The following is a 135,140-nucleotide window of genomic DNA, read 5'->3' on the forward strand; positions in this document are numbered from 1 at the left end:
TTTCCTGAAGGGTATACAACGTAATGTGATGGCTAATAACGATATTTTTGTTGTAACTTATAAGAATATAATGCGGAAAGGCGAATTCAGGACCGATTCCCACTTGTTATTCCCTGGCATACGCCTACGTTAGGAACTCCGTGAATTGCGTGACAAGCAGGGACCGGGTCGTGATATCGCCTTTCCGCATCAAATTCTTATGAGTTACAACAAAAATATCGTCACGACGGCACGGCAGTTTCAGCTGAGTCCACCTCGTATTACACGCACCTAAGGCAGAGTCAACACTCCATAGCAACGCTGTGGTTTATCAGTATGTTATCAGTATGTTATCAAGGAATGAAAATCCAGCTCGTGGTGACGTGGCGCGGCGTTCGGAGCTTCGGAAACATCGTGATATCGTCATTTGAAGTAAAAATTGAGTGCAGGTTGGAGCGAGAACAGAGTCAACGTGTAAGAGTTTTCGTGTAAGGTGTGGTCAGAAAGTGCGCATGCGCTTGCTATATTCCGTGAGGAGCCAGGATAAAGGGATTATTATTGTTTTGGCGTGAATTTCGGTGAGTGTTTCATTGCTTCTATTTTTTATAGTCACATATAAACATCGAGAGAATTCTCTATCACTCCCCTCTCTTCTTAAATGTCTTTATTGATTACGCGATCCCTGCCGGATATTAGTGCGTAGTGGACTGCATCGCATGTGTTGAAATAATTATTGAGTAATTATGTACTTTCCGGACACGCGTTTTTTTGCTATTTTTTTTCCCACGCGACCCACCTCCATAGTCCGCAGACCGTACGCTGTGATATAGCCAAGAATCGCTACGCGCGGTCCATTATAAGAAAGTAGTTCCAGCTTGTAATACGTGATAATGAGCTTATTCGATGCGAAAAATATTTGCCTGACTGTGTTCGCCATAATATTAAAAACATTCTGAGTTCCCAAATGACCACTTTTTATGGAATTTATTCCTCCCGATTGTCTCGCTTTTTACGTAATTTGCCGACTTTTTCGCCGCAATAAATTATATTTTCGTATCAGGACACTGTTATGATTATATTGGTCGAAAAAAATTCGCAAAAAGACGCGCGTGTCAGGAAAGGGCATAATAGTGCATAATTATTGTTTTAGTACAAATTGTGTAGTGAGTTAAAAATGTGTGTTGAAATGAAACTAAAGCGCCAGCCAGTTCCTAAAAGAAAAATCGCAGAAGTCTTTAAGCAAAATCAGTGCGGAATTGAAACGAAAGTATGAAAAACAAATTCTGTAAGCCAACGAAAAATGATATGTATTAGTATAAGATAAGTAACTAAAATAAACTTATTTTTTCAAGGAAATAATCTCATAAATCACATGGCTTGCTTCCCCCCACCCAGTTATTATCCTTGGTACATTTAACCACCCAATTTATGCGAATGCATGCACAGGAAATAGAACATGTTCTAATTAGGTTCATGCATTTGTACATGTTCCGTTCCGGTCCACCAAAATCATTCACGCTAACGTACGTTAAATTGTACGTGTTAATGTACCGTGTAACCAGGCCCTAATAGCCCACACAGCACAAAATATCTGGAACTTCTTCAGCTAATATCTAGTGCGCGAGCCGGATAAAAGCCCTCCGCGGGCCGTATTTTGGAGACCCCTGTTCTATACATTTATATTCAAATTTCACCCGCTGAACAAATGCAGAATAAGCAAGGCCGTAGCCAGAAAATATTTTCGGGGTGGGTTGATGGAATGGAAGACAAACATAAAATTATTTTTTTAAGATAAATAAAATAACGTATACGGTTAATATACATATTTAAAGAAGGAAAATATAAAATATTATTATAAAATTTAATTTAGCCTTCTAGCTTTTTTTGCAGCGACCAAATGAATTAACTCCTCGGTGTCGAATCATATCTCGGAGTATATCTGAATGTCTGCTTCCGTTGAGCCTCCGTAATAAAGGCAATTTGGTATCACAGCAATGGCAACATCTCCTTTGTTGTTATCATGTCAGGCGTGACAGCCGTGAATGGTCTCCATGACTGCTGCAAATCTTGAAACACCAACAAACTGCCTTCTGACGCTCTTGTCCTCTGAACCCAGGGAATAACTGCAATACTGTTGGCTGTGTATGTATCCATAACCTTTGCACAAACGTCACCGAATATTCTCCACAGTTTCTTTCCCAGCAGCGAGAAATTCAGTGCAGGCACACTCTTCTAACGTACATAACTGATAGATTCCATATTTAAATGGTCATACAGCTAATGCTATCAGTCGGAAAAAAACTAGTAATTTTGCGTGTGTACCAATGAAAATTCAGATAATGCATGCATAACGTTTCGCATCGATACCATTGTCGTCGGATGAGAAAAACAATTGTGGTGCATTATTTGCAGGGCAACCCTCATACTCTCTGCATTTCGTTTTTTATTTCTAGGTGCAGTTTAAATGGCAGGCGCTGGTAATACAGTGGACAACCTTCCTGTTGAAGAGGCTGTAACACGAGATGGGTTGGCCAAGCCAGAGGAAGGGATCAGAGATATAATTACTGAATTACGCCACCAGCAGTCCAGCGGTTTCGCTTCTTTGCGAGATGAGATCACTTCAAGGGATATTCTGCTCCGAAAACTGGAGGAGAGCGTCACCAGATTATCTGAAGATATCGCTCCTCTGAAGGATTATGTGAAGGCAAAGATGCAAGAAGAGGCGCTCAGTGCAAGTTCTCAATCTTCAGGTTCGCCTGAAGGTGGCGCTTCTCAGGACGGAGACCAGGAAACTGAAGAAGAGAGAAATAAGATAGTCCAGAATAAATGTGTGGACGTGATGATGAGTCTCACAGAAATACGGAAGAATAACGAGGAGAAAACTCAGAAAGTCAGAGGTTTTAACGAGAGAGTATACAAAACATCCCCCTTGACTCTCCCTCTCTTATGTTAACGTTCCTGGAGAGAAATGGTGGAGTGAAAGTACTTATCGATTGTGAGTCCCACAATATCTCCAACTTAGTGAAACGATTGGTCAACCTAGATGGTGAAAAACGAGATGGAACAGCATTTATAACGTTTGCCGACATTTTTGAATGCAGGGTTTACTTGGGAGGTGTGCGTGGGCAAATCGACGTAAATGAAAGGGGTCAATATGTTAAGGAACGTTTTGACCCTGAAGTTTCCCTGGCTCAGAGCATGGCACAGATAGTGATGTACTTGATCTTCAAAAACCGAGGCTGTCCTTACGCGTGTGACGATGAAATGTATGAGAAACTGTACGAGAAAATTGTGCTTGAAACATCGCAGAAGAGGGACTCAGTGACCATGGATGGCTGTGTATATCATGCCTTCCGTATGAAATCCTCTTTAGCGAGAGAAGTATCGTTGATTTCGGTCGTCCCAGGAATGCTGGTCCAGTACGGTTCGAAGGAAGGAATGTCGAAACTGCAGGAGCAGATGCCTTTACTCACGCTCTTCTTCATGCAGCATGTGATTCCAAAAATGAGGAGCTAGTGGCTGAGGTAAGTGACTTACTTGGTGAACATTTAATCTGAATCAAGGAATTTTTATGAAAAATCCACTTAACAGATGTCCTATTATCTGTTCACTTTATCTTTGCGAGTGAGCTGGTGTGGCTTAACCGAGTTGGGGTGAGAGGAGGGAAAGTTTATCTACACGTGACTTTCCCTCTTCCAATCAGCAGACAGTAGGCGTGGCCTAGCACTTCGGAATTTCAGTCGCTCTCAGTCCTCCGTCGTGTCAACTTCGTGAATCTGCTATAGAGCGTTCCACATTTAGTTGACTGTACGGGCCTTATGGATAACAGTGTTGCCAAGCCTCCGCTCCGCCGGCAGGCATCCTAAAAGCGTATGCAACCACACATAAGAGAGCGCCAAAATGGTTTAGATGAAAAAGGAATTAGGGATCGCACGAAAGACGACGTAAAATAAGGATTTTTTTAGCGTAAATTACAATGCCTTTGCTGCAATATAAAAGGAAAGGTCTTTTGTTATTTCATGTACGTACTTATTCAATGCACAAGCTGAATAATGAATAATCTGTAATGTAAAAAATAACAATAAATTGAAGGATAATAAAAATTATAACCGCTCCTGAATGAGACAAAATTTCTATTCCTTCTATATTATGCAATATGTTAAGTGGGGCCCAAGCCCAGTATTTAGTCCAGCAAGGAAAGCTTGACGCGGATTTTCTAATTGTTTGTTTCGCAAACTAATGTTCACTATTTGTCCAACATTAATCCAACATTCGCCTGTAAATACACTCGTCCTGTGTTCGCGACGGTATTTTTTTAGCTACCTTAGATAATTAATTGCGCCACCAACTAATAATATCATCCCATTCGATAAGGATGATTCTTGTCCCCCTGCGTTCGTACACGAAGCCTATGTCCAAAAGAAGACGATATAGTGTTGTCCTTTTGTAATCTGGGAGAATACTATCCATATTCACCGGGTTTCAGATGGATTTTAAAGTCGGAGGAATAATTTTCACGAAGGATTCATGTACCTTCCTTCTAATTCCCGATCTCACCAAGCCGTCGAAAATCACTGCTCTCGAATTTTTGTAAGGCTGTCTAATTTCTTTAGTTTTTGAAGGAGTTGGACCACGGGAGCTTTCCTTTCTCACTCTGTAAATAGTGAACTCCTAGCACCCAGTAGCGTTCGAAGTTTCTCGGCAGGCCTCACTAATGCTTAGAGATTTCCTGAAGTACGAGAAGACTTTGAGCACCAACTGTCTTTCGCGGCTTATGAGCTTCTCACCTTTTCTCCTCTTATTTGTATCGGACATGGTGATTGGGCATGTTACAGCAGAGATAAGTGTAAAACACACTTCACCATTCTCAAGTTCAATACACCACACAACACTTGTTCACTACAAAAAAAATGCAATGACAAACTGAACGCCTTCGTAAATTCTTCCCCCGGCCCCTTCGGCTAGGGTCGATTTTGGTGCAGGTTTTCTGGTACCCTATGAAAGGAACTCAGAAAAAACCCAAGCCCCCTTTTGTAAATGCGTGCACTGGATGGGGTAGTGTTTGGTACAGATTATGAGATATTCTTTTTCTTGGTTTCCCCGATGGGACCTAAACACCCAAGGCGAAAACGTCTTATTTCCAAGCCGCTTGCTTACTTTCGTGTATCAATGTATTCAGATAAAATCACTGCTGTTACGACGTATGAGTAGGTATTCTCTGTTTCGGATATCAAACGAATAGATAAATACATTTCTTAGTATGCATTGATAAAAAACTCCATTTCCGCCCGAGAATTTTCCCTCTGCGCGCAAGAAAAAGTAAGAAGCCCGGCCCAGCGGCACCGTAATATTTTATCTTAAGATCAAAACCTTGTAACTCGCTTCAGAATTGATTAAAGTTAATGATTTTTTCACAAAAAATAACCTTGTAGTTTTCTTCACATTTGATACGCAGCATATAGGGACCTACGACGTAAGAAACGTAAGTTAGTAAGCGACTACTTTTTACCTTGCAAAAATCAAATTTTTCTTGTCCTAAAGTGCGTTACGTCGGCATAACAACATTAAAAATCAATATTTGTGCAGTTGAAAATGAAAAAGCAGGAGCAATTTCCTGCTTTTTCATTTTCATTATGCCACGTTTCCACTCCATCTCGCCTGAAACCTCAGACTATATTTGTGCAGTTGGTGAAAACCTTCAAGGAAAAAATAGTGTGAAGTTTTTTTTGCAGACAATCCAATTCAATACAGACAACGGTCAGGCAGCAATTGCGAGAAGAAGATAAAGTAAAAAAAATACACGTTCCTGACAGAAATTGAAGGAAATGTTTTTAATAGCTTTTGTTATAATTTTTATCGAAAAACGATTGGCACCAATGAATACAGCATCTTTTTCTACATTAGAATGTAATTTTTAATCAGGATTTAGCGCAACATTAATTTTCGTGCTGTTATTGACAACACCGCGCTCCCGGCCTTAGGGAGATTAACATGGGACACGATTCTCCATAAGAGCCCATATTGTCAACCAAATGTGGAACGCTCTATAGATTCTTCACATTTCGACCTGCCCACATAATTTCACTAATGTCTGTCTGAGTCAGTCAAACAAACATATTAATTAAACGTATAGCATAGTAAATTTAATTAATAAATTTACTATACTATATGATTAAATTAATTTAAATTCCCTGGAGATTTGTTTACATACACGGTAATCAAGTGTCTACTCGAGATGGCCTTACAATTAGATGGAATTAAATTTTAAAGTATGTTTCTAATATTTTTAATATTTAGTCATTAATATGTTATATTGTTACGAAGCTCAGTTTTTAAATCGATAAAAAAGAAAACAAACAATTTCATTAGTAGTTTTTACCGACTCAACTAATGTTGTAGTTTTACCTACTCCTAAAAAAATTTTATGGTAATATCGCTATGATCAAGATAATTTTTTCGTTTACTTTCACCATTTTTTATGTTCATTCTATTTTCTGAGGCAAAGACGAATAAAAAAAACAAATATCATTAAAATCGGCACAACAGTTCCCGAGTTATAAATGTTCTAAATAAAACGATTTTCTACTTTCATATACTTTCATATATGATTTACCATGTAAATATGTAAGTTCCATACCCGTAAAAACGTCCTGTAAAAACTTAAAAACTTGTCTGAGGCACGCTTATAGTTTTCCCTTCATTACTTTTTTGTGGCGATTTAACTACTACTGATGCTCATTTAGCTCAGATTACGGTCTGCAATTTTGAAGTTTCTACGAATCTGCAGCATTGGTTTTCAGTTTAAATTTTAAATCTGGAAATACTTCAATTAAATATACGTGTTCACCTATTTATACGGTAGCTTATTTCTCTTATGAGTTTATAATTTCAAATAGCATTATACATTACGATATTTTACGGATGAAACAATAGGATATGTTGAATACTTTAATTCTGCTTACTTTGCTAGTCTTATGATGCGATTGAAAAGAAAACATTGTCTTTCCTGAAGGGTATACAACGTAATCTGATGACTAATAACGATATTTCTGTTGTAACTTATAAGAATATGATGCGGAAAGGCGAATTCACGACCCGATTCTTACTTGTTATTCCCTGGCATACGCCTACGTTGGGAACTCCGTGAATTGCGTGATAAGCAGGGACCGGGTCGTGATATCGCTTTTCCGCATTAAATTCTTTCGAGTTACATCATAAATATCGTCACGACCGCACGGCAGTTTCAGCTGAGTCCACCTCGTATTACACGCACCTAAGGCAGAGTCAACACTCCATAGCAACGCTGTGGTTTATCAGTATGTTATCAGTATATTATGAGAATGTTATCAAGGAATGAAAATCCTGCTCGTGGTGACGTGTCGCGGCGTTCGGAGCTTCGGAATGATCGTGATATCGTCATTCGAAGTAAAAATTGAGAGCAGGTTGGAGCGAGAACAGAGTCAACAGTTTTCGTACAAGGTGTGGGGATAAAGTGCGCATGCGCTAGCTTTTATTCCACGGGGAGCCAGCATAAGAGGATCAGTATTATTTCTGCTTGAATGTCGGTGAGTGTTTCATTGCTTCTATTTTTCGTATTCGCTTAAAAATATTTAGACAGTTCTGCATCATTCCCCTCGTTCATTTAATGTCTTTATTAATTACGCTATTCCTGCCAGATATCAGTGCGTAGTGGACTGTATCGCATGTGTTGAATTAATTATTGAGTAATTATGTACTTTCCGGACACGCGTTTTTTTGCGATTTTTTTCCCACGCGACTCACCTCCATAGTCCGCAGACCGTACGCTGTGATATAGCCAAGAATACCAAAGCGCGGTCCATTGTCAGAAAGTACCTCCAGCTTGTTATACGTGATAATGAGCTTATTTTAGATTCGATTTTAAAAATATTTGCCTGACTGTGTTCGCCATAATATTACAAACATTTTGAGTGCCCAAATGACCACTTTTTGTGGAATTTATTCCCCCCTATCGTTTCGCTTTTTAGGTAATTTGCCGACTTTCCCGCCACCAAAAATTATATATTCGTATCAGGACACTGTTATGATTGGTTATATCTTATATATAAAAATGAATCGCAAAATGTGTTGGTAAGCGCATAACTCAACAACGCCTGGACCAATTTGGCCAATTCTTTTTTTAAAATGTTCGTTGAAGTCCAAGGATGGTTCTTACGGCGAGAAAAAATCGAATAATTGCCGGGAAAACCCTAAAAACAGCCCTTTTCTTTTTCACATACAAACGTTTTCTAACTAAAACGTAGAATCAATTTGAGCTTTATTGCTATTATATAAAGTTCATATTAAATTACAAGCACTCACTGTTATCTAAGAAATGCAGGTGTGTTCCTAACGTCAAAAAGTAAATTTGCACTTTCTTACCGCTATACAAAGTTCAAATTCAATCATATCTATCAAAACAGTGTGCGTTGTGCGTTTGAGCACAGAATACGTCGTTGGAGGATTTAATGTCGCGTTCCGAAACTAAAAAAAAAGTGATCGCGGACCCGACCAAATTGAATAGTCACAAAATATAATAATAACAACTTGGTTGGCTTCGCGATATTATTTCTTTTGTTTTACTTTCGGCAGGCGACAAAAAAATAAAACATTGGTATGGCTTTAAAGGATTTGACTTCAAGTCATATCAGATTAAAAAAAAAAAACAAATTAAAAAACAACTGTCAATGTCGATTTGCCGCCTTTGCCGGTGTTGTTTTTCTTGGATTTTCTGTTATACTCTACTGAGTGTGCTTTTGTTTTGTTTGCAGTGTTTTGTTATCTACCTATGAAAAAAAAGTTATTGCATGTGACACAATATTTTAATAATGCCTCCTATAAGACGAGGCAATTTAAGTAGAAGAACACGAAATGCTACAAACCAAGCTAATTACCGATCTAATCGTACTGCACAAGAACGTGACGACCGAAATGAACATGAAAGAATTAGGATATCACAAACACGTGAAGCGCGAACACGACTTTCAACTAATAATCGCGCAAATTTGAATCGAGCTAAAATTGCACTTGCACTCGCTTCGTCGGGAATCGCAGCAACTTTGCTTGAAGGTGGTCGAACAGCCCATTCAGCACTAAAATTGCCATTAAATATGCAAAGCAATGAAACTCCAACCTGCAACATTTCGAAGAACTCTGCAATGGCATAGGTTTTGCAGCAATGTCAATTGATCATTAGGGATGAATGCACGATGGCACATAAAAATTTTTTGGAGGCTTTAGACAGAACCTTAAAAGATCTACGGAGCAATCAGAACCGATTTGGTGGTGCAATGATTTTATTAGCAGGAGATTTTCGTCAAACATTGCCAGTGATTCCACGATCAACGCCAGCTCATGAACTCAACGCATGTCTAAAGTCATCCAATTTGTGGTAATATGTCAAAGTACTTCATTTAAGCAAGAATATGCGTGTTGAGTTGCAAAATGACCAATCTGGAAACATATTCTCTAAACAACTCATTGACATTGGTAATGGCAATTTTCCTATTGACATGTTGACTGGATGCATTAACTTTCCTCAAAGTTTTTGTCATTTAACTCAAGCAAAAGAATAACTCATTCAGAAGGTATTTCCAGATGTTGCTCAAAATTACAGAAACCATGATTGGTTAAGCGAACGAGCTATATTGGCAGCCAAAAACATTGATGTAAATGAATTAAATTTCAAAATTCAAGAACAAATTACAGGCGAATCGAGGATATATAAATCAGTTGATTCGGCAACTAACCAAGACGATGTAGTTAACTATCCACCGGAATTTTTAAACTCGCTGGATTTGCCAGGATTGCCACCTCACAATCTTCAATTAAAGGTTGGATCGGTAATTATAATGCTGCGAAATATCAACCAACCGCGCCTTTGCAACGGCACACGGTTAGCGATAAAAAAACTACTAAACAACGTGATAGAAGCAACTATATTGAAAGGAAAGTATAAAGGAGAGGATGTTCTCATACCGCGCATCCCAATGATTCCGACTGATGTGCCATTTGAGTTTAAACGACTACAGTTTCCAGTGCGGCTTGCTTTTGCTATGACCATAAACAAGTCCCAGGGGCAATCATTAAGTGTTTGTGGTATTAATTTGGAAAACCCATGTTTCTCACATTGTAAATTGTATGTTGCCTGTTCCCGTATTGGAAAACCATCAGATTTGTTTGTCTATGCGCCAGGTAATCAAACAAAAAACATCGTTTATCACAAACCACTACAATGAAAATAGAACTGATTTTTTTTTGTTAATAATTATGATTTACATGATTAATATTACTTACTTTTAAATGCTTTTAGTGTTTTATTTAATTATTTTTAATTCACACCGAATTATTACCAGGGTGACGGTTCTGTTCAGGATAATTTTTTGCAAAGAATATAAAAAAGGTAGGAACAAAACACTGCCACATTACAAACTTTTTTGACAGGACGAAGTCTGTCGGGTCAGCTAGTATTATATATAACCAATTATGTATAACCAAGTATATATTGGTTGAAAAAAATTCGCAAAAAGACGCGCGTGTCCGGAAAGGGCATAATAGTGCATAATTATCGTTTTAGTACAAATTGTGTAGTGAGTTAAAAATGTGTGTTGAATTGAATCGAAAGCGCCAGATAGTACCAGCTGCCCCCCCCCCCCCCCTAAAAGGAAAATCGCTGAAGTCTTTAAGCAAAATAAGTACTGAATTGAAACGAAAGTATTCAACAAATTTTCTTTAAGCCCACAAAAATCATATATATTTGTAAGATATGTAACTAAGTAAAACTATTTTTTCAAGGAAATAATCTCACAAATCACATGGCTTGTCCCCCCTCCCCTAGTTATCATCCTGGATACGCCCTTGCCTGATTACATGATTCATTAAAACAAGTACGGGCTAAAGTCAAAATGAAAGACCGTGAGCATGAACACCAAAATGCACCATGTAACCGCCCAACTTGTGAGAATGCATGCACAGGAAATAGAACCTGTTCTAATTTGGTTCATCCATTCGTACATGTTCCGTTCCGGTCCACAAAAATCATTCACAAAAACGTACGTTAACTTGTACGTGTTAATGTACCATGTAACAAGGCCTTAATATCCCACACAGCACAAAATATCTGGAGCGTCTTCAGCTAATATCTATTAAATATCTCGTAATGACCTTTGTTGAAATTTTTTTAATGTCTGAATGTCTGCTTTTCTGGTATCTACATGATATCTTTCTAGACATTCATTCACATTGGACCCACTGGGAAAATGCAGGATAAGTGACTTGAATATAATATGTTCCGGTATAGCAAGAGTTTAGTATTCAACTGAATTGTTCTGAATTAATGGCTCTGCTTCTTTGGTATCACTGACATGGCAATGGCAACTTCACCTTGCTGCCATCAGGTTTGGCAGCCGTGAATGATCTCCCTGACTGATGTTAATCTTGAAGCACCAACAAACTGCCTTCTGACGCTCTCGTCCTCTGAACCCTGGGAACAAATGCAATCTTGTTGGCCGTAGATGCTCCATAATCTTTGCACAAACGTGTATTGAATATTCTCCACAATTTCTTCCCCATCAGTGAGAAATTCAGTGAAGGTACACTGCTTGTAATGTATCTCACTGACAGATGGTAATACAGCTAAGCTATCAGTCGGAAAAAACTAGTAATTTTGAATGCAGATCCATGGAACTTCAGATAATGCATACATAACGTTTCACAATGATACCATATTTGTCGGATGAGAAAATGATAGTGGTGCATTATTTGCTGGGCAACCCTCATACTCACTGCATTTCTTTTTATTTCTAGGTGCAGTTTAAATGGCAGGCGCTGGCGACACAGTGAGAAAACTTTCTGAGGAAGAGGCTACAGCACGAGAAGGGGTTGCCAAGCAAGAGGAATGGATCAGAGATATAATTACTGAATTACGCCACCACCAATCCAGCGATTTCGCTTCTTTGCAAGAAGAGATTCACAGAGATATCACTTCAAGGGATATTCTGCTCCGAAAACTGGAGGAGAGCGTCACGAAATTATCTGAAGATATCGCTCCTCTGAAGGATTATGTGACGGCAAAGATGCAGGAAGAGGCGCACAGTGCAAGTTCTCAATCTTCAGACTCGCCTGAAGGTGGCGCTTCTCAGGACGGAGACCAGGAAACTGAAGAAGAGGAAAATAATAGAGCTTTAAATAGATGTGTAGACATGATGACGTAATACTACGTCCATGGCAATCCTCAGAAGGATTAGCAGGGCATAATATTACGTCCATGGCACGCAAAGTGTTAAATACGCGGTGGTGTGACAACAATACTCAGGGGCAGATTTGAAGACCCTCTTTCGTAATATCAAAAAAAAAAACATTTGACATATGAAAATTTTATTGCAAAAAATACGCCGTTCCTTGTTCCTTGCATATCTCATCACATTTTCCACCCAGAAATATTCTTGTTAAACATTTACCTCTGCTGCTAACCGACTCATTTTGATTTGAGAGAAATCATAGGTATTTAAGCTAGAATAATTAAGAATATATCTCTTCATTTATTAGAATCAAATTACAAAATCATTTGCAAAAACATAAAGGTTTACATAATATAACAACATCCGTTTATGGTTGGCAACAGGTTTGAAAAATATATATTTATCAACGAACTGATATTGTCTTTCTTCTCAGCGACGAAAGACAGAAATAGCAAAAAAAACATATGGCTTCAGGGCTAAATTGACAAATAATGGCAATAAAAGAAAACTAAATCATTGTACAATGCATTCATTTGTAAAAATATGGATCTTGTAAGATCCGTATTGTATGTGAAACCATCAAACAAATTGTAATGAATAAATCGGATCAAACAAATTAACATTAAATACATCATTGTCAAAATTAAGTACCTAGATACAGGATCTCTTTGCCGGAGAATGTAAGACACTTTCATAAAATAGAAAGAATTAACAATAAGCACCTACTAAAAATATACTGAATGTGGTTCATTCATAAAAAAATGAGTCTCAATCTTTTTTGCTGCCATTGTAGGATAGGGTAAATAAAATTTACAGGTATTACCAAGGAGAATGTATGTTCTTTTTAAAAGTGGAACATCTGTAGTAATGAATTAATGATTGTAACTTCAGAATGCAGATATTATTGCATTCGAGCTGTTGTGCGATTATGATTAAGGCATTAAAAAATTAAAATGGGATGTTATAATATCAATAATAAACAAACTATAACAATAATATCCAAATTTGCATATAAAGGCTTTGAATAAAGCACCAATTAGGTAACAATTGCGAAGGCATTGATATATGTTGGCCATAGTCACTTTTCAACTCCCGGTTCACCAAAATGACTGACGTGGATTAAAATACGAATCTCTTCTTCTTCGAGACAATGAATTTCAGGAACTTAAGAACAATAACTTCAAGGCACTCATATCCGACGTTTTGTTGAAGGTACATTCTCCATACCTGTTGAAGTAACAAAACAGATGTAAACAAATTGTCTGTGCTTGTCGCAATTCCAATTAATGAAAAAGTTGACGCCGAATGATTACAATGAAGGCAACAAAATGTACCGCCATCACGAATCCACGAACCCAGTTCCCCTGGATGAAACGCTAACCACTATTCCACCTGATATCATGGAACTACATTCGGCTTGTGAAAAGTACCGCATGAAAATTAATTACTTACAGCCAAACTAATGCCCATTAAATGGAACCACTTCTAGTTTAGGGATGTGTTCACCATTCCGAAGGCCATAAAAAATACGGCACTGAAAAAGGTGGAGCAAGTCTTGCGGTCTCTCCTTGTGAGTAGCTTTTGGATTTATATTTTTAAGTGTTCTGGCAGGGGAATGGAGCAGGTGTTGGTTTAATTATTCTCACGGATCAGTCTTCTTTCGTGAAAAAATATTAGACGCAAGGATACCAGTTTAGTTGGAAGGTAATCTTCATTAAAAGGTAATGCGATTCACAATAGCACTTTCTCATTCAGTTCTTGAGCGTATTATTAACTACATAATTGTCATAAAAGTGCATGCGTTAGATTGCAGGTACCCAGGAGAAACTTGAATAACTACTTTGCTTTATAGCAGGAATAGGGTTATTATTTTTCCTTTTATTTTGTTATCACCTAAATCGAAAGATTGTTACTCCTGGAGTGCGCAATTCACGCTTTTATATTTTTAAATGACGATATCTATTTTTTGTGATTAAATGAAAAGTGAAAATTTTCAAGCGTGCGAAAACGCGACGTCTCATTATGAATGATGGGAAAACTCCGTGTGACGTCGTTCTGGTTCCCACTGCCGAGAGTGAGGTGACCATGGGGCGAGGCTTTGAACGCTGATACGACGCAGGTTGCTAGCAGGTAGCAGAGTTCCCTACTAGCTGCAAGCGCTTGGCTTAAATAAGGATTATAAATACCTTATCAAACGAAGACAACTTTCCGTCCTTAGCCAGTTTTAATAGGTGATTATTAAGACATGTTTCCCTGAGGTCACCGCCTCATACATGCATTGGTAATATCAGACGATGTAAAACTCCTATCCTCTCGTGTAGAAACTAGGTCCCTGTGACGTCACGTGGAGTGGAATCGCATGGGCGCCAATCTGACCTTTTTCAAATGAGGATAAAAATGGACCATTGCCATTCGTCTAAACCGGTATTTCTAAAACCAAATAATTTGTGTATTATAAAAACCCTAACGGTGGGTGACGAATACCAATCAATGCATTTCGTTTTCTTTGATGAAGGAAACTATCCTATTCAGAATAAAAGATGAGTAATGCTTAATAAAGGGATCGTTTTACTGCATGACATGACAAATGACCATGGTAATATAGAAAGGAGGTGACAATATTCAAACGCATTTTTTTTAATATTCCCGAAACTGAAATTTGGAAATTAGTGGGAGGGGACGATTTTCTAAGGGGAACTATAATCCGAGAAATATGGTGTTCCATGAACCAGATAATACACAATATTATGCAAAAAGTCGACTCGTATATGTAAACATACGTGGATTTGAATACTGATCGTAATAATATTGCATGATGTAAAGGCACTGATGTCGTTTGCATGAATGAAAAATAAGCCTATTTACATACAATTTGTTTCAGCAAATAGAGAGCTTAGAACAGGTTTCTACCATAATACTGATGGAAAATAGTTTTTTCTTTCAGTTTATTATAATTGTACTTAAATGTGGCAACTTCAGTTTAGGTTGGTAACTACATATATCAAACTTAAAAACTTTTATTGTGAGCATTAACTACATTTAAAATGCCTTAAAAAGACTTTGTTTTTGTTTCAAGGAATTAGACACAGATCAATAAACTGTGTTTTGATTATATTAGTTATTATAACATTCGATGAAAATCAGTTTTTAGCTTTGTTCATTATTTACAAGACTTCACATGTTGCTAATAAGTAAAGCACCACAAATGTCTCAGCCGACGACAATGGCATCAAAGAGAATGTATGGCAATCTACAGTTGACTACCATTAGTAGATCTGTTAAGTGGATTCTTCATAAAAATTCCTTAATTCAGATAATGTTTACCAAGTAAGTCACTTACCTCAGCCACTAGCTCCTCATTTTGGGAATCACATGGCGAATGAAGAAGAACGTGAGTAAAGGCATCTGCTCCAGCAGTTTCGACATTCCTTCCTTCGAACCGTACTTGACCAACATTCCCGGGACGACCGAAATCAACGATACTTCTCTCGCTAAAGATGATTTCATACTGAAGGCATGATATACATAGCCATCCATGGTCACTGAGTCCTTCTTCTGCGATGTTTCAAGCACAATTTTCTCGTACAGTTTCTCATACATTTCATCGTCACAAACGTAAGGACATCCTCGGTTTTTGAAGATCAAGTACATCACAATCTGCGCCAAGCTCTGAGCCAGGGAAACTTCAGGGTCATAATCTCTGTTTGTTCGCTCTGTATTGTTCGCTTTCCAAAATGAGTATTGGTTACCTCCCAGGTAAACCCTGCATTCAAAAATGTCGGCGAACGTATGAAATGCTGTTCCATCACATTTTTCACCATCCAGGTTGGCCAATCGTCCCACTAAGTTTGAGATATTGGAGGAATCACAATCGACTATTACTTTCACTCCACGATTTCTCTCCAGGAACGTCAACATAAGAGAGGTGAATGGGGATGCTTTGTATATTTTCTCGTAAAAACCTCTGACTTTCTTAGTTTTCTCTTCGTTATTCTCACGTATTTCCGTGAGACTCATCATCACGTCTACACATCTATTTTGGGCTCTGTTATTTTCCTCTGCTTCAGTTTCCTGGTCTCCATCCTGAGTGGCGCCACCTTCAGGCGAGTCTGAAGATTGAGGCATTGCACTGTGCGCCTCTTCCTGCATCTTTGCCTTCACATAATCCTTCAGAGGAGCGATATCCTCAGATAATCTGGTAACGCTCTCCTCCAGTTTTCGGAGCAGAATATCCCTGGACGTGACCTCTCTGTGCAATGCGTTGATCTCACCATGCAATGAAGCAAAATCGCTGGATTGGTAGTGGCGCAATTCATCCGTTGAATCTCTGGCCCCTTCCTCAAGCTCAGTCACCCTATCTAGTGCTACAGCCTCTTCAACAGGAAGGATTTCCACTGTGTCACCAACGCCTGCCATTTCAACTGCACCTAGAAATAAAAAGAAATGCATTCAGTATGAGTATTGCCCAGGAAATAATGCACCACTATTGTTTTTCTCACCCGACGACAATGGTATCGATGCGAAACTTATGTATGCATTATCTGAAGTTCCATGGATCTGCATGCAAAATTTCTAGTTTTTCCGACAGATAGCTTAGTTGTATGACCATTTAAATTATGGCATCTGTCAGTGAAATACATTACAAGCTGTGTGCCTTCACTGAATTTCTCACTGATGGGAAAGAACTTGTGGAGATTATTCAGTGACATAATTCACAGTGCCCGGCGATACCTGGAGGAAATGTTTTATATCCATGAGAATAAACTGAAATGGTAATGGTGACGTTTGTGCAACGGTTATGTATACATACACAGCCAACAGGATTGAAGTTATTCCCTGGATTCAGAGGACGAGAGCGTGAGAAGGTAGTTTGTTGGTGCTTCAAGATTTACAGAAGTCAGGGAGACCATTCATGGCTGTCACACCTGACATGTTGCAGCGAGGTGATGTTGCCATTGCCATGTCAGTGATAACAAAGAATCAGAGCCATTAATTCAGAACAATATGTCAGCCCATTGAAAGACCTCAAGATGCGCTTCCTGCGACTTAGGCACCATGCCAACAGAGGTGATGTTTTGATTAAACACATTAACCCTCAGACGCTCACAAGTTTCGGAACAGTTGAACGAAATAGTGTCGGACAGTTTTACCCCATTCTCCATACAGCACTGACCTAGGACTTGCACTAGTTTGGGCCATTACAGGATGCCACTGGTTGAAGATGTTCTTAGGACGCCTAGCAAGTGAGTCACCTAAGTCTTCACTAATTAGTGAAGAAATGGCTCCGTGTACATCCCCTCCCAATACATCCCCTCGACCAATCCAGCCAGGTGTGATCGAATGCACTCTTTACGATATTAAGTACTATTTCAAGTAATGTATTTTAAAATGTGAATTCTATATTATCAGTTTTTCTTTTTTAGTTAACTTATTTATCTAATAATGCTTTTATTTTCCTTGGTTTTGCCATTATTTTGTGAGAAAAAATCAGACATCAACAATTCAAAGAAAATTTAATATATATGTTTAATTAATCAAAATTGATGGGTAAATAAATAAACTGTTTCAGCTTAGTTACCATCAATTAAAAATCCAATTCAGTGGAATAAATGGTATACCAAATTCTAGTCACTTATTTTCAATTACTTGACAACTAGTTGTTTTTTACTATCGTAACACGCATTGCCAGAACCTTATATGTGTCACAGTGATGAAATCATATATTCATAGTGGCTTAAAGAAATTTTGTTGAATACTTTCGTTTCAATTCAGCACTGATTTTGCTTAAAGACTTCAGCGATTTTTTTAAGGGGGGGCAGCTGGCACTGGCTGGCGCTTTCGTTCCAATTCAACACACATTTTTAACTCACTACACAATTTTAACTAAACGATAATTATGCACTGTAGGGATATTGCATACCCTTTATAGACAGTGTGCTGATATACTACAGTAAACACTCAGTAGCGCAATATACTTTTTACCGCTTGAAATTTAGTTTATACACTAGAAAATGAATCCCAAAAGTCTCCCGAGTTTAGCGGGCTAAAAAATACCGCCCCCACTAATATTACGCCGTGACGTCATAATTCAGTATGATTCCAAGATCCAAGCCCAGTAACTGCAGGTTTGGAAGAGCCACGTTGCGTTTAAAGGAGAACATGGCTGAAATAAGGAAAAATTACAAGTGGTGCATTGTTCCTCTGTGCATTAATTAAACTACCCTTTACACACATAACAATTGTTGCTATTCGCAAAATATCACACGCGAACGTCAAATTCGTGTTCGGCGGGTTGCATCTGGTTGGAAGGTTAGGAAAATAGTGGATTCGGTCGTCCCATCCGTAATTGTTGCTAAAATTGTTGCTAACCGTATCTCGGCCGATTCAGCACCTTATTCGACCGGAACTCCTCCTATGAAGTATGCTATGCATGCATTTGTTGCTATCATCGTAAAATAGTACCCATTTGTTGCTACTATTGTTATAAACAATTAAATTGTTGCTATCGTGTTTACAATACCTTGACCCCCATTGTGACCTCCAAAGGTCAACAAATCAACAACACTGATAAATGAACTGCAAAAATGACTTAAGCACCCTTCAAAACCTATGGTTCGACACGTTGGTTGTCACGATGGCCCAACGCTTACCCCTATGACCTTTGACCTCAGTATTACCCTTGGAGGTCAAATAGTGGATAAGACGAGTATTTGGACAATACCAGTGACTTGGGCACCCTTTAAAACCCATGGACCGACACCTTTGATGGTATGCTATTATTTTTGCCACCCTTATGACCTTGAATGTGACCTTACTGGGTCAACGGTTGAATTTTCGTGAACAAACTAAGAATTGACATCTTGGTCAATGAAATTCAGACTTTTTTCTATCTCGATTTTTTTAACATTGAAACCCCATAAGGCTAATTCAAAATTTTGGTTTGGGCCCACATTGTGAGGTCAAAAGGTCAAAATTGTAAAATTTTGCTTGCACTCAACAAAACTTAGGACCTTTCCCCATAAGTATGCCAATTTTCATGAACATAGCTCTACGGAAAGTTACTAAAATTACAGCTCAAAAATGACACACGACACTTGGGACAGTCTGTATATGTTTTTCTATATATCTTTTATTCAATGTCAACTCATAATTTCCGGTTTATTATTGGTTAAAAATAGACAACTTTTTGAAATCACATTCATCGTTTCAGCCATAAATACACCTGTTAAATTTGAATTATGGGTGCCGCAAATTTTTCGTACCTTTCGGTGTACAATAAAAATTACAGATAGAGAAAAGAGTATTCATGAGCGAAGAAGAAGGAATACGTCGTGGAATGTTTGGAAACAAGCTTTCGACTGAAAGATATCAAGCATGCCAAAACTATTCGGACGCGCTTCATGCGAAGAATAATTTTCCCCGAAATACCTGAGAAAATGGAATCAAAGCTCGAGGACAGATGAGTATTTCAAAGTGACGTTCAAAAGCTGGTTGCAGAAGGAATTTTAATTCCCTCCAGTAGCGTATATCAATTATCAATATCTCCCTCTCACATCTACTGAGTGCAAATGATTACCGTGCATGAATGCAGTGTCGAAGAATACATGCAGTATGTAAGAATGATCATTAATTAATCCCAATCATCATATTTTTAAAAGTGAAGTTTTATTTCAGGATTTCATTCCAGACAAGATGAAATTACGATTAAGTTTAAAATTATAATAAATCAATAAGAAATATCGAACCTATTTCCATAATATTCAAAAATCTACGAACAGATGCTTTAGGTGCATGAAATGCTATTATTAACGTGATTTGGAATTTTCATTACAGTTATCGATGAAGTACTTTTCCTTCGAATTTCAGTGATATTTAAATCTCTTTCCTGCGGCTACGAGATGAATAATGAAGCCTTCGGCCAATATAGCATGGAAATGTCTGAGCTGTACTTAGAGCTTCGTGGTTGTATTATATGCTGCCCATATGGTACATAAAGTGCTGATACATGGAACAGCAATTGCCAAATAATCCTTTCTTACAGTTGAAGTTTTAACGGAGGAAGCATTGGAGGCAAGGAACATTGCCATGAGGAAATTCCGAGGGCACCGTGAAAAAAAAATCCTCAAGAGTGCTGGATAATAAAGATATCTCTCGAAGACTCCTTTTAATATCTGAAGTGAACGTTTAATTAAGCGAAAAGTTCCATAAAAAAACGAGGTCAGCCTATCAGGTGAGGTGAAAATCTGATAATTTTAAGTGAATCGTAGGGCGACAAAGAGTGAGGTGGGGTGACATCGGACGACGATTCTTTTAAAATTCGTTTTTTGGGATACGTAAAAGTGATTTTATTGAAATTTAAATATTTTTACCCTCAATTTCCTTAATATCAGTCAATTTATTTAATCTAATGTGACTTTTCAAATACATGGAAACCAAAAATGTGTAAGTTTGAATAGTTTTTCAGATTTCGGTATCTCGCCGACTGCGCTGATGGTCGCGGGTTCGACTCTTGACAATTTTATGTCGTAAGTTCTATCATGGCTTTTAAATACAATTTATATCTCTTTAACTTTACAACTATAAGGTTTAAAGTTCTCCAATAATAGCACGTTATCGCCAATCGCAATGACATCAATATCGAGATTTTCTAAAAATTGTTGATATAATAACAGCTCCAAAAATGCTAAAATGAAGAGATAGCATAAAAATTAAGCCAAAATCAGATTCAGACGATCAAAATCAGAATAGAACTTTCAATTTTGTTTCTAATTTATGTCAAATTACGACGTTATTAATTTTGGCCAGCTTTTTTCGATTTGGGACCACTGTGCTCCGTCGCTTGTATTCAGGTGTGCAACAACTACCATGGCCGTGCCTCCTCGTACTGAATAATGATGACACTTTTCTGCCAGCCAATCATCGGGCGTTTTCGATTCTCACTTGTATTTCAACATTCTCGTGAACTTTGGTGAATTAAATATCGCAAAACACGTCATAAAATAATAATAAAAACATTCACCGTGGTACGCAAACATATATTCATACATAATTTTGGGGCTCTTGATTATATCTGAAATACATTCAAGTTCCCTATTATGCACTTTCCGGACATCGGAAAAAGGCGCGTGTCCGAAAAGTGCATAATTACTCTATACTTAATTCAACACATGCGATGCAGTCCACTACGCACTGATATCCTTCAGAGATCGCGTAATTAATAAATACATTAAAGGAACGACGGGAGTGATACAAAACTGTCGCTATGTTTTTATGTGACTATAAACAATAGAACCAATGAAACACTCACCGAAATTCACGACGAAACAATACCGATCCTCTTATCCTGGCTCCTCTGGGGAATAAAAGGAAGGGGAATGCACACTTTCTGACCACACCTTACACGAAAACTGTTGACTCTGTTCTCGCTCCAACCTGCTACCTATTTTTACTTCGAATGGCGATTTCACGATGTTTCCGAAGCACCGAACGCCGCGACACGTCAATACGTGCAGGATTTTCATTCCTTGATAACATACTGATAATAAACTGATAACATTCTGATAAACCACAGCGTTGCTATGGAGTGTTGACTCTGCCCTAGGTGCGTACGTAATAGGAGGTGGTCTCTGCTGAAACTGCCGTGCCGTCGTGACGATATTTTTGTTGTAACTCATAGGAATTTGATGCGGAAAGGCGATATCACGACCCGGTTCCTGCTTGTCACGCAATTCACGGAGCTCCTAACGTGGGCGTATGCCAGGGAATAAAAAGTGGGAACCAGGTCGTGATATCGTCTTTCCGCATCAAATTCTTATAACTTACAACTAAAATATCGTTATCAGCCGTCAGATTATGTTTTGCACTCTTCAGGAAAGACATTGTTTCCTCCGACATGCAGTCATGGTTCAGACCTAAGTTCCTAAGTGTTCTACCTATGTTGGGTTATTATTTATTCCTTCTAGTGGCACTTTAATTCTGTTGTGCATAAATTATAACTCGTCAATGGGGAACATGCACAATTTTTTCAAAGTACTAGAATGAGAAGGTCCCTATCTCAAATGTGCTCACCGAAAATTTCGCGGATGAATAATGTTTTTCAGCTGAGTTATGAGTAGACTATATGCATAAATATAAATCTTGTGGAATAGTACTGGGTTTTTATTTCACCATGAATACGTAATCAATTATTTATAAATTGATCTCAACCCTGGTAGTTAATAGTAAACTGATTATATACTTATATATATCATTTGAAAAAAAACAAACATTTAATGGCTTAGTACACCTTGTGTACAGATTTATAAATTGTATATTATTTATGGAAAATGTATCCAATATTAACAATGAGTCAATCAGCATCCAGGTCAGGCACAAGGCATACGATAAAATAAAGACTCAAACTACAGAATTTAAATTTTTGGTGGCACTACCACCTTCAGCTTTGGGAACAAAAGTATGAATATGCTGGAAGGGGCCCAGGGAGAGTTGAGGAAGGGGGGGTAGTAAGGGGTAACAGGGTAGGGGAAGGATTGAATAGGGTAAAAGCGATTAAAGTAATTACCTGCTGATCCAGGAGGATGAAAAGCTTTAAAAGAATTTCAGTACACTAAGCCTACTGCATAGGTGGTATGTTGTGGGAAGGAACGCCAAAATAGTTACATTGTAGCAATCATTAAGTGACAGTGGCTGAATATTATGCAACACTAAAGGAGACAAAGTGAGGAGATGCTTTGTCACTTCGAAAGGATCAGCATTTCATGATCATCAGACTTGTAAATTTTCTAGCCTCTAAGTTCATTGCGAAAGATAACTGCATGCACACTGTACTCAAGAGATGTTTACAAATGTATCAGTAAGGTGAATATTTAGACTTTTTGCATCTTGTAATCAATGTCCATTGTCATTTAAAATTAGAAAAAAATGATTATTTAATGCATGTAAAGATTTATACCACATTTGGCCATTGTCAATTGTATACAATTGCAAGCCCTTTTTTGATAACTCAGTTCTTATTTTCTTGTAATGGTTGTACAAAGTGTTGTAGATGGGAGAATTTAAGACTACAGTTATAAAACTCTCACTGACTTAATGACACATGATATTTGATTTGTCAATTGAGAAAGGTTATTCACTTGCAAATGCTCTCTTGATTATGTTTATATTCTACTCATGTTGACATGCATGGTTTTTAGTAACAATGATGAAATAAATACTTTTTGTAAACATAGGTAAGTGCATTAACTTCTTGCTAGTTATAATTCAGTATTTTTTTGCTGATACAAAAAATTTCTAGTCATAAATCAATTTTTATTATTAATGTAAGGCAGACCTATATAAATAAATAACATTTTATGTGTAAAGTAATTGTTTTAGATAAAAATTATTGCTAATTTAATTATTTAATCAAGCCCTTGTTTGCTAACTTGCACTGCACGAGCGCGAGGAACGGCAGCGTTTTTTTCTGAAATTCAATGCTCCACTACTCTAAATGTAGTAGAGTCTCAGTCATAATGTTTTTTGGAGATGTACTTATGTGTCTAACTAACATTTTGTGAAATTTTCACTCTTTTTCACTCAGTCCCTTTTTAGATATTGACCTGCGAAAATTGACGTTAAAAGGTTTTCAGCTATTTTTGATAACCCATATTAAAAAAAGGAGTGTATTCTCAGACTTAAAACTTATGCTTCAAATAGTTATTTAAGTATTTAACACAGAAATAAAATTTGATCAGTGAGTCTCATTTCCTTCATAAAAATTTTAGGTCTTAAAAAGTTAATATTGACAAATTTTTCCCGAGTTTTTGCAGAAAGAGTTTGACTGACTCTCTTTCATGATAGAGCAATTAAAACAATAAACTCCTATAGCTCATTTCATGCTAAACTCACTGGTTTTTGAATTATTCTGATATCTCTTAAAATAGCTTTGCAATTTAACTTTATGCAAACCACGTTTTTCGTCAAAATTTGCCCAGCCGCCCTTTTAAAAATGGCTGCCAAAAAAAAATACGGCTTCTTAATTTTTTTCAAATAGTGTTTTGAGACTGTCCACCCATAGGGAACTCATGATTAAAAAATCAAGAAAATTTAAAATGTTGAGCAACATTGCCTGGGTGATTTGAAATGGATTGACCCGTCTTTGAAAATTAAACTTCATCGGCTGCTTGAAAACACGACGTCATCGGAGCGTGACGTCACGGCACGGAATCCACTGATGATAGAATGAGGAAGTGGATTAAAAAATCGGTCTATGCAGGTGCTCAAACTCAAATATGGCGAAAATAATTGCTGTTTTACCGTCAAACAGCAGATTGTGAATAAGTTGGGTCGCCAAGGCGTTATTGAAACAAATGAATGGAATTGTTTGGTGAGATTTGGAAGCAATCACTATTTTTCAGAAAATCAGTCGCCATATGGAAGTCGACCAAAAGTAAACTGTCGTATTGTGCTTTCTTAAATCCCTATTAAGTCAACTTGTCCTTTGAGGAACTACTACAAAGCTCGTAGATGATTTTTACTTCGATATATTGCAATCAAGAGTCTGCCCTCCTACTCTCTTAGCGAAGTGAATGGTGTACCGTGCGATTACGTCAGAAGGCGTTTCAGGTCATGTGACATCAAGCGATATTCGAGCATTTTTAATTAGCATTTATTGACGTTTGTGGAGTACTAGGAGAGTTTTGGCTTACATATTTGGACTCGTGAGAAAATTGTCTATTCAATAAGACTTACTAGCATGATGAACAAATTTCATGCATGTTCCCCATTTGTCCAGTTACTCCAATATCCATCATGGCAGAGTGTGGCACTTGTCGTGAAGCTATTACAGGTCGCCAGCCACGCCAAGACCTTCCACGCTAATTGTGTAAACATCTCCAAGGATGACCTGGATTATATTAATGAAGAAAAGCAAATCTGGCGCTGTCAAGCGCGTAATGCATTGCGACGACAGTCCATGTCAGCTGTGTCGACGGAATCATATGAGCTCTCTCAGGTCATTACTATGCTAGAGGAGGGCAAAAAAGACCGTGAAAGGATTGAAGCTGACCTTAACAAATCCTTTGAGTTTGTGCACCATAAGATTGACGATAACAAAAAATTACTAGAGGATCAGTATGCGAGAATTAATCAATACCTGGATATTATTGACAGGTTAAGTGCAGAAAATACGATGCTAAAAAATCGTGTTTCCTTACTAGAAAGTGTGTTTGGAGGACAACGAACAAAGAGCTAGTGCTAACGTCATTGAAATTTTTGGAATACCTCAAGAGATAAATGAAAATGTCCTTGACGCAGTACAAAAAGTTGGCGCTGCCCTTGACTTCCCTATATCAAGTGAGCTTAATGACTCATGTCATCGGATGGGGAATAGAGGTTTCAATCAACCATTTCTGATTTGTGTGCCAATGAATCGCCTTCATTAACACTTTGTTGTTGAGCTCACCTTCAGATAGAACGAATTTGCAAAAATTCCGAGGAAATGAAATCAAACTGCTTCATTATAGTCGATGGGAAGACTGATATTTCCAACAACAATTGCTTAGAAATTTGTTTACATACACGGTAATTAATTGTCTACTCGAGATGGCCTTACAATTAGCTCGAATTAAATTTTTAAAACATGTTTTCAATATTTGTAATATTTTTAACTATTAAAACGTTATATTGTTTCGAAGATCAGTCTTTAAATCGATAAAAGTAAACAAACAATTTAATTAGTAGTTTTTACCGACTCAACTGCCGTTGTAGTGTTACCTACTCCTAGTGTAATTTTATGGTAATATCCCTATGATCAAGATAATTCTTTCGTTTACTTTCACCATTTTTTATCTTCATTCTGTTATCCGATGCAAAGACGAATAAAAAAACATATATCGTAAAAAATCGGCACAACAGTTCCCGAGTTATAAATGTTCTAAATGAAACAATTTTCGCTTTTCATATACTTTCGTATATGATTTACCATGTAAATATGTGAATTCCATACCCGTAAAAAAGTCGTGTAAAAACTTAAAAACTTGTCTGAGGCACGCTTATAGTTTTCCCTTCATTACTTTTTTGTGGCGATTTAACTACTAGTGGTGGTCATTTAGCTCAGATTACGGTCTGCAATTTTGAAGTTTCTACGAATCTGCAGCATTGGTTTTCAGTTTAAATTTTAAATCTGGAAATATTTCAATTAAATATACGTGTTCACCTATTTATACGGTAGCTTATTTCTCTTATGAGTTTATAATTTCAAATAGCATTATACATTACGATATTTTACGGATGAAACAATAGGATATGTAGAATACTTTAATTCTGCTTACTTTGCTAGTTTTATGATGCGATTGAAAAGAAAACATTGTCTTTCCTGAAGGGTATACAACGTAATGTGATGGCTAATAACGATATTTTTGTTGTAACTTATAAGAATATAATGCGGAAAGGCGAATTCACGACCCGATTCCCACTTGTTATTCCCTGGCATACGCCTACGTTATGAACTCCTTGAATTGCGTGATAAGCAGGGACCGGGTCGTGATATCGCCTTTCCGCATTAAATTCTTTCGAGTTACATCATAAATATCGTCACGACCGCACGGCAGTTTCAGCTGAGTCCACCTCGTATTACACGCACCTAAGGCAGAGTCAACACTCCATAGCAACGCTGTGGTTTATCAGTATGTTATCAGAATGTTATCAGTATGTTATCAGTATGTTATCAAGGAATGAAAATCCAGCTCGTATTGACGTGTCGCGGCGTTCGGAGCTTCGGAATCATCGTGATATCGTCATTCGAAGTAAAATTAGAGAGCAGGTTGGAGCGAGAACAGAGTCAACAGTTTTCGTGTGCGGAGTGGAGATAAAGTGCGAATGCGCATGCTTTATTCCCTGTGGAGCCAGGATAAGAGGATCGGTATTGTTTTGGCGTAAATTTCGGTAAGTGTTTCATTGCTTCTATTCTTTGTTGTCACGTAAAAACATTGAGGCAGTTCTGTATCACTCCCCTCGTTTCCTTAATGTCTTTATTAATTACGGGATCCCTGCCGGATATCAGTGCGTACTGTACTGTACTGTATCGCATGCGTTGAAATAATTATTGAGTAATTACGCACTTCCCGGACACGCGTCTTTTTGCGAATTTTTTTTCCCACGCGACCCACCTCCATAGTCCGCAGACCGTACGCTGTGATATAGCCAAGAATCGCTCCGCGCGGTTCATTATGAGAAAGTAGTTCCAGCTTGTAATACGTGATAATAATACGTGAGCTTATTTTACATTCGATTTGAAAAATATTTGCCTGACCGTGCTCGCCATAATATTACAAACATTCTGAGTTCCCAAATGACCACTTTTTATGGAATTTATTCCCCCCGATTGTCTCGCTTTTTAGGTAATTTGCCGACTTTTCCGCCACAAAGTATTATATTTTCGTATCAGGACACGTAGCAGGTTTTGCTAATGTATTTCAACACCTTGATCATCAGGGCTATGAATTTATGATTTCATGACTGTGACACATAAAAGGTTCTGGCAATGTCTGTTACGATAGTAAAAATCAACTGGTTGTAAAGTAATTGAAAATAAGTGACTAGAATTTGGTATACCATTTATTCCACTGAATTAGCTTTTTTATTTGATGGTAACTAAGCTGAGACGGTTTATATAGTTACTTATCAATTTTGATTAATTAAACATATGGTAAATTTTCTTAAAATTGTTGATGTCTGCTTTTTATCACAAAATAATGGCACAACAAAGAAAAATAAAAGCATTATTAGCTAAGTATGTTAGCAAAGTAAGAAACACTGATATTTTATATTTCACATGCTAAAATACATTACTTAAAGTAATACTTAATAGCGTAAAGAGTGCATTCGATCACACCAGGCTGGATTGGTCGAGGGGATGTATTGGTAGGGGATGTACACGGAGCCATTTCTTCACTAATTAGTGAAGACTTAGGTGACTCACTTGCTAGGCGTCCTAAGAACATCTTCAACCAATGGCATCCTGTAATGACCCAAACAAGTGTAGGTCCTAGGTCAGTGCTGTATGGAGAATGGGGTAAAACTGTCCGACACTATTTCGTTCAACTGTTCGGAAACTTGTGAGCATACGAGGGTTAATGTGTTGAATCAAAACATCTCCTCTGTTGGCATGGTGCCTAAGTCGCAGGAAGCGCATCTTGAGGTCTTTCAATGGGCTGACATATTGTTCTGAATTAATGCCTATGCTTTTTTGGTATCACTGACATGGCAATGGCAACATCACCTCGCTGCAACATGTCAGGTGTGACAGCCATGAATGGTCTCCCTGACTTCTGTAAATCTTGAAGCACCAACAAACTGCCTTCTGATGCTCTCCTCCTCTGAACCCAGGAATAACTGCAATCCTATTGGCCGTAGATGCTCCATAACCTTTGCACAAACGTCACTTAATATTCTCCAGAGTTTCTTTCTCAGCGTTGAGAAATTCAGTAACGGCACACTGCTTGTAACGTACATAACTGACGGATGCCATATTGAAACAGTCATACAGCTAAGCTATCAGTCGGAAAAACTTATAATTTTGCGTGCAGATCCATGGAACGTCAGATAATGCACACATAACGTTTCACATCGGTACCACTGTTGTCGGATGAGAAAACAATAGTGGTGCATTATTTCCTGGGCAGCCCTCATACTCTCTGCATTTCCTTTATTATTTCTCGGTGCAGTTGAAATGGCAGGTGCTGGCGACACAGTCCAAAACCTACCTGTTGAAGAGGCTGTAGCAGGGGATGGGGTGACAGAGCTTGAGGAAGGGAGCGGAGATTCAACGGATGGATTACGCCACTACCAATCCAGCGATTTCGCTACCTTGCAGGGTGAGATCAACGTATTGCACAGAGAGATCACGTCCAGGGATATTCTGCTCCGAAAACTGGAGGAGAGCGTCACCAGATTATCTGAGGATATCGCTCCTTTCAAGGATTATGTGAAGGCAAAGATGCAAGAAGAGGCGCACAGTGCAAGTTCTCATTCTTCAGGTTCGTCTGAAGGCGGCGCTACTCAGGACGGAGACCAGGAAACTGAAGAAGAGGAAAATAATAGAGCCCAAAATAGATGCGTAGACGTGATGATGAGTCTCACGGAAATACGTGAGAATAACGAAGAGAAAACACAGAAAGTCATAGGTTTTTACGAGAAGATATACAAAGCATCCCCCTTGACGTCTCTAATGTTGACGTTCCTGGAGAGAAATCGTGGAGTGAAAGTACTAATCGATTGTGATTCCCACAATATCTCTAACTTAGTGAGACGATTGGTCAGCATGGACGGTGTAAAATGTGATGGAACAGCATTTCATACGTTCACTGACTTTTTTCAATGCAATGTTTACTTGGGAGGTATGGTTTGGCAATATAAGGTAATTGAATGTAGACAATATGTGTACAAAAATCTTGACCCTGAAGTTTCCCTGGCTCAGAGCTTGATGCAGATGGTGATGTATTACATCTTCGAAAATCGAGGCTGTCCTTACGAGTGTGATGATGATCTGTATGAGAAACTATATGAGAAAATTGAGCAGGAAGCATTACAGAAGAAGGACTCAGGGGTGTGCGTGGATGACTTGATAGATGATGCCTTGAGCAAGAAAACACCTTTAGCGAGAGAAGTATCATTGATTTCGGTCGTCCCGGGAATGTTGGTCAAGTATGGTTCTAAAAATGGAATGTCGAAACTGCAGGAGAAGATGCCTTTCCTAATGCTCTTCTTCATGCAACATGTGATTCCGAAAATAAGGAGCATAGTCGATGAGGTAAGTGACTTACTTGGTAAACATTTAATCAGAATCAAGGAATCTTCATGAAAAATCCACTTCACAGATGTACTAATAGGGTAGTTTCCTTCATCAAAGAAAACGAAAGGCATTCATTGCGATTCATTACCCACCATTAGTGTATTCATAATACACAAATTATTTCGTTTTAGAAATACCGGTTTAGACGAATGGCAATGGTCCATTTTTATCCTCATTTGAAAAGGGCCAGATTGGCGCCCATGCGATGCCACTCCACGTGACGTCACAGGGACCTAGTTTCTATAGGAGAAGATAGGAGTTATACATCGTCTGAGGTTACCAATGCATGCATGAGGCGCAGAGCTCAGGGAAACATCTCTTAATAATCACCTATTAAAACTGGCTAAGGTAGGAAAGTTTTCTTCGTTTGATAAGGTATTAATAAACCTTTTTTAAGCCAAGCGCTACCAGGCAGCAAGGTACTCAGCTACCCTCTAGCATCCTATCAGCGCACAGAGCCTCGATCAAGGTCACCACACAAGGCGGGAGGGGGAACCAGAAATACGTCACACGGAGAGATTTCCTTACCCGTCGCGTTTTCGCGCGCTTGAAAATTTTCACTTTTCATTTAATCGCGAAAAATAGATATCGTCATTTAAAAATCTAAAAGCGTGAAGTACGTACTCCAAGAGTAATAATATTCCGATACAGGCAATAAAAAAATAATAGGAAACCACCCTATTGTAGTCAACTCTCGATTGCAACAGATATTGATCAGTCAATGCCATATGAAGCATGGATCCCATAAAACTAAAAACTGAATTCCATCTAATGAAGTAATAATTTATGATAACAAAACACATTTTATTGTTCTGTGTCTAATTATTTCAAATAATTTTAAAATCAAAATATCATAGGATGGCTAAATTCATGGCTTTTTCAAGATTTTAAAATAATTTTAAAATAATGCATTAGGCGTTGCTCATTTTAAGTCTTGTACCATTGGATCGCATTTTGTTGATAGTATATACATGGAAATGTAGGAAGTATTGGCTTATTTGTGCATGAAATGTTCCTTTTTTAATCTCACAGAAAAATAATTATGTAAACATTATTTTAAAACAATTTCAAAATTATTTTACACACATTTTAAAATGATTTTAAAATAATTTTTAAATAATTTGATAATTATTTTCTAATCATTTTAACATAATGTTAAAATCATTTTAACATAATTTTGAAATAATTAGGTCATTATTTTGAAATCATTTTAAAACACTCATATAAATTTTCATTGGTACATATAATCTTAGTCATACCAGTGTGATAAAATAAACCAGCATAAAAATTCACATTTTTTGAGGTGAATGTGAATAATTGACAAGCAGCCTTGCATAAAGCAAGTAATACAGATGAGTTTGGAGACTTTTCCTACCAAAAATGAATCCCTTTTTTCAAAAGTGAGTTTGAATTTTGCTGTTTTCAGGACTTCTTGAAATCAACAAAAGGGTATTTTTGGCAGTTTTCCATAATATTTTTAGAAATTTAAAATGATGCATTTACGGGAAATATATCCCAAAATGAAGGCATATTATCGAAAAATGGACATTGAATGAACCGAGAACACAATAAAGGAATGCCTGAAAACACTCTCAATATGTGCTTTTTGGCATACTATATATATGAGTATATATGGCTGAGTACATATGACATTAACAATCATATTCGTCTTCTAATCCAAACCTGATTATGATGTCTTCCAAATGTCTTTGGAGAAGGTGGGCATTCAGTGAAAGCGTGCAGATAAGGTGATTCTTTAATTTTTACGATGCTTGCATTACTTCCTCCGAAATATTCCCGCATATTAAACTATCATGTCAGTAGGATAATTAATAGGTGGGAAAATATTTTTTTACTGTTTCTGGCACATTTCGTAATTTCAAACGTGTTTACTCATATCATATTAACATAACAATCATTTTAAAAGTAGGCTGAATTAGTTACAACATATTTTAAAACTAGTTTAAAAATTATAATTCATAGCTCCTTCAAGAGTAGGACATATTTTAAACCTGTTTTAAAATCATTTTGAAATGAGGAAAAAAAGATTTGTAACATTGAAACAGAGAAAGCTAAATGTTTTCAAAATTATGTTAAAGTCATTTTAAAATGTTCTCGCAATATATTTTAAAATAATTTTTACATAAGATTTTGCTACTTGGGTTAGTATCCACTCCTGGGGCACTAATTGGGACCCAACTGCAAAATAATGTTCTAAATTCAAAAGAGGATACTGCGACTTTTCGGTGAAATGCCTGCTATACTCCCCATGTTGCCATCTATTTTGGAAATTTAATATTTTACCTATCACTTTTGTGTACATGTACGCTGCGATTGCTGGTGAGAAAAAGAATATTTCCAATTATGCAACCAAAAACAATTATCATTGCTGTTATACCTGGAGTGCTATAAGCCTCCACTAAATATTTATGAGAAATAAAAACTTGAGTTATGCCCCATGGCATATGGGCCTTTTTTATTTAATGATTTTCTGGAGGAAGTTAAGAGAGTGAAGACTATTTCCCTCTTCAATAGGGTAGTTTCCTTCATCAAAGAAAAGGAAAGGCATTGATTGCGATTCATTACCCACCATTAGTGTATTCATATTACACAAATTATTTCGTTTTAGAAATACCGGTTTAGACGAAAGGCAATGGTCCATTTTTATCCTTATTTGGAAAGGGCCAGATTGTCGCCCATGCGATGCCACTCCACGTGACGTCACAGGGGCCTAGTTTCTATACGAGAAGATAAGAGTTATACATCGTCTGAGGTTACCAATGCATGCATGAGGCGCAGAGCTCAGGGAAACATCTCGTAATAATCACCTATTAAAACTGGCTAAGGTCGGAAAGTTTTCTTCGTGTGATATGGTGTTAATAATCCTTATTTAAGCCAACGCTACCAGCCAGCAGGGTACTCAGCTGCCCGCTAGCAGCCTGCGTCGTATCAGCGCTCAGAGCCTCGCCTCAAGGTCACCTCACAGGGCGGCAGCGGGAACCATAAATACGTCACACGGAGAGATATCCCGGCATTCATACTTACGCGTCGCGTTTTCGCGCGCTTGAAAATTTTCACTTTTCATTTAATCGCGGAAAATAGATATCGTCATTTAAAAATCTAAAAGCGTGAAATACGTACTCCAGGAGTAATAATATTTCGATTTAGGCAATAAAAAAATAATAGGAAACAACCCTATTGCATTAGCCCGGTCAAAATAGACATTGACCCTTGCATTAATTGCCAGCAAGCTGAAAATTTGCATGAACCTCAAGGATACCACTGTAATGAAATCCTGAAAAGTCCCCATCGATCCCGTGCGAGAAAAACTTTTATTCAAGGTCAGAGGTCACAAAAATGAGTTTTTTGCATTTTTTGGCCAAGCGGTTAGTTTTATGACAAAAATTTCTCAGACCGTAATTGTAGATCGAAAAGTTTTCTACAAAATTGTCATTTCACTTTTTTCTCTAATATTTACCGTTTCTGAGAAAAAGCCATTCGAATGTAGGCTGGAGATGTATTATCCGTAATATGCATGACTATATTGTTGCGCTCTCCGAACATTATTGCACTTGTAACTCGCATATTGGTTACTAGACAACAATCGGGTCATAGGGTTGTGTATTCTCCATAATATGCACACGTTTCCTCGCCACCTATGTGGTAGTGCACGATGCGCATTTTTTAAGCGTAGTTTCCCCAGTAGGTCTACTCCACGGTCTGTTTTACTCGTAAATCAACTTTATTTAGCTTCTCCTCATTTATTCCTTCTTCCACTCTCATCTTCTTCTTCCTCTACATTCCCGTGAGTCGACGCAACTTTTCAGGGGCGGATCCAGGATTTCTTTACAAGGATATCTCGTAATACAAAACGCACGCAATGATAATGGGACCGTTTTAAAAATCTTGCATATTTTTGAGGGTCTGGGGGCGAGGGGGGCACGTGCCCCCGTGCCCCCCCCCCCCTGGATCCGCCAATGTAACTTGTTGTAACAGCGATACATTATCTGTTTCGTCGTTGATGTCGGAACTTCTTCTGTTGAAAGTTCAACGTTTGAACACGACTGGGCTTGACGACTGATGCTTGCCGTTGAACAAAATAAGCCCACTTTTTGCAGCTAAATTTTGAACTATACCCTTCCTTGCAGATTTCCAAAAAAATAATAAAGGCGATAAGGAGACTGGCGTAGAGTATGTATTGGCTCCAATACGATGTGAATTAACTTCCAACCCCATTCTTCTGGACAAGGGCGTACCCAGGATCAAAAGTAGGGGTGGGGGGCAAGCCATGGTTGTTCGAGTTGTAGGTAAGATTTAAGCAAGGAGAAGGTGAATGAAATCAACATTTTATGGAAACTGTAACAGCTCTTTATTATCTTGAAAAATTATTTGCTTGAAAAAATGTTATTTTCCTTAAATACATTTGCGAAACATAAGTAATCATTGCATAAAAACACACTTAAAATACGTACATTTCTAAAATTTACACTTCATAATATTCAGCAGTGCTATAAAAGGCATTCTTAAGAAGGAAAGACTGATATAGTCTTTTGAATTTTGCTAATTCATGGTTCATTCAAGTTTAGGAGGCAGCTTTGGCGCAGTGAGGGGGGTGTTTGGGGGGATGATAAACCCCCCAAGGCTCAGACAAAATTTTTAAGTTTAATCCGTTTGACTTAATTAGATTGATATTACTAATAGAATAATGTAAGGATTAATAAAAGTCTACTGGGTGTCCCATTTATCTTGACCACTCGAAATAACTTTTTGTTCATTAGCCGTCAGGGGGACGTAAATCAGCATGATTGCCTTCCTTGTAGCTTTGGTATTTACAAAGATATGAACAGCGGTATGTCTTTTATAAATGGCACCCTGTGTTTTTTAATCGGCATTTCATATCCTCTCCTATAACTCCTCCTGTTCATATCTTTGTAAATAACAAAGCTACAAGGAAGGCAACCATGCTGATTAATGTCTCCCTGACGGCTAATGAGCATTGGCTTGACACATTTTTGAATTTGCATCTGGACACAAAGTTATTTCGGGCGGTCTAGATAAATGGGACACACTGTATATTTCTGCTTAAAATGGCACGTGTAAATTTGACAAATAAACCTGAAAAAAACCGAGAATATTATAAGGTAATTAGAGGGAGAACGCTGACTTATAACATTAATAATATAATTAATAATATTGATTGCATAATATTGTGTACATTAATGAGGACCAAACAATTTTGTTACATTTGATTTGTTTCCTTGCTTCAACAGGTATGAAGAATGTGCCTTGAACAAAACATTGGAGATGAGTGCCTTGAAGTTATTGTTCTTAAGTTCCTGAAATTCATTGTCTCGAAGAAGAGATTCGTATTTTATTCCACGTCAGTCATTTTGGTGAACCGGGAGTTGAAAAGTGACTATGGCCACATAAATAAAAGCTCTCGCAATTGTTACCTAATCGGTGCTTGAGTTAAAGCCTTTATATGCAAAGTTGGATATTATTGTTATAGTTTGTTTATTATTTCCATTATAACATGCCATTTTAATTTTTTGATGCCTTTAATACAAATCGCACAACTGCTCAGATGCAATGTTTGTGCGATAATGTCTGCTTCTGAAATTATACTCATTATTTCAATGTTTCAGGTGTTCCACTGATAAAAAGAACATATATTCTCCTTGGTAACACCTGTATATTGTATTTATCCTAACCTATAATGGCAACAAAAAAGATTAAGACAGTCTTTTTTTTAATGAATGAACCACTTTCAAATTACTTTTAGTACTAATTGTTAATTTTCCTATTTTATGAATGTCTGATATTCTCTGTCAATGAGATCCAATGTACGAGTATAGGTACCTAATCTTGACAATGATGCATTGAAATGATAATTAGTTTGATGGAATTTATTCATGATAGTTTGTTTTATGGTTTCACATAAAATACGGACATTACAAGATGCATATTTTTACAAATAAATGCATTGTACAGTGGCATACTTTTCTTTTATTGCCATGATTTGTCAATTAAGCCTTGAAGCCGTATCGTTTTTGCTATTTCTGTTTTTTCGTCCCTGAGAAGAAAGACAATATCAGCTGATATAGTCAAATACATATCAAAATACATTTATCAACCAACTAGTTGGTTGATAAATGTATTTTGCTTACTTTGATTATTTTGCTTTGTACTTTGCATACATATACATATTTTGCTAGCCATAAATGGATGTTGCTATATTTTGTAAACCATTATGTTTTCGCAAATGATTTTGTAATTTGATCCTAATAAAAGAAGAGATTTATTCTTAATAATTCTTTCATAAATACCCATGATTTCTCTCCAAGAAAAATCAGTTGGTTAGTGGCAGAGGTAAGTGTTTAACAAGAACATTTTGGGGTGAAAAATTTGATCTGATATGAAAATGATGGCATATTTTTTGCAATAAAATTTCCATATGTTCTTTTCTTGTTTCACGAATATTACGAAAGAGGATCTTCAAATCTACCTCTGAGTATTGTTGTCACTCACTGCGTATTTAAATGGGTTTACGTAATACTCTTAGACAGACAAATTGATCTGAGTCTAACGGGGAATTATGACATAATTAGGGGTACTAACAGAAATGTATACACAATTCGATGTAAGATATCATGTTAATGACTTTTAAACGATATTCCTCACAATGAAAACGTTACAATGCAAATTATCGGAAAGTGGATTACATTCCGCTCATCAATGTACTGCGGACATTTTTGTAAACCGATTAAAATGCTACCAAAGTGGCAACAGAAATCAACCAATAGTTGGTCTCCTCTATTGAATCTCCTCGGACTGTTTTTACCATTGGTGTGATATTCTACAGTATACCAGGGGTGCCGACTTACAAAAAATATTGGGGGGGCCAAAACCGAGGACCTTGCCCCGGTAAATTTTAAGTTTTTTAAGCATTTTAGAAGAATCATTTGACCAACATTAGAACCCTGATCACTCGGATCTCGATATCTGGACACTTCGGGGAAAATCGACAAGCCTGATACATATTTTACTCTTCATGAAAAATACTCTTACCCATAACGAATTTCAGAGGGGGGTTCGGCACCAATGTGAATTGTGCTTACGATAGTTTAGGTCATGAGAGATAGCACTTTTATTTCTGCATTTGCACTCACTGCGTCTGTTGCATTTGTTAAATTTTTACTTTACGTTTGGCCTGTGATTTTTTTAGGATACATATTTCTGCCAAAAATGGCCTGTGAGAATTTGAGATTTTAATATTATGTTAATTAATGAGGGCCAAACGAATTGGTTCTATCTGTTTTGTGTCCTTACTTCAACAGGTATGAAGACTGTGCCTTCAACCAACTTAATCCGGACACTCCGGGGAAAATTGACTAGCCCGACACATTTTTTCCTCACATCTGTAACGAATTTTTGGGGGGGCTCGGACCCCCTCAGCCCCCATGGAGTCGGCGCCACTCCTGTTTATTGTGTTGTGAGTTCAAATTCCACCATGCGGTTAACGGTTCCCGCTAATACGGTGGTTTACATTTATTTATTGCTACGATGCAGGCTGCTGGCAGGTAGCAGAGTACCCTGCTAGCGGGTAGCTCTTGCCTAAAATAAGGATTATTAATACCCTATAAAACGAAGAGAACTCTCCGAACTTAGGCTGTTTTAATAGGTGATTATTGAGAGATGTTTCCCTGAGCTCTGTGCCTCATGCATGCATTGGTAATCTCAGACGATGTAAACGATCTCCTATCTACTCGTGAACCTGGGTCCCTGTGACGTCACGTGGAGTGGCATCCCATGGGCGCAAATGTGGCCTTTTTTTAACGTGGTTGAAATTGACCATTTACATTCGCCTAAACTGGGATTTCTAAAAACCAAATAATTTGCATGTTATGAATACACTTACGGTGGGTAACGAATCGCAATCAATTCCATTCTTTTTCTCTGATGAAGGAATCGACCCTATTGAAAATTCTCTGCTCCATAGTTCATGCTGGTCACTTTCCTCTTTCCTCCAGCCAGACGTTCACTTAAGCAGCACGAGGATTTCTCGTATGTGCTTCATTTAACAAACATGAGTTCTTCTTAAACGCTTTTCTTAATCTGTCTTTGTCATCGATTGAATCTTGTAACTGATTTTTTACACACTTTCACTCGCCAGATCGGTTTTAGAATATTCAGTACAGTTCAGAATCATCTGTAAATGTATTCTGTCGTCTTCAGAGGCAGTTATGAACCACCTTTGTCGAGAATTAACATTTGTAATATATACCTTCAGCTGCACGTTAAGTATCAAAGATCTCATCGAAGGGGTTCAGCAAGGGCCTGAGCCAGGCCCTTGCTGGACCCCTTCGAAAGGCGGCGAACGGCCAGAGCCAGGGGGTGGCAGCACTATGAAGGGGGGGGGGGATTACTGAGGGACATTCCTGGGTGGGGGGGGGGATGGAATATTGTAAGGAAATTTTGAAATTTTAATCCCTACCCTCTTGACATGGAATAGGGTAGTATCGTTCATCAAAGAAAACGAAAGGCATTGATTGAGATTCATTAACCACCAATAGTGTAGTGTTGAAATCCCAGTTAAGACGAATGTAAATGGTCAATTTTATCCTCATTTGAAAAAGGCCAGACTGGCGCCCATGCGATGCCACTCCACGTGACGTCACAGGGACCTAGTTTCTATACGAGTAGATAGGAGTTTTATATCATCTGAGATTACCAATGCATGCATTAGGCACAGAGCTCAGGGAAACATGTCTTAATAATCACCTATTAAAACTGCCTATGGTCGGAAAGTTTCCTGCGTTTGATAAGGTATTAATAATCATTATTTAATCAAGCTTTACCTACTAGTTTTTACTTACTAATTTTACCTAAAATTTTCACTCTTCATTTAATCGCGAAAAATATATATCGTCAAATGTTAAAAATCTAAGAGCGTGAAATACGGACTTCAGGAGTAATAATCTTTCGATTTAGGCAATAAAAAATATTAGGAAACCATCGTATTATTGCATGAGGCACAGAGCTCAGGGAAACATCTCTTCATTATCACCTATTGAAATTGCCTAAGGCATGGTATGGTACCGTATTTGGAGGAGGCGACCGACAGCTGAGGTCATTTGCGCCATGAGGGAAGGGGTAGGTAAGGAAGGGTGGAGAGAAACCCGGCGTCGTCATTAACGTGCTGTTAACGAAAGGCGCGTAAGGGACCACGGCTTAACGTCCCATCCGACGGACGAAGTGTTGCGCTTGAAATGTCCTCCACGCAACATTCAAGCAGGGGTCGGGCAGTCTCTGAAAATTCTCTGTCACTGCCGGGATTTGAATCCGGACCCACCGGGTGGGAAGCCAACACGCTAACCACCACAGCAACCCGATCCCGAAATTGCGTAAGGTCGGAAAGTTTCGTTCGTTTGATAAGGTATTAATAATCCTCACTCAAGCTCATCGTTACCTGGTAGCAGTCATCGTATCGGCGCTCATAGCAAGGCCGGTAAAAGCCTTTCACCGACCTTGCTCATGGCCTCGCACCAAAGTGGCCTCACACGGCTACAGCCGGAACCAGAATGATGTCACACGGGCTTTCCCCAGCATTCTAACTAAGCCATCGCCTTTTCGCGCGCATTAAAATTGTTACTTTCCATTTATTCACGAAAAATACACATCGTTATTCAAAAATCTAATAGTGTGAAATGTGTAATGAAGAAATAATAATCTTTCGATTTCGGTAATCAAAAATGATAGAAAACCACCTTAATTTTGGATTTCGAGAGAAAACACAGCAGAGAACATTGGGAAATAGTACAAGAGTCAGTGGCGGATACACAGCGAGGATTTGAGGGGGCATACCCCCCCTTGCGGGGCTGCCCGCGTTGCCGAACAATGCAGAACCACAATTTTAACTTTTTCATTTCATAAGATAGCTTTGTATTGTATATGCGTATAATCAGTTTAAATGAAGTCATCTAAAATTTTCCATGTAACTTGATTATTTTTCATTCCAATAAGAGTATAGTTAGTTCAGTAGTTCAAAATATTTTGAGCCCCCCTTGAGTTTTTTTTCTGTATCCGCCACTGGCAGGAGTGCAACTTATAAAAATAAAAAAAAACAAAAATGATTTTTTTCATAGATCTTTCAAATTGTAGTTATCTGACCTTCCCAAATTGTTCATCTCTTGTTTCACCAACCTACTCATTAGGATAACTTGAGAAATTTTAGACACCGTGTAAAGCAGTAAAAATAATAAATTCAGAATTATATGCATTTAGTTTTTTTGCTGTTTAAATGACCATGATTAACCGCAATTGCTTTATTGACCGTAAAAAAATGTGTTTAGGTCTAAGTCTGTTGCAAAAACTTGGCCTATTTACGGGGCAAGTTAACGCAACGCTAGACCGACGCTTGACTGACTCTCAAAATCGTGACGAAAAGCCCATATAGTAAGCAGCATTCGTGTAAAATGACTTTAGGCGCGCCGGTTATAGTATCTCTGTTTGGATAAAATGCACTGCGTGAACGTACCACGGTGTGCCCTACACATTCAGGCTTAATTTCTTACGTATGAGCACCTTCTGATAAACAAGTGTTTTGATATCAGACGCAAGATAAAGCGGATGAAGCGAAATAAATACAGCGAAGCAGTGACACTGCGAGGGGAGGTTTGGGGGCAGTGGGGAGCCAGGGGGAATTGGGGAGGTGCCCCCCTGAAATATAAAAACACGATTATTGTCCTTCATAATAGATAACAAAATATTGAAAACTCAGGAATTTACAAAAAGTTTTTTTAACGAATTAAATTTTTTCGATTATGGAAAGAGTTAAAATTAGTTTAAAACCCATTACTTGGAGTCCGGTTTTTCAAAAATCCCCCCCCCCTCTGCTTTTAAACAACCCCCGAACGAAATTCCTTGCTACGCCACTGTTTTGGGGGTAAACCCCCCCCCCCCCCAGAGCTCAGAGATTTCTTTTGATAGCTTTTTTCAATCACCAAACGCGTTCCATTGCATTGTTTAGGTTCGTGAAGGTTTCAAAGAATCATGAACACCGAGCCAACCTTTCGCTGTAAATGTGCCGTGGTTAGCCATCCCACGGCTAGGCTAAATCAATTAGTGCTTTAATAACTGAAATAGATAGTCGATGACTTCGTCTTAATTTGTTACACAGTCAAAAGATTTAAATGAATATAGCGAGTCCCAGCTGTTTTATCATAATTAACCTAGTTTGGGACCATCCACTTCTTCGTTATACATCGTCAAAATTGTTCGCTCAATCAACCATTTGTGATTTTTGTATCGATGAATCGTCTTCATGAACACTTTGTTGCTGAGCTCACCTTCCGATGAAACGAATTTGCAAAAATTCCGAGGAAATGAAATCAAAATGCTTCATTATAGTCGATTGGAAGACAGACATTACGATCAACAATTGCTTGGAGATTTGTTTACATACACGGTAATCAAGTGTCTACTCGAGATGGCCTTACAATTAGCTCGAATTAAATTTAAACAAAATATTTTTTCAATATTTGCAATATTTTTAACCATTAAAATGTTATATTGTTACGAAGCTAAGTATTTAAATCGGCGAAAAGAAAGCAAACAATTAAAATAGTGGATTTTACAGACTCAACTGCTATTGTAGCGTTACCAACTCCAAATGTAATATTATGGTAATATCCCTATGATCAAGATGATTTTTTCGTTTACTTTCACCATTTTTTAAAATGTTCATTCTTTTATCCGAGGCAAAGACGAATAAAAAAATATCATTCAAATCGGTACAGCAGTTCCCGAGTTATCAATGTTCTAACTGACAAACTATTTTCGACTTTATTTTGTATACATGTACGTAGATTTTGTGTTATCACGTACGTATTTGCAAGGGAAAGTATTGGAAAGTTATTAATTTGATACATCTCATCATTACGCTCTACATTAATTTTGGTTGGTTCTTGTAGTTATACCATATTTTCCCGGAAACTAGGATCACCTTGTCCATCAGCGACTCGAGTGGAGACTTATGTAAACCCATTTCAATGCGCGGTGGGTGACGATACAGGCAGGCAATTTTCGGTTCCATTTTCGTCATGTTCGTGCTTCTGACCAGACAGCCAGAGTCCCCTGGATTGCTGATACGGAACTACACAGTGGCGCGGCATCACGCGGCATTTTGGCGCTTGGAACGCATCGGGCAACATCGTCATTCGAGAGGCGGACGTGGAGAGAGAACAGGGTCAACAGTTTTCGTGTGCGGAGTGGAGATAAAGTGCGCATGCGCTTGCTTCTATTCCCTGAGGAGCCAGGATAAGAGGATCGGTATTGTTTTGGCGTGAATTTCGGTGAGTGTTTCATTGCTTGTATTTTTTGTATTCACGTAAAAACATAGAGACAGTTCTCTATCACTTCCAACGTTTCTTTAATGTCTTTCTTTATCAATTCCCTATAGTAGCACCGAAAGGATTATATCTAGATTTAATGCGTATCATAGTTATATCTACTGCAATAATATGAGTTTATATGCTGAGTAAATACGCATAACTCGCCGTAAATATGTATATTAAACATATCGAATGATCCCTGGTTACGCCGTAAGGATATTATTCGTATATTTTAAAGATTCTGGTGCACATCAATGACCGTGGATCATCAGACATTTATAAATAATATATTATGTAATGTATATCGAAATCTTAAAAATGTACAGATATAATCGTTTTGTTGCAAATGGTGTTACGCGATCCCAGCCGGTTATAAGTACGTGATGGACTGTATCGCCTGTGTTGAATTAATTATTGTTTAGTGAAAATTGTGTAGTGAGTTGAAAATGTGTGTTGAATTAATTTTAAAATGAACTGTATTCAGATCCCTTTAGTGTTGTCCTTCAAAAGTGTAAAATTGTGAATGATAGTGTAACTTTGGAGGGAAAGGGTTCGCCTAAAAACTTTTGGCGGAAATCTATGAGAAGTTGAAAAAGTTCAGTAAAAGCATTGTGGCTGACGCGATATCCCTATTAACTTGTCTAATCGTAAACATCGCGACGGTAATTCTGCGTTAATAACACGCGAGGATGGTCTCGTGGGGCATTACTTAAACTCCTAATTAAACCCACTGTAAGTGAACGATACCAAGAGAATGTAGCAAATCCATCAAATTGCTGAAATTTCATAATTCTTGGGAACGAATATGCGACCTCGTGACAAAAAAATTTCCAATCAACTGTTGCATAACTGTGGAAGGAAGAGGACTAATTTACTCGACAGAGGACATATGTTTCGTTTTAAATTTTCATTTTATGGATAACGTTACATTTCGGTGGGAGGGGGGATATACCGCTGTTGTCAAAGACGAAAGTTAGGGAGAGTTAGTAAGGCAACGATGGTTGCTAGGTATTTATGTATCCGGAATAATAAATAAGATCATATATTTTGTCATTGAAATTGGTTTTCTTGTTTTTCAAACTATTCACCTCGATAACTGATCCACTTTTGCATACGTGAGGACCAATTTTAATCATTGACAGAATTAGCAACTTCCTATGGCGTCTCAAATCGTTGCGAGCGTCGCTTATTCTTCACGGGCGGAAGAAAAAAGAAATCAGTGACTGTTTTGGCGGATGTCCCATCAATGCGATGTGTTGCCATCGATTAAATATTCAGTTATTTGGGTTGATGCGTGATAGGTCCCATTGCCATGGTGAAGGATGATCCTTAGTCGCTGTACGTTGTTTTTCCTAAATACTTAAAAGAATTACGGCAAAAAAATTGTACTGTACTATTCAGAATTGATCATTCTTTAGAGGTACTCAATTCATATTCCACTTCAGTGGCGTAACTATAGTATAACAAAGTATGTTCCTATAGGAAATAGTAATGTATTTATGGGGGGATGTGGGGACCCAAAGCAATGGGGTTCGAGAAAAGTTTTGAAATGACACATGCGTGGATATGCATTCTACATTATTTTGGTACTTCAAATTTAACTTTACGTACATGCAGTTATTAAATAAGGCAATAGTTTTATATTATTTTTTCCTCAGAGGCTTCGTGGGGGATCTATACCCCTCTTCCTCCCCATAGTGACGCCACTGTGCCAGTTTATCTAAAAAAAGCTATAACGATAGAAGGATATTTTTTTAAATATCCTCTTTATCCGTGTTTTAACATTTTCGTTGACTTAAATGAAATTAAATATGAGTTTTAGTGCAGGTAAACGACTAGTTTACTATCGTAAAACTTAATTTTCAGCTGATTGCTGGTTGTAGAACGCAACCGTGGAGATTGATGATGAATTTTATGAAAATATGTTTGAGTCGTAAAATCGCGAGGCATTCCATTGACCTTTAGTGAAAAACTTTTTAAATTTTCAACAGATAATTGGGACCCCTGTTAAAACTCAACAGTAACTGTTAAAACTCAACAGCAACCGTAGAAAATCCAACATTAATTGTAGAAAATCCAACAGTAATTGTGGAAAATCCAACAGTAATTGTAGAAAATCCAACAGTAATTGTAGAAAATCCAACAGTAACTATTAAAATCCAACAGTTACGATAGAAAATCCAACAGTAACTGTAGAAAATCCAACAGTTAATGTTAAATGAAACAGTTACTATTAAAATCCAACAGTAACTGTAGAAAATCCAAGAGTAACTGTTCAAATCCAACAGATTTTTCGCTAAGGGGAAGTAAAAAGAAGTTTACATTGGGCATGGAAAGTTTTTCTTTTTTATATTAAAGAGTTGTGGCTAAATGCTTACCAAATAGTTAGCATTGACCCTCGTGTGATTATTAATATTTCGGTGAATGTGGGCGTGGTTTATCCAACGCAAGCACCCCCATTCCGGCCACCCTTACTTAGATCCACGTTCAGAACCAGTGGTGCCCCCCAGTGGCGCAAGGGGGATAACCCCCCCCCCCAAAGCTCTGAGAAATATTTAAGGTTAATCCATTCTACTTAATTAGATTGATATTACTAATAGGTTAGGATAAATAAAATATCCCTCGGAAAGCCGTAAAACTCACCATTTTCTTCCATTTATCTTAAAATTCCGTAATTTATCAATCTCTCACCTACTGCTTATCCTGGTGGGTATTCCATACCGCCCAAACACCCCGGTATTAGTTGCACCTAAACCTCCCCCAGCTGGCTGCGACCCTGGTGCCCACCCCCCCCCCCCAGATATTTACTCCCCTCCTTGGGTGATGGTCCTTCGTAAATAGAGCCTTCTTTTTTCCTCTTGCCTGTACCTTTCTTCTCTTTCCTAAGAATGACCTTCCTTCGACTGCATTGTGGAGTCCTTACACCCTACGGGACCACACACACACAAACTCCCTGTCCACTAGCCTTCACCCTTGCTAGGCCATTGCTCTGCTTTTCGTGTTTATTTTTTTATATTTTGGAGCTTGGCGCTGCGGTGTCAATACGGGACTTGTCTCCAAAGGATAGGATTTTTCTGATAGAGAAAGAATGTACTAATTTTCCCCGAATTACTTTTTAGCGTACTTTCTAATTTACTCAATCGGAAGTGAAAATACTTCGGGTAACCATTCGAAGAATAAGTTTCCTTACGATCATGTTCAAGAGCGCACTGTCTTGAAGCATTATAATGGTTGCACTGGAGCGTAAACAACTTATTACTTCGTGGCGGGATCTCAAAACTCACAACAGCTGCGGTTTCTGAAAGTGGTTTCCCGATATCCATTACGTACCGTTTTAATCCCTCTCATTACTCATTACGTCATTACCAACCGAAAGTATGAAAAATACAAACTTATATTCGAGCGCACATATATGAACGAATCGTTTCGTCGTCTGCGACTTACGAGATAGTGATATGGGGCGATCATGAACGATTCGATCAGAAAGATTGAATCTCTACGTGAATCAAATGACTCATCATTCATCTCGTTGAACAATTCGATCATCAATCACTCCGACTTCCGGTTTCATATCAATCATCCCGGTTTCCGTTTCGTTTCAAAATTTGGAAATATTTTTTGGTTGATAAGTATTCCTTGTCGCCATGGACGACCACCCACATTTGTTCGAAAATTAATAGATATATTTTATTAAATAAATTATAGCGTTCGCCATTTTGCCATTGCAAATCAATATTGCGTGACACTGCCCTCCCCCCCCCCCCCTTCCACACATGAAGTTGAATTCCTAAAGCTGTCCCCTCCTTCGAGTTTCGCGATAGATGCCCTATTGAAAATGGTCTGTAATTCGACAGAGGGAAAGAATTCCCTGTAGGAAAATCTTTAATTTCCCACTGTCAAATTACCAAGGATTTGGGCATTTTCACTAGGTTATTTTGATTACTGTACATATAAATGCCTGACAGAAATCCTCAAAAAAAAAATCGTTCATCGTTAACTTTCTGCCACGATTTCTCCGGAGAAGCAATGAAGATAACAACGTCAACATGCGCTGACTATATTTTATAAATTTACTTATTCATTATTTTTCTTTAAAATTATATGAATCAGAGTATGCTGACTATCTGTTACTTGGAAATCACGATCAAAATAGTATATGAAATGATAATATGGATAGCAATAGCGTTAACAAAGCTCTTCGCAGATGCGGCAATATTTATTTGGTTATACAAAGTGATTTACTACATCCATTAATAGAGTCTTTCGATCTTGATTCATTTAAGTCTCTTCGATCCTAAAGATTGAATCAATTGATTAAATCATTCATGTGACTCAAGTCAAAATGATGGAATCACTAAAATGATCGACTCTGCCCATCACTATTACAAAATAAAACGTGATACGGTCGGAAATATCGATAGAATCGACATCCATTATCGATAGTCGCACGAGTGGGCATCGTTTCAGCGCAGAAAACCCGCCGAAATCATTCACCTCGTAGAGCAGTCGCGGCGAATGAATTTAATTCGAATGATCTTTCTCTGTCTTAAACTTCATGCACGGTATTGGCTTGAATTAAATTCACGAGAGAATATGCGAAGGCCTTCAGACGGTGATAGGCGATTGTCTTATGTTAGCAACAAAGAGTGGAGTAGAACCAGCGGCCGGGACTAGGGTCATGACAGCAGTGACGACGATGATGAAAGCGAGGAAATAATTCCACCACGTCAATATAAAGTTTGCAAAGCCCTCTAGACGTTAAGGAATCTTGATCTCAATTCCCAATTAACCCTTTCGAGACGGCGGAGTTTTCGTTTTAGCATGACTGCTGCACTGAGCCCCAAGATACTCTTCTTTCTCGTGGTACGGAGCATTTTTGGAGTGCATTCGTTAAGAAGGGTCTCGCTGAACCTTATTCGACCCCTCCACGCAGGGACTCCGCATTATCTCGGACTCCGAGAGTAGTTGTGCTCCCTCCTTTCCGGGTTTACGACCATACCTGCGGGATTGGTTCGCGGTCAACTTATGTATTGCTTATATGTATTTAGCAAATGGATAATATTGTTGGTTGCACGTAAATCGCTGATTTTGAACTGAATTACTCATTTTTTTCAGAGCATTGTCAAATTTTAAACGAAGTTCTAAGGTCGATATCAACGCATTTAATGCAGAAACAAATTCTATGTCGATGTTTACACAGAAAATGAAATATAAGTTAATATTTATCGTAGAATTTCGTTTAAAAAATTGTAATCGCTACGCAAAAGAAAAAGAATTCATTTCTTAGTTTAATTTTTTTGAGAAAATAACAGATATTTATTTCGAAAACAGACTGTGTAAAAAATTGCATGACCCTTACCGCTAAGAGGGGTAATACAAGACGAGGGGTACCTGATCCCGGATTCCGAGGGTAAAGCCTAAACCCCGCAGTATTATTGGGTCCCGAAACAAAGACGTCGTACACCCGCGACTGTCATAAAAGGGGGAGAGCTATAGGAAACGTTAATTTAAATTGTACGAAAGTCTATGTACACGAGAACGTATAGGAAATAATGTAAGTGCTAGCATTCCTTCACTTATTGTTTAATAAAATCCCCGAAGAAAATATGCGGCTTTCGTCTCCCGGGTCAAGAAACGTCCACACGTATAAAATCAACAGATTTAGGCGTTACTTTGTGGAACGATGAGATATTCATGATGAAATAAAAACCCAGTACTATTCCACAGAATTTATATCTATGCAGTCTACTAGTTTCAACGTGACAACGTCATTATCGATAATGACGTTGTCACGTTGAAACTAGTGTACTGCAAAAATATAAATTCTGTGGAATAGTACTGGGTTTTTATTTCATCATGAAGTCCACTCGTATATTTTAGATCTTTATTTGGGAAAAGGTTAAGTTCCCATCTATGAAAGTTGGACGCCAATGTGGAAGAGCAAAAAACAACAAATTTATTTTGCTAATATCTTTACATCTACGTCTACATAATACCCTGCTAGCCACCTCTAGGGTGTTTGGCAGGGGGTGATCAATCACCAGCATGTAATTAGAATCCCACATGCACGCCAGGCGGTCCAAAAAACGTCACGCATACTAACAAATTATGCTACTATAGGCTGTTAGAAATATTAATAAAACTAAGAAACATGCATTAAATTTTACATAGGTTTGTAGGCTACACTACAAGTCATGCAATATATTTACGAGTTCTTATCGCTGCCGTTATAATCTCTTATTGATCGTGGAAAAATACATTCTGATTCTGTGTTCTACAATCTATCTCTCTTATTTTATTCATATGATCTTATCCGATCTTTACATATTTACCGTATAATTTCCTGATTAAACAAGTTAAATATTATGCTCAATTTCCCATCATTCTATTTTGCTGCGTACTCGTAAAGAATTGGCACTTCCAACTCTATTAATGAACTTTCTTATAGCACTCCTAGACATAGCTGTCCATGAGGATAATGCAAACTGGTTCCCTGCGACTGGATACCCTCTATAGGAGCTGTACGGAAATGTATTTATTGAATTTTGAATTGTGAAATATAGTAATATCTCTTAATAGTGTTATTTTAAGATTTACTGGTGAATAATATTGCATAAAATGATGAATTTAAGTTACAATATCGTTAGGCAATATATACCACCAATTTATTTTGCTAGTTACTCGTAATGAAATGGCAATTCCAACTCTAACCATGAACTATAATATAAAATGGCATTCCCAATTGCAACCATGAACTTTCTTATACCACTCCGAGAGATATTTCTTTCCGAAACCTTTGTTTACTGTTTCCTGCACCCCTATGCTTTGAGAGTCCCAAACTCCCCTCCACTTGCATCCCTCCCCTTCCACTAGCATTTCCCACCCCCCTCTGTTTCCCTGAGCTGGAGTGCGTCGTAAGGAAACACGGCCCACGAAACGCAGTCGCAGGCGAGGCACAAGTCCCTTCTCCCACCCCTTACCCCTCCGCACCCCTCTTCATCATTCAGCCCCCACTTCGTCAACCAGGCTGAACCCACCCCACTCTCAATCACCCCGCCCTAGAAATGGGAGAAATTACGCCGCAATCCATTAATCGTATCCAGTGATCATCGCTTTCCAAGAATCAATCCAGTGTAAAGGCCTTTTTACACGGGCCACGGAATTGCGCAGGTTAGAACTGCATTAATTTCTAAAGCAGCGTGTAATTGCGCGAATGCATGAACGAAATTAGAACGGGCTATTTTACCGTCTCGCATCCACGCATTCTCGCATACGTTCTAGCAATTCACCGCTTTCACACGACGCGTTTTTTATTTCGCCTTCGCACGTACGTCAGACTGCGCAATTCCGTGTACCGATGATTCTACCGATTATGTGCAGGCAACGAATTGATGCGATTGCACCGATACTATAATAATCGCGAGGATATCGTTCCAATTTTCAATACGAATTTTAATCATCACTATCAATTTGAAATGTACTGCGGTATAATTGCAATATAAAAATAAGCCACCGGTACTTGATTCTCACGCGAATGGAGATATATTAAAGCAACAGCTATTGCATACGATTTTTAAAAGTTGAGATGGAGCTTAAGTAATCGATTCAACGATTAAATCGACGCCTCATAAACGATTACATAATCAAAACAATCGCAGTACAATGATCGATTATTTTTACCAATCACTACCCCACCCCCTTTGAACGTTTTTCGGCTGTGGAGGACACAAACAAGGATTGGAAATTATGATATTCTTTATATGATATAAACAAGATTTTAGTTTATCACAGGAGTACTAGTACTTCATAGATACAATTAGGTCATGTTGTTGATTCCACCAATATCTCTTTTAAAAATCTTATGGAACACGCCACTTCGCTGAAAAATGTTTGCTCTCCATTCGTCATTTGCACTGCTGCACTTGCTTTTATGGATTTTCGTCTGATGTAAAACTTCTTATCCTTCAAACGCTATTTCCAGTACACATATTCACGAGAGCAATTTGCATGTTTTGCATAAAACAACCGTTTTCGCCGGCGCTGTAATTGGGTGTTAGATGGATCACAAAGGCCAATAATAGTCTATCATTTGAAATGTTCCTGTATAATAAATATATTTTTTAAATAATTGAGGCAGTGTGCTAAGTGTGAACAATGTTGCGTTAATCGTCAGCGGCACGCCCAACTCGAGGCGTTCTGCAATACTCACGCCCTTCTACCCCGGATTCTTTCATTCATCTTCAATTGTTTTCAGTCCATCTTGTTCTCACTTGTTTCTTCGGAAGGGCCGTGGTCCGAAGACGGATAAAAATAAAACTTATAAAAATGAAACCTTTTTTCGGAAAAAAATGCCGCATCAACTGCCGAAAAGCTCAGCTGCGAGGATATCGTGTATCTCCAGAAATCACTAATTTATTTTTCCAACTATTTCCTAGCTTAAAATGCTTAAATAACTTTAGATATACGTCGTGTTTGGTCTTGTTCTCTTTTGCATTACGTGCACATTACAAATATTTTAATCTAATAAAAGTACAATACCTATTGCCGAAAATCATTTTTAAACACCATTTAGTCTAAGAGGTGATTCATGCAGCAGTTGACCTCAAGAAACTGGGAACTTTGAAGCTGGTAGGCTGAAATAGGCAGGTAGGCAGTGGGTGAGAAAAGGGAGGGGGGCGTGAAACACTTTTATATTGCTCTCGGGTAACTTGATAGTTTTTTCGAAGCTAAGGTCTTCGTAACAAGATCCCTGTGAGAGCTGGGACCATTTTTTTATTTCGGAGAAGAGGAAAGGGTCAGAGGGGTTGGGGAGGCGAGTGCTGAATGGAGGGGGATAGCGGATCGTGGGAAATGCACAAATGTTACTTTCCCACGGCACTGAGCTTCTCTCTTCGGTAGTTCCATCTCCTGGCGAAGATTGAAACACTGTGCCTGTCCTTATTAGCCATAAATGACACATTGCATATATTTCTTCTAATTTTCGTCAAACAATGGATGCGGGAAAATTTTACGACGGGACCGCGATCTTCAAACGATCAATGCGGGAGAACGATTCTTAAGGGAACTAAAGATGCGGGAAAAATTACACTGCCTACATATGTGAAATATTAACGGTGAACGTGCATGAATTGCGGGAACGTGGAAATGAAAAAATGCGTGAACGATAAATCGGCGTTCCACAGTACAAATCCCCTGGCGGCAACAATTTTAGGGTCACTAGCAACGGAAATGAGTGTTTTTAAGAAGTTTTGGACAATATTACCTGAATTATTTTTTTTTAAACGTGTGTACATTCAAAATGATGCTATGAAACGCTGATATAGAAAGCAGTTTTTTTTTTACTTTACCGCTAACATTGAGAAACCAGGTCGTGAAGTAGTGATAGCATATCTGTTCTATTTTTTGTTGTATTTATTGTGCACATTATATAAATGTATTTCAATATTTTTGTTTACCGTGGTACACACAGTCAGACATGCAATCCTGAATGGAAGAGGAAATGTCCCTTGCTGGAATGAATGGGTTTTGAGTTTAGATGGCCTTGCACTCACTTTCCAAACAATGTGCTCCCTTCTTCCAAGCCCCCGAAGGAGTCCGTGATATTGTCCTTGGGTCGTAGTCTTTTGAGAATAGTTCACCAACCTTTTTCCACGAGAAAAAGAGCTGTTTTCGACGGAATATATGCGCAGCCAAGTTATCAAGTGCGCGTCGGGAGACTTGTGTATTAGGTCCTCTCCTCGGAAGATATTGAATTGGTAGAAATGGGACACGTATTCATAACTAACTATATTTGTTTCCGTTCCCCAATAAATTTTTGCGTGTAAATACAACAATCAGCGGCACCATAAGTCAGAAACGGCTCATAAGAGTCACCGCTGACTTGACGATAACACATTGAGTTCTCTCCTAGTACAATAATTAATGTATTTACAAACACCACTAAGGCGCTCTGCATTTTTTTTGGATACGAAGAAGGGAGACATTATAGTTGATTTACCCTACCGGAGATTGCTAAAGTGTATCATCATATGCATCATTATTAAAATAAAAAGGCATGATAGAAGCATGAAGAATAAAAAAAATACCAAACTAAAAACGAATAAAATTCCGAAATATATCATAAATAAAAAAACGTGAAACAATTAAAAAATATGTACTACTTAATGTTACCGTGGGTATTTATAATAATGATATACATGTATTCCACATTATGGTACATGAAATTATATTAGCCTACTCAATCATGAGTTTTTACAAGGTGGAATATGGATGCACCCCTGTGGTAAGAACCAGTGTTGGGCTTATTCACGAAAAAATACAGCGACCGCCTAAGCCTTTTCCCTTCGCCAGATCCAACTTCGTTTGTAGATGACCTTAAAAAAAATCTCAAATAGCATTTTAAAAAGTTTTGCGCAGCGACTGATTTCGATCATTTTTTATAAAATGAAAAACTTCCAAGTTTAAATGACGAAAAAAGTTGTTCGGATCACGGCAAAGTCCTTCTGTCTTGTCCTTCAAAAGTGTGAAATCGTAAATGATAGTGCAACTTCGGAGGGAAAGGGTTGGCCTAAAAACTTAGGGCAGAAATCTATGAGAAGTTAAAGAGTTCAGTTTTATACAGACGTAATCAATTTGGTGTTTCTAGGGATACGTTGATCTCTCTAACGCTAAGCTGCTTCTAATCCGCTGTAGTTCTCGAGGCTTCCCGGGATTAAAATGGGTGGTCCGATAAGAAGTACCTTATTGCGAGGCCCCCTCCCATATCTGTTGACCACCCGCGCCAGTGCTGATTCCGTCGCATCTCCCCTCCTTATCTCGTTGGAACGTGATCTTGGCCGTGGAAGAAGTCCTCCTGCTTTCATGGCACGACCACCGAGAGAGAAGGCCTAAGCGCTCCGACGTGACGTCAGGAGTCGTAAGCGGACGGAGGCAGTGACGAACACTGCCGTTGATAGTGTCGATTTGCGGGGAATACGTAAGAAAACCAAACGATACGTAAACAGACATTTCTCCGGCTACGATTTCCATTATACAACGTATATACCAGGCACGTCGACTTGCAAAAAATATTGGGGGGGCCAAACCGGGGGATCATGCCCCGGAAAATTTTATAAGTAGTGAGAGTTTTAAGTTTCATAAGCATTTTAAAAGAGTCATATGATCAAAATAAGAACCCTGATAACTCGAATTCGATATCTGGACACTCCGGGGAAAATGGACAAGCCTGGCATATTTTTTTTCTCACAGCCATAACGAATTTTAAATGGAGCTCGGGCCCCCTCAGGCCCAATGGAGTCGGCACCACTGTTATGTACTTACATTTAAAAAATATTAACAGCATATCCCTACCTTCGGAAACATAATTGTTTCGAATGGACCAACGCCTTCGCCGAAAAATCTTCTTTGAAGAGAAACGGGTTGCTTCCGAATGCATTCGAAACCTCGACAATATCATCAAAAGTCTTATGATCAGTAAAACATTAGTGGTACTTATAACAGAGAAGTCATAGGAATTTTATATCCTTCACGGGGCTTCTACTTTCAGTATCGCTGAAGATTACCTTCTTCTGATAAGGGTGTACTAAGCAAGACTTAAATAATTCGCTGTGCATACAATGGTTATTAGATTAACAACATTTGATCTAAAATACCAACCTAGACATGGGCCGTATTATCATCTCGCTTGAAGGTAGCCCATTAATTCATCCCTAGCGTTTCACATGCTTTCATAATTTACTACCTACCGAGGAATCATTAATTTAATACCCTCAAAGACTTTAAGATTTTTCTCTGTAGACAATCGCACTTAGATTAACACGATTTGTTGGTACATAATACCTGTGAAAGAACTACACTTAATGCGAAAAAATCTACACGACGATATGCGCAGCATTCTATATAAGCGTTAATATGCGAGAATTTCAAAGACATTTAAGTACTATGAAATAATTGAAACCATTAATTATTCAAGCGATAACGCAAATAATATTGAAATCAACCTGCAAGTACACTCAAGAGTAGAATTATTTCAAGAAACCAAAAACAATTCGTCTGGCGGTCAGTGTTTATGTCAAATATCTTTTTAATTCACTTTCAATGACGATAAAAATTTTCTGAGGCACACAACTTAAGTACACCATATCTTGAACAGTTGTATTCAATACTGTTGCCCACAAAACCTCCGCAAAAGCTTTTAAACTCCAAAAAACTTAGCGTTCAACAACCTAATCACCATTGTCACCGCAATGGCTTATGAATATAAACTACTGCAAGCATTGTCGGATGGCGTGGTTGTTAGCCTACGGCTCGTGACGTCTGTGAAATGAAAGGCATCAGGCCTTCTCTCTCGGTGGTCGCGGCTTGGGTCTGTTTCAGCAAGGAGCCCAAATACGGAAGCTGGCCTGGTAGCGGAGACGGGCAGTTGAGATGGACGAAGTCGTTCCTTGCAAAGATCCGATCTCTATGATTCAAATCTATAGTGTTGCTTGCCTCGTACCTTATTCCTTGTCTATATTTTCGTCGAAATCCAATGGCCTAAAAAAATACTCGTCATGCGTCCAGACAGTCGATCAATCCACCGAAGTAATAATTCTGGTCCCCTTAACTGAATAACATTTAGTTAATTTAGATCATTATTTAAGTTTAAATAATAATAATGATGATTGGCGTATTTTAAAGTACATATGTTGACTATTAACTACGTATTGTCCTTCAAAACTACATGTTTTTCTACGTTTGATACGCGATTACTATTTGCAGTATAAATGCCGCGGGATGCCCACTCGTGGAAGTAAATTTAGCGTGTACTCCGATAAACCGAGCGAAAAACCCCGCGCGATATATTTCCGTGTTCACCTCTGAGTTACCGACTCGACGGCACGATGTTAACGAGTGAGAAAAGCAAACAGGAAGATTTTAAAAATACGTCACTGAGGGAGAAACTCCCCTGCCTGCCGCTTGTGTTTGACCTAGTGTTTCAGAATACTGACTCACATTGAAAACCAAGGGCACTCAGTTCCCCTTGGACATGCGACGGGGGGAAGATAAGAAGTTCGTGTAAGAGACGCACCCTAGTTTTCCGATTACATTTCTGGAAAAAAGGTGCGTCTCTTACACGCGCTCCTTCGGATAGATGCCGGAGATCCTGCAATCGCCCGTTCTCGAATGAGGTGCCGATACAGCTGAGTTTGCCATGGCAATGAATACAACTGTATCACTCACTCGCGTTGCTCATGGCGACAGTGGAGCCGAAATATTGACCCTTCAATTTTTCTTGTTTTAAGAGTTGTTTTAAAAGGCTATAGCGGGATAAGATGGTAAAATCTGCACCTGGCTGGATTCTTATTTGGGGTTATGCAATCGAAAGTAAATATTTAGAAACCCCTTTTGCGAAATTTTTAGATGCCTAGGTGGTCTCACGGTCCTTTTATCGTAAAAAACGTGTTTTTTTTCAAAAAACATTTTTCCTGAGAGACCCTTTGCTTTAAGAAACCTGAAAAAATTCATGAAAGTATCCTTTAATGTCCAAATACACCCTGATTTTTTTCAGCCTTTTTGGGTCAAAATTGAGTTTATGAAAAATACTGTAATTTTTTCATGAATTTTTAGGTTATGTTAGGAATATTTGGCAAAGTTTTAAAAAATCATATTTTGTGTATTTTTAATTGGTCTTTTGAATGGCCGTTTTAGATTTGCCATTTTCACTCCGGAAAATCCTCAAAATTTGAAAAAACCCAATTTTTGGTGTTTTACCCCATACTTTTTAGCAGATAAACTCTACCGCATATCAATTAATTACGATTTTTTAATTATATTTTAGTTTTTTTACATGGTGGGATCAGGTTTGCCGTTTGAGCTCTAAAGAAAATATAGCCCTGCGTCTTAATGAGCTCCCGGAATACATGCTGCACGGTATACAACTGCTATCTAAAATCTCTAAAATGATAAAAGGGAAAATATTAAAAATTAAGTATTAACTATGCTTACTTAGCATCATTTTATTGAATTTTGAAATTTTATCGAATTTGTATTACAATTGCGGTAGAAACCGCATACTTTAACTGCTAGTCAATCAGTATTTTCGCATTTTAAATGGAGACTTGGAGTCTTTGTAAAGATTATTTTGTTAAGATTATTTGAATGTGCTTGGGAGGATAATACAGAACTATTGGGGAATTGATGAGATATATTGTTGTAACTGCACGCTGGGGATATTGCTTAATTATGTGTGCGGGATGGTTGCGAGGATTGCGCAGTTTGGCTGAGGGAAATGTATTGTTGACAGTCGTCCGTCACTCGATAAATGAACTGATCGGTGGTATTTTCGGTGCGCGCGAGTGTACTGAGTACGGCGAGTCATAACTGTGAGTGTACGAAATTCTGAGAGAACTGAATCCTGTGTGAACTGACCAGTGAGCATACTGAACTATGAGTGGTGGAACTGTAGGTGAGCAAGAGATGTGACTCTAGTCCTTAGGGTGCTGAGTATGAATTGAGTTGTCTGTCTGTATGCCTGCTATGCCGTGGGAGTTTTGGGATAAAACTGTTTGTTTTAACTGTGTTGAACGAAATCAGATTTAATTATTTTGCAAGTAATGTTTACTGAATCAAGACTTTATTTATTTACACATATTTATTCATTATTCATGTGCAATTTTTAGACATTATTTGTCATTATATTCATGATCCATTTGAATAATACCAGCTATGGAATAAATTAATATAATAATTATATTCATATTAGACATCTTCTCAATTCTTGTTAATGATAATGAAATTTTATTACATTACAAGATTACGAAATATTTAAATACATATGTTCAAAACCCTATGGCAACAATAGCTTTAGTCTTTGTCCCTACCTTCGTTGATGGCGGGGTTAGTATCCTAATTTGGTTTTTCCAAATTTTGAGGATTTTCCGGAGTGAAAATGGCGAATCTAACACGGCCATTCAAAAGAGCAATAAAAAATACACAAAATATGATTTTTTAAAACTTTGCCAAATATTCCTAACATAACCTAAAAATTCATGAAAAAATTAAAATATTTTTCATAAACTCAATTTTGACCCAAAAAGTGTGAAAAAAATCAGGGTGTATTTGGACATAAAAGTACACTTTCATGAATTTTTTCACGTGTCTTAAAGCAAAGGGTCTCTCAGGAAAAATGTTTTTTGAAAAAACACGTTTTTTACGATAAAAGGACCATGAGACCACCTAGGCATCTAAAAATTTCGCAAAAGGGGTTTCTAAATATTTACTTTTGATTGCATAACCCCAAATAAGAATCTAGCCTAGTGCAGATTTTACCATCTTATTTTATTTTATTTATCTATTCATTCATTAGTATTCTACCGATTAAGGTAGGTTTCCATGGAGTATTTGAGAAGCGATCTGGGAGCCTCCCTTTCCTTCCAGCACTATAGCCTTTTGTTTAAAATTTTAATTTTGCTTTTAGTTTTCATCTTTGTAGGAACTATTATTTGTATTTTTCACGTATTGTGAACCATTTTTCAACGTCTTTATTCCGCCGATGAAAACTGTAATTTATATAAGCAATACTTCTGTATTTCGCTTGTATTCATGCATATATTTTAATAACATAAATATGGCCACCGTCTCCACAACTCATACTCACTTTTACCCGTATATGAATGATTTTTAAACTTTCTAGTTAAAAACTTGAATAAAATTAATTGAGATCGTATATCCAGCAGTCATTTGGTGCAGCGTTCATTACACATGATAAGAGAATGAAAAATACCAAGAGAGAGTCCTTATGCAGTGTGTTGATGCAATTTCAGTAATTTACATAAAAAAACTTGTGTCTGATAGTTTGATTATATTTGTTGCCAGTGGTGATTATGGTCGTGCATGTAATGTGTGCTTATTCTTTGTTAGTAAATCTGAGTCCCCTAGTAACCGTCAATGGAAATAAACGTTGCTCGTTTAATATTAAATGCGTTTCTGAGTTTGCATTTGTGAATCAATGTTTCCTTGTTCCTTCCAACATTTCCTTGATCGAATTCAATCCGAAACAATAGTGGTGCATTATTTCCTGAGCAGCCCTCATACTCAATGCATTTCTTTTTTTATTTCTCGGTGCAGTTGAAATGGCAGACGGAAAGAGGAAAACCTTCAGAAGGAAATCGGAACCAGAGGATGGGGCCAGAGATTCAACGGATGAATTGCGCAACTACCTATCCAGCAAATTTGCTTCTCTGCGAGACGAGATGCACAAAGAGATCACTTCAAGGGACGTTCTGCTCAGAAAACTGGAGGAGAGCGTCACTAGATTATCTGAAGATATCGCTCCTGTGAAGGATTATGTGACGGCAGAGATGGAAGAGGAGGATGACGACGCAAGTTCTCAATCTTCAGACTCGCCTGAAGGTGGCGCTCCTCAGGACGGAGACCAGGAAACTGAAGAAGAGAGAAATAATAGAGTCCAAAATAGATGTGTGGGCGTGATGATGAGTCTCACGGAAATATGGAAGAATAACGAGGAGAAAACACAGAAAGTCAGAGGTTTTTACGAAAGAATATACAAAGCATCCCCATTCACCTCTCTTATGTTGAAGTTCCTGGAGAGAAATCGTGGAGTGAAAGTAATAGTCGATTGTGATTCCTCCAATATCTCAAACTTAGTGGGACGATTGTTTAACCTGGATAGTGAAAAACGTGATGGAACAGGATTTCTAACGTTTGCCGACATTTTTGAATGCAGGGTTTACCTGGGAGGTGTGTCTGGGCTATTCAGGTTATATAAAAGGGGCCAATATGTTCACGAAACTTTTGACCCTGAAGTTTCCCTGGCTCAGAGCTTGGCACAGATAGTGATGTACTTGATCTTCAAAAACCGAGGATGTCCTTACGCGTGTGACGATACAATGTATGAGAAACTGTACGAGAAAATTGAGCTTGAAACATCGCAGAAGAAGGAGTCAGTGATCATGGATGGCTGTGTATATCAAGCCTTCAGTATGAAATCATCTTTAGCGAGAGAAGTATCTTTGATTTCGGTCGTCCCGGGAATGCTAGTCAAGTACGGTTCGAAGGAAGGAATGTCGAAACTGCTGGAGCAGATGCCTTTGCTCACGCTCTTCTTCATGCAACATGTGATTCCGAAAATGAGGAGCTAGTGGCTGAGGTAAGTGACTTACTTGGTAAACATTATCAGAATTTAGGATTTTATATGAAAAATCCACTTAACAGATCTACTAATGGCAGTCAACTCTAGATTGCAACAGATTCTCTTTGATACCATTGTCGTCGGCCGAGAAATTTGTGGTTCTTATTAGCAACTTGTGAAGTCTTTTAAATCATAAACAAAGCTAAAGACTGATTTCCATCGAATTTTATTGTACCTAACGATTTGATCGTTGGATTATTCTTCTTCATAGAATAATCCTCCAAAGTTGTTAGAATATTAATAGCGTATCGCTTGGTTTCGCTCATAGTAGGGCCCGCCCGCCTTTGTGACGGTGCGGGACTCCTCGTCCCCGCCCTTCCTTCCCCGTCCTTTCCCTGGAGGCGTCGTCGGGCTCCTATCGCGGCGGCGCCTCCTTTCCTTGTTTCTTCCCATCCTTCCCCTTCTGGTGGCAGAGGAGAAAAGCTAATCGCTTATAGTCCCTGCCCCAGGAGTGTATCCCGCGAGCCCGACCCAAGGGTTTCGTTTCCATTGTACCTAATATAATCAAAACACAGTTTATTGATCTGTGTCTAATTCCTTGAAACAAAAACAAAGTATTTTTAAGGCATTTTAAATGTAGTTAATGCTCGTAACATAAGTTTTTAGGTTTGATATAGTTACCAACCTAAACTGAAGTTGCCGCATTTAAGTGGTATTTGTAATAAACTGAAAGAAAAAACTATTTTCTATCAGTAATATGGTAGAAACCTGTTCTATAATAGCAGCATTATCTCTCTATTTGCTGAAACAAATTGTATGTAAATAGGCTAAGTTTTCATTCGTGCAAACGACATCAGTGCCTTTACATCATGCAATATTATTAGGATCAGTATTCAAATCCACGTTTATGTTTACATATACGAGTTGACTTTTTGCATAATATTGTGTATTATCTGGTTCATGGAACACCATATTTCTCTGATTATAGTTCCCCTCAGAAAATAGTCCCCCCCACTAATTTCCAGATTTCAGTTTCGGGAAAAATTTAAAAAATGCGTTTGAATATTGTCACCCCTTTCCTATAGTACCATGGTCATTTGTCATGTCATGCAGTAAAACGATCCCTTTATTAAGCATTACTTGTCTTTTAATCCGAATAGGGTAGTTTCCTTCATCAAAGAAAACGAAATGCATTGATTGCGATTCGTTACCCACCATTAGTGTATTCATAATTCACAAATTATTTGGTTTTTGAAATACCGGTTTAGACGAATGGCAAGGGTCAAATTTTAACCTCATTTGAAAAAGGCCAGATTGGCGCCCATGCGATTCCACTCCACGTGACGTCACAGGGACCTAGTTTTATATACGAGTAAATAGGAGTTACACATCGTCCGAGATTACCAATGCATGTATGAGGCGGTGACCTCAGGGAAACATATCTTAATAATCACCTATTAAAACTGGCTAAAGACGGAAAGTTGTCTCCGTTTGATAAGGTATTAATAATCCTTATTTAAGCCAAGCGCTTCCAGCTAGTAGGGTACTCTGCTACCTGCTAGCATCCTGCGTCGAGTCAGTGTTCAAAGCCTCGCCCCAAGGCCCCAGACAAGTTTTCCCAGCATTCCTACTTAGCCGTCGCATTTTCGCACGCTTGAAAATTTTTACTTTTCATTTAATCACAAAAAATATATATCGTCATTTAAAAATCTAAAAGCGTGAAATTCGCACGCAATTAATTTGAATTGCGACAAGCACAGACAATTTGGTTACATCTGTTTTGTTTCCTTGCTTCAACAGGTATGAAGAATGTGTCTTGAACAAAACGTCGGAGATGAGTGCCTTGAAGTTATTGTTCTTAAGTTCCTGAAATTCATTGTCTCGAAGTAGAGATTCATATTTTATTCCACGTCAGTCATTTTGGTGAACCGGGAGTTGAAAAGTGACTGGCCAACATGAATCAATGCCTTCGCAATTGTTACCTAATCGGTGCTTGAGTTAAAGCCTATATATACAAAGTTGGATATTATTGTTATAGTGTTATTATTACTATTATAACATGCCATTTTAATTTTTTAATGCCTTTATCACAAATCGCACTACTGCTCAGATTCAATGCTTGTACGATAATATCCGCATTCTGAAAATATAATCATTAATTCATTACTTCAGGTGTTACACTAATAAAAAGAACATATATTTTTTCTTGGTAACACCTGTATATTGTATTTATCCTAACCTATAATGGCAGATAAAAAATGATTGGGAATTTAATTTTTTTAAAGAATGTAGTACATTCAGAGTATATTTTATACTAATTGTTAATTCTCCTATTTTATGAAAGTGTTTTACATTCTCCGGCAAAGAGATCCTGTATCTAGGTACTTCATTTTGACAATGATGTATTGTAATGTTAATTTGTTTGATGCGATTTATTCATTACAATTTGTTTGATGGTTTAACATACAATACGGAACTTACAAGATCCATATTTTTACAAATGAATGCATTGTACAATGATTTAGTTTTCTTTTATTGCCATTATTTGTCAATTTAGCCCTGAAGCCATATGTTTTTTTGCTATTTCCGTTTTTCGCCGCTGAGAAGAAAGACAATATCAGTTGGTTGATATATATATATTATTCAAACCTAATGCCAACCATAAACGGATGTTGTTATGTTATGTAAACCTTTATGTTTTTGCAAATGATTTTGTAATTTGATTCTAATAAATGAAGTGATATATTCTTACTTATTCTTGCATAAATACCTATGATTTCTCACCAAACAAAATCAGTTGGTTAGCAGCAGAGGTGAATGTTTAACAAAAATATTTCTGGGTGGAAAATGTGATGAGATATGCAAGGAACGGCGTATTTTTTGCAATAAAATTTTCATATGTCAAATGTTTTTTTTCTGGAATATTACGAAAGAGGGTCTTCAAATCTGCCCCTGAGTATTGTTGTCACACCACCGCGTATTCAACGCTTTACGTGCAATGGACGTAATATTACGTCCTGCTAATCCTTCTGAGGATTGCCATGGACGTAATACTATGTCTTTCCATTTAATTGGCCTTGTAGGTGTAAAGCCGCAATATTTCGCCCGTGGTACTTTACCAGTTTACTGCTTAGTGGTCCTGTTTTTTTTTTTTTCAAAAAATCGACTGCTCGATGGAAAAAGAGTTCACTTTATGTCTTGAGGGCGAAAAGTCCTCTGTAGCTACCGGCATCCTCATCTTTGGCCACTTGGTGTGAAAATTCTTGTGTAGAAAGAACCGTTCATTGAGGGTGCATTGACCCTTTTTGTCATCCAGGATTTATAATGGTTTTCTTGGAACAATGCCCTTTTATGATTTCCATGCTTTATATTGTTCAAATTAAGCGTATTTAAAAAAATTATTATGCATGCTATGGCGGTACATCATATGTTGCAACTTTTTTTATTAAAAAAAACAGTAGGTTTTCATTGTTAAATAATATATTTAGAAATTAGCAATAAATGTTTTTCAACTCAATCATATAGAAGAGCAGAGTCCATTTTTATTGAAATGCACGTCGAAATAAATATATTGTTGATGCTTATGTTTTAAAAAATGTACAAATACAGTAAAAATGGCTGGATTTTTTTAGCAGGGCTTTAAATTTAGCAGCCACCACTTAAAGTGTTAATTGGATTTATGTAGCACTCCACACGCATCATTGACGGACACATTTATCCGAGTTTAACGGAGAATTACGACATAAGTAGGTGTACTAACCGAAATTTATACACAATTGGATGTGATATATGTTGTTCACGACTTTCGAACGATATTCCTCACAATGAAAACGTTATACTTCAAATTATAGAGATGGGTCGAATAGAAAATTTCTCAAACTCGAATATTCGTATCAATGCTCGTATACCTCGAATGCTAGAATTGCACGAAGCATATTAAACGTACGTTTTTTTCTTCTATTTCCCTTGTTGGATGTATTAGTAAAAAGGTGGAACCTCGATCTATTGTTTTCAGGGGGGACGAAAAAAACGATGAACGCGGGAATGTTCGACATATACAGCAGGAAACCCAGGATTTTTACGCGTAATTGAGATTTCCTTTAGAGGATTCAAACAGGAATTCAGTTGATTATTGGATTATTTTAATTTCATGGAAACAATTTCGGTATATAGTTGATTCAACTAACATCTCTTTCAAATATCCTAATAGATGACTCATGCAGCGGTTGACCTCCAGAAATGGGGAACTTTGAAGCAGGAAGGCTGAAAAAGGTAGGTGGGAGAGAAAAAGAGGGGCGGAAAACACGTTTCTATAGTTCTAGTTTATCTTGATATTTTTTTCGAAGCTAAGGCCTTCGAAATATGATCCTTGCGCGAGCTGGGACTTTTTTCAGTTTGGAGAAGAGGAAAGCTTCAGAGGGGGGGTGCTGAATAGAGGGGGATAGATGATCTTGGGAAATGCGCTAATGTTACTATCCCACGGTAGACATCTCTTTCAAATATCCTAAGGGGACGCACCACCTCGCAAAAAATATGATTGCATGCCGTCTCGGCATTTACAATGCCACGATGAATTTCTGTCTGATGTATACATTCTTATTTACGAAACGCCATTTCAGCAGCACCCCCATCTCATTATCGGCTTCACACAACTCCTTATTTTCAACAGGTAGCTCGCTTTACCCCCACTCCTACTGTCGAGTGCTAGCGGACAACCGGAGGCGTCCATTATTTTCAGTCCATCTTAGGAAGTTCTCACGAGATAAGAAGATGAATTCGAATTGCTATCACGGAGAAACGAAATATCTAGAGAAAATATCCCTTTGTGTGTGACTAATCTCGCACATCTCTCTTTGTTCTCATTCCAAGGAATTAGATACAGAACAGTAAACTGTGTTTTGTTACCCTCAGTTATTATATCATTGCATGGTAATCGGTTTTTAGCTTTGTTTATGATTTTCAAGACTTCATTTGATCCCCAATCAACATCTGTTGCAATCTACAGTTTACTGCAGTGGGGTCGATTCCTTCATCAAAGAAAAATGTAGTCATTGATTGCGATTTCTTACCCACCATTAGTGTATTCACAATATACAAACTATTTGAGTTCAGAAATCCCAGTTTAGACGAATGGCAAAGGTCAATTTTAACCTCATTTGAAAAAGGCCAGATTGGCGCCCATGCGATGCCACTCCACGTGACGCCACAGGGACCTAGTAGTCATGAGGAGTTTTACATTGTCTGAGATTACCAATGCATGCATGAGGCACAGGGTTCAGGGAAACATCTCTTAATAATCGCCAATTGAAACTGACTATGGTCGGAAAGTTTCCTTCGTTTGATTAGGGATTAATAATTCTTACTTAAACCAAGAGGTAACATCGCAGCGGCGCACACATCCTCGCCCCAACGTCACCTCACACGGCAGAAGTGGGAACCAGAATGATGTCACACAGGCTTTTCCCAGCATTCTTATTTAGCTGTCGCGTTTTCACACGGTTGGAAATTTTCACTTTTCATTTAATCGCGAAAAATAGATATCGTCATTTAGAAATCTAAGTGCGTGAAATACGTACTCCAGGAGTAATAATCTTTCGATTTAGGATATAATGAAATAATGAGGGGCCTTTCTCCGCCTCCGCACGTGAACAATATCCACTTCCGAGTCTTCCAATTGTGTCTTATCATATCTTCGAACCGTGTGCGCCGTTTGTAAATAGCGGCATTTGAATTGAAGTTATGGTGCCAAAATCTCTCCATTTTTCTTTCTTACTTTATTCTGACAAATTTTGAAAATCGAGGCAACAAAGAATGTGTTAACCCTCTATAAACCTGAGCTGCTTCTGAAAGCAATCAAATTTCAAGATTTTAATATTAAAAACTTGAAAATTTATCACTCTTCATTTAACTTTACACCTCAAAATAATACATTGCTTAGATATTTTCAAGAGAGTGAATGTTTACCAAATGAGTCACTCACCTCAATGACTATGCTCCTTACTTTCGGAATCACATGTTCCATAATGAAAACAGCACATAACCATGTACATAGGAACATAGAGAAATATAACCTATATCTAATCTACCCAATTGAAAAGTAAAAGAACCGTAAGTAGCAAGCGGCATACAAAAAGTATAAGACCTTCAATAGAAAGGGCGAAGGCCTTTGTGGGGGGTGTAGGCAGGTAGAGCCCAGCGAGCAAAGCGAGTAGATGACATATACACAGGGGACATATAAAATCAACCATTCGGTGTAAAAACATTACCTTGGATGTGTATCAGATAACTTCCTAAACGATTTGAATAACATATCAAGTATTTTAGTAGACTTTCAGTGTGATTAAAGTAAAACCTTCGAAAAAATTACCTGATTTGTGGATGCCATACACCCAGGGGACACATTTAAAATCAACCATCCGGTGTAAAAAGGTTACTTCTCATTGGATTTCGATCAGATAACTTTTGAAACGATTGAAATAACACTTAATATTTAAGTACAATTTCAGTGTGATTTAATTTCAAAATATGAAAAAAATTTCCATGGTTTGTAGAAGTCGATCGTTTAGTTGTATTTTGTAGAAGTAATTTGTCTCCAGATAATACATCTGTTGGTGTATTTGGTGATGTTCAATTTTATGCTATAGTTTATTTCATTTATACGCATACTGTGTTGTCATTTGTTATTGCGCGCAGCGCCATCTTGTTTTTCTCACTTCCCCTCAAAACCCTCCGAGTACGTTCCCTAGAATAACTTAGGAACGTACGGAATTGCTGGACTTAGAATATTTTACAAGTCGCACGAATTTTTAAAGTCCAAAATGCCATGTTAATTCCCTATGGTGACGTCAGTTTCCGCTCCCCATTCCACTGGCTTCCTCGGCGCTCGCTCGCTACTTCCGGTGTAGATAAGAGCTTCCTCTCTCTCTGAGAGAGCTGAGTGTCACTTGTGGCGTCAGTGGAGGTACAACATGCCTAAGTATCCCTTATCCAGACCCCTCACGTCAGATGCGTCTACTGCTAGATACGTCATCAGATGGTGACGTGTCTGCTCTTGCGGCCGAGCACCGTTACGCTCACCCGCTGCAAAGTCTAGTGTCAAAGCTACAAGTAATATGGCCGCTGGATTTCATCTTCTCTACGTCTCGCATTTATAATTAATTTTTCAAGGGCTATCAGCTCCTGGTAATCATTTCGTATTTTATAAAATTATTGTAGAAATGTTTAAATAATTTGAAAAATAATGCTTTGATAATGATTTTTGATGGTAATGAGAAAATATTTGACCTAATTTAACTGCCAATAAATACTGTCAACAATACCGTAGTGAAACCTCTTCGGCTTCACCGTTTCAATTAATATACATTAACTTCTGAACGGGTCCTGTCATACCTGAAAACCATTTATAATTAATGATAGCAAATTTATGGTTAAGTTTTACATCCTTTGAGTTATGTTTCCCCTTAGAAATATTTGTAAAGAGGTTTGCCTATTGCGAAGGATGTCAAACAATATAAGTACATCGTATGCCGTGACGTAACAAACAGTAACGAGAAAACGACGCTATGAGCACGGTGGGGGGAGGAGGGGGAATAACCATGAATAGCACTATGGGGTTCGATAGATTAAGGTCCTTGTGCATTCTTAGTGGACCCTGTAGGACCTTAATAGGGTGGTTTCCTATTATTTTTTGATTGCCTAAATCGAAAGATTATTACCCCTGGAATATGTATGTAATGCTTGTAGATTTTTGAACGACGATATCTATTTTATGCGATTAAATGGAAAGTGAGAATTTTCAAGCGCGCGAAAATGCGACGGCTGAGCATGAATGCTGGGAAAACCCCGTGTGACGTCGTTATGATTCCCGCATTCGCCGTGTAAGATGACCTTGGGGCGAAGGTATGTCCGCCGCTGCGATGTAGGCTGCTAGCAGGTAGCAGAGTACCCGGCTGGCTGATAGGGCTTCCCTTAAATAAGGATTTTTAATACCCTATCAAAAGAAGGAAACTTTCCGACCTTAGGTAGTTATAATAGGTGATTATTGAGAAATGTTTCCCTGAGCTCTGTGCCTCATGCAAGCATTGGTAATCTCAGACGATGTATAACTCCTATCCTCTCGTATGGAAACTAGGTCCCTGTGACGTCACGTGGAGTGGAATCGCATGGGCGCCAATATGGCCTTTTTCAAATGAGGATAAAATTGACCATTGCCATTCGTCTAAACTGGGATTTGTAAAACGAAATAATTTGTATACTATGAATACACTAATGGTGGGTAAAGAATCGCAATCAACACTCTTCGTTTTTTTTTATGAAGGAAGCTACCACACTATGGGTTTTTGGTTATTTAATTACGAGTTCTTATGGGATATGGTTCATTCAAGTGATTTAGATAGAGTGCTATTATAATTCTCAAGTGTCGACCGGTAATTTCGGTGTAAACCCGTAAGCATAAGGCGAATCCAGGATTTCGTTCGTAGGGATCTGTCACGCAAATCTTCTCATAATTGGTATGAAAACTATATAAAAACAATTACCTTACGAAATTTTCACTTTATTTTAAAATAGAAGTTATTAATATAAAGGTTACACAAATTATAGGGATAATTTTTTGAGTCCCTTCTCCTATTTGGGTGATGCTATTTTTTTAGCCCTATATTTACGTACGGCGCAGTTTAGTCATATGACCAGTGTCATGAAAATCTGCATTCTTTACTTGTACTTCGTCTTAGTCTTAAATGATAGGGGAGATTGCAATATGAACGCGAAATATCGACACTCCGAAATATCACGAGAGTTATTTTTAAAATCAAAGTGAAAAATTTTAAAACTTAGAGCTCGGGCGGCAGTGGTTATTATTATACGATTTGAAAAAAAAAATTGTGTGCGAGATCCTTATTTCATTTCGCAACTTTCCCGTATAGGGAAAATTTGATCAGGACAAAAAACCTTTTTTCGACCCACCCTATTGTAGATGACATATACGCAGGGGACATAAAATCAACCGTTCGGTGTAAAAACATTACTTCTCCTCGGATTTCTATTAGGTAACTTTTTAAACGATTTGAATAACATATCAAGGAATTTAGTGGACTTTTAGTGTGATCAAATTAAAACCTTCGAAAAATTACCTGATTTGTAGATGCCACCCCAAAAACACACGTTTGGATGTACAAATGTATTTATATTGTATTTTCATGGGTCACATACATATGTATTTTTGTTATGTATTACATCTGTAATACATTTTTTGCTGGTAAAAATTTTCTGCTGCCCTCCCTGAAATCTTCGCTAGAGGCATACGCCCCCCTGCAACGCCCTAGCTATAGTCTTGGGCTGTGGCTTCATTGAAGTCCTTTTTCCCCGCGTTGATATCCTTGACGAACACCAAGGGTTTAACATCGAGCAGTGACGGATCTGCACCAACTAGGTGGGGGTGCGGGGCTTAGCTACATGAATTGCTACACAACCAGGAGAATTCCCGCTAGCCGAAGGGGGGTTCGGAGATTTTGAAATTTAGGATCTTCCAGACTCGAAAACGGCTGTTTTAAACTAATTCTTTGATAAAAAAAGACACTGTTAAAAAGACACGCACGCGTAGGCGGAGTTTTATCTGGGGGTGCGAAGATCAGGTTGACGCCACCCCTCCCTCGATCCCCTCTCTCCATCCCTTCCTACCTCCACCTCTAAAATATAGTAACCCCTTAAGCAATTTTTTATGGTGCGGTAGTTGAAATTACTCACTGAGTGTTGCTATAAAGAAGTTTTGTTTAACATTTTTGCTTAATAATTTAGGAATTATTATTTTTAACTAATTCAATTATAAAAGTTAAATAACTTTTCAATAAATTTAAAAAATTTCTAGCTCCCCTCCCTGAAATATGCCTCCAGAGGCACGTGCCCCCATCTCGGGTGGTGGCTTCCTTTTTCCCTTGCGTTGACATCCTTGATGAACCTCAAGGGCTTAACATTTATACCAAGGGGACACATTTGAAATCATGCATTCGGCGTAAAAAAAATTTTTATCTCCTCGGATTTGATCAGATAACTTTAACAACGATTGAAATAACATATTCAGTGTTTTAGTAGAGTTTCAGTTTGATTAAATTATAAATTTTAAATATCCCATGATAAGTGGTTGCCATGAAACCAAGAAACTCTTTTGAAAATCAAAAGTTGTGCGTAGAAAGTGTAAATATAACCGGATTATGAATATCTACGTTTTTAAACGTTCTTAAATAGTTAGAAAAAGCTATTTCGATTTTCTGTGCTACTGATTTACCACCTTCGAAAATATTTTAGTAAGTGTTGATGGATAGTCGCCTTATCCATCGAGTTGCCTGTGGGATCCAACTATTGGATGAGGGATATCTTCGAGATTGATGTGGGGACCAGCACTTGGACACTACAACCAAGTTATGATTGCCCAATTTAATGAGATTTACCACCAAATCGCGTTGGCTGCCGTGTCTGTTGCAGTGGATACTGCATCCAACTTTCACTTATCCAATTAAAACTGGATGTCTCATCCAATCCCTTCTTTGAGAGTAACTTTATAACGATTGCAATGGCATATTAAGTATTTTAGTAGAGTAGTAGTCAGTTAAATTTAATTACAACCTCTGAAAAAATTATCTTATTTGTAGGTGCCATACACCCAGGGGACACGTTTCAAATCAACCATCCGGTTTGAAAAAATTATTGCTCCTCAGATTTCCATCAGATAATTTTATAACGATTGTAATAACATATTAGGTATTTTAGTAGAGTTTCAGTGTGACTCAATCATAAAATTTGAAAATATTCCATGATTTGTAGATGCCATACACCCAGGGGACATATGTAAAATCAACCATCCGGTGTAAATAAATTATTTCTCCTCAGATTTCCATTAGATAACTTTTCAAACAATTGAAAGAATATATTTAGTATTTTAGTAGAGTTCCAGGGACATTTCATCACAAAATTTGAATATATTCAATGATTTCTAGTTGCCACATACCAAGGGGACATATAAAATCAAGCATCCGGAGTAAAAAAAAATTCTCCTCGAATTTCGAACATATAACTTTTTAAACGATTTGAATAACATATTCAGTATTTAAGTTGAGTTCCAGTGTGATTAAATTACAACCTTATTACATATTACCTGATTTGTAGATGGCATATACCCAGGGGAAACATTTAAAATTTACCATCCGGTGTAAAATACGATTTCGATCAGATAACTTTCCAATTAATTGCAATAACGTATTTATGTTTTTTATTTAATTTATTTACGTTATTTAATAACAAAATGTTGAGAATATCCCGTGATTTGTGGTTACCATACCCTCAGGAAACACTTTTGAAAATCAAAAGTTGTGCGTACAAATTGTAAATCTAATCTGATTTTGAATATTTACGTTATAAAACGTTCTTAAATATTTATAAATAGCTAATTAGATTTTCTATGCGACAGATGTACTACCTTCGAAAATATATTAGTAAGTGTTTATGGCCTTAGGAAGTGTATTTAAGAGTTTCGATTTTGAAAAGACCACTTTATTTTTCAGGCGTTTTCAACGGGTGGGCGGTAGACTAGTGGTAATCGCATTGGATTCCCACGCGGGGGTTCCGGGTTCGATTCCCGGCCGCGGAAAAAAAATGCGAACAATTAGGGTGTTAGGAGGGTTGCGTTAGAGTCAGGTCGATTAGAATGAAGGGCAGACAGGTGTTCGTAGGTCGTAGGTGCCTCCAGTGTTCAGTGGCCGGGTGCGATCCCGGGTCCCTGAGTAGACATCCTTTTCCCCTCGGGGACCGGGTTCTTATCCCGGCCACTGAACACTGGAGGAGGGGAGGCTGGAGGCATTTTGTTGTTTTTACGCAGACAGAGGGACACAATGCGATATCTTCGAATTTCAACTGGTTGTCAAGTAATTGAAAATAAGTGACTAGAACTTGGTTTACCATTTATTCCACTGAATTGGATTTTTTTCATTGATGGTGACTATTCTGCTGAGACAGTTTATATAGTCACCTATCAATTTTGATTAATTAAACATATAGTATAGTAAATTTATTTAAATAAAATTTATGAATTTTCTTTAAATTATTGATGCCTGCTTTTTTATCACACAATAATGGCACAAAAACAAAATAAAAGCATTATTATCTAAATGCTGGTATTCTACCGATTAAGGTAGGTTTCCATGGAGTGTTCAAGAAGTGATCTGGAAGCCTCCCTTTCCTTCCAGCGCTGCCTTCTTCAATTCACTATAAGGCCCACTCCCTTTCATTCTATCTAAAAATCCTATTCTTTTCCTTCCCCTCCCTCGTTTCCCCAACATCCTACTCTCCAACACCATTTTCAACATCCCCTACCCGCTAAGCACTAACTCCATCCATACCTTCTGTCTCCTCCGTAAGTTAGCAAAATAAGAAACACTAATCTTATAGAATTCACATGCTAAAATACATTACTGAAAATAATGTTTGAACGTAGGTTTCCGCGGCGATGGTTTGATCTCTGCATTTCTTCTGGGTTTTGTTCCGCGTCAGCTTGTTTGTGGACTTAAAATAATACTTAATAGCGTAAAGAGCACATTCAATCACACCTTGCTGGATTGGTCCAGCGGATGGTCAGGGAGCAACTTCTTCACTAATTAGTGAAGACTTAGGTGACTCAGTTGCTAGGCGTCCTAATAACATCTTCAACCAATGGAATCCTGTTATGGCCCAAACTAGGTCAGTGCTGTATGGAGAATGGGGTAAAAGTGTCCGGCACTACTTTGTTCAACTGTTCTGAAACTTGTGAGCGTCCGAGGGTTAATGTGTTGAATCAAAACATCACCTCTGTTGGCATGGTGCCTAAGTCGCAGGAAGCGCATCTTGAGGTCTTTCAATGCGTTGACATATTGTTCTGAATTAATGGCTCTGCTTCTTTAGTATCACTGACATGACATCAATGGTATCAACAATATCATATTAGCTAATAACTATTAAATATCTTGTATTAACTTTGTTGAAATATTGTAAATATCTGAATGTCTGCTTCCATTGAACCTCCATAATAATGGCAATTTGGTATCACAGCAATGGCAACATCACCTCTCTCTAACCTGTCAGGTGTGACAGCCGTGAATGGTCTCCCTGACTGCTGTAAACCAACAAACTGCCTTCTGACGCTCTCGTCCTCTGAACCCAGGGAATAACTGCAATCGTGTTGGTTGTGTATGTATCCATAACCTTTGCACAAACGTCACTTCTTTCCCAGCGTTGAGAAATTCAGTGTAGGCACACTCTTCTAACGGACATAACTGATAGATTCCATATTTAAATGGTCATACAGCTAATGCTATCAGTCGGAAAAGCTATTCATTTTGCGTGTGCACCCGTGAAACTTCGCTTTTGTGGACTTGATGATGAGTCTCACGAAAATACATAAGAATAACGAGGAGAAAACTCAGAAAGTCAGAGGATTTTACGAGAAAATATACAAAGCATCCCCATTCACCTCTCTTATGTTGACGTTCCTGGAGAGAAATCGTGGAGTGAATGTACTAGTCGATTGTGATTCCTCCAATATCTCCAACTTAGTGAGACGATTGGTTAACCTGGACGGTGAAAAACGAGATGGAACAGCATTTATAACGTTCAGATAATGCATACATGACGTTTCGCATCGATACCATTGTTGTCAGATGATAAAACAGTAGTGGTGTATTATTTGCTGGGTAAACTCTCTAGATTTCTTTTTTTATTTCTAGGTGCAGTTGAAAATCAACGCATTGCACAGAGAGATCACGTCCAGGGATATTCTGCTCCGAAAACTGGAGGAGAGCGTCACCAGATTATCTGAAGATATCGCTCCTCTGAAGGATTATGTGACGGCAAAGATGCAAGAAGAGGCGCACAGTGCAAGTTCTCAATCTTCAGACTCGCCTGAAGGTGGCGCTTCTCAGGACGGAGACCAGGAAACTGAAGAAGAGGAAAATAATAGAGCTTTAAATAGATGTGTAGACATGATGACGTAATACTACGTCCATGGCAATCCTCAGAAGGATTAGCAGGGCATAATATTACGTCCATGGCACGCAAAGTGTTAAATACGCGGTGGTGTGACAACAATATTCAGGGGCAGATTTGAAGACCCTCTTTCGTAATATCAAAAAAAAAAACATTTGACATATGAAAATTTTATTGCAAAAAATACGCCGTTCCTTGTTCCTTGCATATCTCATCACATTTTCCACCCAGAAATATTCTTGTTAAACATTTACCTCTGCTGCTAACCGACTCATTTTGTTTGGAGAGAAATCATAGGTATTTAAGCTGGAATAATTAAGAATATATCTCCTCATTTATTAGAATCAAATTACAAAATCATTTGCAAAAACATAAAGGTTTACATAACATAACAAACATCCGTTTATGGTTGGCAACAGGTTTGAAAAATATATATTTATCAACGAACTGATATTGTCTTTCTTCTCAGCGACGAAAGACAGAAATAGCAAAAAAAACATATGGCTTCAGGGCTAAATTGACAAATAATGGCAATAAAAGAAAACTAAATCATTGTACAATGCATTCATTTGTAAAAATATGGATCTTGTAAGTTCCGTATTGTATGTGAAACCATCAAACAAATTGTAATGAATAAATCGGATCAAACAAATTAACATTAAATACATCATTGTCAAAATTAAGTACCTAGATACAGGATCTCTTTGCCGGAGAATGTAAGACACTTTCATAAAATAGAAAGAATTAACAATAAGCACCTACTAAAAATATACTGAATGTGGTTCATTCATAAAAAAATGAGTCTCAATCTTTTTTGCTGCCATTGTAGGATAGGGTAAATAAAATTTACAGGTATTACCAAGGAGAATGTATGTTCTTTTTAAAAGTGGAACATCTGTAGTAATGAATTAATGATTATAACTTCAGAATGCAGATATTATTGCATTCGAGCTGTTGTGCGATTATGATTAAGGCATTAAAAAATTAAAATGGGATGTTATAATATCAATAATAAACAAACTATAACAATAATATCCAAATTTGCATATAAAGGCTTTGAATAAAGCACCAATTAGGTAACAATTGCGAAGGCATTGATATATGTTGGCCATAGTCACTTTTCAACTCCCGGTTCACCAAAATGACTGACGTGGATTAAAATACGAACCTCTTCTTCTTCGAGACAATGAATTTCAGGAACTTAAGAACAATAACTTCAAGGCACTCATATCCGACGTTTTGTTGAAGGTACATTCTCCATACCTGTTGAAGTAACAAAACAGATGTAAACAAATTGTATGTACTTGTCGCAATTCCAATTAATGAAAAAGTTGACGCCGAATGATTACAATGAAGGCAACAAAATGTACCGCCATCACGAATCCACGAACCCAGTTCCCCTGGATGAAACGCTAACCACTATTCCACCTGATATCATGGAATTATATTCGGCTTGTGAAAAGTACTGCATGAAAATTAATTACTTACAGCCAAACTAATGCCCATTCAATGGAACCACTTCTAGTTTAGGGATGTGTTCACCATTCCGAAGGCCATAAAAAATACGGCACTGAAAAAGGTGGAGCAAGTCTTGTGGTCTCTCCTTGTGAGTAGCTTTTGGATTTATATTTTTAAGTGTTCTGGCAGGGGAATGGAGCAGGTGTTGGTTTAATTATTCTCACGGATCAGTCTTCTTTCGTGAAAAAGTATTAGACGCAAGGATACCAGTTTAGTTGGAAGGTAATCTTCATTAAAAGGTAATGCGATTCACAATAGCACTTTCTCATTCAGTTCTTGTGCGTATTATTAACTACATAATTGTCATAAAAGTGCTTTGTCATAAAAGCGTTTGATTGCAAGTACCCAGGAGAAACTTGAATAACTACTTTGCTTTATAGCAGGAATGGGGTTATTATTTTTCCTATCATTTTGTTATTGCCTAAATCGAAAGATTGTTACTCCTGGAGTGCACATTTCACGCTTTTAGATTTTTAAATGACGATATCTATTTTTTGTGATTAAATGAAAAGTGAAAATTTTCAAGCGTGCGAAAACGCGACGTCTCAGTATGAATGATGGGAAAAGTCCGTGTGACGTCGTTCTGGTTCCCACTGCCGAGAGTGAGGTGACCATGGGGCGAGGCTTTGAACGCTGATACGACGCAGGTTGCTAGCAGGTAGCATAGTTCCCTACTAGCTGGAAGCGCTTCGCTTAAATAAGGATTATTAATACCTTATCAAACGAAGATAACTTTCCGACCTTAGCCAGTTTTAATAGGTGATTTTTAAGAGATGTTTCCCTGAGCTCTGTGCCTCATGCATGCATTGTTAATCTCAGACGATGTGTAACTCCTATCCTCTGGTGTAGAAACTAAGTCCCTGTGACGTCACGTGGAAGGGAATCGCATGAGCGCCAATCTGGCCTTTTTCAAATGAGGTTAAAATTTGACCATTGCCATTCGTTTAAAATGGGATTTATAAAAACCAAATAACTTGTATATTATGAAAACCCTAATGGTGGGTAATGAATACCAATCAATGCATTTCGTTTTCTTTGATGAAGGAAACTATCCTATTCAGAATAAAAGATAAGTAATGCTTAATAAAGGGATCGTTTTACTGCATGACATGACAAATGACCATGGTACTATAGAAAAGAGGTGACAATATTCAAACGCATTTTTTTTTATTTTTCCCGAAACTGAAATCTGGAAATTAGTGGGAGGGGGACTATTTTCTAAGGTGAACTATAATCAGAGAAATATGGTGTTCCATGAACCAGATAATACACAATATTATGCAAAAAGTCAACTCGTATATGTAAACATAAACGTGGATTTGAATACTGATCCCAATAATAATGAATAATGTAAAGGCACTTATGTCGTTTGCATGAATGAAAAATATGCCTATTTACATACAATTTGTTTCAGCAAATAGAGAGCTTAGAACAGGTTTCTACCATAATACTGATAGAAAATAGTTTTTTCTTTCAGTTTATTACAAATAGTGCATAAATGCGGCAACTTCAGTTTAGGTTGGTATATATATCAAACCTAAAAACTTATATTATGAGCATTAACTACATTTAAAATGCCTTAGAAAGACGTTGTTTTTGTTCCAAGGAATTAGGCACAGATCAATAAACTGTGTTTTAATTATATTAGTTATAATAAAATTCGATGGTAATCAGTTTTTAGCTTTGTTTATGATTTACAAGACTTCACAAGTTGCTAATAAGTAAAGCACCACAAATGTCTCAGCCGACGACAATGGTATCAAAGAGAATGTGTTGCAATCTACAGTTGACTACCATTAGTACATCTTTTAAGTGGATTTTTCATATAAAATCCTAAATTCTGATAATGTTCACCAAGTTAGTCACTTACCTCAGACACTAGCTCCTCATTTTGGGAATCACATGTTGCATGAAGAAGAACGTGAGTAAAGGCACCTGCTCCAGCAGTTTCGACATTCCTTCCTTCGAACCGTACTTGACCAGCATTCCTGGAACGACCGAAATCAATGATACTTCTCTCGCTAAAGATGATTTCATACTCAAGGCATGATATACACAGCCATCCATGGTCACTGAGTCCTTCTTCTGCGATGTTTCAAGCACAATTTTCTCGTACAGTTTCTCATACATTTCATCGTCACACGCATAAGGACATCCTCGGTTTTTGAAGATTAAGTACATCACTATCTGTGCCAAGCTCTGAGCCAATGAAACTTCAGGGTCAAAAGTTTCGCCAACATATTGGCCCCATTTATTTACGTCGATTTGCCCACGCACACCTCCCAAGTAAACCCTGCATTTAAAAATGTCGGCAAACGTTATAAATGCTGTTCCATCTCGTTTTTCACCATCTAGGTTGACCAATCGTTTCACTAAGTTGGAGATATTGTGGGACTCACAATCGATAAGTACTTTCACTCCATCATTTCTCTCCAGGAACGTTAACATAAGAGAGGGAGAGTCAAGGGGGATGTTTTGTATATTCTCTCGTTAAAACCTCTGACTTTCTGAGTTTTCTCCTCGTTATTCTTCCGTATTTCTGTGAGACTCATCATCACGTCCACACATTTATTCTGGACTATCTTATTTCTCTCTTCTTCAGTTTCCTGGTCTCCATCCTGACTAGCGCCACCTTCAGGCGAACCTGAAGATTGAGAACTTGCACTGTGCGCCTCTTCTTGCATCTTTGACGTCACATAATCCTTCAGAGAAGCGATATCCTCAGATAATCTGGTGACGCTCTCCTCCAGTTTTCGGAGTAGAACATCCCTTGAAATTATCTCTTTGTGAATCTCATCTCGCAGAGAAGCGAAATCCCTGGATTGGTAGTGGCGCATTTCATCCGTTGAATCTCTGGCCCCTTCCTCAATCTCAGTCACCCCATCTAGTGCTACAGCCTCTTCAACAGGAAGAATTTCCACTGCGTCACCAACATCTGCCATTTCAACTGCACCTAGAAATAAAAAAAAGAAATGAATAGAGTATGAGTATTGCCCAGGAAATAATGCACCACTATTGTTTTTCTCACCCGACGACAATGGTATCGATGCGAAACTTATGTATGCATTATCTGAAGTTCCATGGATCTGCATGCAAAATTTCTAGTTTTTCCGACAGATAGCTTAGTTGTATGACCATTTAAATTATGGCATCTGTCAGTGAGATACATTACAAGCTGTGTGCCTTCACTGAATTTCTCACTGATGGGAAAGAACTTGTGGAGATTATTAAGTGACATAATTCACAGTGCCCGGCGATGCCTGGAGGAAATGTTTTATATCCATGAGAATAAACTAAAATGGTAATGGTGACGTTTGTGCAACGGTTATGTATACATACACAGCCAACAGGATTGAAGTTATTCCCTGGATTCAGAGGACGAGAGCGTGAGAAGGTAGTTTGTTGGTGCTTCAAGATTTACAGAAGTTAGGGAGACCATTCATGGCTGTCACACCTGACATGTTGCAGCGAGGTGATGTTGCCATTGCCATGTCAGTGATAACAAAGAATCAGAGCCATTAATTCAGAACAATATGTCAGCCCATTGAAAGACCTCAAGATGCGCTTCCTGCGACTTAGGCACCATGCCAACAGAGGTGATGTTTTGATTAAACACATTAACCCTCAGACGCTCACAAGTTTCGGAACAGTTGAACGAAATAGTGTCGGACAGTTTTACCCCATTCTCCATACAGCACTGACCTAGGACTTGCACTAGTTTGGGCCATTACAGGATGCCACTGGTTGAAGATGTTCTTAGGACGCCTAGCAAGTGAGTCACCTAAGTCTTCACTAATTAGTGAAGAATTGGCTCCGTGTACATCCCCTCCCAATACATCCCCTCGACCAATCCAGCCAGGTGTGATCGAATGCACTCTTTACGATATTAAGTACTATTTCAAGTAATGTATTTTAAAATGTGAATTCTATATTATCGGTTTTTCTTTTTTAGTTAACTTATTTATCTAATAATGCTTTTATTTTCCTTGGTTTTGCCATTATTTTGTGAGAAAAAATCAGACATCAACAATTTAAAGAAAATTTAATATATATGTTTAATTAATCAAAATTGATGGGTAAATAAATAAACTGTTTCAGCTTAGTTACCATCAATTAAAAATCCAATTCAGTGGAATAAATGGTATACCAAATTCTAGTCACTTATTTTCAATTACTTGACAACTAGTTGTTTTTTACTATCGTAACACGCATTGCCAGAACCTTTTATGTGTCACAGTGATGAAATCATATATTCATAGTGGCTTAAAGAAATTTTGTTGAATACTTTCGTTTCAATTCAGCACTGATTTTGCTTAAAGACTTCAGCGATTTTTTTAAGGGGGGGCAGCTGGCACTGGCTGGCGCTTTCGTTCCAATTCAACACACATTTTTAACTCACTACACAATTTTAACTAAACGATAATTATGCACTGTAGGGATATTGCATACCCTTTATAGACAGTGTGCTGATATACTACAGTAAACACTCAGTAGCGCAATATACTTTTTACCGCTTGAAATTTAGTTTATACACTAGAAAATGAATCCCAAAAGTCTCCCGAGTTTAGCGGGCTAAAAAATACCGCCCCCACTAATATTACGCCGTGACGTCATAATTCAGTATGATTCCAAGATCCAAGCCCAGTAACTGCAGGTTTGGAAGAGCCACGTTGCGTTTAAAGGAGAACATGGCTGAAATAAGGAAAAATTACAAGTGGTGCATTGTTCCTCTGTGCATTAATTAAACTACCCTTTACACACATAACAATTGTTGCTATTCGCAAAATATCACACGCGAACGTCAAATTCGTGTTCGGCGGGTTGCATCTGGTTGGAAGGTTAGGAAAATAGTGGATTCGGTCGTCCCATCCGTAATTGTTGCTAAAATTGTTGCTAACCGTATCTCGGCCGATTCAGCACCTTATTCGACCGGAACTCCTCCTATGAAGTATGCTATGCATGCATTTGTTGCTATCATCGTAAAATAGTACCCATTTGTTGCTACTATTGTTATAAACAATTAAATTGTTGCTATCGTGTTTACAATACCTTGACCCCCATTGTGACCTCCAAAGGTCAACAAATCAACAACACTGATAAATGAACTGCAAAAATGACTTAAGCACCCTTCAAAACCTATGGTTCGACACGTTGGTTGTCACGATGGCCCAACGCTTACCCCTATGACCTTTGACCTCAGTATTACCCTTGGAGGTCAAATAGTGGATAAGACGAGTATTTGGACAATACCAGTGACTTGGGCACCCTTTAAAACCCATGGACCGACACCTTTGATGGTATGCTATTATTTTTGCCACCCTTATGACCTTGAATGTGACCTTACTGGGTCAACGGTTGAATTTTCGTGAACAAACTAAGAATTGACATCTTGGTCAATGAAATTCAGACTTTTTTCTATCTCGATTTTTTTAACATTGAAACCCCATAAGGCTAATTCAAAATTTTGGTTTGGGCCCACATTGTGAGGTCAAAAGGTCAAAATTGTAAAATTTTGCTTGCACTCAACAAAACTTAGGACCTTTCCCCATAAGTATGCCAATTTTCATGAACATAGCTCTACGGAAAGTTACTAAAATTACAGCTCAAAAATGACACACGACACTTGGGACAGTCTGTATATGTTTTTCTATATATCTTTTATTCAATGTCAACTCATAATTTCCGGTTTATTATTGGTTAAAAATAGACAACTTTTTGAAATCACATTCATCGTTTCAGCCATAAATACACCTGTTAAATTTGAATTATGGGTGCCGCAAATTTTTCGTACCTTTCGGTGTACAATAAAAATTACAGATAGAGAAAAGAGTATTCATGAGCGAAGAAGAAGGAATACGTCGTGGAATGTTTGGAAACAAGCTTTCGACTGAAAGATATCAAGCATGCCAAAACTATTCGGACGCGCTTCATGCGAAGAATAAATTTCCCCGAAATACCTGAGAAAATGGAATCAAAGCTCGAGATGAGTATTTCAAAGTGACGTTCAAAAGCTGGTTGCAGAAGGAATTTTAATTCCCTCCAGTAGCGTATATCAATTATCAATATCTCCCTCTCACATCTACTGAGTGCAAATGATTACCGTGCATGAATGCAGTGTCGAAGAATACATGCAGTATGTAAGAATGATCATTAATTAATCCCAATCATCATATTTTTAAAAGTGAAGTTTTAATTCAGGATTTCATTCCAGACAAGATGAAATTACGATTAAGTTTAAAATTATAATAAATCAATAAGAAATATCGAACCTATTTCCATAATATTCAAAAATCTACGAACAGATGCTTTAGGTGCATGAAATGCTATTATTAACGTGATTTGGAATTTTCATTACAGTTATCGATGAAGTACTTATCCTTCGAATTTCAGTGATATTTAAATCTCTTTCCTGCGGCTACGAGATGAATAATGAAGCCTTCGGCCAATATAGCATGGAAATGTCTGAGCTGTACTTAGAGCTTCGTGGTTGTATTATATGCTGCCCATATGGTACATAAAGTGCTGATACATGGAACAGCAATTGCCAAATAATCCTTTCTTACAGTTGAAGTTTTAACGGAGGAAGCATTGGAGGCAAGGAACATTGAGGAAATGAGGAAACATGAGGAAATTCCGAGGGCACCGTGAAAAAAAATCCTCAAGAGTGTTGGATAATAAAGATATCTTTCGAAGACTCCTTTTCATATCTGAAGTGAACGTTTAATTAAGCGAGAAGTTCCATAAAAAAACGAGGTCAGCCTATCAGGGGAGGTGAAAATCTGATAATTTTAAGTGAATCGTAGGGCGACAAAGAGTGAGGTGGGGTGACATCGGACGACGATTCTTTTAAAATTCGTTTTTTGGGATACGTAAAAGTGATTTTATTGAAATTTAAATATTTTTACCCTCAATTTCCTTAATATCAGTCAATTTATTTAATCTAATGTGACTTTTCAAATACATGGAAACCAAAAATGTGTAAGTTTGAATAGTTTTTCAGATTTCGGTATCTCGCCGACTACGCTGATGGTCGCGGGTTCGACTCTTGACAATTTCACGTCGTAAGTTCTATCATGGCTTTTACATACAATTTATATCTCTTTTACATTACAACTATAAGGTATAAAGTTCTCCAATAACAGCACGTTATCGCCAATCGCAATGACATCAATATCGAGATTTTCTAAAAATTGTTGAAATAATAACAGCTCCAAAAATGCTAAAATGAAGAGATAGCGTAAAAATTATGCCAAAATCAGATTCAAACGATCAAAATCAGAATAGAACTTTCAATTTTGTTTCTAATTTATATCAAATTACGACGTTATTAATTTTGGCCAGCTTTTTTCGATTTGGGACCACTGTGCTCCGTCGCTTGTATTCAGGTATGCAACAACTACCATGGCCGCGCCTCCTCGTACTGAATAATGACGTCACTTTTCTACCAGCCAATCATCGGGCGTTTTCGATTCTCACTTGTATTTCAACATTCTCGTGAACTTTGATGAATTAAATATCGCAAAACACGTCATAAAATAATAATAAAAACATTCACCGTGGTATGCAAACATATACGAGGTGTGTTCAAAAAATATCGCGACTTTTGTGTTTTTTCAAAAATTATTTATTTATTCATGAATATCTATGAGTTCTTGCCACAGGGTAGAACGGTCAATAAAGAATGTTACCTGCAAGTTATGCGCAATTTGCGCGAAGCAATCCGCCAGAAACGCCCGGATTTGTGGAAGAAGAAAAATTGGCTTTTGCACCACGATAACGCCCCTGCTCACACATCGGTGCTTGTGCGCGACTTTTTGGCCAAAAACAACACACTAATGATGCCACAGCCACCGTATTCCCCAGATCTGGTCCCCTGTGACTTTTTCTTGTTCCCTAAACTGAAGAGACCCATGAAAGGACGACGTTACGCTACGATTGACGAGATAATGACGGCATCGAAGGAGGAGCTGAACAAGATTTAAAAAAATGATTTTTTGAAGTGCTTCGAAGATTGGAAAAACCGTTGGCACAAGTGTATAATATCTCATGGGGATTACTTTGAAGGGGACAAAATAGATATTCATGAATAAATAAATAATTTTTCAAAAAACACAAAAGTCGCGATATTTTTTTAACACACCTCGTATTCTTATATAATTTTAGGGCTCTTGATTATATCTGAAATACATTCGAGTTCCCTATCATGCACTTTCCGGACATCGGAAAAAGGCGCGTGTCCGAAAAGTGCATAATTACTCAATAATAATAACAACATTCGATGCAGTCCACTACGCACTGATATCCGGCAGGGATCGCGTAATTAATAAAGACATTGAAGAAACGAGGGGAGTGATACAGAACTGTCGCTATGTTTTTATGTGACTATAAACAATAGAACCAATGAAACACTCACCGAAATTCACGCCAAAACAATACCGATCCTCTTATCCTGGCTCCTCTGGGGAATAAAAGGAAGGGGAATGCACACTTTATGACCACACCTTACACGAAAACTGTTGACTCTGTTCTCGCTCCAACCTGCTACCTATTTTTACTTCGAATGGCGATTTCACGATGATTCCGAAGCTCCGAACGCCGCGACACGTCAATACGTGCAGGATTTTCATTCCTTGATAACATACTGATAATATACTGATAACATTCTGATAAACCACAGCGTTGCTATGGAGTGTTGACTCTGCCCTAGGTGCGTGTAATAGGAAGTGGTCTCAGCTGAAACTGCCGTGCCGTCGTGACGATATTTTTGTTGTAACTCATTGGAATTTGATGCGGAAAGGCGATATCACGACCCGGTCTCTGCTTATCAAGCAATTCACGGAGTTCCTAACGTAGGCGTATGCCATGGAATAACAAGCGGAAACCGCATCGTGATATCGTCTTTCCGCATCAAATTCTTATAAGTTACAACTAAAATATCGTTATCAGCCGTCAGATTATGTTTTGCACTCTTCAGGAAAGACATTGTTTCCTCCGACATTCAGTCATGGTTCAGACCTAAGTTCCTAAGTGTTCTACCTATGTTGGGTTATTATTTATTCCTTCTAGTGGCACTTTATTTCTGTTGTGCATAAATTATAACTCGTCAATTAGTCCAGTTACTCCAATTTCCATCATGGCAGAGTGTTGCAGTTGTCGTAGAGCTACTATAGGTCGCCAGCCACGCCAAGACCTTCCACGCTAATTGTGTAAACATCTCCAAGGATGACCTGGATTATATTAATGAAGAAAAGCAAATCTGGCGCTATCAACCGTGTACTGCATTGCGACGACAGTCCATCAGGTCATTACTATGCTAGAGGAGGGCAAAAAAGACCGTGAAAGGATTGAAGCTGACCTTAACAAATCCTTTGAGTTTGTGCACCATAAGATTGACGATAACAAAAAATTACTAGAGGATCAGTATGCGAGAATTAATCAATACCTGGAAATTATTGACAGGTTAAGTGCAGAAAATACGATGCTAAAAAATCGTGTTTCCTTACTAGAAAGTGTGTTTGGAGGACAACGAACAAAGTGCTCGTGCTAACGTCATTGAAATTTTTGGAATACCTCAAGAGACAAATGAAAATGTCCTTGACATAGTACAAAAAGTTGGCGCTGCCCTCGACTTCCCTATATCAAGTGAGCTTAATGACTCATGTCATCGGATGGGGAATAGAGGTTTCAATCAACCATTTCTGATTTGTGTGCCAATGAATCGCCTTCATTATCACTTTGTTGTTGAGCTCACCTTCAGATAGAACGAATTTGCAAAAATTCCGAGGAAATGAAATCAAACTGCTTCATTATAGCCGATGGGAAGACTGATATTTCCAACAACAATAGGGAAATTGCATACTTTTTATAAACAGTATGCTGATATACTACAGTAAACACTTAGTACCGCAATATACTTTTTTCCGCTTAAAATTCAGTTTTTACCCTAGAAAATGACTCCCAAAAGTCTCCCGAGTTTCGCGGGCTAAAAAATACCGCCCCCACTAATCTTTGGCCGTGACGTCATAGTTCAGTACGAGTCCAAGATCCAAGCCCAGTAACTGCAGGTTTGGAAGAGCCACGTTGCGTTTAAAGGAGAACATGGCTGAAATAAGGAAAAATTACAAGTGGTGCATTGTTCCTCTGTGCAATAACACCCCAGAAAAAATTTTCGTCTGCATTCCCACGGAGGAAATTAGAAGAAAAGCCTCGATGCAAGCCGTCTGTCGGGATGAGCGTTACGGAAAAATAAGAGTATAATAAACGGAATGATAAACCCGTGTGCTGTGTGAGCGAAGATAACTTTAATATAAATAATATTTCCATATTTCATTGACTGAATAACTTGAACCTGAGATTTTTCTATGATTCGGCCACCGTAGAATAGAAACTTCGAGATACTTGTTTCTCGATGGGTAGGATGGGCTCGAATTGTTTACGGCACTCGTTTTATTTCAGTTACGGAAGGACATATAAAATTGCATGATGTTTAAAATCAAGGGAGGGGGCATGAAAATAAAGAGCAACGTTGATCCTCATACATTCGACTGCCAGCCAAGAAGACAGCGTTTTCTCCTGCTATCGACGTCAAAATGATGTGCCGCAGTACTTAGCAAATTTATACCCTGGCTTCACTGCATGCTATAATAATGAACTATATGTCATTTTAAAGGAAATTTTATCCTAAATTCTGATTTATTTTATTACAAAAAAATTGAAAAATGTATAGACACGGCCAGTGCAATATAAATGACTCCGCGCACCGAAAAATTAGCCGTTTTGTCAACTTCATGAACTTTGCAACTCAACCTAAGGAAAACTACTACGTCTACAGCATTCATCTTCCACATTAATTTACACTCGTCAGTGCGGATTAATAAAATGGCTTTTGGGTATTTATAGAACTTATATTTTGTTATAAATTAATGAAAATATTTAAACATCGTCTTGTCCCAAAGATAAGGGAAGTTGTAGATGGAAAAAGAATGGAATCCAGAGGTGGTCACAAAAAATGAATCGCAGCATTCTTTGATTTTATTCTACGCCGGCTTGCTTTTCAGAAAAAGTTGAGTCACAATGAGGAATGTTCCGCGGCCCTTGATTTGGAAACTGTGGAGATGGAGGAAGACGTGTGGATCAGCAATTTCCATTTAGTTGGTTGTCAGGATAAACCAAGGATCCATTTAAAGGTTGTTAGGCTATCGTATAAAGATAGGACTGATGTGCACCACAGGGGAAATGGGATGTTTGAGGGAAAGTCAAACCCAAAGTTGTCCAAAGAATGTGCAGTTCTATGTTGCTCTTTCCCAGTTAAAACCAAATAGAAATTGGATTGGGATGATATTTTCACCACGGGTTCCAGTGATAGTGAGAGTGCAGGTGATCATGGTCATCGTCGAAGGTCATCCCTCTAGGATTTCCGATACGGAATTTTTAAGTGACAACCGATCGCAATGACGATGAGCTCGCCTTTAGAGTAGGTTTCAGATATATCGTGAGAAAAGCTCCCAAAATGTATTAAAGACTCTGTTTGGAAAATATTCAAATTTTAATGTTACTTTAGGAAGGCCTTCTAATTACAAAAGTAACTTATTAACACCTGAAGACGTATTTATTATATTAATCGAAATGCGATTGACCGATTCTTTCTGCAGAATAGGAAGTGGTTTCGGGGTTTTGAGTTACAAGATGGTAGATTGTGTTGGAAGTTCGTCTATATTATCGCTACTAAATTGAAACATTAATAGTCTGGCTTCCTCAGAGCTTCCTGTCGCCCTCCAGGCAAGGTATTTTTAAGTTGAAAGTATCATCGACAGCTTCGAGGTGGAAATAAGTTCACCGTAAGACTCTCTACCGGACTGCCAAAAGAATACACATTTCACATGAGTATACGCTTTCCCCAATGTTATACGCAAGTCTCACTTTGTTATGAACTATAAAACATTTCAGATGCACATCGGTTGGATCCTTTAATTGCGACGATGTTGCCCGGGCGACCACCATATCGAATTCCCATCGTAAAAAATGCCCCAGATATGATACGCTAAATTTTTTTCGCGTATAGAAGCCGATATTCACTTTTAACATTGTTTCTTATGGGATATATGTTTCGATTAACGTCATTTCGTTTATCGTCACATTTTTCAGGAACGTTAAACGAGGACTCACTGTACTGGAACTAAGAAATGCCTCACAACCAAGCCGTCGCTTGTGTCCAAATGCCTATGCTGCTTCCTTCGCTTCCTCGTACTGAACTATGACGTCAATTTGCCGCTAGCCAATCATCGGGCGTTTTCGAGTCCCACTCGTATTTGAAAATTCTCTTGAACTTTAATGAATAAAATATCGCTAACGACATCAAAAAGTAATAAAACCTTTTCACTGTGAAACGCAAACATGTATTTCTACATGATTTTGGAGCTCACAACTGTTTCTGAAATGTATGCAAGTTCCCTATTGCTTGGAGATTTGTTTACATACACGGTAATCAATTGTCTACTCGAGATGGCCTTACAATTAGCTCGAATAAAATTTTTACAACATGTTTTCAATATTTGTAATATTTTTAACTATGAAAACGTTAATTTGTTTCGAAGATCAGTCTTTAAATCGATAAAGGTAAACAAACAATTTAATTAGGAGTTTTTACCGACTCAACTGCTTTTGTAGTTTTACCTACTTCTGATATAATTTTATGGTAATATCCCTATGATCAAGATAATTTTTTCGTTCCCTTTCACCATTTTTTAAATTTTCATTCTTTTATGCGAGGCAAAGACCAATAAAAAAACACGTATCATAAAAAATCGGCACAATAGTTCCGGAGTTGCAAATGTTCTAAATAAAACGCCCAGACGGCACAGAACCCTGCGTATCTAATTCGTATGTACATAGTACCCATTGACTAAGGGGATACTGTGCCGTTCCGTCGCTTTTCGTCAATGGATAATTTCCATTCGCGGCCTGTCGACGAAGCGCGTACGCAGCATGTGAATGTCCGCTACTAAGCACGTACGATTGGATACGAAGCGCGCAGGAACACGGCACTCAGGCTAATCTCAATCGATTAGGTCGAAATTAGATATATCGTAACTCGCACGATCGAAAAATGTATCGAACGCAACACAATCGATAGCTACCGACCGTAGCGAGAACCTTGATACGAATCATTATGAATTGTAAGTTCTCAATAGGTAAATAACACCATATCATGAATTCTAATTACCATGAAAGACTCACGACCGACAAAAACTTTGTCGGTCGTGAGTCTTTCATGGTAATTAGAATTCATGTTATAGTATTATTTACCCATTGAGAACTTACAAAACTTACTCGGCCACTTAAATAACTCTGCGAAAAATGAGATTCTCATGGCTAATTCACGCACCCCCAGCATCCAGCATTGTTAAGTGGCTCGTACTTACTTGGAAACCTTGAGATGTTAATGAGAGTAAATTCTTATTAATTTTGACACTAAATAAGACATCACATAGCCCACGAGCATTAAAAAGCTTACCCTAAAGCCTGACGAAATAAAATTTTTAAATAAAAATTGCCGATGAAACAGGATTGCTGACACATCTGCTATTAGTATGATCGAATTCATCAAAATGCAAGCAAAAATTAACGTATAGTTCAGTCTCAGCTACTAAAACTTACCCATATCAGGCGCTTAAGTATTTGAAAAATTATTTGGGATGAGTAAAAGTCTCTAGGTCACTGCAGTAAATGTATCAACCTATTAAAAATATGAAAGTCCTGCCAAATCACCAGCATAAACACTTGTAAAATAAAACATGGTATATCTTAGATCACACCTCCGATTTTATACTTCCTTTGCATGAAGTCACCACCACAAGAAATTTTAAAGAGGCAGGAAAGAAAAAACCCACAGAAATACAATACATATATTATGTATTTTCTATTGTCAACCACAATAATATTTCCAATTTTCTCTTCTATCCCACATCTAATTTAGCGAAACAATTACTCTTATTCTCTTTCGAATAGAAAATTATTTAAAAGAGGACTGGTCGATACATAAAAACTATCTTCAATACTTTCTCCGCTGAACGTCCACTATCACAGCATCAACTTGCACAAATCAAATCCACATCCACAAATATGTCACTTCTGCCACAATGTCTGTCTTCTTGGCGACAGGTAACAGTGAAGCATTGGTACCTTCCTCCAATCTGGGCACCTTCAATTCAGCAAGAATTTTCTCCTCGTCTTCTCGTCCAAGGCCACAGATTATTTTCTAATATCACAAGGTGCGATGTGAAGCTCACACACCTAAAATTAATAAATAATAAAATACCATATGTAACTTATTAGGTCAAATCATTTCCAATTTTTGGTATTTCTGCATGAGATATCAAATTACTAGGCTCGTAAGTATAGTAAATATTTGTATGCCTGATATTTTTATTGTTTTTAACTATAGCATAAGATAATTTGAAATGATGAAAGCCGACGTGTAATACACCATAGGGCAAGCTAAGAAGCAATATTCGATCCTATTAACTTGGCAGCTTATTCCTAGTTTCTCCTTTAACCACACGTTTACCGAATGAATTAATACAAAAAAGACAACTAAAATGCAAGAATTTTCAAAAGAATTGCTGCTACAATATTTTGAATCACCATTTTTAGTACTGAATAGTACTATAGTACTGAATTGTTCGGGATGTTGATGCATCAACATCCCGAAGCCACTTCTAACTTGAAATTACATCCAAATAATTACAGCGAGAAAGAGTACATACCTCACAGCTTTTCGTAGGGGTGAAATGTTTTCTTCTTATCGCCCAAATGCACTTCTTCTTCAACTCAGGATCTTTTGGAAAGCTAAAACCTTGAACCATGTCCCGGAGTTTCCATTACGTCATCCCGACAATAAACACACGAAAGGCATTTTTAACAAAAATATCTCACAAACACGTTTCTGAAGCCCAGTGAATGAAATTAAAGAATAAGGGAAACTTCACTATTACCAGACACTCTATTTTTCACAAACTTAACCACAAAAATCCCTGAAATGTGGTAAGACGTTACGTAAACGACGCGATTTCCAACGGCTTGTGCTAGCTTGTGAAGACATGTGATCTTTCTAGGAGGATATGGCACGATGGCACCAGATGGCACCACCCGCGAAAGAAAATAGTCCCAGACCGAATACAGTTTTATCGATGAGATACAATTTTATCGATGCATATGAATTTGCCAGTCCTCTTGCATCTTTTTTCGTCATTATAGGAAATAAAGAAACAAAACCTTTTTAGTAACTTCCTAAGCGCGATTTTTGTATCTTGATGGTCCACCCTCGTATTCAGGTACGAAAACTTCCTGTGCCGTCTGGGCGATTTTCAACTTTCATATACTTTCGTATATGATTTACCATGTAAATATGTAAGTTCCATACCCGTAAAAAAGTCGTGTAAAAACTTAAAAACTTGCCTGAGGCAGGCTTATAGTTTATTATTAGCCCTTCATTACTTTTTTTGTGGCGAATTAAATACTACTGGTGCTCATTTAGCTCAGATTACGGTCTGCAATTTTGAAGTTTCTACGAATCTGCAGTCGTGGCTTTCAGTTTAAAATTTAAAAATGGAGATACTTCAATAAAATAAACGTATTTTTTACCTATTTTTACGGTAGCTTATTTCTCTTATGAGTTTATAATTTCAAATAGCATTATACATTACGATATTTTACGGATGAAACAATGGGATATGTAGAGTACTTTAATTCTCCTTACTTTGCTAGTCTTATGATGCGATTGAAAAGAAAACATTGTCTTTCCTGAAGGGTATACAACGTAATCTGATGGCTAATAACGATATTTTTCTTGTAACTCATTTGAATTTGATGCGGAAAGTCGATATCACGATCTGGTGTCCACTTGTTATTCCCTGGCATACGCCCACGTTATGAACTCCTTGAATTGCGTGATAAGCAGGGACCGGGTCGTGATATCGTCTTTCCGCATCAAATTCCTATGAGTTACAACAAAAATATCGTCACGACGGCACGGCAGTTTCAGCTGAATCCACCTCCTATTACACGTACTACCTAGGGCAAAGTCAACACTCCATAGCAACGCTGTGGTTTATCAGTATGTTATCAGAATGTTATCAGTTTATTATCAGTATGTTATCAAGGAATGAAAATCCTGCACATATTAACGTGTCGCGGCGTTCGGAGCTTCGGAAACATCGTGATATCGTCATTCGAAGTAAAAATTGAGTGCAGGTTGGAGCGAGAACAGAGTCAACATTTTTCGTGTAAGGAGTGGTCAGAAAGTGCGGATGCGCTTGCTTTATTCCGTGAGGAGCCAGGATAAAGGGATTGTTATTGTTTTGGCGTGAATTTTGGTGAGTGTTTCATTAGGTACTTCTATTTTTTGTATTCACGTGAAAACATTCAGAGAGTTCTGTATCACCGCCCTCGTTCCTTTAATGTCTTTATTAATTACGCGATCCCTGCCGGATATCAGTGCGTAGTGGACTGTAAGGCATGTGTTGATATAATTATTGAGTAATTATGCAGTTTCCGGAGACTCGTCTTTATGCGAATTTTTTTCCCACGCCACTCACCTCCATAGTCCGCAGACCGTACGCTGTGATAGAGCCAAGAATACCAAAGCGCGGTCCATTGTCAGAAAGTAGTTCCAGCTTGTGATACGTGATAATGAACTTATTTTAGATTCGATTTGAAAAATATTTGCATGACTGTGTTCGCCATAATATTACAAACATTTTGAATGCCCAAATGACCACCTTTTATGGAATTTATTCCCCCCATTGTCTCGCTTTTTACGTAATTTGCCGGCTTTTCCGCCACAAAAATAATATTTTCGTATCAGGACACTGTTATGATTATATTGGTCGAAAAAAAATTCGCAAAAAGACGCGTGTGTCCGGAAAGTGCATAATAGAGCATAAGTATCGTTTAGTAAAAATTGTGTAGTGAGTTAAAAATGTGTGTGGAATTGAAACGAAAACGCCAGCCAGTGCCAGCCCTAAAAGAAATATCGCAAAAGTCTTTAAGCAAAAACAGTGCTGAATTGAAACGAAAGTATTAAAAAAAATTCTTTAAGCCAACGAAAAACGATATGTATTAGTATAAGATACGCAACTGAAATAAACCTATTTTATCAAGGAAATAATCTCATAAATCACATGTGTTGCCCCACCCCCCTAGTTATGATCCTGGGTACGCCCTTGCCTGATTACATGGTACATTAAATCACGTACGGGTTAATGTCAAAATAAATGAACGTGAGCATGAACGCCAAAATGCACAATGTAACCACCCAAATTGTGAGAATGCATGCACAGGAAATAGAACCTGTTCTAATTTGGTTCATCCATTCGTACATGTTCCGTTCCGGTTCACCAAAATCATTCACGCTAACGTACGTTAACTTGTACGTGTTAATGTACCGTGTAACCAGGTCTTAATAGCCCACACAGCACAAAATATCTGGAACGTCTTCAGCTAATATCTAGTACGCGAGCCGGATAAAAGCCCTCCGCGGGCCGTATTTTGGAGACCCCTGTTCTAGACATTCATATTCAAATTTTACCCGCTGAACAAATGCAGAATAAGCAAAGCCGTAGCCAGAAAATATTTTCGGGGTGGGTTTATGGAATATTATACAAACATAAAATTATTTTTTAACATAAATAAAATAGCGTGTAAAATAACGTGCGTGTAAATATTTATTATAAACCCTTAAAGGAAAATATAAAAATATTATTCTAAAATTGAATTTAGCCTTCTTGCTTTTTTTGCAGCGACCAAATGAAATAACTCCTCGGTGTCGAATCATATCTCGGAATATATCTGAATGTCTGCTTCCGTTGAGCCGCCGTAATAATGGCAATTTGGTATCACAGCAATGGCAACATCTCCTTTGTTGTTATCATGTCAGGCGTGACAGCCGTGAATGGTCTCCCTGACTGCTGTAAACCAACAAACTGCCTTCTGACGCTCTCGTCCTCTGAACCCAGGGAATAACTGCAATCCTGTCGGCTGTGTATGTATCCATAACCTTTGCACAGACTTCAATGAATATTCTCCACAGTTTCTTTCCTAGCAGCGAGAAATTCAGTGCAGGCACACTCTTCTAACGTACATAACTGATAGATTCCATATTTAAATGGTCATACAGCTAAGCTATCAGTCGGAAAAACTAGTAATTTTTCGTGTGTACTCGTGTTAATTCAGATAATGCATACATAACGTTTCGCATCGATACCATTTTCGTCGGATGAGAAAACAATAGTGGTGCATTATTTACTGGGTAAATCTCATACTCTCTGCACTTCTTTTTTATTTCTAGGTGCAGTTTAAATGGCAGGCGCTGGTGAAACAGTGGAAATCCTTCCTGTTGAAGAGGCTGCAGCACTAGATGGGTTGGCCAAGCCAGAGGAAGGGATCAGAGATATAATTACTGAATTACGCCACCAGCAGTCCAGCGGTTTCGCTTCTTTGCGAGATGAGATCACTTCAAGGGATATTCTGCTCCGAAAACTGGAGGAGAGCGTCACCAGATTATCTGAGGATATCGCTCCTCTGAAGGATTATGTGAAGGCAAAGATGCAGGAAGAGGCGCACAGTGCAAGGTCTCAATCTTCAGGTTCGCCTGAAGGTGGCGCTCCTCAGGACGGAGACCAGGAAACTGAAGAAGAGAGAAATAATAGAGCCCAAAATAGATGTGTGGACGTGATGATGAGTCTCACGGAAATACTTGAGGATGACGAGGAGAAAACTGAGGAAGTCAGAGGATTTTACGAGAGAATATACAACACATCCCCCATCACCTCTCTTATGTTGAAGTTCCTAGAGAGAAATCGTGGAGTGAAAGTACTAGTCGATTGTGATTCCTCCAATATCTCAAACTTAGTGGGACGATTGGTTAACCTGGATGGTGAAAAACGTGATGGAACAGGATTTCATACGTTCGCCGACATTTTTGAAGGCAGGATTTACTTGGGAGGTAAGGGTTGGGAAGATGAGGTATATGAAAGGAACCGTTGGGTGCGCAAAATTACTGACCCTGAAGTTTCCCTGGCTAAGAGTTTGGCACAGATGGTGATGTACTTGATCTTCAAAAATCGAGGCTGTCCTTACGTGTGTGACGATGATCAGTATGAGAAAGTGTACGAGAAAATTGAGCAGGATGCGTCACAGAAGAAGACCGCAGGGGCGTGCATGGACGACTTGATAAAAACGGCCTTGAATAGGAGTACACCTTTAGGGAGAGAAGTACAATTGATTTCGGTCGTCCCGGAAATGCTGGTCAAGTACGGTTCGAAGGAAGGAATGTCGAAACTGCAGGAGCAGATACCTTTCCTCACGTTCTTCTTCATGCAACACGTGATTCCAAAAATGAGGAACTAGTGAATGAGGTAAGTAACTTACTTATGCTGCTATTCTGGATGGAATAGCATCATGCTATTCTCCGATATTTGCAACCGAAGTTGCTTTTAATATAGCGTATTGCAACCCAGATATAATACGGTATTCAGAACGGTTGCAATTCGTGTCTTTACTGCACCGGAAGACGTAATTCTCAAAATAGCTAATGCGCCGTTGCAATTCACTATTCTGTACGGCGAATCGCAACCGGTAGGGTTGCAATAATATTACGCGGTCTCCCAGGCCGAGCTATTTGGTATTGCAACCATTGCAAAACAGAAACCGTGCGCATTGCAATGTTGACTTGTTCTTATGAGGTTAAAGTAACCTAATAAAGTATTGAAAAATGGTAGAATAGCCAAAAATAAAATTATATCAACTTTATTTTAATTAAATAATCGTAGCATAAGTTATGAATATTTAACTTGTTAAGCGAATTGGGTAGAAATAAAAATTCAAGCTTAATATATGAAGCACAAGCTTGCTTCATCGTCAGTACGAAAACAATAACAATTAATGCAAAGAATTACAAGGAATAGCCCAAATTTTCAGTAATTCATTCATATTTCCAATGAATAATTTTATTTCATCACTTGACGTGCGACTAAAACATCCTCAATGTGGGCTATATGAAAAATTTCAAGATTGCGTTAACACACTAACTCGCCAAATATAATAATAGTTATAGCTTTCAATGAAAACTATACGTTATCATAATAATACCATATACTTTGATCAGCCATTCATTTCCCCAATTCGACAGTATATACAAATACATGCAACGAGTTGAAATTATTTTCCCCACTATTCGCTACCTTTTACAAATATATCTTAAAATTTACTAAATTATAACACGGGCAGTCCACTTGAATTGTTGAAGAACTTGCTTGAAAGCAAAGGATTTCTCCGAACACCAATAAAGTTTCCGAACAAATATGATTCACCACAAACGTTTAATGGAATATCCATGAACAACATTGATGCAATATATATCATGTGGAATTCAATACAAATTGTTTCGTCCATAAGCAAGAAAGCCATCCTCAAACTCACCATCACCTCCCTCTACTTTTTTCACTTCTGCAGCTGAAATATCGATACTATTCCATCCTAATACATGAAAGCACAGCTGTGACGTTTTCAGCTACTTCATTTCCTAAACAGAGAACGAATACTGAAATTAGGAAGTCATATTATGTAAAGCTAGCATTGGAAAGGAAAGTTTCTAGTTCATATGGTAAAGAAATATCGTCACCAGCAACACAATAAAAGTTGATGTATATTTATTTTGACATGAAACAAACAAAGAGACATCGAAGCCTAACGCAATTGCGAAGAAAATCAACCTTATTTAGCTCCCAATGATTATTTCGCATAGCAAATATCTCACGTTAAACAACCGATCGGATTCAGGTAATTGTTTCAATATTTATGCCCGATAAATCATCATTATCATAATGAAATTATGATTAAACCCACCTGTCTAAAGCCATTGTGAAATCTATCACAGCCACATCAAATAGCTGATTTCCTAAACGACATTTTCAAAGCGTATTACATACATCCCAAGTTTTTAATACAATTTTTAAATGTAAATAAAGGAATAGGGTGGTTTCCTATTATTTTTTATTGCCTAAATCGAAAGATTATTACTCCTGGAATACGTATTTCACGATTATAGATTTTTAAATAACGATATCTATTTTTCGCCATTAAATGAAAAGTGAAAATTTTCAAGCGCGCGAAAACGCGACGGGTAAATATGAATGCCGGGAAAACTCCGTTTGACGTCGTTCTGGTTCCCGCTGTCACCGTGTGTGGTGACCTTTGTGTGGGGCTTTGAGCGCCGCTGCGATGCAGGCTGCTAGCAGGTAGCAGAGTATCCTGATAGCAGGTAGCACTTGGCTTAAATAAGGATTATTAATACCATATCAAGAGAAGGAAAATTTCCGACCTTCGGCAGTTTTAATAGGTGATTATTATGACATGTTTACCTAAACTCTGTGCCTAATGCATGCGTTGGTAATCTCAGGCGATGTAAAACTCCTATCTACTCGTATAGTAACTAGGCCCCTTTGACGTCACGTGGAGTGGAATCAAATGGGCGCCAATCTGGCCTTTTTTCAAATAATGTTAAAATTGGTATTCGTCTAAACTGGAATTTCTAAAACCAAATATATTGTAGATTATGAACACGCTAGTGGTTGGTTAGGAATGCAATCTATGCCTTTCGTTTTCTTTGATGAAGGAAACCAACCTATTATTAATAATAGGGAAAGACACTAGACACACCAAACACATTTTTAAAATTAGAGTTCAGAATAACAAAATTTCTTAAAACCACAGTTTAAATCTTAGTAGTGTATACTTGATTCGAGATTACCGTCCGAAATATGGAAAAATTCAAAGGCCGCTGAAACGGGTGTCCATGTTGAATATTGGCCGTGACGTCACAAGGCAGTAGCAGAAGGCAGCTTCTGCGCCGTTTAGTTCTACCACTATAATTGCATGGAAAAATTACTGAATTTGAGGGTATCCGTTTTTTGCTGTCATAAAATATCTTCAGAATATATATGTGGCTACTTCTCTTTTGAGTACATGACTTCATCATTGCGTAATATATTAATAATATTCATTTAGGTGTCAACTTAAAGTTTGGAAAGAGTAGTGCGAATAGCGCATTGAATCTTTAATAAATAGATGATGGTATTTATTTTTAGCTGGATATATTTAAGCACAATGCCCTTTATCATGCCAAAACATTTTTTTGTAAGAACTGAGTCAAACTAATAGACCTATTTCAGACGTTTGCTGCAAGACTTATTCGTTGCCTATGTATTCACGCCGGCCGGAACGTTCGCCCTTCGCAAATAGAATCATGGGATGTTAGCCGCATTTCCGTGCTGGCTGGTTGTTGCTGCGGTTCGCTGTCCAGATGGGTTTATGAAAAGTTAATCTTGGTTGGGAGAAGGAAAATTCCAACGATGTACCAAATTTTGATGTATTTATCGTCACTGAATTTTTGAAAAAGATGGACAGATTCAACGCTCCTGAAATGCGAGGCGTTAAGGCTAAGTAGTGAGTGGTTTTGTATCAACACCTTATCCTATGTAATTTCGTAGATATTGCCGCAATATTAAATAATTGCGGACTTATTATTAATATTAACCCACTCTTATGCATGTTTACTGCAATACAAGGGAATCTTACGGTGACAATGCGATTTTTTACGCACAAATCCGAAGGGACATTTTCAATAACAATTTCCTCGAGTATCAGATCCTTTATCACCATTTTTCTGTGGTGTTATTTATGGACGACTTTGGTTGGAGTTTTACTAGCTCTCTTCCTGTCAATATGGCAGTCAAATATCCTAGGAATAGTACCAACTTTGGCCCTGAGCTTAATATTACCTCCCATGAATTTGTATTGCATAAAATTTTCGTCTAATAATAAAGTCTTCTTCCATCTGCAGACGAAAACATATAGGATAATTTGAAAGACAATGGATTTTGGAATAAAGGTTTTTGTACAAATATGCAAGAAAATTCAAGAAGGGCATAATTCTTTTTCACCAAACTACTTTCTGTTTACACATAGGTCTACGCGGAAGATGGTATAACACACTTTCTGATATGAATGAGGTACCTATTAAGTAAATTATTATAATATAAATATCAATTAGATCTTACAATACCTTAAAACTATCTTCAAAACAAAATATAATCGATAGGTAAGAGTCAGGAGCAGCCTTGAACCATTCGTTCCGTATGGCTTATGCTTCAGGCACGGAAATGAATATCTTCTGCAGTCTTTCGTTTCGACGTCGAGATGCTATTTGGAACAAAAATCATTTATTATTTTTTTTTGAATTCATGTGTTCCGTTCTAGCCGACATTTTTAGGAAGCAAACTCCACCGATTCCCGGAAACTCTCGCCGCGCACAAAATATATTCTATGCTCAAAAATAGTTTATGTAGATAGTCTTAAGTTATTAGTAATAAAATGATTAACCTTATTGTACAGCCCACTGGTTAATTAATAATAACCACCCCTTCATCATCAGGTGAAATCACAGATATATACAATAGATTGGCAGTGCCTATGTTTTCCTCACGGTGGCGCTGAAGCCGGCCGGCAGAAGAATTTTGCGCAACTAGCCATCTTGCTTTCACCGACCGTTTCTCATGTGCCATTAACACACGTGTATTTGAGAGGCTACTTTTCCTGATTTTGGAGCTTTTTAAAAGAAGAATGGTGAACCACTGCGTTATGTGGGGGTGCACATTTAAGTATACTACGAGGGGAAATTTTCCTGGGGGCGAAAATGTGTCTCTACACGCGTAAATAATAGATATAAGGAAAGCATGGTTTGCGTTCAGTAATGTCTCCGCTTCCATCTCACAGAGCATGAAAATATTTTCCAATGCCTTTTTTTGTACGTATCGTCCCCAAAATTAATATCACGTGAAGTGCAGGTTATGCCCTACCTTTTTAAATTTATTGTTGGCAAAATTCACATAGTTGTAGAAATAGCATCACGAAACTGTGACACGTTATTTTTGCTGAATTGCAAATTGTTCTCGAAAACAAATTCTAAAGGTGTGTGACGGAAGCGGATATTTACCGGAGTTTCTGAAAGCGATATCATTTCAAATGCAGTAGCTTCATATCTCTAGGATCGGTAATTAATAACATGTGCATTCTCTGTCTCGGTGTCTGTGTTTTGGTGACGGAATCATCATGATGTTTTCAGTTGTGTTAATTTAATATTTTGCTTCTTGTTTTTGTGTATGTGTACGCTGCAATTCTTTTTGTAAAAGAGAATATATCTAAGCATGCAACCAAAGATGATTATCATTGTAATTATACCAGGAGTGCTACAAGCCACCAACAAATATTTATTAGAAGTAAAAACTCGAGTTATTCCCCATGGCATATGGGCAAATATATTTATGTAATGATCTTCCACTGTATTAAGTTACGAGAGTGAAGATTATTTCCCTCTTCAATTGCATGATTTGTGAGTTTTTTTTAATCAATCACTTTATTCTGAGCACAAATTTCTTAATGTGTGACATTTTTTCCTTTCTTTATTTTTATTGTTTTTATAACTCACTCACTCCTTGACGTGTCCTATGTTTGTGAAAGCAAATTACCGGACGAATGAAAATATTAATTTAATGATAATTTTCATAACCTTAATGGTCTTACAGACTTAGGAAAGCATCAAATTTAAAAATGTCTCATTGTATTGGAGAGAAACATAAGTAATCGTTGCATAAAAACACACATCACATACGTACATTCCTAAAATTTACCCTTCACAATATTCCGAAGTGCCATAGAAGTCGTTCTTAAGAAGGAGAGACGTAAGTAATGTTTTGAATTTTGCTAATTCATGGTTCATTCAAGTTTAGGAGGCAGCTTAGGCGCAGTGAGGGGGGTGTTTTGGGGGATAAAACCCCCCAGAGCTCAGAGAAATTTTTAAGTTTAATCCATATGACTTAATTGGATTGATATTACAAACAGAATAATGTAAGGAATAATAAAATATCTCTCAGAGAGCCATAAAACTCACCATTATTCCACAATTTACCGCTTATCCTGGTGGATATGCCATACCCCCACACACCCCGGTATCAGTTGCACCCAAACACCCCCACCCTTAATTCCTAGCTGTTTTCTTGGGATGCAAATGATTATGAATTTGAGAACAGGTGAAATGTGGCCTTTTTTTGCTGAAACTGGATTCGAATCTCAACAGGTGAACATCCCTTTTGTCTTTGGTGTCATGAGAGGGGAAAGGGCGAAATATATATATTAGGATTTTCCTTAACAAAGGGGGAACATTGCAGAATGAATAGACTGGGTAGGGTTAGAATACCCAAGGATTTGAAAAATGGTCTGCCATATACTCTTATTGAGTTTCCTTCAATTGCTTAGTTACAGCTTGTTTTTGAGAGAGGAAAATTAGCTAGCCTGGAAATAATTACACCAGACAATAATATTATATTTAAGGAAGGACTGTATTTAAGCTAAATACAATAATTTCAAGATGACTGGAGTGAGTCTCCTAATCATCCAGTTGCCACTCAAAATATTATTTTAATTAAGGACAGACGTCACAATATGTTCATTAATCATAATGATATAATCAGACACTTCTTCTCTTCCCTCCCCCCCTCCATTTTCGCACTCACAACCTCGAGACAGCCCTGAATGTTGCCAGGGATGCCAAATTACAAAAAAATATTCGGGGGGCCCAATCCGGGTATCCTGCCACGGAAAATTTTATAAGTAGTGATTTTTAAGTTTTCTAAGCATTTTAGATGAGTCATACGATCAACAATAGAACCATGATAACTTATAATCTCGGTATCTGGACACTCCAGGAAAAATCGACAAGCCTGACACATTTTTTCCTCACACCCATAACGAATTTCAGAGGGGGTTCGGGCCCCCTCAGGCCCCATGGAGTCGGCACCAATGAATTTTGCTTACGATAGTTTAGGTTATGAGTGATAGCACTTTTATTTCTGCGTTTACAATCACAGCATCCGTTGCATTTTTTAAATTTTTAGTTAACGATCGGCCTATGATTTTTATGGGATATATATTTCTGCCTATAATGGCAGGCGTGAATTTGACAAATAAACCTGGAAAAAAAAATCGAGAATTTTATAATGTAATTAGTGGGAGAACCCTAACTGATAACATTAATAATACTATTAGTAATAATTATTGCTTAATATTATGTAAATTAATGAAATTCGAACAATTTTGTTACATCTGATTTTTTTGGTCCTTCAACAGGTATGAAGAATGTGCCTTCTACAAAACGTCGGAGATGAGTGCCTTGAAGTTATTGTTCTTGTTCCTGAAATTCATTGTCTCGAAGAAGAGATTCGTATTTTATTCCACGTCAGTCATTTTGGTGAACCGGGAGTTGAAAAGTGACTATGGCCAACATATATCAATGCCTTCGCAATTGTTACCTAATCGGTGTTCGATTTAAAACCTATATATATATATATATATATATATGCAAAGTTGGATACCATTGTTTTAATTTCATTATTATTGCTATTATAACATACCATTTTGAATTTTTAATGCCTTTATCACAAATCGCACAACTGCTCAGATACAATGTTTGTGCGATAATATCTGCATTCTGAATTTATAATCATTAATTCATTACTACCGGTGTTACATTAATAAAAAGAACATATATTCTCCTTGGTAACACCTGTATATTGTATTTATCCTAATCTACAATGGCACATAAAAAAGATTTAGACTCATTTTTTTTTATGACTTAACCACATTCAATAATTTTTTGTATTAATTGTGTATTCTCTTATTTCATGAATGTCTTACATTCTCTGCCAATGAGATCCAATGTCTAGGTACTAAATCTTGACAATGATGCATTAAAATGGTAATTAGTTTGATATGATTTATTCATTGTAATTTTTTTCATGGTTTCACATACAATATGTACCTTACAGCCATATTTTTTTCAAATGAATACCTTATACTATGGTTTAGTTTTCTTTTATTGCCATGATTTTTCAATATAGCCTTGAAGACATATGGTTTATGCTATTTCTATCTTTCATCCATGTGAAGAAAGAAAATATCAGTTGGTTGATAAGTGTATTTTTCATACCCATTGCTGACCATAAAGGGAGGATCTAATACTATGAAAACCATTATATGTTTTTGAATATGATTTTGTAATTTTATTCTAATAAAAGAAGAAATTAATTCATATATATTCTTGCATAAACTCCGCATGAATTTTCTCCATGCAAAATCAATTGTTTAGTGGCAGTGTTCGAAATTGTGCGAAATATATATATTGTGAGAAAAGATTTCTTCCTCTGTGGATTTTTAGCACAATTTGTGGATTGCGCGTGACTCCGTAAAAGTTATCACTGTGGCTAGTCCCGGTATACTTGAATGAGGTAAGTGTTTATCAAGAATATTTTGGGGTGAAAAATGTGATCAGATATGAAAAGGATGGCATATTTGTGTGCAGTGTCGTCTATTCCTTCATCAAAGAAAACGAAATCCATTGGTTGCGATTCGAAACCCAGCATTAGTGTGTTCATAAAATACTAAGTATTTAGTTTCAGAAATACCGGTTGAGACGAATGGCAACGGTCAATTTTATCCTCATTTGAAAAAGGCAAGATATGCGCCCATACGATGCCACTCTACATGACGTCACAGGGACCTAGTTTCTATACGAGTAGATAGGATTTATACATCGTCTGAGATTACCAGTGCATGCATGAGGCACAGTGCTTACGGAAACATTTCTTAATAATCACCTATTAAAACTGCCTAGGTTTGGAAAGTTTCCTTCGTTTGATAAGGTATTAATAATCCTTATTTAAGCCAAGCACTACCTGTTAGCTGGGTACTGTGCTACCTGTAAGCTGCCTGCATTGAAGCGGTGCTCAAAGCCTCGCATCAAGGTCGCCTCACACAGCGACAGCTGGAACAAGAATGATGTCACACGGGCTTTTCCCAGCATTCTAACTTAGCCATCGAATATTGGCGTGCTTGAAATTTTTCACTTTTCATTCATTCGCGTAAAATAAATATCTAAAAGTATTTTTCGATTCAGACAATAAAAAATGATAGGAAACCACCCTATTTATGGAATTTGTGAGAAAACACAGCAGGGAACATTGGGAAATAGTTCAGGAGTCACTGGCGGATACATAGGGGGGTTGGAGGGGGTGTAACCCCCCCTTGCGGGGCTGCCCGCGTTGCCGAACAATGCAGAACCACAATTGTAACTTTTTCATTTCATAAGATAGCTTTGTATTGTATATGCGTATAATCAGTAGAAATAAAACCATCTAAAATTTTACATGTAACTTCATTATTTTTCATTACGATAAAAGTGTAGATAGCTCAAAATATCTTTTGCACCCCCTTCAGTATTTTTTTTCTGTATCCACTTCTAGCGGGGGTGCAACTAAAAAATTAAAAAAAACGAAATTGATTTTTTTCATATATCTTTCAAATTGTAGCAATCTGATCTTCATCACTAGTTTCACCAACGTACAATTTACGCTTACTTAAGAAATTTTATATACTGTGTAATGCAGTTAAATGATAAATTCAGAATTATATGAGCTCAGTTGTCGGGTATTTAAACGACGATTTAAATGATTAAACTCAATTGCTTTATTAACTGTAAAAAAATGTTTTTAGTTCTAAAGCTTGTTATAAAAGCTTGGCCCATTTACGGGGCAAATTAACGCAACACTAGACCGACGCTTGACTGATTCTCAAAATCGTGAAGAGAAGCCAATATAGTTAGCAGCATTCGTGTAAAATGACTTAATAGGCGCGCCAGTTATAGTATCTCACGAAACATAAAAACACGATGATTGTCCTTCATAAAAGATAACGAAATATTAAAAACTCATGAATTTACACAAAGTTGTTTTAACGAATTAAATTTTTTCGATTATGGAAAGAGTTAAAATTAGTTTAAAACCCATTACTTGGTGCCCGGTTTATCAAAAATTCCCCCCCCTCTGGTTTTGAACAACCCCTGAAAGAAATTCCTGGCTACTCCACTGTTTTGGGGGGGTAAATCCCCGTCCCCAGAGCTCTGAGATTTTTTTATTGATAGCTCTTTTTACTCACAAAACGCGTTCCGTTGCATAGTTTTGGTTGGTGAAGGTTGCGAAGCATCATGAAAACGGAGCCAACCTTTTGCTGCAAATTTGCCATGGTCAGTAGGCCGGCCCTTATTTTTCAGAATAGAGAAAATCTGTTTTTCTGGTCACAAAATGATCCAAATTAGATCTATATTCACGTGTTAAAATTTGGTTACTTTAAAATAACGGCAACCCGTGCCCCAAGGGCCCTAAGTACTAAGGACCCTTAATTGATTTTTTTGGGGTTAAAAAAAAGAGCTATTCTTGTGTAAAACGTAAAAGTAAAGCCCTTAAAAACCAATTTTCTGTTTGTTTTGACCTATTTCTAAGCGTTTAGGAGATATCGTCCGTCGTAATGTAATCCCCCCCAGGGCACCACCCCGCACCGCGGCACCGCTGAGGCACGGCCCGCACCACTTACTACAGAGTTCTCCTCAACCCCCTCCCCTCCCTCGGCAAGGACTTTGCTCCTGATGACAAGATTTACATGGTAGTGGTGCAGTATTGAAGAGGTTGTTTCTCTTGTGTCATGATTAATGTTGTCAAAGCCTATAATGTCAATTTTGACCCTTCAACGCCGAACTATGAACTGGGTACCAACCCCTTAAACCTGGATTATTGCCGCCATACGGCCGCGAACCATTAGAGCCCAATTTTTTTCAAGACTAGCGTTTGAAATTTTCAAATCGACGCTATTTCTCCTTACGCCCCTGAAAAGTTGTGAAAAAATTGGGCATGTGCTTCATTAAGAAAGCCATAAAATGACGCAAATTGCATTGAAAAAAAAATGCTTTCTATCTCGAGATATTTAAAAAAGAGTGGAAATCGAAATATCGAGCTGGCCGGCCCTGGTGGGCCTCTAGCGGGCTGGAAGTGTGGGGAGGTTAGTCCTATTTTATCCCAAATCCTATGCCCCAAGTCTGGGAGAAATCCGTGAGGGGGGACTTTTCAATGTCTTAATCTGCTATGCCCTTTCGGTTGGTTCCCATAATTATGCCATATTTCCCCGGAAACTAAGATCACCTTGTCCATCAGCGTCTCAAGTGGAGACTTTTGTAAGCCCATTTAAATGCGCCGTGGGTGACGATACTTGCGGGAAATTTGCGGTTCCTCTTTCGTCATATTCGTGCTTCTGACCAGACAGCCAGAGTCCCCTCGAGTGCTGATACGGAACTACACAGTGGCGCGGCATTTTGGCCTGATTTTGGCGCTTGGAACACAAAGGGCAACATCGTCATTCGAGAGGCGGACGTGGAGAGAGAATAGGGTCAACAGTTTTCGTGTGCGGAGTGGAGATAAAGTGCGCATGCGCTTGCTTTTATTCCCTGAGGAGCCAGGATAAGAGGATCGGTATTATTTTTACGTGGATATCGGTGAGTGTTTCATTGCTTGTATTTTTCGTATTCGCATAAAAACATAGCGACAGTTTTGTATCACTACCCTCGTTTCTTTAATGTCTTTCTTTATTAATTCCCAATAGAAGCACCGAAAGGATTATATCATGATTAATGCGTATCATAGTATACACTAAATATATTACATCTGTAGAAAATACATGCAAATGTCCTCTACCACGCAGATAATATCTAGATATTATACGTATTGCATCTGCGGTCATAATATAGGTCTTATATATAGATTAAATACGAGTAACTCGCCGTAAATCTGTATATTATACTTATCGAATGATCCCTGATTACACCATAAGGATATTATTTGTATATTTTAAAGATTCTGGAATACGTCAAGGAGTATGGATCATCAGGCTTGTATAAAATATGTATAGTGTAATGCATCTCGAAATCTTAGAAATATACAGATATAATTCTTTAGGTGCTGCTAGTGTTACACTATCCCTGTCGGTTATCAGTGCGTGATTGACTGTATTGCGTGTGTTGAATTAATTATTGTTCAGTGAAAATTGTGTAGTGAGTTGATAATTTGTGTTGAATTAATTTCGAAATGAACTGTATTCAGATCCCATCAGTGTTGTCCTTCGAAAGTGTGAAATCGTAAATGGTCGTGCAACTTTGGAGGGATAGGGTTCGCCTGTAAACTTATGGCGGAAATCTATGAGAAGTTAAAAAGAGTTCAGGAAATGCATTGTGGCTGACGCGATATCCCTGTTAACTTGCCTAATCGTAAACTTTGCGTGGGTAATTCTGCGATAATTACACGCGAGGAAGGTCGCGCGAGGTATTGCTTACAATCCTAATTAAACCCACTGTAACTGAACGATACCAAGAGAATGTAGCAATTGCATCAAATTGCTGAAATTTCATAATTCTTGGGAATGAATATGTGACCTCATGATAAAAATATTCCAATCAACTGTTGCATAAATGTGGAAGGAAGAGGACTAATTCACTCAACAGAGGACATATTTTTCGTTTTAAATTTTCATTTTATGGATAACGTTACATTTCGGAGGGAGGGGGGAAATACCGCTGTTGTCAACGACGAAAGTTGGGGGGAGTTAGTAAGGCAACGAGTGTTGCTAGGTATTTCTGTAACCGGAATAATAAATAAGAGCATATATTTTGTCATTGAAATTGGTTTTCTTGTTTTTCAAACTATTCACCTCGATAACTGATCCACTTTTGCATACCTGTGGACCAATTTTAATCATTGACAGCATTAACAGCATCCTCTGGCGTCTGAAATCGTTGCGAGCGTCGCTTATTCTTTAAGGTAGGAAGCAAAAAGAAATCAGTGACTGTTTTGGCTGATGTCCAATATCAATTCGATGTTTTGCAAAAGATTAAATATTCAGTTATTTGGGTTGATGCGTGTTAGGTGCCATTGTCATGAAGAAGGATGATCCTAAGTCGCTGTGCGTTGTTTTTCCTAAATACTTTAAAGAATCGCGGGGGAAAACATTGTACTGTACTATTCAGAATTGATCGTTCTTCAATTCTCTAGATGTACTCAAGCCATATTCCAGTTCAGTGGCGTAACTCTAGGAATATACTTGGGGGGAGATGTGGGCCCCCCAAGCAACGGGGGTCCGAGAAAGTTTTTGAAAAATTACATGCCTGGATAGGCATTATACATTATGTAGGTACTTCAACTTTAACTTTACGTACATGCAGTTATTAAATAAGGCAATAGTTTTTTATTATGTTTTTCCTCTGAGGCTTTGGGGGGCCTCTAAACCCCTCGTCCCCCTCCCATAGGTACACCACTGTGCCAGTTTATCTAAAAAAGCTATAACGATAGAAGGATATTTTCTTAATATCTTTTTTGTCCGTATTTTAACATTTCCGTTGGCTTAGATAAAATTAAATGCGAGTTTTAGTGCAGGAAAATGACTAGTTTACTATCGTGAAACTTAATTTTCAGCTGATTGCTGGTTGTAGGTCGCAACCGTGGTGATTGGTGATGATTCTTTCCCAGGAAAATATGTTTGAGTCATAAAATTGCGAAGCCATTGAAAAATTTATCCCTTATTGAAAAAACTGTTGAATTTGTAAACAGTAAATTGGGACCGCTGTTGAATTCAACTGTTGGAATTCAACAGTAACCGTAGAAAATACAAGAGTTACCGTTACAATCCAACTGTTACCGTAGAATATCCAACAGTAACTGTTAAAATCCAATAGTCAAATTTAAAATACAAGAGTAACTATTAAAATGCAACAGTCACTGTTGAAATCCAACAGCTTTTTCGCAAAGGGGAAGTAAAAAGAAGTTTACATTGGGCATGGAAAATTTTTATTTTAAAGTATTAAAGAGTTGTGGCTAAATACTTACCAAATAGTTAGCACTGACCCTCAGGGAGATTATCAATATTCCGGTGAATGTGGGCGTGGTTTATCCTACCAAAGCACCCCCATTCCGGCCACCCTTACTTAGATCCACGTTCAGAACCAGTGATGCCCCCCAGTGGCGCAAGGGGGGGGGGGGGTTTAGGGGATAAACCTCCCCCCCAAAGCTCTGAGAAATATTTAAGTTTAATACATTTCACTTAATTAGATTGATATTACTAATAGAATAGCGATAGTATAAAAAAAATATCCCTGAGAAAGCCGTAAAACTCACAATTTTGAACTATTTATGTTTTAATTCCGCAATTTACTAATCTCTCACCCACAGACTTAGATTTTAAAAGTTTCATCCATTTTACTTAATTCGATTGATATTACTAATACAATAGCGTTAGGATAAATAAAATATCCCTCAGGAAGCCGTAAAACTGACAATTTTCTTCCATTTATCTTAAAATTCCGCAATTTACTAATCTCGCACCTACCGCTTATCCTGGTGGGTATACCAAAACCTCCACACACCCCGGTATTAGTTGCACCTAAACTTCCCCCCGCCTTAGTCTTAATTCCTGTCTGCTCCCCTGGTGCCCCCCCCCCCAGATATTTACTCCACTCCTTCGGAAATAGAGCCTTCTTTTTTTCCTCTTGCCTGTACCATTCTTCTCTTTCCCAAGAATGACCTTCATTCGACTGCATTGTGGGGTCTATACACCCTACGGGACCCCACACAAACAAACTCCCCGTCCACTAGCCTTCACCCTTGCTAGGCCTTTGCTCTGCTTGTCGTGTTTATTTTTTTATATTTTGGAGCTTGGAGTTGCGGCGTCAATACGGGACTTGTCTCCAAAGGATAGGATTTTTCTGATATAGAAACAACGTATTGTTCCTCCCCGAATTACTTTTTCGCGTACTTCCATATTTACTCAATCGGAAGTGAAAATACTTCGGGTAACCATTCGAAGACTAAGTTTCCTTATGATCATGTTAAAGAGTGCACTCGTATCTTTAAGCATTATAATGGTTGCACTGGAGCGTAAACAACTTATTACTTCGTGGCGGGATATCTAAACTCACAACAGCTGCGATTTCTGAAAGTGGTTTCCCGCTATCCATTACGTACCGTTTTAATCCCTCTCATTACTTATTACGTCATTACCAAACGAAAGTATGCAAAATACAAAATTATATTCGAGCGTGCATGTGAAAGAAGCATTCCGTCGTCCGCGAGTTACGAGATAGTGATATGGGTCGATCATGAACGATTCGATCAGAAAGATTGAATCTCTAGGTGAATCAAATGACTCATCATTCATTTCGTTAAACAATTCGATCATCAATCACTCCGACTTCCGGTTTCATATCAATCATCCCGGTTTCCGTTTCATTTCAAAATTTGGAAATATTTTTTGATTGATAAATATTCCTTGTCGCCATGGACGACCACCCACATTTGTTCGAAAATAAATAGCTATATTTTATTAAATAAATTATAGCGTTCGCCATTTTGCCATTGTAAATCATTATTGCGTGTCTCTCCCCTTCCCCCCTTCCACACATGAAGTTGAATTCCTAAAGCTGTCCCCACTTTCAGTTTTACGATAGATGCCCTATTGAAAATGGTCTGTAATTTGTAAGAGGGAAAAAAATCACTGTAGGAAAATCTTTGAGTTCCCATAGTCAAATTACCAAGGATTAGGGCATTTTCACTAGGTTATTTTGATTACTGTACATATAAATGCCTGACAGAAATCCTCAAAAAAAACACCTGTGGTTCATCGTTAACCTTCTGCCACGATTTCTCCGGAGAAGCAATGAAGATAACAACGTCAACATGCGCTGACTATATTTTATAAATTTACTTATTCATTATTTTTCTTTAAAATTATATGAATCAGAGTATGCTGACTATCTGTTACTTGGAAATCGCGATCAAAATAGTATATGAAATGATAATATGGATAGCAATAGCGTTAACAAAGCTCTTCGCAGATGTGGCAATATTTATTTGTTTATTCAAAGTGATTTATTACATCCATTGATTGAGTCTTTTCGATCTTGATTCCTTTGAGTCTTTTCGATCATAAAGATTGAATCAATTGATTGAATAAGTTATGTTTCTCAAGTCAAATTGATTGAATCACTAAAATGATCTACTCTGCCCATCACTATTACAAAATAAAACGTGATACGGTCGGAAATATCGATAGAATCGACATCCATTACCGATAGTCGCACGAGTGCGCATCGTTTCTGCGCAGAAAACCCGCCGAAATCATTCACCTTGTAGAGCGGTCACGGCGAATGAATTTAATTCGAATGATCTTTCTCTGTGTTAAATTTCATGCACGGTATTGGATTGTATTTAATTCACGAGAGAATATGCAAAGGACTTCAGTCGGTGATAGGCGATTGCCTTTTGTTATCAACAAAGAGTGGAGTAGAACCAGCGGCCGGGACTAGGGTCATGACAGCAGTGACGACGAAGATGAAAGCGAGGAAATAATTCCACCACGTCAATATGAAGTTTGCGAAGCCCTCTGGACGTTAAGGAATCTTGATCTCAACTCCCAATTAACCCTTTCGAGACAGCGGAGTTTTCGTCTTACATTAGCATGACCGCTTCACTTCGCCCCAAGAGACTCTACTTTCTCGTGGTACGGAGCAGTTTTGGAGGACATTCGTTGAGAAGGGTCTCGCTGAACCTTTTTCGACCCCTCCACGCAGGGACTTTGCATTATCTCGGACTCCGAGAGTAGTTGTGCTCCCTCCTTTCCGGGTTTACGACCATACCTGCGGCATTGGTTCGCGGTCAACTTATGTATTTTTTATATGTATTTAGCGTATGGATAATATTGTTGGTTGTACGTAAATCGCTACTTTGAACTGAATTCCTCATTGTTTTCAGAGCATTGTCAAATTTCAAACGAAGTTCTAAGTTCAATATCAACCCATTTAATGCAGCAACGATTTCCATGTTGATGTTTATACAGAACTCAAGATATAAGTTAATATTTATCGTAGAATTTCGTTTAAAAATTGTAAACGCTATTCAAAAGACAAATAATTCAATTCTTAGTGTTAATTTCTTTTGAAAATAACAAATATTTATTTCGAAAACAGACTGTATAAAAAATTGCATGACCCTTACCGCTAAGAGGGGTGATATAAGGCGAGGGGTCAGGGTACCTGCTCCGAGATTCCGGGGGTACAGCCCGCAGTATTATTGGGTCCCGAAACAAAGACGTCGTACACCCGCCACTGTCATTAAAGGGGGAGAGCTACAGGAAACGTTAATTTTAATTGGAAGTTCTTGTACGAAAGTCTCTGTACACGAGAACGTATAGGAAATAATGTAAATGCTAGCATTCCTTCACTTGTGTAATAAAATCCCCGAAGAAAATATACGGCTTTCGTCTCTCGTGTCAAGAAACGTCCACACGTGTGTTTAAATCTTTATTTGGGAAAAGGTTAAGTTCCCATCTATGAAAGTTGGACGCCAATGTGGAAGAGCAAAAAACAACAGATTTATTTAACTAATATATTACATCTACGTCTACATAATACCCTGCAAGCCACCTCTAGGATGTTTGGCAGGGGGTGATGAATCACCAGCATGCAGCATGCAATTGGACTCCCACATGAACGCCACACCGTCCAAAAAACGTCACGCATACTATAAAATATACAATCATATGTTCTTAGGAATAAAAATGAAATTAGGAAATGCTAAGTTTTACATAGGTTAGTTGGCTACACTAAAAGTCATATAATCTATTTATGAGTTCTGTCGCTGCCGTTATAATCTCTTATTGATCGTGGAAAAAAGACATTCTGAATCTGTCTGTTCTACAATCTATCTCTCTTATTTTATTTATATGATCTTATCCGATCTTTGCATATTTACCGTATAATTTCCTGATTAAACAAGTTAAATATTATGCTCAATTTCCCACCATTCTATTTCGCTGCGTACTCGTAAAGAAATGGCACTTCCAACTCTATTAATGAACTTTCTTATAGCACTCCTAGACATAGCTGTCCATGAGGATAATGCAAACTGGTTCCCTGCGACTGTATACCCTCTATAGGAGCTGTACGGAAATGTATTTATTGAATTTTGAATTGTGAAATTATATCTCTTCATTGCTTTTTTTTAAGATGTACTGGTGAATAATATTGCATAAAATGAAGAATTTAAGTTACAATATCGTTAGGCTCTATATACCACCAATTTATTTTGCTGGGTACTCGTAATGAAATGGCACTTCCAACTCCAACCATGAACTTTCTTACACAACTCCGAGAGATATTTCTTTCCGAAACCTTTGTTTACTGTTTCCTGCACCCCTATGCTTTCAAGAGTCCCAAACTCCCCTCCACTTGTATCCCTCCCCTCCCACTAGCATTTCCCACCCCACCCTCTGTTTTCCTGAGCTGGGGTGCGTCGTATGAAAACACGGCCAACGAAACGCAGTGGCAGGCGAGGCACAAGTCCCTTCACCCACCCCTTACCCCTCCGCACCCCTCTTCCTCCATCACCCCCCACTTCGTCAACCAGGCTGAACCCACCCCACTCTCAATCACCCCACCCTAGAAATGGGAGAAATTACGCCGCAATCCATTAATCGTATCCAATGATCATCGCTTTCCAAGAATCAATCCAGTGTAAAGGCCTTTTTACACGGGCCACGGAATTGCGCAGGTTAGAACTGCATTAATTTCTAAAGCAGCGTGGAATTGCGCGAATGCATGAACGAAATTAGAACGGGCTATTTTGCCGTCTCGCATCCACGCATTCTCGCATACGTTCTAGCAATTCACCGCTTTCACACGACGCGTTTTTTATTTCGCCTTCGCACGTACGTCAGACTGCGCAATTCCGTGTACCGATGATTCTACCGATTATGTGCAGGCAACGAATTGATGCGATTGCACCGATACTATAATAATCGCGAGGATATCGTTCCAATTTTCAATACGAATTTTAATCATCACTATCAATTCAAATGTACTGCGGTATAATTGCAATATAAAAATAAGCCACCGGTACTTGATTCTCACGCGAATGGAGATATATTAAAGCAACAGCTATTGCATACGATTTTTAAAAGTTGAGATGGAGCTTAAGTAATCGATTCAACGATTAAATCGACGCCTCATAAACGATTACATAATCAAAACAATCGCAGTACAATGATCGATTATTTTTACCAATCACTACCCCACCCCCTTTGAACGTTTTTCGGCTGTGGAGGACACAAACAAGGATTGGAAATTATGATATTCTTTATATGATATAAACAAGATTTTAGTTTATCACAGGAGTACTAGTACTTCATAGATACAATTAGGTCATGTTGTTGATTCCACCAATATCTCTTTTAAAAATCTTATGGAACACGCCACTTCGCTGAAAAATGTTTGCTCTCCATTCGTCATTTGCACTGCTGCACTTGCTTTTATGGATTTTCGTCTGATGTAAAACTTCTTATCCTGCAAACGCTATTTCCAGTACACATATTCACGAGAGCAATTTGCATGTTTTGCATAAAACAACCGTTTTCGCCGGCGCTGTAATTGGGTGTTAGATGGATCACAAAGGCCAATAATAGTCTATCATTTGAAATGTTCCTGTATAATAAATATATTTTTTAAATAATTGAGGCAGTGTGCTAAGTGTGAACAATGTTGCGTTAATCGTCAGCGGCACGCCCAACTCGAGGCGTTCTGCAATATTCACGCGCTTCTTACCCGAATTCTTTCATTCATCTTCAATTGTTTTCAGTCCATCTTGTTCTCACTTGTTTCTTCGGAAGGGCCGTGGTCCGAAGACGGATAAAAATAAAACTTATAAAAATGAAACCTTTTTTCGGAAAAAAATGCCGCATCAACTGCCGAAAAGCTCAGCTGCGAGGATATCGTGTATCTCCAGAAATCACTAATTTATTTTTCCAACTATTTCCTAGCTTAAAATGCTTAAATAACTTTAGATATACGCCGTGTTTGGTCTTGTTCTCTTTTGCATTACGTGCACATTACAAATATTTTAATCTAATAAAAGTACAATACCTATTGCCGAAAATCATTTTTAAACACCATTTAGTCTAAGAGGTGATTCATGCAGCAGTTGACCTCAAGAAACTGGGAACTTTGAAGCTGGTAGGCTGAAATAGGCAAGTAGGCAGTGGGTGAGAAAAGGGAGGGGGGCGTGAAACACTTTTATATTGCTCTCGGGTAACTTGATAGTTTTTTCGAAGCTAAGGTCTTCGTAACAAGATCCCTGTGAGAGCTGGGACCATTTTTTATTTCGGAGAAGAGAAAAGGGTCAGAGGGGTTGGGGAGGCGAGTGCTGAATGGAGGGGGATAGCGAATCGTGGGAAATGCGCAAATGTTACTTTCCCACGGCACTGAGCTTCTCTCTACGGTAGTTCCATCTCCTGGCGAAGATTGAAACACTGTGCCTGTCCTTATTAGCCGTAAATGACACATTGCATATATTTCTTCTAATTTTCGTCAAACAATGGATGCGGGAAAATTTTACGACGGGACCGCGATCTTCAAACGATCAATGCGGGAGAACGATTCTTAAGGGAACTAAAGATGCGGGAAAAATTACACTGCCTACATATGTGAAATATTAACGGTGAACGTGCATGAATTGCGGGAACGTGGAAATGAAAAAATGCGTGAACGATAAATCGGCGTTCCACAGTACAAATCCCCTGGCGGCAACAATTTTAGGGTCACTAGCAACGGAAATGAGTGTTTTTAAGAAGTTTTGGACAATATTACCTGAATTATTTTTTTTTAAACGTGTGTACATTCAAAATGATGCTATGAAACGCTGATATAGAAAGCAGTTTTTTTTTTACTTTACCGCTAACATTGAGAAACCAGGTCGTGAAGTAGTGATAGCATATCTGTTCTATTTTTTGTTGTATTTATTGTGCACATTATATAAATGTATTTCAATATTTTTGTTTACCGTGGTACACACAGTCAGACATGCAATCCTGAATGGAAGAGGAAATGTCCCTTGCTGGAATGAATGGGTTTTGAGTTTAGATGGCCTTGCACTCACTTTCCAAACAATGTGCTCCCTTCTTCCAAGCCCCCGAAGGAGTCCGTGATATTGTCCTTGGGTCGTAGTCTATTGAGAATTGGTTCACCAACCTTCTTCGACAAGAAAGAGAGCCGTTTTCGAAGGATTACATGCGCAGCCAATGTCTCAAGTGCGCGTCGAAAGACTTGTGTATTAGGTCCTATCTTCGGAAGGTATAGAATTGGTACAAACGGGACACGTATTCATAACTAACTATAATTTTTTCCGTTCCCCAATAAATTTTTGCGTGTAAATACAACGATCAGCGGCACCATAAGTCAGAAACGGCTCATAAGAGTCACCTCTGACTTGACGAGAACACATTGAGTTCTCTCCTTGTAGAATAATTAATGTATTTACAAACACCACTAAGGTGCACTGCATTTTTTTGGATAGGAAGAAAGGAGAAATTAAAGCTGATTGACCCTACCGGAGATTGGTAAAGTGTATCATCATATGCATTAATATTAAAATAAAAAGGCATGATAGAAGCATGAAGAATTAAAAAAATACCAAACTAAAAACGAATAAAATTCCGAAATATATCATAAATAAAAAAACGTGAAACAATTAAAAAATATGTACTACTTAATGTTACCGTGGGTATTTATAATAATGATATACATGTATTCCACATTATGGTACATGAAATTATATTAGCCTACTCAATCATGAGTTTTTACAAGGTGGAATATGGATGCACCCCTGTGGTAAGAACCAGTGTTGGGCTTATTCACGAAAAAATACAGCGACCGCCTAAGCCTTTTCCCTTCGCCATATCCGAGCGTCATTTATAGATGACCTTAAAAAAATCTTAAATAGCATAAAAAAATTTGTGCGCACCGATTTATTTCGATCATTTTTTATAAAAATGTAACACTTCCAAGTTTAAGTGACGAAAAAAGTTGTTCGGATCACGGCAAAGTCCTTCTGTCTTGTCCTTCAAAAGTGTGAAATCGTAAATGATAGTGCAACTTTGGAGGGAAAGGGTAGGCCTAAAAACTTAGGGCAGAAATCTATGAGAAGTTAAAGAGTTCGGTTATATACAGATTTGCAAATCTGTTTACCGATGTATTTCGAAATCTTTTAAAAATATACAGACACAATCAATTTGGTGTTACTAGGGATACGTTGATCTCTCTAAGCGCTGAGCTGCTTCTAATCCGCTGTAGTTCTCGAGGTTTCCCGGGGTGGTCCGATAAGAAGTACCTAATTGTGAGGCCCCCTCCCATCTGTTGCCCACCCGCGCCAGTGCTGATTCCTTCGCATCTCCCCTCCTTATCTCGTTGGAACGTGTTCTTGGCCGTGGAAGAAGTCCTTCTGCTTCCATGGCACGACCACCGAGAGAGAAGGCCTGAGCGCTTCGCCGTGATACGTCACGAGTCGTAGGCGGACGGAGGCAGTGACGAACACGATGATAGTGTCGATTTGCGGGGAATACGTAAGAAAACCAAACGATACGTAAACAGACATTTCTCCGGCTACGATTTCCATTATGCAACGTATATACCAGGCACGTCGACTTGCAAAAAATATTGGGGGGGCCCAAACCGGGGGAACATGCCCGGAAAATTTTATAAGTAGTGAGTTTTAACTTTCATAAGCATTTTAAAAGAGATTCGTGTGATCAACATTAGAACCCAGATAACTCGAATTCGATATCTGGACACTCCGGGGAAAATGGACAAGCCTGGCATATTTTTTTCTCACAGCCATAACGAATTTTAGATGGAGCTCGGGCCCCCTCAGGCCCCATGGAGTCGGCACCACTGTTATGTACTTACATTTAAAAGATATTTACAGTATATCCCTACCTCGGGAAACGTAATTGTTTCAAATGGACCAACGCCTTCGCCGAAAAATCTTCTTTGAAGAGAAACAGGCTGCTTCCGAATGCATTCGAAACCTCGGGAATATCATCAAAAGTCTTATGATCAGTAAAACATTAGTGGTACTTATAACAGAGAAGTCATAGGAATTTTACATTCTTCACGGGGCTTCTACTTTCAGTATCGCTGAAGATTACCTTCTTCTGATAAGGGTGTAGTAAGTAAGACTTAAATAATTCGCTGTGCATACAATGGTTATTTGATTAACAATATTTGATCTAAAATACCAACTTAGACATGGGCCGTATTATCATCTCGCTTGAAGGTAGCCCATTAATTCATCCCTATCGTTTCACATGCTTTCATAATTTACTACCTACCGAGGAATCATTAATTTAATACCCTCAAAGACTTTAAGATTTTTCTCTGTACATAATCGCACTTAGATTAACACGATTTGTTGGTACATAATACCTGTGAAAGAACTATACTTAATGCGAAAAAATCTACACGAGGATATGCGCAGCATTCTATATAAGCGTTGAAATGCGAGAATTTCAAAGATATTTAAGTACTATGAAATAATTGAAACCATTAATTATTCAAGCGATAACGCAAATAATATTGAAATCAACCTGCAAGTACACTCGAGAGTAGAATTATTTCAAGAAACCAAAAACAATTCGTCTACCTGTCAGTGTTTAGTTCAAATATCTTTTTAATTCACTTTCAAGGACGATAAAAATTTTCTGAGGCACACAACATAAATACACCATTTCTTGAACAGTTGTATTCAATACTGTTGCCCACAAAACCTCCGCAAAAGCTTTTAACCTCAAAAAAATTTAGCGTTCAACAACCTTATCACCATTGTCACCGCAATGGCTTATGAATATAAACAACTGCAAGCATTGTCGGAAGGCGTGGTTGTTAGCCTACGGCTCGTGACGTCGGTGAAATGAAAGGCATCAGGCCTTCTCTCTCGGTGGTCGCGGCTTGGGTCTGTTTCAGCAAGGAGCCCAAATACGGAAGCTGGCCTGGTAGCGGAGACGGGCAGTTGAGATGGACGAAGTCGTTCCTTGCAAAGATCCGATCTCTATGATTCAAGTCTACAGTGTTGCTTGCCTCGTACCTTATTCCTTGTCTATATTTTCGTCGAAATCCAATGGCCTAAAAAAATACTCGTCATGCCTCCAGACAGTCGATTAATCCACCAAAATAATAATTCTGGTCCCCTTAACTGGATAACATTTAGTTAATTTAGATCATTATTTAAGTTTAAATAATAATAATAATGATGATTGGCGCATTTTAAAGTACATATGTTAACTATTAACTACGTATTGTCCTTCAAAACTACGTGTTTCTCTACGTTTGATACGCGATTACTATTTGCAGTATAAATGCCGCGGGATGCCCACTCGTGGAAGTAAATTTAGCGTGTACTCCGGAGCGAAAAACCCCACGCGATATATTTCCGTGTTAACCTCTGAGTTGCCGACTCGACGGCACGGTGTTAACGAGTGAGAAAAGCAAACAGGAACATTTTAAAAATACAACGTCACTGAGGGAGAAACTCCCCTGCCTGCCGCTTGTTTTTGACCCATGGTTTCAGATGACTGACTCACATTGAAAACCAAGGGCACTCAGTTCCCCTTGGACATGCGACGGGGGGAAGATGAGAAGTTTGTGTAAGAGACGCACCCTAGTTTTCCGATTCCATTTCTGAAAAAAAGGTGCGTCTCTTACACGCGCTCCTTCGGATAGATGCCGAAGATCCTGCAATCGCCCGTTCTCGAATGAGGTGCCGATACAGCTGAGTTTGCCATGGCAATGAATACAACTGTATCACTCACTCGCGTTGCTCATGGCGACAGTGGAGCCGAAATATTGACCCCTCAATTTTTCTTGTTTTAAGAGTTGGTTTAAAATTTTGTTTAAAATTTTAATGTTGCTTTTAGTTTTGATCTTTGTAGGAACTATTATTTGTATTTTTCATGTATTGTGAACCATTTTCCAACGTCTATACTTCGCCGATGAAAGCTGAAATTGAAATAAGAAATACATCTGTATTTCGCTTGTATTCACAAATATATTTTAATGACATAAATATGGCCACCGTCTCCACAACTCATACTCACTTTTACCCATATATGAATGATTTTTAAACTTTCTGGTTAAAAACTTGAATAAAAATAATTGATCGTATATCCAACAGTCATTTGGTGCGGCGTTCATTAAACATGATAAGAGAATGAAAAATACCAAGAGAGAGTCCTTATGCAGTGTGTTGATGCAATTTCAGTAATTTACATAAAAAACTTGTGTCTGATAGTGTGATTATATTTGTTGCCAGTGGTGATTATGGTCGTGCATGTAATGTGTGCTTATTCTTTGTTAGTAAATCTGAGTCCCCTAGTAACCATCAATGGAAATAAACGTTGCTCGTTTAATATTAAATGCGTTTCTGAGTTTGCATTCGTGAATCAAGGTTTCCTTGTTCCCAACCACCATTTTCTTAATCGAATTCAACCCGCTTATTTTCCAACATCCCTCCATCCTGAGATCCTGAAAATCCGACTCACTTTACATACGTAATTTTACTCATTGATACCATTGTTGTCAGCTGAGAAAACAATAGTGGTGCATTATTTCCTGAGCAGCCCTCATACTCAATACATTTCTTTTTTTATTTCTCGGTGCAGTTGAAATGGCTGACGGAAAGAGGAAAACCTTCAAGAGGAAATCGGAACCAGAGGATGGAGCCAGAGATTCAACGGATGAATTGCGCAACTACCTATCCAGCGATTTTGCTTCTCTGCGAGACGAGATTCACAGAGAGATCACGTCCAGAGATATTCTGCTCAGAAAACTGGAGGAGAGCGTCACTAGATTATCTGAAGATATCGCTCCTGTGAAGGATTATGTGGCGGCAGAGATGGAAGAGGAGGACGACGACGCAAGTTCTCAATCTTCAGACTCGCCTGAAGGTGGCGCTCCTCAGGACGGAGACCAGGAAACTGAAGAAGAGAGAAATAATAGAGCCCAGAATAGATGTGTTGACGTGATGATGAGTCTCACGGAAATACGGATGAATAACGAGGAGAAAACACAGAAAGTCAGAGGTTTTTACGAAAAGATATACAAAGCATCCCCCTTCACCTCTCTTATGTTGAAGTTCCTGGAGAGAAATGGTGGAGTGAAAGTACTAATCGATTGTGATTCCTCCAATATCTCAAACTTAGGGGGACGATTGGTCAACCTGGATGGTGAAAAATGTAATGGAACAGCATTTCTAACGTTTGCCGACATTTTTGAATGCAGGGTTTACCTGGGAGGTGTGTCTGGGCTATTCAGGTTATATAAAAGGGGCCAATATGTAAACGAAACTTTTGACCCTGAAGTTTCCCTGGCTCAGAGCTTGGCACAGATGGTGATGTACTTGACCTTCAAAAACCGAGGATGTCCTTATGCATGTGGTGATGAAATGTATGAGAAACTGTATGAGAAAATTGTGCTTGAAACATCGCAGAAGAAGGAGTCAGTGATCATGGATGGCTGTGTATATCATGCCTTCAGTATGAAATCATCTTTAGCGAGAGAAGTATCTTTGATTTCGGTCGTCCCGGGAATGCTGGTCAAGTACGGTTCGAATGAAGGAATGTCGAAACTGCTGGAGCAGGTGCCTTTGCTCACGTTCTTCTTCATTCACCATGTGATTCCCAAAATGAGGAGCTAGTGTCTTAGGTAAGTGACTTACTTGGTAAACATTATCAGAATTTAGGATTTTATATGAAAAATCCACTTAACAGATCTACTAATGGCAGTCAACTCTAGATTGCAACAGATTCTCTTTGATACCATTGTCGTCGGCCGAGAAATTTGTGGTACTTAACTTATTAGCAACATGTGAAGTCTTGTAAATCATAAACAAAGCTAAAAACTGATTTCCATCGAATTTTATTGTACCTAATATAATCAAAACACAGTTTATTGATCTGTGTCTGATTCCTTGAAACAAAAACAAAGTATTTTTAAGGCATTTTAAATGTAGTTAATGCTCACAATATAAGTTTTTAGGTTTGATATATGTAGTTACGAACCTAAACTGAAGTTGCCACATTTAAGTACTATTTGTAATAAAGTGAAAGAAAAAAACTATTTTCTATCAGTATTATGGTAGAAACCTGCTCTAAGATAGCAGCATTATCTCTCTATTTGCTGAAACAAATTGTATGTAAATAGGCTTAGTTTTCATTCGTGCAAACGACATCAGTGCCTTTACATTATTCATTATTATTAGGATCAGTATTCAAATCCACGTTTATGTTTACATATACGAGTCGACTTTTTGCATAACATTGTGTATTATCTGGTTCATGGAACACCATGTTTCTCTGATTATAGTTCACCTCAGAAAATAGTCCCCCCCCCCACTAATTTCCAGATTTCAGTTTCGGGAAAAATTTAAAAAATGCGTTTGAATATTGTCACCCCTTTTCTATAGTACCATGGTCATTTGTCATGTCATGCAGTAAAACGATCCCTTTATTAAGCATTTCTTATCTTTTATTCTGAATAGCATAGTTTCCTTCATCAAAGAAAACGAAATGCATTGATTGGTATTCGTCACCCACCATTAGGGTTTTCATAATATGCAAATTATTTGGTTTTAGAAATCCCATTTTAAACGAATGGCAATGGTCAAATTTTAACCTCATTTGAAAAAGGCCAGATTGGCGCTCATGCGATTCACTTCCACGTGACATCACAGGGACCTAGTTTCTATACGAGTAGATAGGAGTTTTACATCGTCTGAGATTACCAATGCATGCATGAGGCGCAGAGCTCGGGGAAACATGTCTTAATAATCACCTATTAAAACTGGCTAAGAACGGAAATTTGTCTTCGTTTGATAAGGTATTAATAATCTTTATTTAAGCCAAGCGCTTCCAGCTAGTGGGGTACTCTGCTACCTGCTAGCATCCTGCGTCGTATCAGCGTTCAAAGCCTCGCCCCAAGGTCATCTCACTCTCGGCAGTGGGAACCAGAACGACGTCAAACGGAGTTTTCCCAGCATTCATACTTAGACGTCGCGTTTTCGCACGCTTGAAAATTTTCACTTTTCATTTAATCACAAAAAATAGATATCATCATATAAAAATCTAACAGCATGAAATGCGCACTCCAGGAGTAACAATCTTTCGATTTAGGCAATAACAAAATAATAGGAAAAATAATAACCCTATTCCTGCTATAAAGCAAAGTAGTTATTCAAGTTTCTCCTGGGTACTTGCAATCAAACGCATGCACTTTTATGACAGTTATGTAGTTAATAATACACACAAGAACTGAATGAGAAAGTGTTATTGTGAATCGCATTACCTTTTAATGAAGATTACCTTCCAACTAAACTGGTATCCTTGCGTCTAATATTTTTTCACGAAAGAAGACTGATCCGTGAGATTAATTAAACCAACACCTGCTCCATTCCCCTTGCCAGAACACTTAAAAATATAAATCCAAATGCTACTCACATGGGGAGACCGCAAACCTTGCTCCGCCTTTTTCAATGCCGTATTTTTTATGGCCTTCGGAATGGTGAACACATCCTTAAACTAGAAGTGGTTCCATTGAATGGGCATTAGTTTGGCTGTAAGTAATTAATTTTCATGCGGAACTTTTCACAAGCCGAATGTAGTTCCATGATATCAGGTGGATTAGTGGTCAGCGTTTCATCCAGGGGACCTGGGTTCGTGGATTCGTGATGGCGGTACATTTTGTTGTCTTCATTGTAATCATTCGGCGTCAACTTTTTATTAATTTGAATTGCGACAAGCACAGACAATTTGGCTACATCTGTTTTTTGTCCTTGTTTCAACAGGTATGAAGAATGTGCCTTCAACAAAACCTCGGAGATGAGTGCCTTGAAGTTATTGTTCTTAAGTTCCTGAAATTCATTGTCTCGAAGAAGAGATTCGTATTTTATTCCACGTCAGTCATTTTGGTGAACTGGGAGTTGAAGAGTGACTATGGCCAACATAAATCAATGCCTTTGCAATTGCTACCTAATCAGTGTTTGATTTAAAGCCTTTATATGCAAAGTTGGATATTATTGTTTTAGTTTCATTATTATTTCTATTTAAACATGCCATTTTGATTTTATAATGCCGTCATCAAAAATCGCGCAACTGCTCAGATGCAATGTTAGTGGGATAATATCTGCTTTCTGAAATTATAATCATTATTGCATAACTACAGGTATTACACTTGTAAAAAGAATATATATTCTCCTTGGTAACACGCTGTATATTGTAATTATCCAATCCTATAATGGCAGAAAAAAAGATTGAGAATTTTAATTTTTTAAAGAATGTAGTACATTCTGTGTATCTTTTATACTAATTGTTAATTCTCCTATTTTATGAAATTGTTTTACATTCTCTGGCAATGAGATCCAATGTCTAGGTACTATATCTTCAAAATGACACATTGAAATTATAATTAGTTTGATGAGATTTATGCATGATAATTTGTTTGATGGTTTCACATACAATATGGACCATACCAAATCCATATTTTTACAAATGAATACATTGTACAATCGTTTAGTTTTCTTTTATTGCCATGATTTGTTAATTAAGCCTTGAAACCGTATAGTTTTTGCTATTTCTCTTTTTTGTCCCTGAGTAGAAAGACAATATCAGTTGGTTGATAAATGCATTTTGCATACCCATTGCTAGCCATAAACAGATGTTTCTATATTATGCAAACCTTTATGTTTTTGCAAATGATTTTGTAATTTTATTCAAATAAAAGAAGATATTTATTCTTACTTATTCTTTTATGAATAGCCATGATTTCTCTCCAAGGAAAATCAGTTGGTTAGTGGCAGAGGTAAGTGTTTAACAAGAATATTTCTGGGTGAACAATGTGATCAGATATGAAAACAAAAGGCAGTTGTTTTGCAATGAAATTTTCATATGTTCTTTTCTTGTTTCACGAATATTACGATATAGGATCTTCAAATCTGCCTCTGAGTATTGTTGTCACTCACAACGTGTATAAATATGTTTACATAAACCTCCATTCTCTAGGTATTTAGACAAATTTATCTGAGTTTAACAGAGAATTATGGTATAATTGGGGATAGTAACAGATATTTATACCAAATTTGATGTGAATTATCATGACTTTTAAACGATATTACTCATAATGAAAACGTAACTCTGCAAAATATCGGAAAGTGGTTTACATTGCAGTACATAGTGGATTACAAGAATGATGGCAATCGGGCTTCTCCCAGCATTCTAACTTAAACATCGCGTTTTCACGCGCTAGCGAAATTTCATTTGTCATACAATCGCAAAAAATATATAGTGTCATTTGAAAATCGTGAAATGCGTACGGAATAAGTAATAATCTTTCGATTTAGGCAATAAAAAAATTATAGGAAGCCACATTAATTAGGGATTTTGTGAGAAAACACAGCAGGGAATCTTGGGAAATAGTACAAGAGTCAGTGGCGGATACATAGCGGGGACTAGAGGGGGCATACCCCCCCCCCCCTTGCGGGGCTGCCCGCGTAGCCGAACATTGCAGAACCACAATTGCAACTTTTTTATTTCATAACATAGCTTTGTATTGTGTATGCGTATAATCAATTTATATAAAGCCATCTAAAATTTTACATGTAACTTCATTATTTTTCATTACGATAAAAGTACAAATAGCTCAAAATATCTTTTTCACCCCCCTTGGGTTTTTTTTATGTATTCGCTACTGGCAGGAGTCAACTTAAAAAATTAAAAAACAAAATTGATTTTTTTTCACAGATATTTCAAATTGTAGTAATCTGAACTTCCCTAATTGTTCATCATTAGTTGCACCAACGTACTATTTAGGCTAACTTAAGAAATTTTAGACACTGTGTAAAGCAGTTAAATGATAAATTAAGAATTAAATGAGCTCATATGTCGGGTATTTAAATGATTGAACTCAATTAAAAATGTTTTTACGTCTAAAGCTTGTTATAAAAACTTGGCCCAATTACGGGGCAAGTTGACGCAAAGCTAGACCTACGCTTGACAGACTTTAGAAATCGTGAAAAGAAGCACCTTATAGGATACAGCATTCGTTAACCGACCGACCGAGTTAGACCGACGCTTGACTGACTCTTAAAATTATGAAGAGAAGCTCCTATAGTATACGTAGCATTCGTTTAAAATTAATTTAGGCGCACCAGTTAATAGTATCTCTGTTTGGATAAAATGCACTGCGTAAAAGCGCCACGGTGAGCCCTACACATTCAGGTTTAATTTCTTGCTTCAAACACCGTCTGATAAACAAGAGTTTTATTAATATTCGCAAGATGAAGCGAAACTAACACAGCGAAGCAGTGACGCTGCGAGGGGGGGGGTTTGGGCAGTGGCGTAGACAATGTGTGAACGGGGGATCCTCAAACCCCCTGAAATATTAAAAAAAAACAATTATTGTCCTTCATAAAAAATAATAAAATATTGAAAAATCAGGAATTTACAAAAAGTTTCTTTAACGAATTAAGTTTTTTCGATTATAAAAAGTGTTAAAATTAGTTTAAAACCCATTACTTGGTGCCCAGTTTATCAAAAATCTCCCCCCTCTGGTTTTGGACACCCCCCGAACGGAATTCCTAACTACTCCACTGTTTTGGGGGGTAAACGCGTTCCGTTGCATAGTTTTGGTTCGTGAAGGTTACGAAGCATTTCATGAAAACGGAGCCAACCTTTCGCTGCAAATTTGCCATGGTCAGTAGGCCGGCCATTATTTTTCTGAATTGAGAAAAGCTACCCCAAAAAACTCAATTGAGGGTCCTTAGTACTTAAGACCCTTTGGGCACGGGTTGCCTTAATTTTAAAGTAACCAAATTTTAACCCTTTAATATAGACCTCATTTGGATCATTATGAGACCAGGAAAACATAACTTTTCGCATTTCCGAAATATAAGGGCCGGCCTAATGGTCAGCCATGCCACGGCTAGGATCAATCTATTACTGCTTTAAAAACTCAAATAAATATTTGACGACTTCGTCTTAATTTGTAACATAGTCAAAAGATTTAAAAGGATATAGAGTACTAGCAGTTTTTTCCTGATTTACTCAGTTTGAGGTCATCCACATCTTCGTTATAGATCGTCAAAATTGTTCACTCAATGAACCATTTCTGATTTTTGTGTCGTCTTCATGAACACTTTGTTGTTGACCTCACATTCCGATGAAACGAATTCGCCAAAAAATTCCGAGGAAATGAAATCAAACTGCTTCATTATTGTCGATAGGAAGACAGACATTACCATCAACAATTATTTGGAGATTTGTTCACATACACGGTAATCAATTGTCTGCTCGAGATGGCCTTACAATTAGCTGGAATTAAATTTTTAAGTATGTTTTTAATATTCGCAATATTTTTAACCATTAAAATGTTACATTGTTACGGAGCTCAGAACTTTAAATTGAAAACAAACAATTAATTTAATTAGTAGTTTTTAACGACTCAACTGCTGTTGTAGTGTTATCAACTTCTAAAGTAATATTGGTAATATCCCTATGATCAAGATAATATTTTCGTTTACTTTCACCATTTTTTATGTTTATTCTTTTATCCGAGACTAAGACGAATAAAAAAAACAAATATGATCGTTAAATTAATTGGTACAGCATCTCCGAGTTATTAACTTTCTAACTAACAAGAACAACAGCAATTTTCGACTTTCCTTTGTAAATATGTGCATAGATTCTGTGCTTTAACGTATGTAAATGCAAGGAAAAGCATTGCAAAGTTATGAATTTAATACATCTCATCATAATACACATAAATGTTGGTTGATTCCCGTAATTATACCATATTTCCCCGGGAAATAGGATTAATTTGTCCATCAGCGACTCGAGTGGACACTTTTGTAAGCGCATTTAAATGCGCGATGGGTGACGAACCATGCGGGCGTTTTGCGGTTCCTCTTTTGTCAAGTTCGTGCTTCTTACCAGACAGCCAGAGTCCCCTGGAGTGCTGATACGGCACTACACAGTGGCGCGACATTTTGGCGCTTGGAACACATCGCGCAATTTCGTCATTTGGGAGGCGGACGCAGGGAGAGGACGGAGTCAACAGTTTTCGTGTGCGGAGTGGAGACAAAGTGGCATGCGCTTGCTTTCATTCCCTGAGGAGCCAGGATAAGAGGATCGGTATTGTTTTGGCGTGGATTTCGGTGAGTGTTTCATTGCGTCCATTTTTTGTATTCGCATAATAACATTGGGACAGTTCAGTATCTCTCCCATCGTTTCTTTAATGTCTTTCTTAATTAATTCCCTATAGAAGCACCAAAAGGATTATATCTAGATTTAATGCGTATCATATTATACACTGTAAATATATTACATTTGTAGAAAATACATGCAAATGTCCTCTACCACATAGAGAATATCTAGATATTACACGTATTGTATCTGCTGCCATAATATGGGTTTTATGTATAGATTAAATACGAGTAACTCGCCGTAAATCTGTATATTATACATATCGAATGATCCCTGGAGGGCAAGTCTGTAGCTCTGTTCTCTCCCGAAAATGGGAGAAAGGAGATTCGTGAAGCGCCTGCGCGAGAGTTGTCGCCCGCCCCAAGTCTCTAGGGCGCCCCGCCGGAGAAAGGAGACTATTTGTCGCCTGGGAGAGTACTAGTCTCCCGACCCAAGTCCGTAAGCCCCCTCAAGCGCCTTTGGCGCCCCAGACGGGCGCTTCAGTTACGTCCCCCTCAAGAGCCCCACGTATCTCTTTCTCCCATGGAGAAAGTGCGTATCTCGACAGTGTTTTGTTGTATTTTCTCAATATGGCGCGTTTTCTTTCAAACCATAGAATATTATTGCTCGTATATGAGGTGCATTTAAGAGAAAAGGGGCAATTAACACCAGTGAGAAATTGTTGCGGGAAATTAATAAACCGTTTGAGACGAGGGAGGAAGATTTCCGGCCGCATTAGCGGAGGTTGTCCTATCCGTCCTTCGATGGTCCGCTTCTCTTCCTGCTGAAAATCCATCACCCTCAATAGCAGACAAAAACACCACAATCTTATGAAATAACAATTATCTGTTGCTCTGAATTCTTTTCGTGTAAGTAGTGGGGTTTAGAAAGCTAATGCTAATTCAGAGAGCGCAAGAAAAGCACTTTAAATAATGGAAAATAACTTCTAAACAGTTACCTATGAAAAGCAATAGATAGAAATGAAACACAAGACATGCCCTTATTGTTAAAAGAACTTATTCCATGACAATGTAATAGAGTTTCACCATTTCATTGGTTTCACGAATACGACTGCTCAGCAAAACCGTGTGCACACAACATATGAGATCGCGAATCGGTTCCGCTGTCAACACATACAGAAGCTATAAATGTACTTCAATAATAAATGAATATCCACAAACTAAGTACTAGCACACACACCGTAAATATAAAGTAAGACATAGGCAAATAAAATATAAAAAAACTGGAAATCACTTGCACTCTTTTATTCATCACGAATAACTTACAATCGCTAAGCTCGTTATGATAAGAACAACTATTAATTCACTGATTTAAAGCCAGAAATTAGCCCACGAAAGAGGCACAGGTGACTTTTCTCACAATTATTCGTTAATATACTAGAAAAAGAAACTTCACATACAGTTTGATCTTGATAGCTTGATCGTGAAATGTCAATGTACCTATACGATGAACAACGGAGGTGAACACGCCACTGACAATGTTTACATTGCTGTCAGACATTAATCGATATGGTAATTAACTATACTAAATAATTAAATATACTAATTAACTAACTAAAATACAATTCAGTCACGATGGAGCACTGATAATTACAACTCTTAGCCGATATTTTTCAACCTTTCCAAACTTTGTACATTGCAACCACTGCCACTGTGATTAACAGCAGAAGATTTACGGGAGTTGTCACATTGACATTAACACAATTTTGGCACAAAAGATGTTTGCACAAATCTGCAAGCAGCGAGCAAAAGCTGTAATCATATTTGAAATGTACTCTTAATTTTCAACTTTGGTGAGGTTGTAATTGATACGAAATGAAGAATTTACATGGTGACAAGCAAAACTCACTGGCACTTGGATTTAGCCTTCCAACCGATTGCAAGCGAGGAATCACTGCGCGCGGTCAAAAAAGTAGTCCCGACTTTAGTAAGTCATAATGAGGTTATTATGCATTCAATTTAGAAAATATTTGTATGGCTGAGTTTGACATAAAATTAAAAACATTTTAAAATTGCACACGGTTAATTTTTCGATAAATCAAGCACCAATATCAGATTCGCCTTAGAAATTTTTCATACTCATCGGAGCGAGTTTTCTCCCATCCGAACGGGAGAAACAGTTCTCTCTACCTAGTTACGGACTTGGGTCGGGAGACAATTTTGGGAGAGAACTCTCTCTCCCAAACGAGGCGCCCCAAGTTACCGACTTGCCCTCCTGGTTACGCCGTAAGGATATTATTCGTATATTTTAAAGATTCTGGTACACATCAATGACCGTGGATCATCAGACCTCTATAAAATATGTATAATGTAATGTATCTCGAAATCTTAGAAATATACAGATATAATTCTTTCGGTGCTACTAGTGTTACGCTATCCCTGGGCTGCTATTATGGATGGAATAGCATCATGCTATTCTTCATTATTGCAACCGATGTTGCTATAATATAGCGTATTGCAACGCCTATGCTATTTGGTATTACGAACGGTTGCAATTCATGTTTTTACTACACCGGAAGACGTAATTCTCAGAATAGCATAGGCCCGTTGCTATTTACTATTATGAACGGCGAATTGCAACCGGTAGGCTTGCTATAATATTACGCGGTCTTCGATGCCGAGCAATTCGGTATTGCAACCAGAAAACGTGCGCATTGCGATGTCGAATTGTTTTTCTGAGGTTAAAGTAACCTAATCAAGCATTGAAAAATGGAATAATAGCCAAAAATAAAATGATATCAGCTTTATTTTAATTAAATAATAGTAGCATAAGTGATGAATATTTAACTAGTTAAGTGATTTGGTTAGGAATTAACATTCGAGCTTAATATATGAAGCACAAGCTTGCTTCATCGACAGTACGAAAACAATAACAATTAATGCAAAGAATTACTACCATTAGCCCAAATTTTACGTGTTTTATTCATATTTACAATTCATAATTTTATTTCATCACTTGACTTGCTACTAAAAATATCCTCAATGTAGGCTATCAGGTCGATTCTTGAAAAATTTCAAGCTTGTGTTAACACACTAACTCGCCAAATATATTAATAGTTATAGCTTTCAATGAAAACCATATATTACCATAATAATACCATATTCTTTGATCAGCCGTTCATTTCCTCAATTGGACAGTATATACAAATACATGCAACGAGTCGAAATTGTTTTCCCCACTATTCGCTGCCTTCTACAATTAAAACTAAAAATTTACTAAATTATAAACACGGGCAGTCGACTTGAATTACTTGCTTGAAAACAAAGGATTTCTCCGAACACCAATAAAGTTTCCGAACAAATATGATTCGCCACAAACGTTTAATGGAATATCCATGCACTACATCATTAATGCAATATATATCATGTGGAATTGAATACAAATTGTTTCCTCTATAGACAAGTAAGTTATTCACACAATTAAGTTTCAGTTTATCGGCACAGTTCAGGGTCTATCAAAAATTTCAGTGAGCACATAATAAAATCAGCTGATACGAAAACAATGATAACTGACACAACAGCACTTTCCACACGATTCACTATTGCTAGATTCACTTTTTCACAGCTGTTCCATCCATCCTCAAATTCACCATCACCTCCCTCTGCTTTTTCCAAATATGCAGCTGAAATATCGATACTATTCCATCATAATACATGAAAGCACAGCTGTGACGTTGCCACCTACTTCATTTCCTAAACAGAGAATGAACACTGAAATTAGGGAGTCATATAATATATAGATAACATTAGAAACGAAAGCTTCTAGTTCATACAGTAAAACGATATCGTCACGAGCAATACAATAAAAGTTGATACATATTAATTCTGATATGCAACAAACAGACTTCGAAGCCTAACACATTTACGAAGAAAATCAAACATATTTAGCTTTCAATGATTATTTCGCATAGCATATATCTCACGGTAAAGGACCGATCGGATATAGGTAAATCATTGAATATTTATGTCCGATAAATCATCATTATAACAACGAAATTATGACCTAACCCACCTGTCTGAAGCCATTGGGAAATTATCACAACCACAACAAACAGCTGATTTCTTAAATGAGATTTTCAAAGCGTATTATATATTTCCAAGGTTTAATATAAATTTTAAATGTAAATAAAGCAATTATTTATAATTTCAAGTCAATATTCCGTAAAATACAGAAAAATATATAAAATATCTTCTCCCTCATTGGTTACGCAAACTGTTCAGAAAGTTTTTCATACGGGAAGAAGCGGAGCTTCCAAATAGCTCGCGCAAGAAATAGCATGCTGCTATTCCGAACAAAATTATTACTACGCTTCATTCATAATACGGGGTCGTTGCTATAATGACCCGCAGAATAGCGTATGCTATTTTTTGCAACGCTTATCCATAATAGCAGCCCTGGCGGTTATGAGGGCGTGATTGACTGTATTGCGTGTGTTGAATGAATTATTGTTCGGTGAAAATTGTGAAGTGAGTTGATAATGTGTGTCGAATTAATTTCAAAATGAACTGTAATCAGATCCTATCAGTGTGTTGTTCTTCAAAAGTGTGATATCGTAAATGATAGTGCAACTTTGGAGGGAAAGGGTCCGCCTAAAAACTTTCGGCGGAAATCTATGAGAAGTTAAGAGAGTTCAGTGAAATATTGTGGCTGACGCGATATCCCTATTAACTTGCTTAACCGTAAATTTTGCGTCGTCAATTCTGCGTTAATTGCACGTCAGGAGGGTCGCGCGGGGCATTACTTACAATCCTAATTAAACCCACTGTAAGTGAATGATACCAAGGAAACGTAGAAATTCCATAAAATTGTTCAGATTTCAACATTCTTGGGAGTTAATGGGCGACCTCGTGACAACAATTTTCTTATCAAATGTTGGAGAATTGTGGAAGGAAGGGGACTATTTCACTGGACGAGGGGTGAAAACTGGTTGTAGGACGTAAAATATACTTTTTGCCGTATTTTAAGATTTCCGTTTGCTATTATAAAATTAAATATGAGTGTAAGTGCAGGTAAATGACTAGTTTACTATCGTAAAACTTAATTTTCAGCTTTTATCTGGTTTGCAGGACGTAATCGTGGTGATTATTAATAATTTTTCCCTGTGGAAAGATATTTCTGACATAAAATTGCAAAGCCAACCATTGACCCTTAGTGAAAAACTGGAAATTTTCAACAGATAATTGGGACCACCGTTGAAGCTCAACAGTAACTCTTGAAACTCAACTTTTACTGTAGAAAATCCAACAGTAATTGTAGAAAATCCAAGAGTAACTGTTTAAATGCAAGAGTAACTGCTTAAATCGAAGAGTAACTGTTAAAATCCAACAGTTTTTTCGCTAAGGGGAAGTAAAAAAATTTTATATTGCATACATATTGCATTGCATTTTCATATACATTTATATGAAAATTTTTTATTTTAAAGTATTAAAGAGTTGTGGCCAAATACTGCCGAAATAGTAAGCATTGACCCTCATGGGATTATCAATGTTTCTGTGAATGTGGGCGTGGCTTATCCTACCCAAGCACACCCATTTCGGCCACACTAACTTTAGATTCACGTTCAGAACCAGTGATGCCCCCCAGTGGCGCAAGGGGATGGGATTTTGGGGGATTAAACCCCCCCCCCCAAAGCTCTGAGAAATATTTAAGTTTAATCCATTTCACTTATTTAGATTGATATTACTAATAGAATAGCGATAGGATAAATAAAATATCTCTGAGAAAGCCGTAAAACTCACCATTTTGAACTATTTATGTTTTAATTCCGCAATTTACAAATCTCTCACCCACGGACTTAGATTTTAAAAGTTTCATCCATTTTACTTAATTCGATTGATATTACTAATAGAATAGCGTTAGGATAAATATAGTATCCCTCAGAAAGCCGTAAAAATCACCATTTTCTTCTCTAGGCCTGCAAATTAGTAGTCAACTCCGTCTTCTACCAGTTCTTCATTTGAAGTGAATCATTTTATCCTCCAAGTCCACCATGAAAAAATATCTGTTTTGGGAAGAGATGGAAGTCTGACGGAGGCACATGAGGTGAGTAAAGCGGAAATGGTAACAATTAATACCATAGCTCGTGTTATTTTGGCATGGTGGCAACACATCGCGCATTGTATCGATGTAAGATAACGTCTTCCTTGCTAAACCTGGCCTTTTTTCGCGCACATATTATTGCAATTAGTCCAAGAGTATTCTTTAGTAATTGTTTGCATAGTGGGGAGACAATCTATAAGCAGAATCCCCTTCACATGCCAGAACACTGATGCCATGACCTTTCCAGTCGAAAGCACTGTCTTTGCCTTCTTTGGTGGTGGATAATCATCATGTTTCCACAGCTTTGGCTGTGCTTTTGTCTCGGTAGAATAGTACATTTTTACCCAAGTTACATCTTTGGTCACAAACCGGTCCAAAAAACTTGTTCGTTTTCCCTAAAACGGGTCAAATATTGTTCCGATATGTCCATTCTCATGTGTTTATGATCCTGCGTCAAGAGTCGCGGCACTGATCTAGAAGATATTTTTTTTCATTTCTAATTTTTCAGTTAAAATATAATTTCCCCTTTTATATAACATCTGGCAAGCAAGAGCAATTGCACCCACTTTCAATCGGCGATCCTCCATTACCATTTTGGGCACTTTTGTATTTAAATTCTGGAGTAGTGACACTTCTTGGCCGACCTTTGCGCGGACCATCATCTAAGCTCTCCCGACAAAATTTAGATTCATTTGTCCTCTTGGCAACAGTTGACTACGAAGGAGCACAGTCCCCTTATGTATTCTGGAAATCGGCATGAATATTCTTTGCTTTCATAGCTATTTTTACGAAGTACTCAAAACTACACGAATATCGATTTTTTCCATCTTTGCAAATCACTATGCGGGAACACTAAAAAAGCCACGTCACCGCCACAGTTATTTTCCATGTTGGCATGTGTTTACAGCGAACAGTCCTATGAATATCACGTGAAAAGTTCGTTGCACTAGCGCTGACAACTCGTGGTGATTCCGAGAACTTTTCAAACCACCCTCGTAGTTTTACCATTTATGATAGCATGCTAAAAAATTCAGGTGAAGGATTTGCGATATTTCTGAGAAAAAGCCTTTTAAATAATAATTAATAATGTTCGGAGAACTCAACAATATAGTCAAGCATATTACGGAGAATAGAGCTCCAGCCTACATTCGAAAGGCTTTTTCTCAGAAACGGTAAACCTTAGGGAAAAAATAGAAATAACAATTTTGTAGATAAATTTTTGATCTACAATTTTGATGGGAGCAATTTTTATCATAAAACTAACCGTTTGGCCAAACAATGCAAAAAACTCATTTTTTTAACCTTTGACCTTGAATAAAATTTTTTGCACACACGGTATCGATGGGGACTTTTCAGGATTTCATTAGAGTGGTATCCTTAAGGTTCATGCAAATTTTCAGCTAGTTGGCAATTTATGTAAGGGTCAATGTCTATTTTGACCGGTCTATGTAGGGTTCTACGGTACTTATTCATTTGGTTTTATAAGCATATATTCGAGTTCCTCTAACATTGTTAACTCCAGTATTTCCCTAGTTTCAAGAGAGAATTACCTCAGTTAATGATATTAGAGTTTTCGTAGTAAGTACCAATAAATCAAGAAACTGAAATTCGTCGGCACTTTTTCATCCGAATAATTCGTCGTTCACCGTCTTGGGGGACCGTATGAAAATACTTATTTGAGGCATTTCCACAAGTATTACTGCACATAGGCACAATGCAGTACTTATAGCTGCGCTTCGACAATTCGACGAAGTACATACGACAACAAAAACGGCGTAATATCCACAATATCACAAATCCTTTATCTCCTCTACAGTAATGCGCACGGACACGAACAACACTATTGCATGAGCTTACGTCATTCAAGATGGCAGTGG

The 135,140-nt window shown here is 37.8% G+C and overlaps 3 protein-coding genes across 4 annotated transcripts; 2 read left to right on the forward strand and 1 right to left on the reverse strand.

The window, feature by feature from the left end:
• The first annotated feature begins 389 nt into the window (after window positions 1–389).
• LOC124169995 lies at window positions 390–35,783 on the forward strand. 2 transcript variants are annotated; one of them, XM_046548682.1, is made up of 3 exons: window positions 390–557; window positions 28,940–30,024; window positions 35,337–35,783. In XM_046548682.1, exons 2-3 carry the CDS (start codon window positions 28,945–28,947, stop codon window positions 35,340–35,342), a joined length of 1,086 nt encoding a protein of 361 aa, XP_046404638.1. In that variant the 5' UTR covers window positions 390–557; window positions 28,940–28,944; the 3' UTR covers window positions 35,343–35,783. The 2 variants fall into 2 exon arrangements, with proteins under 2 accessions (XP_046404638.1, XP_046404637.1); XM_046548681.1 differs by lacking the exon at window positions 390–557 and adding an exon at window positions 26,956–27,158.
• Window positions 12,362–21,833, reverse strand: LOC124169998. The gene is made up of 3 exons (XM_046548685.1): window positions 21,544–21,833; window positions 15,577–16,663; window positions 12,362–13,463 (listed from the first exon to the last, which is right to left on the reverse strand). Exon 2 carries the CDS (start codon window positions 16,650–16,652, stop codon window positions 15,585–15,587), a length of 1,068 nt encoding a protein of 355 aa, XP_046404641.1. The 5' UTR covers window positions 16,653–16,663; window positions 21,544–21,833; the 3' UTR covers window positions 12,362–13,463; window positions 15,577–15,584.
• A 5,859-nt stretch (window positions 35,784–41,642) lies between the features above and the next one.
• LOC124170000 lies at window positions 41,643–120,668 on the forward strand. Its single transcript, XM_046548687.1, has 2 exons — window positions 41,643–42,419; window positions 119,635–120,668. Exon 2 carries the CDS (start codon window positions 119,640–119,642, stop codon window positions 120,666–120,668), a length of 1,029 nt encoding a protein of 342 aa, XP_046404643.1. The 5' UTR covers window positions 41,643–42,419; window positions 119,635–119,639.
• Window positions 120,669–135,140: the final 14,472 nt, after the last annotated feature.

The sequence above is a fragment of the Ischnura elegans genome, chromosome 13 (assembly GCF_921293095.1).
Source record: "Ischnura elegans chromosome 13, ioIscEleg1.1, whole genome shotgun sequence".
Classification (NCBI taxonomy): Eukaryota; Metazoa; Arthropoda; class Insecta; order Odonata; family Coenagrionidae; genus Ischnura; species Ischnura elegans.

Excerpts from the sequence above, each read along its gene's own strand:
- LOC124169995 (XM_046548682.1), top strand. The coding sequence starts at position 28,945 with ATGGCAGGTGCTGGCGACACAGTCCAAAACCTACCTGTTGAAGAGGCT.
- LOC124169998 (XM_046548685.1), bottom strand. The coding sequence starts at position 16,652 with ATGGCAGGCGTTGGTGACACAGTGGAAATCCTTCCTGTTGAAGAGGCT.
- LOC124170000 (XM_046548687.1), top strand. The coding sequence starts at position 119,640 with ATGGCTGACGGAAAGAGGAAAACCTTCAAGAGGAAATCGGAACCAGAG.